Here is a 101,073-nt window from a genome sequence, read left to right on the forward strand (position 1 = left end):
AAAACATACTAACAAGAGAAAAGCTCACAAACTTAAGTTTTACATGATACAGGAGCCTTCAGAAATGAAGACTCAAAGAAATGGTGAAACTTGTGTATTTTTATGCTTAAAGAGTGGACAGTTGTACAGAAGTATAATTGGACAAAGGGGGTGTGATCTAATGGTAATAAACTGGGGAGGGCTTAGCAACACTTGTTTGTTCACGTTCTTCTCTGTGTCCCTGTGTCTTCAGAGATAAGGATATTGCTTTCTTCCAGGAATAGGAAGGGCACCTCTGGAATGAGGGTCTATGGCCTACTTCAGGAAAAAGTCAGCTGGATTTTATGGCCTGTTTCAGGGCAAAAGGGCAGGGGAGGGTGAAAGTGACCTTGCTTCTGCTGTTTTCTCAAATGCCAAGGTGCCATATTTTGGGGTAGCATGTTCTGAACCTCATCACTCCCAACAAAACAGGCATGTACTTCAGAGAATGGGATAGAAGAACTGAGAAATCAAATGAGGTTTGTGGTGCCCAGATATTAATAACAGCAGAAAGCAACTACCACTTCTAGGCTGGAGCGGCAAAGGGACCTCAAGGCACATAGCCGAAGCTGCCCCCACAGAGAGCCCCTCCAGCAAGAAATGGAGCCCCAGGGGAGATGTACCAGTGGTCTGCTAGGCAGTTCAAGGCAGAAAGCAATGTGGGAAAACTCTCCCTTCTTTATTCTGCCAGGGTTCTCTATTGGTCGAGTCTCACCCAAAGCCAGCTGACCCAGGAATGTGGAAAATGCAGATTCAGGAGCTGGCCCCTGCAAGTCATAGCAGGGCAGAAAAAGGGTATGGAATTGCTCTAACTGCAAACTGGCCAAGGACTGGCATAATAAAGGATAGAAGTTATGATGTTAGAGTTGACAAATATTAGCAATAGAGAGGACTGTTAGTCTTATAGATGTTTGTATAAATAGAACATGAATCTACAAGGTCAGCTTTATGGGGACATGGCCTGTGTAGCTGCACAGGGTTCCATACTTGGTTTAATGTTCTGCTGTCACTGTCTTGAAAGTTTTTAATCTTTTTTTCTTTTTTGAGACAGGGTCTCACTGTGTTGCCCAGGCTTGTCTTGAACACCTAGGCTCAAGCGATCCTCCTGCTTCAGCCTCCCAAAGTGCTGGGATTGCAGGTGTGAGCCACCACGCCTGGCTGAAAGCTCACAAACTTCCTTAAGTTTTACATGACACAGAAGCCTTTAGAAATGAAGACCCAAAGAAATGGGGAAACTTTTTAATTTTTGAACAAAGGGCTGTGTGAGTTTTCATTTTGTACTGGGGCCCATAAATTATGTAGCTAGTCCAGAGGATCAATAATCTACAACTTAGAGTTGTGGAATGCAGAGAATGTAGCTCTGCTGTCCTCTTTTCTGGATAGAACTAGGACATTGGAGAAGTGGTAACCCTGAAGTTGACTTCAAGGGCTGGGCAATATTGTCAGCCAGGATGCAGGGACAAGAGCACGTGGGTAGAAAAGGAAAAGGGAAAGGACTAGAAGAGAAGGGACTCTTAGGCACCCATAGAAGGTCATCTCTGTGTGGACTGAGATGCAACCCAATAGCTATGAGTAAATATTCTGCTCCATGTTCTGGTTTCCCAAGTATGTGAGGTCTCCCACTAGGAAAACAGTCTTTTTTGATAAATGATAATGCCTTCCCTCTCCAGATATTGCCATGCATAATAAATAAAATTATGATAATCATTTCACAGAAGAGAACAGAAGATCCAATAGAAACTTTTTATAAAGACATCTAACCTCAAGTTTTCCATTTGAAAGCAGTTTGGTATGAGGATTTTAAAAGCTGTAATAAAGACTAAAATTTTACTATGCAGAACCCTAAGTATACAGTCCTTCCTCAATGTCCACAGAGGGTTGATTCCAGGACCTCTCTCAATACTAAAATCTGTGATTCAGTTCCTTACATAAAATGTCATAGTATTTACATATAACCTACACACATCCTTCTGTATACTTTAAATCATCTCTACATTACTTACAATACCTCATACAATGTAAATAATTGTTACATTGTTTTTTAATTTTGTATTTTTATTCTTTTTTTTTTCCAAATATTTTTGTTATACAGTTGGTTGAATCTGCAGATGCAGAACCCACAGATAGGGAGGGACGACTGCACTTGATTTTGGAATTTCCTATGCTACTAAGTTCTTCTCATTCCTGTTCTACAAATTGTTCGACAGTTATGGGTCATAAAAGTTTCAAATTCCTGGGCCTATAACCAACTTTAACACCATCTGTCCTTAAAGTGGGCCGAAGGCAGTGGGTGCCTGCCAGTGGGCTCCAGGTTCAGACCAGAGGCCGGACTCTTGAATTTTTATCTTTATTTTACTAACTTCCTAGTAGCAATGTTTATTTTGAAGGTAGTAAATGTCAGAATTCTATAGAGTCTACCTTTTAATATATATTGAGGCCAGGTCTGGTGGCTCACACCTATAATCCCTGCACTTTGGAAGGCTGAGGTGGGAGAATCACTGTAGGCCAGGAGTTCAAGGCCTGCTTGGGCAACATAGGGAGACTCTATCTCTATTAAAAAAAAAAAATGAGCTGGGTGTGGTGATGCACACCTGTAGTCCCAGCTACTCCTGAGGCTACGGTGGGAGCATCACTTGGGCCCAGGAGGTCAAGGCTGCAGTGAGCTGTGTTCACACCACTGCACTCCTGCCTGGGTGACAGAGTGAGACTCTGACTCAGAGAGAGAGTGTGTGTGTGTGTGTGTGTGTGTGTGTGTGTGTGTGTTGAAGTTTTTACTTAACAAATCTATTTAATGTTTATAATCAACTAGGCATTATTCTAACTGCTTTACAAATATTGGCACGTTTAATTCTCATGAGAACTCTGAGGACACACTATTTCATTTTACAGATGAGGAAACTGATATATAAAGTGAGGCATAAAGTGAATGTGGAATGAGCCTGAAGTGCTTATGATAACTTTTTATAAATTCTGCTAGTCTTAAACTGATTTTCCTTTTACTAAGGGTACTTACAAAGAGAAAGAAACAAGGATAATTTCTGTATCTTTTACACCTCTTTTACTTAAATTCTATTTTATAAAAGCTCCTCAGAATACTTGACCTGAGCTGCTCATCCAAACTGCCATATTAGTCACACTCTATGCATCATACCTACCATTCTTTAATGCATTGTATTCAAATTCACCAGGTCCTTCTTTAAACACACAGAAAGCAAAGATTAATGGAAGGTATCTGCACTTGGTTGGAAGGAAGCTACTAAGGGAGACACACAAGTAAATAGTTGAACTGTGTGTTCGCAGACAGGAAGGAACACTTTACCCCTCAAAGTGCAAGAAGAGTTGCAGGAAGGCTTCCTTGATGGGTGATCCTTGCATGAATCTTGAAGGGGAAATATGTAGTTCACCAGGCAGACAAGCAAAGGAAGACTTTCCAGGACTGTCAGGTACAGAAGCACAAGCATAACAAAAGTATATGAAATCTGGGGAACTTCAGGTAGTAGTCCAACGTGGCTTATGGGCAGGCTATGTGTGGTGATAAGAGATAATTTTCAAAAAAGAGAAAATAATGGCTGTCATGGATGAACATGTATTAAAGATTATATTCTCCCATCAGGCAGATTTTATAAACATTGGTTCAAAGGATAAGTCCAAACAACAAACATTCTAGACCAGGAATGAAATGAATGTGGAAATGGAGGCAAAACTAGCTTCTTCCACAGTGAAAATGGGAAGTCAATTAAACTTCTATTGGACAGAATTTGGATTTCTATAGACTGTTATTTTGTGTTGCTATCGCTTATCTATAATTTACAGAGTTGTAAAATAACTCCCATAGAATCAGAATCAGATAATTCAGAAGGGTGACTTCTATGTAGTTTTCCATCAAAGCACAACTTTTACCCTACAGTGGCAGTAAGAGAAAACTAGTTAATTTTTCAGAGGCCACATCAGATAGGGTCGCAGATACCACACCAGAGTTTGGATTTCTGTTAGTTTTAGTCTTTGAGCAAAAGAAGTTCATGAAGGGTCAAACTGAGAAGTGCTAGGATCTCCTGTCATCAGAGAGGCATGGCCTGGCAAGGAGGTGGACGTTTGACTGGAATAGCTCAAGGATGGATTCAGAGGCTTGATGCAGTAGGTCAGTCAAGAAAGTCTGAGGGCCAGAGCCACGGTAATGGCAAACGGGAGAGTTGCTGACAAACAAAATACAGTCAAGTAGATCTAGTGAAAGTGGATGTGAGGGATGAAGTAGAAAGAAGGTTGTCTCTGATGATTTCTAGGTTTCTGGCTTAAACAATTAGGCGCATGGTGGCGCATCCACCTATGTGAAAGGAGCAAGCTTGTGAGGAGCGATGAGCTGGTTTGCCCATCTGAGTGTGAGGTGCCTGTGGAATATGGAATATCCGGGTGAATATATCAGGAAGACAGTTAGACAGGGGCTTCTAGGAGACATGGTGTGGAGTTACAAGCCACTGACAGTGGCCTTTGCAAGCAGCCAAGGCGCGAAGAGCAGCAGCTGGGAGAATGAGCCCTGAACGGTTCCAGGAAGCTCAGCCTAGTGGAAGGGCCAACGGAGGCCTGTTATGTGATGAGCCCCACTACAGTCCCTCGCAATGCAATCGGGCGCGGCCACTGCCTCCCTCGGAGCTCCGCGAGAGGCCCTCCAAAAAGACGCTGGCACGGAACTCGCGGCTCTCCTGCCCGTTGGATCCCGAAGCACCAGTCGGGACCCCAGACACGAGGCCCCACTTCCGCTTACGCGCCCCACTTCCGCTTCCGGCCCCGGGCTGTGGTGACTGGCGGTGTGGGGTGGGTCAGAGGGCAGTAGGTACCTCCAGGCGGGAGCAGCGTTTGCACCGCGGTGGGTTCCTGCGAGCTGGTGCAGAGGGGCCCCGGCGGGCCGGCCCCGGGGCACATGCGACGACCTCCACCCCTGGGCCCCACGACGGCCTCAGGGCCTGAAGGCAATGTGCGAAACCTGCAGAAGCGGCAGGCGCCAGGGACAGGCGCGGCGGGAGGCTGTGGCCCTGAGGCCGGGGGGCGCCGGGAAAATAAGCAAAAGAGGAGAATGGTGGCCCGGGCCACCCCTGGGAGAGGCGAGGTGGAAAGTGATAAGTCGGTTGCAGCATCAGGGGCTGGAAAGGCCGCAAGGCGTCGGGTGGAGGGGCGCAGGGGCCAGGTGAGCCAGTCAGTCTCGTCAGACCCGCGAGGCCTAGAAGCAGCAAAGGAGGCTGAACTCCCCTTGCAAACGGAAAGACACAGTAAGAAAGCATCCACGATCACTTACCTTTAGCCCTTGTACCTCAGCGTGCTCCATCTTTGTTTTACCACTAGTCTTTAACTTGAACCTGCATGGTTATTTCTGATGCACATAGTTGACCAGGAGATGGGAAAAATGGATTTCCTTAAAAGGGGTGTTCCCTGTTAGGAGTCCTTGGTCAGAATTATGATAGGAGGAATTCCTACTTGTGGTCCATTTTGGCTAGTATAAGATGACAATGTTATAAGGGTTATTCAGTTGCTTTAGAATTTATACAGGTTTATATGTAATTCCTTAACAGAAATTAAGGCTTTCATTTAAAAACAAATGTGTATTTACATACAGCTGTTCAGGGAAATAAAAATGATAGCCTCACAATTTTTAATTTCAATGATAATTGCATTTTCCTCCTCAATATAAAATCTTTTCTGATATATTTTGTTGTTTTGATCAGCCAAGGAAAAAAGAAAAGTTACTGAAGCCTCAAGTGATGATCCACAGCCAGGGCTTGACTTGGTAAGAAAGGAATCATTAACCAGTTCGGAATCTTTCCAAACAGTGGAATGCTTGCAGTCTTTGGGTAAGGAAAGTATAATAGAAGGTATTAAAAGAAGAATTCGAAATAAAAAACTTAAAAGCTTAGAAAACCCACCTCTCAAAATAACCGAAAATGAGGCTACACAAAATATTAAGGTTGAATTCCAAGATGAACTGTACAAGAATACTCCAAAATATTCTTGTAACATCTTGTCACCTGAAGTAGAAAATAATTCCGTTTTAAAATTATGTGATTGCAATTGTTTCCCCCATTCCAAGGGTTGTAATGATGAAAACAACCTGCCATATAAACCTGATGGTGGATGTATGCATGTAGCAGAAAATTTCTCAAAGAAAGAAAACCTTAGGAGTCTTGCAGAGAAGAGTGACACAAATAGTATTCCTCAGCTCTTACAAACAGAAGAAAATGTAATGGGAGTAAATAAGTTACTACCAGAAGAGAGTGATTTATACCAAAGTAAAACCAATGGCTTGCTTTCCTGCCTTCAACATGAAAAAAATAAATATTCAATAGAGGAGAGCAGTGTTGGGCGAAAACCCAGGAAAAGGATGAAGTTGTCTGAAAAAGCAGATGAAACAGTTACTGAGATGAACTTCTCTAGTGAGTATAACAAGTCTGAGTTGATGTTGCAAGAAAATCAAATGATTGCTGATGGTAAAGAAGCAGAGACTAAAAGTCCTTTAAATGTTTTGAGAAAAGTAAGCCATAATACAGTCTCTTTGATGGATCATTTATTAAGTGTCCCAGAAACAGTAGAAAAAGAAACAAGTTCTGAACATCATGTAAATGCTGTGTTTCAGAAAACCATTGAACCACTTTTGAAAGAAGAAACAGAGAATGCTTCAGAGCCGTTAGGATATGAAAGCATGGCATCGAAAGAGGATTTTAAATCGATGAAAAGCTTCATAGGGAAATCACCTAATGAGTACCATATTGAAAGGAGATCTTCACGAGAAGACTTAAGAAGTGCATCTGAAGAATTGAAGTTAAGCTGTCAGAGAACAATACCTATGACTGGTAAAAGAACGTGGCCCTATTATTCATGTGCTAGAATATCTGCCTGGTGTTGGAAAAAGGCTTCCTTGCCAGAATCAAGTTACTTTCTTCCTGGGTCTCAGGAAAGTTGTAGGCAAGTTGATGTCCCTAAACACCAAACAAACCAGACCCACTTAACTGACTCCAAATTATTATTACAAAGTTCCTTAACAGAAACAAACACTGAATCTTCAAGTAAAGAAAAATTAGATTCTAATTCTAATTGTTTGTCTTCAGTTTCTGCAGTAGAACCTACTTTAATGGTTATAAAGGAACCTATAATCAAGGATGATAAAAAGATAAAATCAGAGGAACTGAGCAGAAGTGGGTCAGAGGTAATTTCTAACACTACTGAAGATACTCAATTAACCAGTGAGACTCAAAGCTTAACGGGAAATAAAAAAAAAGCTAGAGGAAATTTAACGAAACTTAATTTGACAGCGACTTCCAAAGATGGTCAGGAAGCAAATAACTCTGCAGGCAAAACTATTCATCGAAAAGCATGCATTGCTCAACAAACATTTATAGTTCCAGACTTGGTTAAAATATTGAACACAGGACGGCTGACTAATTTTAAAATTCCTTTACTTAAGAATAAATCAGAAAAAAGAAAAGAAGTAAATGCCAAGTCATCAGAGAGAGAAGCTTACAGTCCTCTAGAACTTCTGGACAATTTATCTGGAGCAGACGTAAGACAGAACAGGAGTAAAGAAAATGTCTCCATGACGATGTTAGGACCTCAAACTTTGAGCATACGAAATAGTGTAACTCCAGTGCAAGCTAGTTCTGACTCATTCTACAATAAGAAATCCTATAGTATTTCTCCAAGCTTTACAAAGCAAGGTAACAATAGCAAACCATCTAATCACGTCTCTGAACCAGGCAATATTGTTTCTAATAAAGAAGTTGCTTCTCTCACAGTTGAAAACAATGCTTTTTCTTGTGATCCTGGGTATGTAGAGAAAAGTCCTTCCTTCTGCTGTAATGAACAAGAAACATTCCGACCAGTGTCCAGTGAAGTTAGGGGTAGAAAAATAACTAAGAATTTTTCAGAGGTAGGGTTTCCAGATATTCTTAAAGCATATGAAGATGACGTCCTCTTAATTGATGTAATTCAAGATGACCCAGACCTCTTTGGAGTCTCCAATGAAGGGGAGCTCTCATTTACTTCTGAGGTCCCAAAGATAAGCCAGGAGCCCAATGTTGCTGGAGAGCACCAATCAACAGACTCCAAGTACATGGAAACTCCAGTAAAAAAAGAACCAAGTGATGACTTAAGGTATGCATGTTCAAGTATGCCTTTTAGTGCAGATTGTTGGGGGTTAGAAAAGCAGTCTCTTAAGTTTCACTAATGTATTCGGTGATATTGAAGCTCCATTATTTTTTAAGCCAGTTATTTATTAAATGTTATATACCATTATTACTGCTGATACCTGGAAATGTCATTATGCTAAAACTTAGAGTCAAAATAATGAATTATATGTATCTTGGAAGATAGAAAAGATTAGCTGTTCAGAATTTATGGTTCATAGAGTGGCTTTTTTTTTTTTTTTTTTTTACGGAGTCTCGCTCTGTCACCCAGGCTGGAGTGCAGTGGCGCAATCTCGGCTCACTGCAAGCTCTGCCTCCCAGGTTCACGCCATTCTCCTGCCTCAGCCTCCCAAGTAGCTGGGACTACAGGCACCCACCACCACGCCTGGCTAATTTTTTTTTTGTATTTTTAGTAGACACGGGGTTTCACTGTGTTAGCCAGGATGGTCTTGATCTCCTGACCTCATGATCCACCCGCCTCAGCCTCCCAAAGTGCTGGGATTACAGGCGTGAGCCACTGCACCCAGCCCATAGAGTGGCTTTTTAAGCGATGGAGATTGCTTCTTTCAAAAGTTAAGTTTATTTTCAAATGTTCTTTAATTATTATAAATACGCAGATAAACTTTTACTTCAGCCAGGTTACTTATTAAGATCAGTGCTATCTATTTTAATCCATTTTCTGTAGCCTCCTTGTTCGATAAAAAGTTCATTTTTCAGGGGACAGAGACGCCTTGGAAATTTTTATTTGAAGTAATTAGGGCTTGAAAGTAGAGTCAAAAGTTAAACTAATTTTCAGAGATAAACAGCATAAAATTTATTCGTGGTTTTACTTTTAAGGCAATGGTTTTAAATGATGATTTTTTCCCTCAAATAGGACTAGTTTGCCCGATGCAACTTTAAATGGGGCCAAGTAGTAACCTTCATGCTCAGGAACTTAATCTATTCTGTTTGGCCCCAAATTGATTTAATATTATGTCATATTTTACTTAATTTTATAATTCCTGAAGCCGTTATTTATATAATACCTGAATATCATAATATTTTGTGAATAGACTCAAAGAAAAATGAAAACACTTTTCATTAAGATTCAGTGGTACATGACTTAAGTTTCTCTGCCATTTATTTGCAGTTACCTTTGTGGTATCATACTCTTCTTGATGGTCTTATTGTTATAAGAACTTGAAACTTATCACCAAATATAATGCTGTCTATGTGCCAAATGGAGAACCAAGAGTTTTATTGATTTTTTTAACCATGTAATGAGGTAGCCTGGTAATCTGCCTGTTTTGAAGATGGAAAAAAATGAAGACAAATTTGTCACTTGCCCAAGATCACACTCCTAGTAACAGAATCTGGATTTGAACCTAGCCCTGTCTTACTCTAAACCTAGTGATTGTCTTTGTAGTCTGACCTTGGTTTTTGAATCTTCTTGTTACTACCTAACAACTATGTGACCTTTTAGGCAAATTATTTCATCTTTCTGTAAAAAGGGAAAGTACTTGCCTCAGGGTTGTGAGGATTAAATTAAATAATGAATAGAAAAGGTTTGGGCATTTTTAACTGTTATACCATACTTCCTTGGAGGAATACAAAGGAAAATCAGAGTAAATTCTGCATTCAAGAGCAAACTTCTCTGTTGAGTGACAAGATGTTGACAGTGAGCTAAGCCAAATTTAGAAAGAGATAAATGTTGTGAATTAAAGTGTAGGACCTTTGTTCTTTATTCTTTTTTTAAAGAATAATGGCTGATTTTAAAACATGATACATGTTCATTAAAGTAAAAAGCGGTGTTGGGGGGGAAATTCCACCACCCAAATAACAAATTAATTGCTATTTGTATGCATCATTTCAGACATTTATCTATACATATAAGTGGATATAATAATTAGAAAAATTGGATCATGCCATTTTTTAGTAAAAATGCTAAAGAAAATTTCATTTACACTTAACCAGAAGAGGCAGAGAAATCAAAGTGGAATGAAATGGATTGCTGAATTAATGTATTTCTTTACCACAAGAAATTAGTTTCTTGAAGTTCTCTCTCAAGTTAATAAGGAAACTTGTCTAAAAGTTTGAGTTTTAGCTTCACTTATAAAAATTGTTTTCCAACTTTAGACAGCAGTGTTTGCTTTCTTAATATGAAAGACGAACATATTTCTACACACTTTTTCTCCTAATATTGCCTACCCCACATTTTTGTTTAAAGTTTATTTTATATTACTAAGCCTTGTGCCATGTACATTCCTTCAATAACCTGAACTCCAATGTTTCTCATTATTAGTACTCTATTTAAATTGGTTCAGTCCCTACCACCAGTCCTATTTACTTTCCTCTAATCTTGACTATTTTTGTTATTTTTTTGAGAGGGAGTCTTGCTCTGTCGCCCAGGCTGGAGTGCAGTGGCGGATCTCGGCTCACTGCAACCTATGCCTCCCAGGTTCAAGCAATTCTCCTGCCCTGGCCTTCTGAGTAGCAGGGATTACAGGCACATGCCACCACTCCTGGCTAATTTTTTTTTGTACTTTTAGTAGACGGGGTTTCACCATGTTGGCCAGGCTGGTCTCCAACTCCTGACGTCAAGTGATCTGCCTGCCTTGGCCTCCCAAAGTGCTGGGATTACAGGCATGAGCCACCGTGCCTGGCCTAATCTTGACTATTTTGATTCATCGCTTAGTTGGCTAGATTTCAGAGCAAAGAAATTTTTAAAGAGTTCACGATTACTGTGTTCCCTAAAATCTTGGGTGCATGAGAATTATTTGTCTAAGAGCAGGTTGTCTGTGTGTAAAATTCTTAGTTTACATATTTCCCCCTCACAATTATATAGACATTGCTCTCCTGCTTTCTGACATTATGTGTTGTAGTAAAAAACTTTGAGGCCAAACTAATACTCCCACTGCTCCACTTTAAGCTGCCTTTATTTTTTCTTCTTGTTTTCCACCTTGGGAATGGTAATTATATATCACTTTTTCCTGAGACAATGTTAGCCATTTTGGTGTGCAGTATCAAGTGTTTATTTCAGATAGCTTTTTTGTTACTATCTTTGAACTTCATTTTTCTTCACTTCAAAAGCACCAGTTGTACTTTTATTGGCTCTTCTTTGCCTTTTATCTACTTCTAAAGTTTCTGTTTTTAAACAAACTTAAACATTTTCTTAGTATTATTTTAATATTTTTATATTTGTTCTGCACTGGAAATACTAGTTTTGTAGTCATCCACAGTGCTAGGATAAACCTTAACAGGGAAAAATGAAGACCTGATAATCAGAGAATCTATCAGTAGTTGCACAGAAACTTGTTAATGGTTCTAGAACTAAATGAAGCTTAAAATATAATTTGAAATTTCAGCTATGTCCCTTTTACCAGTCAGTTACTAGTTCTTATGCTCCATTTTCTCCCTTCTAAGACACTGAGAGGCTGAAGCCTGCTGGAATGAGTTTTTATTTTACAGGAATAAAAGTAGAAGATGAAAGGGTGAGGCCCATATATTGTCAGAAACTCTGGACTGCCCCTTTTGGTAAAACAAGTAGACAAACTTGAGCTGACTTAATCACTGGGGAAAGTATTCTCAGACCAGATTGGGGAGAATTTGGAAGGTGTCTAAGTCATGATAGAATGCTTATTTGTTTTTAGTCTCCACAGTGGGGAAAGTCCATATTAAAATCTAAAACATTAGAAGCATACTAGAGCTCATTCACTAAAACTTGAACTGATGTGCTTGGAAATGTGTAATGGCTGAAACTGGTAAAACGTTTGAAATAGCCTGTATCATTGGAAATGATCTGAGGATGTCCATAATAGTCAGTGCTGGACAGTTAATCTGTACTAGAACATAGGATTATTATATGCTAAAATATCAGTTGAATGATACCATACAGTGGATTGTTGAGATTTTAAGAGTCTGCCAAAAATTCAGGGGAATTACTATATAGTTGGGGGGAAGGGGGAGGAGTGGGGGACTAATGTGTTTTAAACAAAAGTATATAAACTGAAGTACTAAGAGTAGTAGGAGTTTAGAAAAGAGAAGAATGAAAGAAATCTTGGAAAAGCAAAAATTTGTATTGATCCTTGAAGTTTGGATTTTAGATTAACAAAGAAGAAGGAAAGAAGTTTGGTCGGGAAGGAGAAATAATGAGGAATATGTGGGCAGAAAGGTAAAAGTACATATAAACATGATTGTGTACAGAAGGTTAAAGGTTTTCATGACTCCATCAGGCAGAGGTAGAATCCCTTATGCATTCCCATAGCACCTTATGCTACCTCAGTAGTGGCACTGATTTCTTGGTGGAATAATTTAATCTCTCACTTGCTAAACTGTTGGATTTCTTAAGGGTAAGAAATATTTACCTTCATTTGCAAGTCCAGTCCCTCATATATTGAGATGGGAAAGAGAATTAAGGTTTTAATTCCTGTTTGAGAATATCGCAGGCCATTTCTGAAGCACTTGAATTAGATTACATGTAAATGGAGACAGTGAATCCTTTCTTTCTTAAGCAAGTAGACATTGAACAATAGTGGGAAATAAGATTTTATAAGTAGGGTGATGCTAGATTAAGGAGGTTGGAAAGTTAGGCACAAAAATTTGAATTCAGTATGGAATTGATGTTGGTGATCAGTGGGGATCAGTTATTTACCACCTTCACAACTTGGTCTCAAATCCACAGGCAGCCATTGTAGATTCTGGAGCCAGTAAATAATAACTTCTGAGGGATAAATATCTGATATCAATCCACAGAAAATAAAAGCCTACCACTTTTGCCCAGGCATTTGAGTCTCATTAGACCCATGCATAGACTGGATCTATGCTGGGCAAATTATATCCTGTCTCAAGTAACTTACTTTCTCAGAGTCTGACTTAATCCCAGTTTGTTCCCCAAGAGAGGACTTCTAGAGTAGAGTAGTCTTATTACCAATTTTACCATGAAATGACAAAAAAAAAAAAACAGGTTTCCACCAAAAATAAAGATCATTTTTTCTCTCCCTTATATATTGAGATTCATTGTCTTTTAAGAAACTTACTTTTCTTTATTGTCCCATTCCGCTGAGAATCTAATGTGCTCTAACTTTACTGCAAATTTTTATTAAATTTGTATAAAAATTATTAAATTTTTATTAAATTTTAATCATAAGAACTGATATTTAATGTCTACCCTGTGCTAGATACATTACTTATTTTATTTAGTGAAAAAATTCTGAGGTTGAAACTCTATTTTTATACTTAAATCAAAATGATTAACTTTCTAAAGGACCCAGCTTGCAAGTATCAGAGCTGACATCTGAACTCAAGGCAACCTGCTCCAAAGTCTGTCCCTGCTCTGCAAAACAGCACACTGGAAGAGCGGCATTTTGGTTCTTCCTATATATTTAATTCAATTACTCTGCAAACTACCGCAGAACATTATTTCACTTTAGGTCCCTTTCTTCTCATCTCTGCTTCCTCTTTAAAGTAGCAAGTGGGGACTATGAAGAAACATTATTCTGATTTTTTTTCTTTTCTCTTTCAGGCCACGTAAACTAGTCTTTGTCTTTGCTAGAATAAACAGTATTGTACGTGATTGAACATTTGTAATATCAGGAGACCTAACAGTATAGTGTGGCATCAGGCTAGGGAACCCCTGCCTTGATGAATTGGATACCATAATATTTCTCTGCCTAGGGCCACTACTACTTGCATAATAATTGCCCCAGTAAATTTGTAGCAGTCCTATCCAGAAACAGAATATGGGTATTTGTAAATAAATGAATACTGACCACAATTAGCATCTCAAAAGGAGGCAGTGACAGTCTGAATTTTTTTCTCTTTTTTTTTTTTCTTTGAGAGAGAAAGGGTCTTGCTTTGTTGCCCAGGCTGGAGTGCAGTGATGCCATCATGGCTCACTGCAGCCTCTACCTACCAGGCTCAAACGATGCTCACACCTCAGCCTTCCAAGTAGCAGGGGCTACAGGTGCATGCCACCACACCTGGCTAATGTTTTTCTCTTTTTGTAGAGACTGAATCTCACTGTGTTGCCCAACCTGGTCTTGAATTCCTGGACTCAAGCAATCCTCCCACATCAGCCTCCCAAATTGTGGGGATTATAGGTGTGAGCCACTATGCTAAGCCCTAAACTTTTTCCTTGGGCAATAGTTTTCAAACATTTTCTGATAGTAATTATTCTAAAGCAATCATCTTCCAGCTATTTTGCCAATTACCCACAATAAAGATCTGTTTTATATTACAATCTGGTACATATTTATAAAGATAGGAAATTATAGGTTTACGAAAACAATTATTTTCCTTACTACAACAGATATAGTCTCATATTTCATATTCAATTTCATTTAAAAATTTCTTGGTTGGGACCCACTAAATAGATTTCATTATCCACATGAAAAGTGCTCTGGTAGAGAATAAGCTTGAGGTAATCTGTATGGCTCTTCAGATTTGGCTTAAACCTGTCTTACTCTCTCCTCTCCTTTTTACTCAGATCTTCTCTTTGCTTATCTGTGTTTCTGTAGCCTCATCCAAATCTCTTTTATCTCCTTTCGTTGTTCTTCCCTTCATTTTTCCCTTTTCTATTTCACCAATTCAGAACTGTGACTACACTCCACCAATGCAAAACTGTAAAATATTTGTATAAGTTACAATTTTTCTCACTTTATGATTTTTTTTCACCCAGGTGAATTTAACTTTTTGTCTCTCAAATTCCAAACAAAAATAAACTGTTTCTTACAAGAGTTTGCATGTGTAATTTTACCTTCCTTGTAAGTTACTATTTTCATAGTAAAAAGTTTCCCATACCTATATAAATTATACTAGCAGTATTATAAATACTATCTTAATACTTGGAAATTAAGCTAATATACTTGTTGTACCTATTTATGAATGGAACTTTCGGGATAATTAGAGGCCACAGAAGCATCCCTCAGTTCTCTATTGAGTCACTTAGTTCTGTTCATGTTATTACCTCAATATCTCTCATGGCTGTTCCTTCCTCTAAATTCTATGTTCTTATTTTTCTCCTAAATTGTTGTAATGAGCTCCTGGTTAATCTTCCTAAACTCTCTTAATATATCTTTTGTCATAGTGATATTCGAAATAGAAATTGATCTGCCAGTAACCGTTGAGAGTGTTTCACTGGCTTTCATCCACGTGGGGGTAGTCTAAATTGCTTGGCATGGCTTTTTAAGGCTCTTTAGTGGATCTGTATCCATTTCCTGTTTGGCAACTATGGTATTGGAGGGAGGAAAGTGGGGTGAAAGGCTAATAATGAAAGATAAACATAGCAAGCAGCTCACTGTTTCTACAATGCACCATGTACTTTAGGCCTTTTGCATATGTTTATCTGAAAGTCCCTTTCTTTGCATTCAGTTATCCTTCAATCACATCTGAGATATTATTCCAGGGATTTGTTCCAGTAGTTCTCTTGGCACATATCTCAGTATATTATGTCTGCTTGTATGTGAGCCCCACCTTGTACTGTAATTGCTAGAAAGGAGGGAGGCATCTTCATTTGGGTCTCCTTAGCTTGGAATATGTTAGGTGCTGCATGTGTGGAGAACAACTAGACATATATAAGCCTTGTCCTCACAGTGCTTTTAGGGAGGCAAATAAGCATGTACCATAAAATGATAGGAGAAGTGCAAGATGTTAAACGCCTCCTGGTGAAAGTGGCATTTAAAATGATCACTAAAGGATAAGTAGGAATTAGCTAATTGTTGAGGAAAATTGAGACACCAAAATAAAGTCTCATGGCTTGGTGTCCAAATGGCAAGAAACGAAGCTACAGAATGTGCAAAAGCTGTCATGAAGGGCTGTGAGAGTAAAATGACCATAGAATTTACCTTCTGGATTGCAAAGCTTTTGAAAAGGACATGAGGAGCTGTTAATAATATGCCAGGACAACAGGCGTAAGCAGACCTTCCTAGGCAAACTAGAATTTATGGTGAGTGTGAAGTTTATGCTAAGCATATAGGAATTCATGGAAAGACTTTTAAATAAGAGAGATAATTTGATCACATTTACTTTAAAAAATCATTATAGCTCTGGTGTGGAGGATAAACTGGCAGGGAGCTATTGTAATAAGCCGAAAGAACGTGGTGACTTTACACAGAAGTGGGAGTGAATTTGAGGGAGGTTTAAGAAGTGAATATTGGTTCATCAGATGGGGGTGAGGCAGAGGGAGGTGTTAAGGTTGATACCTGGTTTCTCTCTTAGAGAAGAACATTACCATCCATCTCCCATGCAAAAAAGCTGTATTGGGGAGGTGAAATTTAGACATTTTGAGTTGAAGAGGCCTTTGAGATACTGAGATGGAAATATTCTAGTAGATAGCTAGATATGAATCTAGAAAGGTCCAGGTTAGAGAAAGATGTGCATTTGTGTATGTTTTCTGTTTGTATTATTTCCCCATCCTTTAAACTATACTTCTCATTGTTTCTTGGGTTTATGTTGGGAAAAAATACTTAGTTTTCTAAACTTCAAAGAACGGTAAATACAAAATGTTTTGTTTAGTTTTCATCTTTCTTGGCTAGGAAGTAATTCTGAACCAGGAGCAGTCGCAGTGCTGAAGGATATGCTTATCCACTTGTTAAATGAACAAATGGTGGGATTATGAGTGTTTATTTTATTCTGTGTACTTTGATATGTTTTAAATTTTTGTCTAAGTGATTAAAAATGGAATAGTGTTTGGCCATTTGTATTTGAGTGGCTCCTATAAATGTAGTTTTCATCTGTTGGGCCTATGCTGTTGGCTTTAAGGACATCTTATCTCATTTAATCCTCACAATACCTTGTGGTTAGGTGGTATTCTCATTTTACAGATATGGTTAAACTTAAAGAAGTTAAGTAGTTTTGCCACAGTTTACACAGCAAGTAGCAGAACAGTGTTTGAACCCAGACTGGTCTAACTCTGTTCTACATATTCTTAATCTTTAGACTGTAAGTTGTCTTTAGGGACTACCAAAAAAAATTGAGCTGCTTTCAAGCTGTCTTCCTTTGACATTGACCGTATGACATACATATACATGCTTAACAGTAGAAGTTGGCCAGGCACAGTGACTCACGCCTGTAATCCCGGCACTTTGGGAGTCCAAGGCCAATGGATCACCTGAGGTCAGGAGTTTGAGACCAGCCTGACCAACATGGCAAAACCCCGTCTCTACTAAAAATACAAAATTAGCTGGGCGTCGTGGTGCATGCCTGTAATCCCAGCTACTCAGGAGGCTGAGGCAGTAGAATCACTTGAATTCATGAGGCAGAGGTTGCAGTGAGCCAAGATCGCGCCATTGCACTCCAGCCTGGGCAACAAGAGCGAAACTCTGTCTCAAAAAAAAAGAGTAGAAGTTAAACACTATCTCGTATTGGTGTAATACTTTTTTGAATTTTACATGCTTTGTATATCTTGTCAAGCTCTCAGTAACAAAGTTTGAGTGGCAGCACCCCCTAACAGTTGAGGCATATGTGATTAAAGAGCCAAACAAAAAATCCACTCACGTGCACTGGGTTCTGTGTCTCATTATAGTAAGTACTCTGCCCTGGAGGACTTGAGCTGATGTTCACCAGCAGCTAAAGTGACTATTATTAATGTTTAGAGAAGCGGATAGTTCTGCTTAGAATCTATTATAATGTTTAAGCTCTGTTTGCTTTATAATAGAGAACTTCCTGTACTGGACTGTGGATGGATAAAGCCAGACATCTGTGCTTCCAACTCAGCAGGTAAAAGTTGACATTTTCAGAATATGCAATATTGAAGCATCTCTTTATATCTCCATTCAGGCCTAGTCAAGATGAATTCATTAGAACAAGAAGCTTTTCATTTTAGGGTCTGTTGACCGTATGTTTTATAGTTTGTCAATTTTCCTGTTTTAATTGACTGGTTGGAAGATCAGATTGAGATATTTTCTGTTTGATTATTTAATAAATAACTTTGTTAGGCTTTATCTACAAAAGATAGGTAATTGACCTCAGCAGTTTTTGTCATCTTATTTTGAAAATGAAATATGTATTTAAGCTTTATCACATTTTAAATCTCAGTTGCTTAAAAAAATTTTATAGTTGGCTAGGGGCGGTGGCTCATGCCTGTAATCCCAGCACTTTGGGAGTCCGCGGCGGGTGGATCACGAGGTCAGGAGATCGAGACCATCCTGGCCAACATGGTGAAACCCCATCTCTACTAAAAGTACAAAAAATTAGCCAGGCATGGTGGCAGGCACCTGTAGTCCCAGCTACTTGGGAGGCTGAGGCAGGAGAATGGTGTGAACCCGGGAGGCGGAGCTTGCAGTGAGCCAAGATCACGCCACTGCACTCCAGCCTGGGCAACAGTGCGAGACTCCGTCTCAAAAAAAAAAAAAAAAAAAAATATATATATATATATATATATATATATATATATGGTTAACAGCTAGTCAAAAGTTTAAATACCTGAATCTTTATTTCACAGGGCATAACTTAGTATGAAAGTTAATTTTACTTTGACTTTCAAGTTTTATAAGTATATTTAAAATACATTTTATTTTATAAGTATATTTAAAAGTATATTTTATAAGTATATTTAAAACAAGTGCATTTAAAATTTAAAATTCTTGAGATGATCAAGAAAAATTCTTAAATATCTGTTTCTTTTTATATAATATAATGGAGTTATTTTGATAGAGAGGAATTATTGTATAATTCGCTGAAAACTCTGCTTCATATTTGTCACATTAGACCTTAAAAGAGCCTCTGAATTCTGAGTCATTTTTTAGAACAGCCTTTGAATAACTCAGTTATTTTGTCTTTAAAGTTTCTATAGTTGAATATTATTTCTTTTCAGAAAGTGAAATAAAACATGATCCCAAAGATGTAAACACTTCCTTAGGAGAAGTTGCTAATGAGACCTCTGAAAATGAAACACTGGGAGACTTCAGTGAACAAATAAAAAGTTCAGACTTGGATGAAAAGGTACTAGGGGATCTTTTGTGTTTTTTTATTTCTTGGTCTTAAATAGTGGTAATGCATAAATCCATCTTAACAGTGCTATCGGGTGGCAAGTGTAACTCCCTTTATTGAATAAAAGAATCATGTCACTCTAGCCATGGGATGTATCCCTTGATACTTGGTGTAAGCATAGTATAAAAAAGATCTTCCTTGCCTGGGAAAATGGGATGTACTGTTTAATTACATACTGTAGTTAGCTTTTTAGTATCTGAAGTTTGTCACAAACCTATGAAAGTCTTTCTAAATAAAATATTACATATTTTTCTGCCTCAGAAAACACTAAGTACTGAAAATCGTTTGATCTTCCTTAATTTTCAGGTAGCATAGTACCTGAGGGCCATGCTTCCTAGTATGGGATGATTTCTTTGTTTTGTTTGAGGGAAGGGGGATTATATATTTATCCTTCTAATACCATGGTAGGCTTCAAAGTACTAACCCTTTACAAAATTAGTCAGTAATACAAATATTAGTCAGTAATATTTGCTCTTAAGATATCTGGCCCCCAAATTTGGGAATTAACAAACTTGTTTTCATCTCTCTCTTACCTTACATTTTAGGAACATTAGAGGCTAAGTAGATTGACTTACGGGACATATGCCTGGCCTTCTTTTCTGCTTTTATATATGGCTGGCTGTGAATTTTTAGAAATGCTTCCTTATTGATCTTTTACTTCCACTATATGTGTATGTATGTACAAGTATGTATGTATGTACAAGTACATACATGTATAGTGGGAAATAAAAGATCAATATGCCGGGTGCAGTGACTCAGGCCTGTTATCTCAGGACTTTGGGAGGCTGAGGTGGGAGGACTACTTGAGGCCAGGAATTTGAGACCAGCTTGAGCAACATAGTGAGACCTTGTCTCTACAAAAAAAAATTTTTTTTTAATTAGCAAGGCGTGCTGGCATCCACCTGTAGTCCCAGCTACCTGGCGGGGTGGAGGTGGGAGGATAACTTGAGCCTGGGAGGTCAAGTCTGCAGTGAGCCATGTTCGGGCCACTGCACTCCAGCCTGGGCAACAAAGCAAGACCTGTCTCAAAAAAGAAAACGTAGGGTGTGTGTGTGTGTGTGTGTGTGTGTGTGTGTATGTGTGTATCTATTTTATATATTTATATATATATAAAATGTGTGTATCTATTTTATATATATATGTATATAGTGTGTGTGTGTGTGTGTGTGTGTGTGTGTGTGAATGAATGATTCTTTTCCAGAGGCCTTTTCTTTTCTCCTGTGTATCACTTGTCAATTTTTAGGTTTACCATGGTAGTAATTACTTGATGATTCTACTGTTGGACTCCTGATAAAGTACTAGTGTACTTTTTTTAACTTCTTATTTTGAAATAGGATTCACAGGAAGTTACAAAGGTAGTACAGAGAAGACCCATGTTGCCTTTACCTAGTTTTCCCCTATAATTACATCTTAAAGTATAAGAAGCAGGAATTTGATATTGATAAAATAAGTTTGTGTAGTTCAGTGTATTTTATCAAATATGCAGATTTTTGTGACCACCACTGCAGTCAAAGAGCTATTCCATCACCACAAAGATATCCCTTATGCTACCTCTTAACAGTCATACCTGTCTCCCTCCCCCAATAATTTCTATAGTTTTGGCATTTTAAAATGAAGATTCATAAGAGGTTGGCTAGAGGATTATTAATTGATAATTCTAAAAAAAAAACAGCTTTAGTTTTACTGATTTTTTTTCCTATGTTGCTTTTTTGTTTTCAGTTTCACTGATTTCTGCTTTGGTTATTTCCTCCTTCTACTTAGTTTGGATTAATTTGTTGTTCTTTTTGTAGCTTCCTAAAGTTGCAGCCGAGGTCATTGATTTGAAACCATTATTATTTTCTAATAGAGGCATTTAGTGCTATAAATGTATCCATAAATACTGTTTCAGCAGCATCCCACTTTTAGTTGAGATAAATTGTGGATTCACATGCAGTTATAAGAAATAATACATAGATATCTATGTACCCTTTACCTAGTTTCTCCCAATTGTAATATATTGCAAAACCATAGTACAATATCACAACCAGAATATTGGCATTAATACGATCAAGATATTACAGAACATTTCCGTCACCACGTGGATCCCTCATGTTGCCCTTTGATAGTGCACACCTACTTTCTTCTCTCTTTCCTCCATCGCCCATTCCTTAACCCTGGACAACCACATATCTGTTCTGCATTTCTATAATTCGGTCATTTCAAGAGTATTATATAAATGGAATCATACAGTATGTAACCTCTTCAGATTGGTTTCTTTTTTTTTTTCCACCTGGATAATCCTGTGGATATTCAACCAAGTCATTGCATATATCGGTAGTTCATTCATTTTTACTGTTTGGTAATACTCCATGGTATGAGTGTACCGTAGTTTGTTTAGCTATTTGCTCATTGATGGATATCTAGATTGTTTCCAGTTTGGGACTCTTACAGGATAAAGCTGCTATCTATAAACGTTCATGTACAGGTTTTTGTGTACCTATGTGTTTTAATTTCTCTGGGATAAATGGGCTGTAACTGCTGAGCTATATAGTAGTCGCATGTTAGGTTTTGACTTGGGTGAACTCATCCTCCAGATTACTCCCCTGCGGTTGGAGTCAGTTGAAATGTTTGTTCAGTTCTTTGAGTCTTAGCTGGGCTCTTTGGAATCCACGTTACATACATATAGTTCAGAGATCAGCTAGAGATTTGGGCCAAGTTATAAGTAGATTTGGGGGCTTTATCTGTTAGGCTTTCTCCCAGATTCCTAGCCTCACTTTCCAGTTTCTGATTTTACCCCAAACTCTGTTCTTCTGGTTCTTTGTTAGTAGGGCAAATTGTTGTCCTCCCCAAGTGGTTCCAACTAGGGCCTGCCCTTGGGTATACAGCCATAAAAGCAAGACATTTACCCAGTGGCATTCCATCTTTTTGAGTGTAGACTTCCCTCTAGGTTCTGCCTGCTTTTCATATCTCTCCAGGCTTTTCAGGTAGTTTAAAAATGTTTTATCCAGGGTTTATGGTTGTTATCTGCAGAAGAGTTACCCCAATAGGAGATTCTCTGCCATTTCTCAAAGTACACCCATTGTGAATTCTTTTGAATTTCATCAGATGGTAGCGTACTGTTCTTTACCTTGCTTAAGATGTTTTTCCTTTCAATGTATGTAATGATGTCTTGTTTTTATAGTTGTATAATTACCTACTATATGAATATAATCTAACAAGTCCCACTATTGATGGACACTTGGTTTGTTTCCATTTTTTTGCTATTTAAATATTGCTGCATTATGCATCCTTGAGCATAAGGCATTTTGCATATGTGCAAGCATTTTTGGATTAATTCCTAGAAGTGGAGTTGTCAAATTGTCCTTCATAGAGATTGCTTTGATTTATACTTTCAACAATATTGTGTAAGAATGCCATTTTCTCCCCACACACTAATTCATTATTAATTTTTTGTCCATCTGCTTATTTTTATAAATGACTTTATTTTAGTTTTAATATGCATTTCTCTTATGAGTCTAGTTAAACATCTTTAGAAGCCATTTATATTGTTTTCTATGAACTTGCTGTTTATGTCCTGATATGGTTTGGCCGTGGTCCCACCCAAAATCTCACCTTGAATCCACATAATCCCCACAATCCCTGCATGTCAAGGGAGAGACCAGGTAGAGGTAATTGAATCATTGGGGCAGTTCCCCCATATTGTTTTATGATAGTGAGTTCTCATGAAATCTGATGGTTTTATTAGCGTTTGGTAGTTCCTCCTGCATTCATTCTCCTTCCTGCCACCTTGTGAAGAAGGTGCCTTGCTTCCCCTTCACCTTGTGTAAGTTTCCTGAGGCCTCCCCAGCCGTGCTGAACTGCGAGTCAATTAAACCTCTTTCCTTTATAAATTACCCAGTCTTGGGCAGTTCTTTATAGTAGCATGAAAACGGACTAATACATGCCCATTTGCCCATTTTCTTCTGGATTTGATCTTTTTTACTTGTAGGAACTTTTCATGAAATAAACATATCTATTCTTGTCATATGTGGCTATACCTTTTCCTGGATTTCATTTGTTTTGACTTCGTTTAGGAGCTTTTCATCTTGTAAAAGCCTTTTATTTTTATTTAATCAAATATGTCAGTTTTCTTTTATAATAGGAGTTACAAGTCACATTTAGAGAAACCCTTCCCCATCTCAACATTTAAAATTTTCTCCCATATTTTCTTTTAGGGTTTTTTGGTGTTACTTATTATGTTTAAATTTTTTATCAAACTAAAATTTATCTTAGGGGAAGGAATATAGAAACAATGTAACTTTTCCTTATTTTAGCAGATGGCATTTTGTACTCTTTATTCTCTTAACATATGAAAATATTTAAAATATTTATAGTCAAACCATTGATATCTTACTTCATGGTTTCTGCCTTTGGTGTCACGCTTAGGCTTTCCCAACCCTCCAAATTATATACTCATTTATATATTTGATTTGTTTTGCTATTTTATTTTCTTTTGCTACTTTTAGAATTTATTTTTAATTTAATGAAATCTTTAATGAACCTAAAAGGTATTTTGGCATATGGTGAGTTAGGAGCACACTTATTTTCCATCCAATTAACTAGCCAGTTGTTCTACCATTTATTGAATCATTTCCTCCTAAATTTCAAGTGCCGTATTTAATATTTTCAACGTTTTATGTGTAGATCTGTTTCTTTTCTTTTGTTTCATTGATTGCTAGTCCTTCCACCAATAGCATACTGTCAATTTTTTGAAAAATAGTAAGTAAAATATTAAATGGTAAAATATTTTTTGGTGGTTCTCTCTCTTGTATTTTTTTAAAGAGTGCTTTAAACTCACATTGTAGTTTTTTTAATGTATAAATTAATTTGGGGAGAATTAGCATCTTTAACTCTAGTATTCTCATCCAGGAACATGGTAGGTCCTCGGTTTGTTATGTTTTATGTTTCTCAGTTGATTTTTGTAGTTTTCTAAGAGTTCTAGGTTGTCTTCCAAGGCTTTTATAGTTATGGGTTTTACATTTAAGTTTTTAACCATCTCAAATTGATTTTTGCATATGGGAAGAGAAGGATCCAGTTTCAGTCTTCTGCATATGGCTAGCCAGTTACCCAGCACCATTTATTGAATAGAGGTCCTTTCCCCATTGCTTGTTTTTGTCAACTTTGTTGAAGATCAGATGGTTGTAGGTGTGCAGCCTTATTCCTGGGCTGTCTATTCTGTTCTATTGGTCCGTGTATCTGTTTTTGTACAAGTATCATGCAGTTTTGGTTACTATAGCCCTGTAGCGTAGTTTGAAGTCAGTAACATGATGCCTCCAGCTTTGTTCTTTTTGCTTAGGATTGCCTTGTCTATTCGCACTCTTTTTGAGTTTCATATGAATTTTAAAATAGTTTTTTCTAGTTCTGTGAACAATGTCATTGGTAGTTTAATAGGAATAACATTGAATCCATAAATTACTCTGGGCAGTATGGCCATTTTAATGATATTGCTCTCTCCTATCCATGATCATGGAATGTTTTTCCATTAGTTGATGTCGTCTGTGCTTTCTTTAAGCAGTGTTTTGTAATTCTCATTATAGAGATCTTTCACTTCCCTGGTTAGCTGTATTCCTAGGTATTTTATTCTTTTAGTGGATGCCTGTTTTTTCAAAAGTTTAATATTTGAACATGTATAACCTTCTTATGACTGAAAAATCATGATTTCAAAACAGCTACTTGTGAAATGTAAGTATAGTTATATTTAAAACACATTTAAATATTTCTTATGAAATATAAATTTTATGTTCATAAATACCACTTTAAAATAACTCAAAGCTCAAGCTTTTTTCTGAATAAAAAGAAACTCAACTTTAGTTTTACCTAATAATTTGAAATAGCAACTTGGGTAATTAAAGGGGATATCAAAACCTGGACAAATATTTTGACTTATATTAATTTTTCTCTTAAGCAGCAGTGGAAATTTTAAAGTCAGTATTCAGTATTTTAAATTATGTAGAGTAGAATTGTTTTTAGGGATTGGCCATAAACTAGTTATTTAATTAACATCTAATACATTATAATAAATCCAGTAAGCCTCATAGCTTAGTATGTAATACAGAGACCTTCACTTGTACTTATTTAACCATAATCTCTTCACAGCATAGATTTACAGACAAAGTGATTACCAAAGAAGAAAAAGAAAATATTTATGAAGTTTGCAAAAGGTCTGTAACATAATTCTTAATTACATAACTTAAAATAGTCACTCATCTAATTTATATCTTGAGTATGTTTTTTATTCTCTGCTGTTTATATGCTTGGGCTATATGCCATAAGCCATATATAGGTATAATTTAATTAATGTGTCAGATGTACTCAGGTATAAGGGGTATTGTAAATTACCTTAAAGCTGTCACTAAGTTTTTTGAGCCATTAAAATATTTTTTGAGGAAAGATAAGGAGTAGTGATAAAAAGAAAAAATGATGTATGTTTGACTTTTATGAAGATATGAGTGGCTGAAATCAGATTCACATTGCAGTTTGCAAGGATCTTACATAGTTGCAGCGATTCATACTAAGAGTTATAGCACACCCACTGGAACATATAAAACCACCACATTTGGAATTGGAGGACACCTTAAAGACCATCTGATCCATCCTCCACCACCCTCATTTTGCATGTGAGGCAAGGCTCACCCAGGACAGGTGATGGATACATTTGAGGCTTTTAATGTTAAGGCAGTAATTTTCAAAGTGTGATCCTTGGAGAAGCATCATCATGTAGGAACTTGTCAGAAATTGAAATTATTGAGTCCCAGCTCAGATCTCTGAATCAAACTTTGGGGATGGGCCTATCAATCTGTTTTTAACAAGACCACCAGCTGATTTTGATGCATGCTCAAGTTTGAGAACTGTGTTAAGGGAAAGACTGGGCAAGAATTAAATTGGCATAGAAGGTTTAGTTTGGTTCATGACCATTTGGAGATACTAAAGAAAAAGGAAGATACTAAAGAAAAAGCAATAAGATTAACTTTTTTTTCTGTTGAAATCATTTTGCTTACAAACTAACATAGTGTAATTGCAGACTGCAAAGGTTTATCAACTTGACTCTAGCATAGCGATCACCAGTTGACATTGATCGGTTAAGTCATTACATCACCATGGGCTTCAGTCATCTGATCAAAAATAAAAACTAGATAATCTCTTCCATCTATAAAAATTCATAATTTCTATTTCTTTGTTTATGTTGCCGCTTTTGTTTTATTTGTGGAGGACATACTGATAATACATAGTAAGTGACATCCCAAGTTGGGGAGAGAAGTGAATATCTTTATTTTGTGTGAAAATCTTAAATTCTACCAATGATACTAAATTTCAACTCTTATAAATATGGGTCCCTCTTCTTCCTATTTTTACTCTCCTCTGGCGCAGAAAACACAAGCTGAAAAAACTTATTAGAATTATTTTTAAGGTAAAGATTATAGTATCTGAATGTTGGTGTAAACCTCTCTCCTAAAAAGTAAATGCATTTGTATTTACTAATCAGCTCTGAAGTACTTCTCTCTCTCCCCTTACTTGAATTATTTTTCTAGATAAGTAGTGTCCTAATTAAATTTTTGTAAAATTGGTTATGTAGGATCTCACATATTAGAATACAATTAAAGCTGTTTAAATCAGCCACCCTGGAACAATAACATTTTTAATACCTTTTCCCCAGAGAAAGCACTCAAATCACTTTATAGGCTTATTGTGTATACTTTTCCTGAAGACTAATTTATAATTCATTTAATTGCGTTATCAGTAGAATAATTTAATGACCTTTTCTGATTAGAACACTAACCTAACTCCTCCTCAGACCTTTTGTTTAGCATAGTCAAAAATATTTTGCTCTAATCTTAACCACACCACCCCATTCCTTCCTCTACTCCAACCACTTAAGAAGTGCTGGTTTTCTAGTTAAGAAGGCAGGAACAACCTATTGGAGATGCTGAAGAATTGTAATATATACAGGTATACCTTGGAGGTATTGCAGGTTTGAGTTCAGACTACTGCTGTAAAGCAAATAAAATGAGTCATATGAATTTTTTTGTTTCCTAGTGCGTATAAAAGTTATGCTTACACTGTACTTTAGTCTATTAAGTGTGCAATAGCATTATGTCTTTAAAAAATGTACACACCTTCATTTAAAAATACTTTATTGCCAAAAAGTTTTTACATCATCTGAGCCTTCAGTGAGTCATATTTGCCTGGATGTTGATGGCTGCTTACTGAATAGGGTGGTTGAAGATTGGGGTGAAGGTTGAAGGTTGAGGTGGCTGTGGCAATTTCTTAAAATAAGACAACAATGAAGTTTGCTGCATCAGTTGACACTTCTTTTCACAAAAGATTTCTCTGTAGCATGTGATGCTGTTTGATAGCATTTTACCAACAGTAGAACTTCTTTCAAAATCAGACTCAATCCTCTCAAACTCTACCTCTGCTTTATCAACTAGATTGTGTGATATTCTGAATACTTTGTCACTTAAACAATGTTAATGGCTTCTTCATCAGGAGTAGATTTCATCTCAAGAAACCACTTTCTTTGCTCATCCATAAGAAGCAACTCTTAATCCATTCAAGTTTTATCATGAGATTGCAGCAATTCAGTTACAACTTTAGGCTCCACTTCTACTTCTAGTTTTCTTGCTATGTCCTCCACATTTGCGGTGACTTCCACAACTAAAGTGTTTAACCCCTGAAAGTCATCTATGAGGGTTGGAATCAACTTCCTCCAGACTGCTAACGTTGATATGTTGACCTTCTCTTATAAATCACAAATGTTTTTAATGGCACCTAGAATGGTGAATTCTTTCTAGGTTTTCAATTTACTTTGTCAAGATCCATCAGAGAAATCACTATCCATGGCAGATAGAGCCTAATTAAATGTATTTCGTAAATAATAAGTCTTGAAAGTCAAAATTACTTCTTGATTCATAGATTGCAGAATAGATGTTGTGTTAGCAGGCATAAAAACAACATTCAGACTGGGCATGGTGGCTCACACCTGTAATCCCAGCACTTCGGGAGGCCAAGGTGGGTGGATCACGAGGTCAGGAGTTCACCAGCATGGCCAAGATGGTGAAACCCCGCCTCTACTAAAAATGCCAAAATTAGCCAGGCGTGGTGGCAGGCGCTTGTAATCCTAGCTACTCAGGAAGCTGAGGCAGAGAATTGCTTGAACCCAGGAGGGGGAGGTTGTAGTGAGCTGAGATCGCACCACTGCACTCCAGCCTGGGTGACAGAGCAAGACTCCATCTCAAAAAACAAACACAGAAAAAAACCAAAATATTCTTCTCCTTGAGCATGTCCAGCAGAGTTCTTGGGTGATAAGATACATTGTCAATGAGCAGTGGTATTTTGAAAGGAATCTTTTTGAGCAATAGCTCTCAACAGTGGGCTTAGAATATTCAGTAAACCATGCTTTAAACAGATGTGCTGTCTTGCAGGCTTTGATGTTTCATTTATAGGGCACAGAAAGAATAGATTTAGCATAATTCTTAAGGGCCCTAGGATTTTTGGAATGGTTAAAGTTGCCAGCTACATTATCCCTTAACAAGAGAGAGCCAGTCTATTCGTTGAATCTTTGTAGCCAGGCATTAACTTTTCTCTAGCTATGAAAGTCCTAGATGGTATCTTCTTCCGGTATAAGGCAGTTTTGTCTACATTGAAAATCAGTTTGTTGTAGCTTCCTTCATCAGTTATCTTAGCTAGATCTTCTGGATAACTTGCTGCAACTTTTCCATTAGCAAGTTGACCTTGCACTTCCTGTTTGACCTTGCACTTCTATGTTACAGAGATGATTTGTTTCGTGAAACCTCATGAACCAATTTTGCTAGCTTCATACTTCTGTAGCTTTCTTATCACTCTCAGCCCTCACAGAATTGAAGAGAGTTAAGGCCTTGCTCTGTATTAGGCTTTGGCTTAAGGGAATGTTGTGACTGGTTTGATCTTCCATCTAGATCACTCAAACTTTCTCCATTTCCGCAGTAAGACTGTTTCACTTTCTTTTCATTCGTATGTTCACTGGAGTAACACTTTTAATTTCCTTGAAGAACTTTTCCTTTGCATTGACAGCTTGGTTAACTATTTGGTACAAGAGGCCTACCTTTTGGCCTATCTTATCCGTCAACATGCCTTCCTCACTAAGCTTAATCATTTCTAGCTTTTGATTTAAAGTGATAGATGTGATACTCCTCCTTTCACTTGACTGCTTAGAGGACATAGTAGGGTCATAAACTGGTCTAATTTCAATATTGTTTTGTCTCAGGAAATAGGGAAGCCTAAGGAGAGGGAGAGAGATGGGGGAACAGCCAGTTGGTGGAGCAGTCAGAACACACACATCATTCATTGATTAAGTGTACCCTCTTATAGGGGCTTAGTTTTCATGGTGCCCTGAAACAATATCAGTAGTAACACTGATCACTGATCATAGAGCACCATAACAGATAAAATAATAATGAAAAAATTTGAAATATTGTGAGAATTACCAAAATGTGACACAGAGACGTAAGTGAGTACGTGCTGTTAGAAAAATGGCACCAATTAGACTTGCTCGACTCAGGGTTGCCACAGTCCTTCAATTTGTAAAAAAATAAAAATAAAAAAAATTTTAAAAAAGAAATATCTGATATCTGCAAAGCATTACTTTAATGTTTAAAAATACATTTAAATTCTGATGTTAATTTTTCCTTTCACACAGCAAAGATTCTAGAAATGCAGACATTATGGTTGGCGAATGTCAATTTGCAGTACCAGTCCCGAAACCTCTGTGTTTATTAGTACCTCCTTTGAATCTAAGTGGTCGTCAAGAAGACACAATACTGAATACCTGGATGAATGGTACTATTTGTTTTCTTAATGAAATCCTGTTGGCTTTTGGTAATATAGAAACTAGGAGATTTTTCTACCAAAAACAAAAAACGATTAAAAAAGAAAAATGGAATCATGTAGAATATGTTAAAATTAGAAGGTTTGTGCACCTTTACTTAGTAATTTTTTTTTTTTTTGAGACAGAGTCTCACACTGTCTCCTAGGCTGGAGTGCAGTGGCACAATCTCAGTGCACTGCAACCTGCACCTTCCCAGGTTCAAGCGATTCTCCTGCCTCAGTCTCCTGAGTAGCTGGGATTACAGGCACCTGCCACCATGCCCGGCTAATTTTTTGTATTTTTAGTAGAGACGGGGTTTAACGGTGTTGGCCAGGCTGGTCTTGAACTCCTGACCTCGTAATCTGTCCACCTCAGCCTCCCAAAGTGCTGAAATTACAGGTGTAAGCTACCGCGCCCAGCCTACTTAGTACTTTTGATGGAACAACGTGTGAAATATCTGTATTTATGTGATAGTGGTAGTACGAGTAAATTACAGGTTATATCTAAAATATATTTTGATGGAGTGTGTATATGTATTTTAGAACTTGTGTCAGTTTTTTGATAATTAACAATATTTTGAACAAAATAGACTACATTAAAGGATGAATTTAGAATCTGTAAAATCACATTGTATAGCACACACCTAACTTTTCTATACCTACCCAGTACTGACTTCATGCTGCCTCGTGTTGTATACTATAACAGCAAGCCCATGATGGTCATGTGTTTTATCTTAAAAGTCTTACAGTTTTCATAATGCAAATTACTGTGAAGTTATGCAGCAAAAACTTCAGCTTGTTTCAGATTATAGCTGGATGCTGCCAAAGTAAAAAATAAATGATTTAAAATTAAAAATACTTTTATTTTTATTTGTTATTTTTATCTTTAGAAAAGAACATTTTTAAATGCCCTAGTTCTCTTTTTAAAAGACCAACATTAAGGGATATGATGCCTGGTGTATTAGTTTGCTTGGGCTGCCATAATAAAATGCCACAGATTAAAGGGCTCAAACAACAGAAATTTATTTTGCACAGTGCTAGAAGTTCAAGGCTAAGGTTCTAGAAGGGTTCATTTTCTGATGAGGGCTCTCTTTCTGGCTTGCAGATGGCTACCTTCTTGCTAAGTCCTCACATAACTTTTCCTTGGTGTGTGCAAGGAAAGAGTGTAAGCTCTGTGGTGCCTATTCTTTTTTTTTTTTTTTTTTTTTTTAGACAGAGTCTCACTCTGTAGCCCAGGCTGGAGTGCAGTGATGTGATCTTGGCTCACTACAACCTCCCCCTCCCAGGTTCAAGTGATTCTCCTGCCTCAGCCTCTCGAGTAGCTGGGATTACAGGCACGCACCACCATGCCTGGCTAATTTTTGTATTTTTAGTAGAGACGAGGTTTCACCATGTTGGCCAGGCTGGTCTCAATGGTCTCAAACTCCTGACCTCAGGCAATCTGCCCACGTGGGCCTCCCAAAGTGCTGAGATTACAGGTGTGAGCCACCGCACCAGGCTGGTGCCTATTCATATAAGGACATTAATTCCATTGATTCAGGACCCCACCTCTTTGACCTCATTTAACCTGATTAACTTCTATAAACACCCTATCTCCAAATATAGTCATATTGAGGGTTAGGGCTTCAACATGTTAATTTTGTGGGGACACAGTTCAGTCCATCGCACCTGGATTTGTCACTAGTTTTCTTCCCTTAGAAATGTTTATTGTGTATAATATTTGTCTATTTAACTTAGAGACATATCATTTGAATACAGTGCCCAATGCTGCTATGTGAGGTTTTTAAGAAAGTTGTCTGCAGCTTATAGTGAGTTTAAAATTTTAAATTCAGGTCTGGAAATACTTGAGGGTACCTAAGATGTATATCATACTATATTTCACAGGAACACACATGGCAGCACAGTCTGTGAACTGAACATGAATATTTCAAAGTGAAACTTTAAAGCAGATAGTAGTGATCATCTATTTCATTGTTATGAAGAAAATAAGTTGTAACATATTGGTGTGTAATGCCACTCTAAATCATTTCTAGATTTCAGATTTCTGGGAAAACATTCTGTCCTAAAGCTGCAGAATCCTGAAACTTGTGAAATATTCAAGAGGGAAAAAAATGTGGGGGTAAGTCTACTTTAAAAAATAATAATAATCTGTCTCTTTCTCTTCCCCCTCCTTCTCCTCCCTCCTCTTCCTCACTTTCCTCCACTCCCTCTTTTATCCTCCCCTTAAAAAAATAATTTTATAAACCCATACTTTGGACCTTTTGATTGTATTTCCCTATCATCTTTTTTTTTTTTTTTTTTTTTTTTTTTTGAGACGGAGTCTTGCTCTTGTCGTCCAGGCTAGAATACAATGGCATGATCTCGGCTCACTGCCCCTTAAAAAAAAAAAAAATTTCATAAAACCAATACTTTGGACCTTTTGGTTGTATTTCCCTATCCTTTTTCTTTTTTCTTTTTTTTTTTTTTTTTGAGACGGAGTCTTGCTCTTGTCATCTAGGCTGGAGTACAATGGCATGATCTTGGCTCACTGCAACCTCTGCCTCCTGGGTTCGAGCCTCAGCCTCAAGATTCTCCTGCCTCAGCCTCCTGAGTAACTGGGATTACAGGCGCCCACGACCACACCCGGCTAAGTTTTGTATTTTTAGTAGAGATGGGGTTTCACCATGTTGGCCAGGCTGGTCTCGAACTCCTGACCTCGTGATCCTCCTTCCTTGGGCTCCCAAAGGATTACAGGCGTGAGCCACTGTGCCCAGCCTATCATCATTTTTTAAGCAGTTCCAGATATTATATGGATTTTGAATGGAGGTTTGTGGTAAGAGGTAGAAAATAAGTAGTGAGTTAGAGGATATTCACAAATAGTGTAAGAGGTTGAAAACAGCAGAGGGAGAACATCCAAAACAGAAAAAACAGGCTGAATAGTTTTCTGTGATGAAAGAGAAAGCTGCTGATATAAAGCAGTTTATGGGGAAAGTTTGTTGTAAAAAGCTTTAACTCTGTCATTTGCCTTGTTCTATTAATCAGAAAAACTAAGGAGAATTTTGGTTCTAATAAATGCATCTGAAATATAGTGCACATTATAATAGAATTAACTTTTTGTAAAAGCAGAGACAGGTACATGAAAGGGAAGAGGAATGTGTACATTTGTTTAAATATGTAAAGTATGTGGGGGCAGGGAGTCCATGGGATATTTCTGTTCCTTAGTTTTTCTGTGAACCTGTACCTGCTCCAGAAAAAACAGTCTTAAAAAATGAGACATAAAAGAGAATAACCTTTTTTTTTTTTTTTTTGATGAGATTTTTTTTTTAATCACAAAATATCTCATAATGCTTTAAGAAAGTTTACAAATTTGTGTTGGGCCACTTTCAAAGCCATCCTGGGTCACATGTGCCCCACGGGTCATGGGTTACACAAGCTTGGTATAGAAGATTAAGCTGAAAAGGTGTACTGAAATAAATGTATATTCTTGAAGTTAATGCTTTGTCTAAACTCTTAAGCTAATGGGTTTATCTCTCTTTATCTCTTTCTTTTTTTATTTTTTTTATTTTTTTTTATTTTTTATTTTTTATTATACTTTAAGTTTTAGGGTACATGTGCACATTGTGCAGGTTAGTTACATATGTATAACCTTGATGGAATATTTTACACAAAGATAAATTTTTTAAAATCTAGACAAATCACTCTGAAATGATTTTTTAATTATTTTTGAAAATATAAATTGTTTGAAGTTTTATTTTTTCTTATTAAATTAGCAAACAAGTTATCTTGATACTCTTTGGAATATATGTTATTTGTGTTGCTTCAAATGCTGTCTTGCTTAACTATAGTAAGTGCTTTACAGTTAATACAGAAAGTGAATCTTTCTAATTTTCTAGGTGTTCCAGAAGTCCCTAGGGTTGATGATACCCTATAAATATTGCAAATTTCATTTTAATACATTACGTGGCTGTGAGCGACCACTGTGCAAGTTTGCTCATGTGCCTGAACAAGGGGATGAAAAGGTAAAACATATAAAGTCTTTAAAGTAGAGATTGTTTTAATAACTATCTCAGTCATGCATTTTAATTTAGATTTTCATTGACTCCTAATAGCATAGATGTGAGTTTTGCCTGCTTTTGTTCTTTATATAAATGGAATCATATGTGTATTCTTTAGTCTGTCTTCTTTTGCTCGATATTTTTGAGCAAACACCTATTGTAGATGTTTCTCATTGTCCTATAATAGTTAATATTCCATTTTATGAGTGTATCAAAATGGAATATTGGGTGGAGCAGATTTGGATATTACAATTGTGATGCTGTCAGTGTTCCCCATGTCTTTTGGTGAACATATGTATACGTTCTGATAGGTTATACTTAAAACTGGAACTGCTGTGTCATAGGGTCTGCATATATTCAGCCCTAGTAGATAACAGCCAAATAGGTTTCCAGAGGGGTTTTACCAAATTACACTCTTACCAGCAATGTCTGAGAATCCTGGTTATTTCACATCCTTACCAGCTCTTGATATTATTAGCCTTTTGCATATAGCCATTCTGGTGGGTGGGTAGTGATACCTTCCCTGATGATTGATGAAGTTGAGCACTTTTCAGTGTTTATTGGGCATTAATGGGATATGCTCTATTTGGAAATATACAGATATTTTCCCTATATTCTATGGGATTCTTTTTCTTCTCAGTCTACAATAATTAATCATATAATCTGTATACAAGTTCTTGGTTGCATGTGTGTATGTATATCTATATATATAAAATCATTTATTACTTTAGAAGTTGCCTTTTCACCTTTTGTATTTTGTTTTAATTTTTATTTTTAAATTACAAATTGAAAACTATAGTTTATTTATGGGGTACAGTGTGATGTTTTGATTTATGAATATGATATGGAATAATTAAATCAAGCTAATTAACATATCTGTCACCTAAGATACTTTTTTTGTGGCAAGAATATTTGAAATTTACTCATAGCAATTATGAAATGTGCATTATTATTTGCCATAGTCACCACTCCATACAATAGATATCAAAGAAAAAAAAACTTTTTCTTCCTGTTTAATTGAGGTTTTGTACTATTTGACCATCATCTCCCCATTCCCCTAACCACCCTCCACCCCTGTCCTCTGGTAACTACTGTTCTACTCTCTGCTTCTTTGAGTTTTAGATTCCATATGTAAATGAGAACATATATGGCATTTGTCTTTCTGTACTTGGCTTATTTCAGTTAGCATGTTCTCCAGTCTATCTGTGTTATGGTGACAAAACTTCTTTCTTTTTATAAGGCTGAATAGTATTTCATTGTATATATATACCACATTTGCTTAATCCATTCATCCATTGATGGACACTTAGGTTGATTCCATACCTTGGCTATTGTGAATAGTGCTGCAATGAACATAGACGTGCAGACATCTCTTCAACATACTGATTTCAAATCTTTTGGGTAAATACACAGAAGTGAGATTGCTGGATCATATGGTAATTCTATTTTTAGTTTTTTGAGGAATGACCATACAGTTTTCTATAATGGCTATACTAATTTACATTGCCACCAACAGTATACAAAGATTCCCTTTTCTGCACATCTTCACCAGCACTTGTTATTGTTTGTCTTTTTGATAATAGCCATTCTGACAGATGTCAGGTAATATCTCACTGAGGTTTATAATTTGCATTTCTCTGATTCATGATGTTGAGCCTTTTTTCGTACATTTGCCATTTATATGTCTTCTTTTGAGGAATGTTTGTTCAGCTCTCTTGCCCTTTTTTTTGAGGCAGAGTCTTGCTCTGTTGCCCAGGCTGGAGTACAGTGGCACGATCTTGGCTCACTGCAGCCTCCACCTCCTGGTTCAAGCGATTATTCTGCCTCCACCTCCTTAGTAGCTGGGACTACAGGCCTGTGCCACCAAGCCCGGCTAATTTTTGTATTTTTAGTAGAGACACAGTTTCACCATGTTGGCCAGGATGGTCCCCATCTCCTGACCTCATAATCTGCCTGCCTCGGCCTCCCAAAGTGCTGGGATGACAGGCATGAGCCACTGCACGCAGCCTCCCTTGCCCATTTTTAAATTGGATTACTTGTATTCTTTCTATAAAGTTATTTGAATTCTTTATATATTTTAGATACTAACCCCTTATCAAATGTATGGCTTGCAAATATTTCTCCCAACCTATAGGTTGTCAAAACTCAATCTTAACCAAACCAACAACTATCCTCTAATGAGGGACTTACCACCAGATTGTGCCCAGATAAGGCAAACACCTAGCTATAGCCATTCAAGTAATTTCTCTACTTTGTTTCCACATTCAGTCTATAAGAAATCCCACTGTTCACACTGTTGAAACAGAGCTCTCTGAACCTCTCTAGTTTGGGGTGCTTCCTCATTCATGAATCTTTTAATGCTCAAATAAACTCTATTAAATTTATTTTTTCTGAAGTTTTTCTTTTAACAGAAGTCAAAACAAAGTTAGCAGGGACACACTGAAGCCTTTCTGTGATAAGGCTTAAAAGGTTAGTTACATGGTGGTAAAAGGCTATATTCTAGAAGACCTCTGCTAAAATAAGAACTCTCTAATATAGCAAGAGCCAGAGTTTCTTACATCTTCTTTTTGTTTTCAATCTCTTTTCCTCTTTACACTATATTCTCTACTCCACATTCAGAATTATCTTCCTAAAATATGGAATTAATCTAGTCAATAATAAAAAAGTCTCCCTTCTGTATACAAAATAAATTCAAATTATTTAGTTTGGCATTCATCAACTTACAATCACTTGTCAGTGTATTTGTCAAATTTCACTTCCCACTGATGTACCACCCCCCATGCTCCAATCACACCATCCTCTTCATCCTTTAAAACCCAGCTCAAAGCCACAATAATATGTGGCAAGAAAAGACTATGCACTAAGACCACTAAGATAAGTAAGATAGGTCCCAGCTATCAAGAATCCCATTTGGCAGAGAGACACACAAGCAAACAAATCAATATTATTTAATATAAAGGATGTGTTGTAAAATATGAGCAGAATATAGATAGGCAAATTATTAATTCAAACAAGTAAGATCAGAAGAAGCTTCATAGAAAAAATAAAAATATATTCATGAGTGACTTACCATATATGTCAGATTCTGTTTCAAGTGCTTTACGTATATTAACTGATTTAATCCCCATTTTCTTTGATGATGAAAATGAGAGGCCCAGCGCGGTGGCTCATGCCTGTAATCCCTGCACTTTGGGAGGCCCAGGCGGGTAGATCACCTGAGGTCAGGAGTTCAAGATCAGCCTGGCCAACATTGTGAAACCCTGTCTTTTTTTTTTTTTTTTGGCAAGGCACAGTGGCTCAGGCCTGTAATCCCAGCACTTTGGGAGGGTGAGGCAGGCAGATCATTTGAGGTCAGGAGTTCAAGACCAGCTTGACCTACAAAGTGAAACCCCATCTCTACTAAATTACAAAAATTAGCTGGGCATGGTGGTGGGCGCCCAGCTACTTGGGAGGCTGAGGTAGGAGTATCACTTGAACCCAGGAGGTGGAGGTTGCAGTGAGGCGAGACTGAGCCACTGCACTCCAGCCTGGGTGACAGAGCGAGACTCCCTCTCAAAAAAAAAAAAAAAAAAGAAAAGAAAAGAAAATGAGAGCCAAAAAGAGTTTAAGTAAAAGAAACATAATAATAATAACTACCATTTATTGAATATTTACAACATGCCAGGCACAATGCTAAGCACTGAAAAGGCACAAAATGGAAGTAAAGCCTTAAATTTTTTTTTTTTTTTTGAGATGGATTTCTTGTTGCCCAGGCTAGAGAGCAATGGCACAATCTCAGCTCACTGTAACCTCCGCCTCCCGGGTTCAAGCGATTCTCCTGCCTCAGCCTCCCAAGTAGCTGGGATTACAGGCATGCGCCAACACGCCCAGCTAATTTTGTATTTTTAGTAGAGACAGGGTTTCTTCATGTTGGTCAGGCTGGTCTTGAACTCCCGACCTCAGGTGATCTGCCTGCCTCAGCCTCCCAAAGTGCTGGGATTACAGAGCCACCGCACCCGGCCACCTTTAATTCTTTTAAGTGAGAGATGACAGTTCTTATTTTGTACCTCCACTGGTAGGTTTTTTTTTAATTGCTCTTGATTCATAATATTTTACATATTTATGGGGTATATGTGATATTTTGTTACATCTATGTGTGTGATATTTTGTACATGATGTGGCGAAATATCCCATACCCCATAAATACATAAAATTTATTATTATACATCCACACAGTTTACATGCATAGATGTAACAAAATACCACATATACCCCATAAATATGTAAAATATGGTGAATCAAGATCATAATGATCAATCAAGTCAGGGTATTTGGTGTATCCATCACCTTGAGTGTTTAACATTTCTATGAGATGGGAACATCTCAAATTCTTCTAGCTACTTTGAAATACACAATACATTGTTGCTAACTATAGTCATCCTACACTGCTATCAAACATTAGAACTTATACCTTCCAACTGTATGTTTATACTATTTGACCAACCACTCTTTTTCCCCCTCCTACCTACACATTCTTCCCAGCCTCTGTATCTATCATTCTACTATCTACCTCAATGAAATCAACTTCTTTAGCTCCCACGTAAGAGTGAGAATATGGTATATGTGTCTTTGTGCCTCCTTGTTACCACTTAACATTACTGACCTCCAGTTCATCCATATTGCTGCAGACTACATGATTTCATTCTTTTTTATGACCAAATAATATTCTATTGTGTATATATACCACATTTTCTTTATTCATTGATCTATTGATGGACTCTTGGGTTGATTCCATATCTTTGCTATTGTGAATAGTGCTGGAATAAACATGTGAGTACAGGTATCCCTTTAATTTACTAATTTTTTTTTCTTTGGATAAATACCCAGTAGTGGGATTGCTAAATCATATGGTAGTTTTACTTTTAGTTTTTTAAGAAATCTCCATACTGTTTTCCACAGAGGCTACGCTAATTTACATTCCCACCAACAGTGTATAAAAGTTCTTTTTTCTCTGCATCCTCACCAACATTTGTTATTTTCTGTCTTCTTAGTGATAGGCACTCTAACTGGGGTAAGATGATACCTTACTGTGGTTTAGATTTGCATTTCCCTGATACATAGTAATGTTGAGCATTCTTTCATATACCTGTTAGCCATTTGTATGTCTTCTCTTGAGAAATGTCTGTTCATGTCCTTTGCCCACTTTTTAATGAGATTATTTGCTTTTTTTGCTGTTGAATTGTTTGAGTTCCTTGTATATTCTGGATATTAGTCCTTTGTCACATGAATAGTTTGCAAATATTTTCTTTCATTCAACAGGTTCTCTTCACTGTGTTTGCTGTGCAGAAGCTTTTTGGTTTAATATAGTCCCATTTGTCTTATTTTTTGTTTTGTTGCCTGTGCTTTTGCAGCTTTTGCCATAAAATCTTTGCCTAGACCAATGTCCTATAGTATCTCCCCTATGTTTTCTCCTATGGTTTTAGGTGTTAAGTTTTAATCCATCTTGAGTTGATTTTGTCTATGGTGAGAGATAGGGGTACAGTTTCATTCTTCTGAATATGGATATCTTAATTTTCCCAGCACCACTTATTGAAGAGGGTCCTTTCCTTAATGTATGTTCTTGGCGCCTTTGTCAAAAATCATTTGGCTGTAAATAGGTAAATTTACTTCTGGATTCTCTGTTCTATTCCATTGGTCTATAGGTCTGTTTTTATATCAATACCATGCTTTTTTGTTTACTGTATCCTTATAATGTATTTTGAAGTGAGGTAGTTTAATGCCTCCAGCTTTGTTCTTTTTTTTTTTTTTTTTTTTTTCAGAATTGCTTGGCCTATTCTGGCTCTTTTTTGGTTCCATGTGAATTTTAGGGTTGTTTTTCTATGTCTGTGAAAAATGACATTGGTATTTTAATAGAGATTACATTGAATCTGTAGATTGCTTTGGGCAGCTTTTTTGTTTTTTTGTTTTTTTTTTAGACGGAGTCTCGCTCTGTCGCCAGGCTGGAGTACAGTGGCGAGATCTCGGCTCACTGCACCCTCCGCCTCCTAGGTTCAAGCGATTCTCCTGCCTCAGCCTCCTGAGTAGCTGGGACTACAGCCACATGCCACCACGCCCAGCTAATTTTTTTGTATTTTTAGTAGAGACGGGATTTCACCATGTTGGCCAGGATGGTCTCGCTCTCCTGACTTCGTGATCTGCCTGCCTAAGCCTCCCAAAGTGCTGGGATTACAGGCATGAGCCACCACACCTGGCCCAGTATGGTCATTTTAATGACATTAATCCTTCTAATTTATAAGCCTGGGATGTCTTTCCATTTGTTTGTGTCCTCTTCAGTCTCTTTCATCAGTGCCTTGTGGTTTTCCTTGTGTTTTACCTCATTGGGTAAATTTATTCCTAAGTATTTTTTTGTAACTTTTATAAATGGGAATACCTTCTTGATTTCTCTCTCAGCTAGTTCATTATTGGTGTATAGAAACACTATTAATTTTTGTGTTTTGATTTTGTATCCTGCAACTTTACTGATTTATTCATCACATCTAAGAGTTTTCTGGTGTATTCTTTGGTTATTTTTAAATATAAAATCATATAATTAGCAAAGAGTGACAATTTGACTTCTCCAACCTGGATGCCTTTTATTTCTTTCTCTTGCCTGCTTGCTCTGGCCAGGACTTCTGGTACTATGTTGAATAGGAGTGGTGAAAGTAGGCATCCTTGTCTTGGTCATTCAGTATGATGTTAGCTGCAGGTTTGCCTTATATGGCTGATAGAGTTTGGATATTTGTCCCTGCCCATATCTCACATTGAATTGTAATCTGCAATCCTAAAGGTGGGGCCTGGTGGAAGGTGTTTGGGTGATGGGGGTGGATCCTTCATGGCATGGTGCTTTTTTCACTATAGTGAGTGAGTTCTCATGAGATCTGGTCATATAAAAGTGTATGGCACCTTCCGCTCCACTCTCTCTTGCTCTCTTGTTCCTGCTTTCACCATGTGATGTGCCTGCTCCACCTTCACCTTCTGCGATGATTGTAAACTTCCTCAGGCCTCCCTAGAAGCTGAGCAGATGCCAGCACCATGCTTCCTGTAAAGCCTGCAGAACCATGGGCCAATTAAACATCTTTTCTTTATAAATTACCCAGTCTCAGATATTTCTTTATAGCAGTGCAAGAATGACCTAATAATACAATGGCCTTTACTATATTGAGGTGTATTCCTCCTGTGCCTAGTTTATTGAGATTTTTATCATGAAGGGATATTGAATTTTATTAAATGCTTTGTCTGCATTTATTGAGATGATCATATGGTTTTTGTCCTTCATTCTGTTAATGTGATATATCATGTTTATTTATTTGTGTGTGTTGTGCCAAACTTACATTCCTAGAATAAATCCCACTTGATCATGATGTATTTTTTTTATGTGCTGCTAGATTCAGTTTGCTAATATTTTGTTGAGAATTTTTGAGTCTGAGTTTATCAGGGGTATTGACCTATAGTTTTTACTGTTGTTGTAGCCTTGTCTGGTTTTGTTATCAGGGTAATGCTGGCATCACAGAATGAGTTAGGGACAATTCTTTTCTCTTCCATTTTTTGGAATAGTTTGAGGAAAATTGGTATTAGTTCTTCTTCAAAAGTTTGGAATTCAGCAATGAAGTCATCTGGTCCTGATGCAATCTCATTACTTGTTTTTGGTCTGTTCAAGTTTTCTGTTTCTTCCTAATTCAATCTCAGTAGGCTGTATGTGTCCAGGAATTTATTCCATTTCCTCTAGATTTTCTACTTTTTCATGTATAGTTAGTTGTTCATAATCATCTCTGATGATCTTTTTATATTTTCATAGTATCCGTTGTAAAGTCTGCTTTTTCATTTCAGATTTTATTTGGGTCTTTTCTTTTTCTTGGTTAGTTTAGCTAGCAGTTTATCAATTTTGTTTATCATTTTGAGAAACCAACTTTTCATTGTGTTGATCCTCCTTTTTTTTTGTCTCTATTTTTTTCAGCCGCACTCTGATCTTATTTCTTTCCTTCTACTAGTTTTGGGTTTGGTTTGTTCTTGCTTTCCTAGTTTCTTGAGATGCATTGTTAGAGTGATTATTTGAAATCTTTCTACTTTTTTAACATAGGTATTTAATGCTATAAACTTCCCTTTTAGAATAGTTGTTGCTATATCGCATATATTTTGGTATTTTGTTTTCTCATTTGCTTCAAGAAATTTTTGCATTTTCTTCTTAATTTCTTTCTTGACCCGATGGTCATTCAGGAGCAGGTTGTTTAGTTTCCATGTATTTGCATAGTTTCCAGAGTTCCTCATGTTATTGATTTCTAGTTCTATTTTATTGTATCTGAGAAGATACTTGATATGATTTTGATTTTTTTAATTGCTGGTTCGTTTTGTATTCTAACATATGGTCTAAAAAATGTTCCATGTGCTGATGAGAAGAATGTGTGTTCTGTAGCTGTTGGATGAAATGTTCTGTAAATGTCTGTTAGGTCCTTTGATTTAATGTGCAGTTTAAATCTAATGTTTGTTTGTTAATTTTCTGTCTAGATGTTCTGTCTAATGCTGAGTGTAGGGTGTTTAAATCTCCAACTATTATTGTATTGGAGTCTGTCCCTCTCTTTAGATGTAATAATATATGCTTTATGTGTCTTGGTGCTGCATTGATAGATGCATGTGTTTTAAGTTGTTATATCCTGTTGCTGAATTGATCCATTTGTCTTTAAATAATGACTTTATCTTTTTTGTTATTTTTTTACTTAAAGTCTGTTTTATCTGATAAGTATAGCTGCTCCTGCTTGCTTTTGGCTTTTGTTTGCATGGAATATCTTTTTCCATCCCTTTACTTTCAATCTATATGTGTCTTTACAGGTGAGATGAGTTTCTGGTAAGTAGCATATCATTGGATCATGTTTGTTTAATCCATTTAGCCAATCTATATCTTTTAAGTGGAAAGTTTAACTCCTTTACATTCAAGGTTATTATTGATGTGTGAGGGCTTATTCCTGTCATCTTATTAATTGGTAACTGGTTGTTTTGTATATCCTTTGTTCCTTTCTTTCTCTCTCATTGCCTATCTGTAGTGCTAACATTTGATTCTTTTCTCTTTCTTGTTTGTATGCTCTGCTTTATCAGTAGTGTTTATATTTACATCATGGTAGATATCATTCTTTTCACTTCTAGGTGCAGGATTCCCTTAAGCATTTCTTGTAGGGCTGGTGTAGTGGTGATGAACTCCCTCAGCTTTTGCTTGTCTGGGAAAGACTTTATTTCTCTTTATTTATGAAGGCAAACTTTGCTGAGTATAATATCCATATTTTCTTTTAGCACACTTTAGATACTTCATCCTATTCTCTCCTGGTCTGTAAGGTTTCTGCTGAGAAATCCACTGTTAGTCTGATGGAGATTTCTTTATAAGTGACTAGATGCTTTTTTTTTTTTTCCTTTCCTTTCCTTTCCTTTTCTTTCCTTTCCTTTCTTTTTTTTCCCTTTCCTTTCCTTTTCTTTCTTTTCTTTTCTTTTTCTTCTTTTATTTTTTTGAGACCAGGTCTTTCTCTGTTGCCCAGGCTGGAGTGCGGTGGTGTGATCTCAGCTCGCTGCAGCTTCTGCCTCCTGGGCTCACGTGATCCTCCCACCTCAGCCTCCCAAGTAGCTGGGACTACAGGCATGTCACCATGTCCAGTTAATTTTTCTATTTTTAGTAGAGTTGAGATTTCACCATGTTGCCCAGGCTGGTCTCGAACTCCTAGACTCAAGCAATCCACCCGCCTTGGTGGGTGCTGAGATTACAGGCATGAGCTGCTGTACCCAGCCTGTTCTTCTTTTTCAAAAGTTATTTTAGCAGCCCACAGCAGTGATGGTTGCAAATAGTAGAATTTGTCCTTCTGGCATGTGAAAATGTGTAGCCATCTTTCTGGTTCTGGTGGGGGCGCTGAGTCACTGCCATTGGCTCCCACCTTAGCCCTGGCAGCAGCAGCTGCAGGCCAGGAATGTCAGTGGGGCTCCAGGGATTTTCCATTGGGCCCCAGGGCAGGGTTACAATCTGTGGGGGCTGGGCTCCCAAAATGGCACCAGGGTGTTGTTAATTAGCAGCTTTTTTAGCAGCTACTTAGGACTGAGGAGTTTGTGGGACTGAGCATGAGCTCTTCCTCTCTGGAGCAGTGCTTTTCCAGGCAACCCCCTACGTTAGTCTCAGGACCCACAAGGGCCAAGGGACTCTGTCATGGCTAGGATTATAGGAGTCTGCAGCCGGAGTGTGGACCACTGGGGGTCTCTCATTTACGCTTTCCCTGTATTAGGGAGCCTCTCTAACTCCACTAGTAGGTTTTAACCCTGATGAGATTCTTTCTCTGTATAAGACAAGCAAACTAAGCAAATGCATTTTCTTCTACTTTCTAGCAAAATCCCACTGAACTGCATCATCCGTTTGGCTCACCATGCCATCACTTCTCCACTGAAGTGGCTGGTCCAAGGCCAGGTCTTCAGGCATTTAATACCCACTGCAATGCTATGGTAGTCAGAAACCCCTTTTCACCCTCTTAAAAGTATCTTTTGAGAAATAGAATTTCTTCATTTTTATAGTCCAATATTTCATTTTCTTTTGTAATATTGACTTTTTGCATCCTGTTGAAGATCTTTGCCAAGATCATGAAGATGTTCTATGTTTTTCCTTTAAAAGTTTGTTTTACCTTTTGCAGAATCAAATCAGCTAGAATTGATTTTTGTTTATGATATAAGAAGAGAATCAAGATACAATTTTTTCCCATGTGGATCTTCAGGTGACACATTACCATTTATCAAAAAGACCATCTTTTCCCCACTACACTACAGTGATACCATGTTATAAATCAGCTGACTGTATATGAGTGGGTCTGTTTCTGGGATCTCTGTTCTAATACATTGGTCAATGTGTTTATCCTTGCACCAGCAAATGGTTATTTAAAAAATAACATAAGATTTTTGTAATGAATTCAATATGTACTTCAAATCTGTGAGTTAACCAAACATCAGCTTCTTTATTCCAATCCTTTGAGATCATTTAAAAATTTCAATATAAGCAAAAAGATAGGATTGAAATGTGTATAGTTCTTACAGAATATTTTAAAAAGGTAATTTTACATTTTTCGTGACTTTTGCAGGTTTGCATGGATGTGTTTAAGAAATATATAAATATCAATGAACTGTGTTTGCTACAGCGTGCAGGTATGAAACAATTAAATAATTAGTATGAAGCTATTAATGTGTTGTTTGAAAATAGTTTAAAAGTAAATTCAATAATTTGTAAGTTTGAAAACTGAATGCCTTACCCAAGAGTAGCTCTGTTGGCCTAAGAAAGGATTGAAAATAAATGAGATATTTTGGTTAATAAAAAAATGATAATCTACCTAACACTGTCATTCCCTTACACATTAATGTTTTCATGACTTACAAATTTTATTTATAAGTGTAAGATGGAGAAAATGGTATTGTTAATTAGTCTTTAACTCTATCTAAAGGGATTTTTCAGAAGCTGACTCTTTCCTACTTCTTCATCCTTCTTCTCTTTTTACATTTACCTCTTGTAGCCAGTGTACCATCCAGTAAGTTCTGTGCAGTTCCCTATACATGCCAGGCTGTGTTCAAACTTCAAGGCTACTATTACCACTTCTCTCTGTCAGAGATGCCTCTGGTTCCATCCCATTTCCTCATGGCAAAGGAAAGGCTATTCGGCCTTCAGGGCTAGGTCATAGGAAATAGGATTACCTCCTCTATTAGGCCCTTATCTGATTCCACAACCCCATCCCATTCTTTGCCACCTTCTCCCCATACTAATAGTGAGCTGCAAGAGGACAGACACCATGCTTAATTTATTTATATTTGTCACCCTGACACAACCACCAAAGCCACATAGTAGATGTGGTAATAGAGCACTTTCACTTCATATATTTCTGCTTGAGATCTCATTCTGCTAAAAAAAAGTCTCTGACAGGTTTATTGTTTTGTTTTGCTGGTAATATCATTCTCCCCAAGGATTAAAGGAAACACCTAATGGAATTGCTAGTCTGAACTTAATATAACTATAACAAAGCAGTAGTAGTTAAGGTGAAGTAATAGATACCTATATGGGAGTATACTTGTGACCTGCGGGATTTTGATAGCCAAGGAGGAGGAACTATATAGGTTAGATATGGATGAACTTTTAAATTCCAGAAATAATTCCATAACATGAGATGTGGAAGGAAAGAGGATGTCATGAAAAAGATGCAAAACTCCCAAAAATATAAGTCTGACTGTATAAAGATCCAATATGGCCACAGGAAAAATACTTCTGAATTTTGCTTTAAAACAATGAATGCAGAACAAAAATAAGCACCTGTAGCATAAATGTAGCACCTGTAGAATAAATATAGAAAGTTGTCAAGAACCTGTGGAAATTTTTTGGTGTAAAAATAAAAACTTAGATCAGTGGGAAATAATAGATAGCTCAGAATAGACCTGATACATATGAGGGGTTTAGTGTTTAGAAAGACCATAGGATTTGAGACAAGAGGAATCACTTTAAGAATGATAAGATAACTAGATAGCAACTTAAAGAGGCTCTAAATACCACTGGTATAAATAAGTTATGGATTTAGCTACTCAGGCTCTACAGAGAGGCCTCAGGAACCATTTTGGTGCACAAGAGGAGGAAGCTGAGTCAGTGGACTCCCCCACCCCCTGTTTAACCATAGTTTCTTGTTTATCTATTTTATATTTGAATTTCCACATAAAATTCTTTTGAGAAGTTTTTAAATTTTAAGTTTTTATTTAGAAATTTTAAATTTACAAAAATCTCTGAAAATGGAAATAATACAAACAAGAGGCATATCCTTTATCATTTTCATTTGTTCTCTCTCTCCTTCCTTCCATATATGTGTGTGTACACACACGTGTGGACATATGTGCATGGCCATACACGCACACACATTTTTCCCTGAACCACTTGAAGTTAAGTTGCACGCATCATGGCCCTTTACCACCAAACAGTTTAATGCATATTTCCGAAAAACAGGCTATGCTTTTATATAACCATGGTACATTTATCCACATTAGTAAATTTAACATGAGTACAGTAGTTTTGTCTAATTTATTATTTATATTCAAATTTTGTCACTTGACCCAATTATGGCCTTTTATAGCATTTTTCCCTCTAGTTTAGGATCCAGTCCAGGATCAGGTGTGCATTTAGTTGTCATGATTCTTTAGCCTCCTTTAATCTAGAACATTTCCACCGTCTGTCTCGGACATTTTGGGAGTATGTATGTGATAAAATATACATAAAATTTACCATTTTAAACATTTTTAAGTGTACGACTCACTGGCATATTAAGTACATTCAATGTTGTGTAACCATCACCATTATCCATTCCCAGAACTTTCTCATTCCAAACAGAAATGCCGTACGCATTAAACAATAACTCCTCATTACCCTCATTCTCAGCCCTTGATAACCTCTAATCTACTTTCTGGCTCTATGAATTTGTCTATTCTAGGTATTTCATATAAGTAAAATTATACAATATTTGTCCTTTTGTGTCTGGATTATTTCACTTAGCATAATGTCCTCAAGGTTTATCCATATTGTAACATGTATCAGAATTTCCTTCCTTTTAAAGGCTGAATAATATCCTGTTGTATGTACATACCACATTTTGTTTATATATTCATCTGTTGATGGACGCTTGGGTTGTTTTCTCCTTTTGGGTATTAGAGTAATGTTGCCATGAACTTTGACATACAAGTATCTACTTGAGTCCTTGCTTTCAGTTCTTTCGGGTATATACCTAAGAGTAAAACTATAGGTCCTGTTTTATCTGTTTTATATTTGAATTTCCACATAAAATTTCCCTTTCCAGAAGTTTTATGGCCAAAAACATTTTAAAACAACTGCTATTTAGCATATACCAGAATGAATCAATGAAGTATAGCAATTAGCAATTCAGTAGAAAAAAGTCTTTTCTTTTAAATCAGATTTTTAGAAAGATGACAATTTCTGTGGTTTAAAGTAATCAAAGGGAGTATAAAAGATATAAATATGATCACATAAATTTGAACTAAAAAGCTATTATCTTCAATATTTTAGATTTACCACTGGTAATATACAAAAATATTCCAATATATAAGAATAATGAGTCCAATCAGCTATTTAGAAAGACATGAATATTGTTTCTTCTTGTGAAAATTAGAAACATTTCAAGAGGAAAATCCAGTGGTTAATGATTCACTAGAATTATGCATTCCTAACCAAAGAAAGGAGTAAAAATACCTGATTCTGGTGAGTAATTGGTAAAGTAGCGTTATGAATTGACAAGCCTTTTTAAAAAGCAATGTAGGCTGGGTGCAGTGGCTCACACCTGTAATCTCAGCACTCTGGGAGCCTGAGGTGGGTGGATTGCTTGAGCCCAGGAGTTTAGACCAGCCTGGGCAAAATGGCGAAACCCCATCTCTATAAAAATAAATTTAAAAAATTAGCCAGGCATGGTGGAGCACACCTATAGTCCCAACTGCTTGGGAGGCTGAGGTGGGAAGATCGCTCAAGCCCAGGAGGCAGAGGTTGCAGTGAGCCAAGATCACAACACTGCACTCCAGCCCTGGGTGACAGAGCAAGACCGTGTCTCAAAAATAAATAAATAAAATAAAAGACAATACAGTAGTTTGTGTCAAAATGTATTAAAATGTTCAGACAGTTTCCACCCAACAGTTTAACAAGAAGGTATCATTATTTGTTTTTGATTTTTTGAGACGGAGTCTTCCCCTGTCGCCCAGGCTGGAGTGCAGTGGCACAATCTTGGCTCACTGCAACCTCCGCCTCCTGGGTTCAAGCAATTCTCCTGCCTCAGTCTCCCTGAGTAGCTGTGACTACAGGCCTGTGCCACCATGCCTGGCTAATTTTTGTATTTTTAGCAGAGACAAGGTCTCGCCATGTTGGCCAGGCTGGTCTCAAACTCTTGACCTCAGGTGATCTGCCCACCTCAGCCTCCCAAAGTGCTGGAATTACAGGCGCGAGCCACCACGCCTGGCCGAGAGGATCATTATTTTCAATGCAGATAATATATTAACAGTTTAAAAATAACTTAATGAGGCCAGGTGCGGTGGCTCATGCCTATAATTCCAGCACTTTGGGAGGCCAAGGCGGGCAGATCACCTGAGGTCAGAAGTTCAAGACCAGCCTGGCCCACATGGTGAAACGCCGTCTCTACTAAAAATGCAAAAAAAAACCTAACCAGGTTTGGTGGTGCATGCTTGTAATCCCAGCTACTCGGGAGACTGAGGCAAGAGAGTCGTTTGAACCTGGAAGGCAGAGGTTGCAGTGAGCTGAGATCATGCCACTGCACTCCAGCCTGGGTGACAGAGCGATACTCTGTCTCAAAAAAATAAATAACTTAATGACAAAAAGGAGGAAGGTTGCATGTCAATTAGTGGACTATTTACACACTGGCTAACATAGATTAACTGCACCTTTTTGAATGTCTGCAATTTCAGTTTTATTAATAAGCTATAATAACACTGAGTTTACCGTTTTATCAGTTGATCAGCTTCTGTATAGGCGACTATATAAATACTGCCAAAAGTATAGCAGCAAGAATTTATCTGTATGTGTCCAGGGAAAATAATTGTAGTATATAAAAAAGCTTTACAAGAAATTTGAATATTGTTATACCATATTATTAAAGTTTTAAAAATTATTAAAACTTTAACATTAATTTTTCATTTGTGCCACTGAACTTTGTCAGTAACTACTGGCTTTCCTAAACAATACCAGGTAATCCAGCTAGTAATAAATATTTCTAATAGAAGTAATTAACACAAAATAAAACCAAAAGTATTTTTACTAAGGCAGTTAAGGTATACAGATTTTAACCTGGGAAATTTTGGAATGAAGAAAAAAATGATCAATGAAAGAATCCCAATGTAAATAATTTTAGTAAAATTAATGGGGAAAAATTGGAAACATCATGTTACATAGAAAATTAAGGATTTGGATGGGCATGAAGGAAGTACTTTCTCAAAGAAAACTAATCAGCATTGTTGTAATTTTTAGTAGAATGTTCCACAATCACAAACTGAAATAAAAAATATCCCCATCCATGACAAGGCAGGGAGAAGTTAAAAATAATGTCAACATGTTGGTGGGTTTAAAGCAACAAGCATGGGTATGTGTCAAAACAGTCTGCATCCATCACCAAACTATGTAACCTTGCATATGTACCAAGGCTACTGCCTCAAGACTGCCTGGGAGCTTGACTCTGTAGGAGTTCATATTGACGCTGTGATGTATGGGAATGGCAGTTTGGACCTATTCGTTGCAGGTAGCACATGGGTTACTTCATGCTGAACATGCTTGGTTGACTTCAAATATTATTGCCATTTTGACTTTTGCTTTAATTTTCATCTACTATTTCTAATACTAGAACTGCACCTTTCAAGAATTTACATTGAATTCATATTATTTTATCTTTATATATAGAAAAATTATCAAATTTAAGAAATACAGATATCTGAAGCAGCAAATGACTTTAGTATATATATTTTCATTTTCAGTAAACATATTTATGGAGTACTACAGAAAGTTTCCCCCAGGTGTATACTTTGATTTACAAGTGCTAAATGACCTTCTAAATTCTTTACTCAAACATTGTTTGTTGAAAGAAGTATTTCAGATAGTGAACCTCAGCATAATGGTTAAAATGCTGGTAAGTAGCCTGAAAATATATGTTATTTTAATATTTTATGTTAATTTCTCTGTCATATTCATTGTTTGAACTTAGCAGTTGAATTTCTGTATTTGTTGAATACTTCCTAGAAACCACTTGTGTTTTTCAACATAAATGAATTTGAGAAATTTAAGGTGTACTAAAAGAAGATCTGAAAATGAGTGTAATTTTTTTGTTTTATCCAGCCTTCTCTGAAAATATTACTAAACATATTTGAGTATGTGGCAACTATGAAATTAAGGAATGCTGTACCTGCTTTAATTGATATCTTTTGCAAGGTATGGTTTTATTTTCTCTTTTATTCTCTCATGGCGAGTAACCAAGAAAATAATTGTTTCCACGGGGGGTACCCTTGAGCTGCCTTTTATTCACATTCTGGATGCCAAAGAATTCTATTTCCAGAAGTATTCTTTTTCTCTTGAAATAGGGTTTATAAAGAGAGAATCCAGTGGCTGATAAGCCTTCCTCTTAAATAGTTTCAGACACTCAGATTATTGCTTTTTGATGTATGAATTGTCTTCGTCTCTACTCCGTAAGGATGATTAAATAAAATTTTCTTTCTCTAAAAGACTTGAGATCATTTACAACAGAAATAAACAAACCAAAAAAGACTTACAAAAATATAAAATTCAACTTTTGTTAAATACTTCCTAGTATTTGATACTACTCAATCGTCTACTTCAGAATAGGCCTGATAGGAAAACTGCCAGTTTTCTTTCAGAAGCAACATTGGAAGAACTCAAGCAGAAGAACAGATATGTGAGTGAATACCTCAGATTTCACATTACAAAACTTGACAATTGCTTGCCTAGAGATGTTTGGAATCAAAAGTTACTGATTGCCAGGCGTGGTGGCTCACGCCTGTAATCCTAACACTTTGGGAGGCTGAGGCAGGCAGATCACAGGGTCAGGAGTTCAAGACCAGCCTGACCAACATGGTGAAACCCCATCTCTACTAAAAACACACAAAAAATTAGCCGGGCATGGTGGCGCACTCCTGTAATCCCAGCTACTCAGGAGGCTGAATCAGGAGAATTGCTTGAACCTGGGAGGCGGAGGTTGCAGCGAGCCAAGATTGTGCCATAACCTAGGCAACAGGGCAAAACTCCATCTCAAAAAATAAAAAGTTACTGATAACCCGTAGAGGTTGTAGAAAATCTCAGTAAGGATTCCATAAATTGTCTGATACTGAATAACTTGGCTTTCTGCAAAATGTACCCCGCAGTGACTGTCTAAATAAAATTACCCTTAGTGGAGAATATCTAACAAAGACAATGATTTTCATTTTTGCATGGCTAATATGGAGCCATCATTTCTGGAAGTTGTTTAAAACCAGTGCCAATTTCCCTGTTAAGACTATTTCAGGGTTCAGTAATAACACCATAATATCATCATGGAGAAAGATGCTTTTCCTCCTCTTTATTCTAGCAGTGTACCATACTCCATGTATTTAACAAAAATGTCACTGAGAAAAGATAATTAACATTTTTGTCCTGCCTTAGATTGTTACCTAGTCTGTTACAATTTATATTTACCCTGGTCTTTGAGCAGTGTTAAAGGGCAGAGTTTTTAAGGTATGTCAGTTACCAGATAACTGATTTGTTCTCTTGCAGGTTTGTTTATAGTTGGCCTTGTTCATTTAGTCAAAAGTTGTTGCAAGGTCAGTGAATACAGTTAGACCACCAGTGACCCTTTCAAATGTTGTAGAGCGTAACAGTAAAAAAATCATGATGTCCAGTCCTTTACTTCATGATGTTTGGAAAACTATTTGTTAAGGTAGTGGATTGGTAGGTTTAGGAGAGGAGCTGTTTTCCTCTTTTAAAATAAAATTGAGCATGCTTTGAATCTAGAGGAGCTAATAGAGCTTAAGGATTAGAGCCTAATCTTTGGAACAGGCTTTAAATAGTCATTTTTACAGGATTTTTTTTTACCAAAACTATTTTTAGTTAAAGTTGTTGAATAACGTGTCTTAGGGTAGCATTTCTAGGACCCATTCAAAAGGGGCCGAGTACCACTAAATTTGAGACAATTTTCCTTGGAGTTCAAAGGTGGGGAAAATCTCTCAGCAGCTTGTTACTATTGTCCTTCACTAAAAGAAATTCTATCTCAAAATATATAATTGTGAGTTCTAACAGCCAAATTACAGCATCTCACATTATACCTTGAAACAGGTAGCTTCTCCACTTACCCCTGGTATTGTTTTGTTATCCTACCCCAAATTCTTATTTCCTAGTACTCCCTTCAGATCTATACTGGAGACAAAGCATACATTCTCCCAAACATTCAAAATATATTTTGATATTTAAGTAATTTCTTAAAAGGGGAATTTTTCTGAAAACCAGAATAGAACCAAATAAAATTCTCAGCAAAAATATTGCTCAGAGAATTTCAAACACCACTCAGTTGAGTCATTCTTAACTCTCTAAATCCTTGTCCAGGGTAGCTAGTCATAATACCTTTGAGGTATTATGGAGGTATTGGAGGACCTAGTCATTATACCTTTGAACCAAGGTCAAGAGGATCATTTGAGCTGGGGCAACTAATAAGACTGCCAGCTCACAACCTTGTATCTTCCCACGTTTCCAGGATAATGTCATGTAGAAGAGCTGTCAGAAAAGGCCTGCCTCTCATTCATCTATTCTCACACTAGAAGTGTCCAGATATTCCCTTGTTGGTTCTCTTCATTAGCGTTGAGGCTCATGAAGAAGACAGGAAATGAGTCATATGTGAATGACGGATAAAGCCTTTGAATTTTTTTAATTACGTGCTATGTTACATGTGGGCAGTTGGTTCACCTGAGTGATTAATTTATCAAGGAATCACTGATTCTTCTCTGGCCATGGCCCTATGTGAGGCACAGGAACAATACTTCTCAGGAAGTTTATAATCAGGGATGAGGTATGAATACCAGTCCTAGACTAGAAGATAGACTGAGTACTAAATAAGAGGTATATATGATAAAGTGGTTGAGATAACTTAGAGAGCAGGAAGAAAATCCAAAAACTTAATATTTTCATTTTTGCTTTAAATTCTTAGGATATCTTTTTGTGGTTCTGTGCCTCAATTTTTTTAAATGAGTTTTATTCCACTCGTCTCCATGTTTCACTTCTTCCATCAGTGTCTTAGTTGTTTCACACACATTGGCTCCTCAATTCTGTCACATTTTTGTAAGAATAACCACTCTTTCTTTTCTCTTCTACAGCTTGTTGAAGCCGGGATGGTGCTTGACCCAGAGCACTTTAACTATATTGTTAAGCTTTTATACCAAGTACAAGCTTCCAAACAAGAAATAACTGCAGTTCTGGAAATGAAATCAAGGTGAGAAAAATCATTATTATTTAAGCCAAAATATATGTGTCTTGGTGGGGACTTATAAAAGCTGAAGGCAAAGCTCTAATAACTGTTTGTATGCCCAAACATTTAGATAGTGGCCTGTCATAAACCCTTCTCCTGTCTCTTGGCTGTGCCCTACTTTAGTCAAGCTGCCTGTGGCCAGCCTCACCTTATTTTTCTTAGTACTTCATTTCCTCTCAATGTCCTGCTCATCAAGTGTAAAAAGAGTGTCTTTTATCTTCTGTTTCACCACTTAATTACACCTAATGTACTCTCTTATATGTGTACAAATTACCTTAATTCTTTTTTCTATTTGACTCAATAAAATACTTTAGTGCCCCTCCCTTATTTACTTTCTCTATTCAGCTTGTGGGCCTCCAAAGACCTTTAAAAAAAAAAAAAAAAAGCCAGGCGCTGTGGCTCACGCCTGTAATCCCAGCACTTTGCAAGGCCGAGGCAGGCGGATCACAAGGTCAGGAGTTCAAGACCATCCTGACCAACATGGTGAAACCCCATCTCTACTAAAAATACAAAAATTAGCTGAGCATGGTAGCGCGTGCCTGTAATCCCAGTTACTCAGGAGACTGAGGCAGGAGAATCACTTGAATCTGGGAGGCGGAGGTTGCAGTGAGCCGAGATCGCACCACTACCTGGGCGACAGAGCGAGACTCCATCTCAAAAATAAATGAATAAATAAATAAAAACTGAAAAAAAAAACTCTCACAATTATACAAGTAGTACCATAATATACTTACACCAAGAAAAAGGAAAGCCATGACTTAAAAAAAAAAAAAAAATCAAAGTATAACATACATAGAAAAAAAGATATAAATTATGTGTTTAAATGAATCATAACTTTTTAAATGTAATTAGATTTGATAAAGAGCAAATCAACTACTGAAATCCTTCAGAATGCCCAGAAATCTCCAATATGAAGCTTCCATCGCTATTTTTATCTCATTTCTCATTATCCTCTAATGCAGAGGTTCCCAAACTTTCTTGGTTCTGTGTCCCTAGGCCAAAAGAAAGATGTTAACTGTCCCATTTATTAACTAGTTAGGTCCAAACAAGTTAATAGTAGTAATTTGTTCAGTGTCTGGCAGATGTCAGCCTTAACATAGGCTTATTTAACAAGCTTAAACTAACCTATGGTGTCCTGGGGAGTTTGCCATTGTGCCCTAGATGCCTCGGTGCAGTTAAAAGAATTGCAGCTCTAAATAGTACTTCTTCCCTTCAATCACTAACATTGAAATTAATTTGAGTTTTCCAGGTTCTATGATTTTTTAATTTAATTACTGATAATTAACAATATTCATGTTTTCCATGAAAATTGTAACACTGTTTAGGCTAAATAGATTTTGGGGACTACCTAGGAAACAAATTTTTGTAAGGAAAGTATAATTCATCCAGCATATAGTTCTGGAGTCTAATTTGTTTTTAAGTAGGGTGCATTGATGTTGTCTTCCAATCATTGAGTTCATTCTTCCCCAGAGCGATATGTGAAAAACTTTCCCCATTTTGGGCAGTGGCAGCTATGGCAGAGAGCTCACATGACTAACAGATGTTAATCTCGCACCAGATTCAGTAGCAGTTAGCACAGGGAAAGTGTATGCATCAAGGCTCAAGAGAATAGCAGTATCTGGTGCCCTGAATAGCTACTGAACTTCACCCTTCATGCAATGATTGACAGCAGACCCTGTTAGTATATAGGAAGACCCCAGAACAATCCAGCTTTTCACTTTTTTTATTGATGTGTAATAGTTGTATATGTTTACAGAGTACATGAGTTTTAACGATACATGTATACGATGTATAATGATCAAATCAGGGTAACTGGGATATTCATCACCTCAAACATTTATCATTTCTTTGTATTAGGGACATTCCAGAGCTTCTCTTCTGGTTATTTGAAATATGCTATACATTTCTGTTAACTGTAGTTGCCCTATTGTGCTTTCAAACACAAGCAACACAATCATGAATATTCTTAGTCTATTTTACAGTATATAACTTTGAAAACTGTATCTTTATACCCTCTGCCCCTTTCTGTGCTCCCACTTCAAACCATTACAGTTATGTGCCCCATAATGATGTTTTGGTTAATGATGGACCACATATACCATGGTGATCCCATAAAATTATAATGGAGCTGAAAAATTCCTATCTCCTAGTGACATCTTAGCTGTTATAATGTCAGAGCACAATGCACTACTCATATGTTTGTGGTGATACTAGTGTAAACAAACTTACTGCGCTGCCAGTCATATAAAAGTATAGCACATACAACTATGTACAGTACATAACATTTGATAATGATAATAAATTAGTGTTACTGGTCTATGTATTTACTGTACTTTATTATTATTTTAGAGTGTACTCCTACTTATATTTTTAAAGTTAAGTGTAAAACAGATTCAGGCAGGTCCTCCAGAAGGTATTCCAGAAGTAGGCATTATTGTCATAGGAGATGACAGCTCCATACATGTGATTGACCCATAGACCTTCCAGGGAGACAAGATGTGGAGGTGGAAGACAGTGATATTGATCATCCTTGTTCTCTGTAGGCCTAGGCTAATGCATGTATTTGTGTCTTAGTTTTTAACAAAACAGTTTACAAAGTAAAAAGATAAAAATTTTCAAAACTAGAAAAAAGTTTATAGAATAAGGATATAGAGAACATGCTTTTGTACAGATATACAGTGTGTTTCTGTTTTAAGCTGGGTGTTGTTACAAAAGAGTCAAAAAGTTTGTAAAGTTACAGTAAGTTAAAATTAATATTGAAGAAAGAGAAACTTTTTTCTAAATTAAGTGTAGCCTAAGTATATAGTATTTGTAAAGTCTACAGTTTGTGTTACAGTTGCCTACAGTATTCAGTACAATAACATGCTTTGCAGGTTGGTAGCCTAGGAACAATAGGCTATATCATATAGCCTAGGTGAATAGTAGGCTGTACCATCTAGGTTTGTGTAAGTACACCCTTATGATGATTACACAAAGATAAAATCACATAAAGACACATTTCTGAGAACATATCCCCAGCCGGGTACAGTGGCTCATGCCTGTAATCCCAGCACTTTGGGAGGCTGAGGCAGGTGGATCACCTGAGGTTGGGAGTTTGAGACTAGCCTGGCCAACATGTGAAACCTCATCTCTACAAAAAATAGAAAAATCAGCCAGGTGTAGTGGTGCACGCCTGTAATCCCAGCTACTCAGGAGGCTGAGGTGGGAGAATTGCTTGAATCTGGAAAGCAGAGGTGGCAGTGAGCCAAGATCGTGCCACTGCACTCCATCCTGGACAACAGAGCAAGACTCTGTCTCAAAAAAAAAAAGACATATAGCCATCAAACGACGCATGACTGTATATAGTATTCTTTAAGAGGTACTAACGTTGGTGACCTATTTGATGATGGAGAGAGTTTTGAGAGAGTAGGATAATAACTGGATAGTTAAGGAGTTTAGATCATAACTGAGCATGTGAACCCAGCTCCAAGGCAAAAGAAAAAAAAGTAGTATGTTATTTTATACTTGAATTTTCTTGACTCTTTGAAATAATCACCCTATTCTGCACTAGGCAATTATTTTTTTTTCTTTGAGACAGTATCTCCCTCTGTCTCCCAAGCTGGAGTGCAGTGGTGCAATCATGGCTCATGGCTCACTGCAGCCTCAACCTCTTGGGCTCAAGAAATTCTCCTACCTTAGCCTCCCAACTCTCTGGGACTACAGGCACGTGCCATTGTGCCCTAGCTATATTTTTTTGTATTTTTTTCAGAGGTAGGATTTCAACATGTTGCCCAGTCTGGTCTCGAACTCCTGGGCTCAAGTGATCTGCCTGCTTCAGCATCTCAAAATAGTCAAATGAATTTTAATGCACATTTATATTTTGATTTTGATTATATTTTTAATTAGCTAGTTTACAGTTCATTTGAAAGACTTTCACAGAAGATAAGGCTGCTAGAAAGAATTTTAACATTTATATTCAGGACATTAGTGACAATTTATATGTTCCTATAACTTAGGAAATTTCTTAACATTCAGTGATTATTTTAAAACTTTCACATTTAAAGTGGGTATTGAAATGTTGGATCTTAAGTCTGCAACTTTATTAGTTACTTTTTGTTTATCTCCTGTTTACTTTTTTCTATATTCCTGTGGGGATTACTTGAACGTTTTTTAGAATTCCATTCTGATTAACTGTAGTTTTTGAGTATCTCTCTTTGTATATATATATTTTTTAGTTGTTGCTCTAGTGCACTTACTTTTTGACTCAGCAATCCCAATTCTACAAATGTACCCTGAAAACACACCTCTATCAATACAAACATATGCACACCCAAGGTTATTCATTGCAGCATTGTTTATACTTGCAAAATATTGGGAACAATCTAAATACCAATACAGTAGATGAATAATATAGTATATTCACACAATGAAGTACTTTGCAGCCATTAAAAAATGAAGAATTTCTCTATGAATTTATTTAGAGTGATATCCATATACTGTTTGTGTAAATGTTATAAATACACTAATTAAAGGATTGCAGTTGGCAGAATATATATAAAAGTATAACTATATGCCCCTGACAAGAAATTAACTTTCATTGTAAGGATATAGGTAGTTGAAACAATATGCCATGCAAACATTAGTTTTAAAAGGAGCATGAGTGATTATATGAATAACGAATTAAATAGACTTTAGAGCAAGGAAAACTACAGGTACAAAGAGGGACACTACATAATAAGATGATCAATATGCCAAGAAGACATAGCAGTTATAAAGTATATGCACCAAAAAACAGCTTCAGAATACATGAAACAAAATTATTGAATTGAAAGGAGAAATGGACAATTCTATAATTATAGTTGGGGACTTCAATATCCCTCTCTCAATAATTGATAGAAATACTGGGAAATCAGCAAAGATATAGAACTAAACACCTCCATCAATCAACAGGGTTTAATAGACATTTATAGAACACTGTACCCCAAAACAGCAGAATACATATTCTTTTCAAGCATCTATGGAATATTCACCAAGGTAGACCATATCCTGGATCATAAACCTCAAAAAATTTAAAACAATTAAAACTATACAGAGTACATTATTTGACTGTAATGGAATCAAACTGGAAATCAACAATGGAGGTATAATAGGAAAATCTCCAAACACTTGGAAATTAAACAACACATTTCTCTATAATCCACGTGTGAAGAGAAAGTTTCAAAACGAAGTGAACTGTTAGAACTGAATAAAAATGAAAATATGTCACAACTTGGGGATGCAGTTAAAGCAATCCTGAGAGGAAAATCCATTACACAATATTCTAAGCTCCCACCTCACAAAACAAGGAAAAATAAGAGCAAAATAAACTCAAAGTAAGCATAAGAAAGGCAATAAAGCTAAGAATATGAATCAATGAAGCTGAAAACAAAAAGTAAATCAATGAAACAAAAAGCTGTTTGTTTGAAAAGATCAATAAAATTAACAAGCCTCTAGCAAGACTAAAAAAAAAAAAGCAGACATGAAGACATGAATTATCGATACCAGGAATGAGACCAGGGTTATCAGTACAGTTACTGCAGCCATTAAAGTGATCATAAGGGATTGCCTTGAACAACTTGACATAAACTCAGCAACATAGATGAAATGGAGCAAGTCCTTAAAAACCACAAAAAAAACAAAGTTGATGCAATATGAACTAGATCATCTAAATAGTGTTACAACTATGGAAGAAATTTAATCCATCATTTAAAAGCTTCCAAAAAAGACATTTCAAGGGCCAGATAGTTTCATTGGACGATTCTACCAGTCATTCAAAGAAGAATCAGCATGGATTTACACGATCTCTTGCAGAAAACATGAGGGAACATTTACCAGCATATTTTGATACCAGTGTTACCCAGACTCCAAAACCAGACACACAGAATACCAAAAAAAAAAAAAGAAAAGAAAAGAAAAGAAAAGCAAATTACGGCCGGGCATGGTGGCTCACACCTGTAATCCCAGCACTTTGAGAGGCCGAGGTGGATGGATCACCTGAGGTCAGGAGTTTAAGACCAACCTGACTAACATGGTGAAACCCCGTCTCTACTAAAAATACAAAATTAGCTGAGCATGGTGGCACATGCCTGTAATCCCAGCTACTTGATAGGCTAAGGCAGGAGAATCACTTGAACCCAGGAGGCGGAGGTTACAGTGAGCCGAGATTGAACCATTGCACTCCAGCCTGGACAACAAGAGTGAAAGTCTGTCTCAAAAAAAAAAAAAAGAAAAAAGAAAAGAAAATTACAAATTAGTATTATCTCTCCTGAGCTTTGATGCAGAAATTCTCAATAAAATACTACCATATTGAATCCAGGAATTTGTAAAAAGAATTATACACCATTATCAAACAGGGTTTATTTCAAGAATGCAAAGATGGTTCAATATTTGAAAATCAATGTAATTCATCATATCTACAACATAAGAAGAAAAACCACATGATTATTCAATTAATACAGAAAAGCATTTGACAAAATTCAATATCCATGCATTATTTTTAAAAGTCAGCAAATTATGAATAAAGGAAGAAATTCTTTAACTTCACAAACAGTATCTGTAAGAAACCTACAGCAAATATTATATTTAGATGAAAGACTGGATGCTTCTTCCTAAGATTGGGAACATGGCAAGGATGTTCACTGATACCACTCTTATTCAACATACTATGATAAATCTTAGCCAGTGTAAGGCAAGAAATGGAAATAGCTAGCATACAGATTGGAAGTGAAGAAATAAAACTGTCCGTATTTGCAGATGACATTTTCTGCATATATGCCAAGGAATGTACCAAAATTTAAAAAAAAAAAACACTCTCCTAGAACTAAGGAGTGCAGCAAGGTTGCAGCATAAAAATCAACCATATTTCTATATACTGAAAACGAACTGGGGAAACCAGCATTTAAAACAATATAATTTACAATGGCTAAAAACAAAAATTAGTAAAAATCTGACTGAACACATGCTAAACTTGTATGTTGGAAGTTACAAAATGCTGATAAAAGAAATTGAAAGATTAAATAAATAGAGATACTACATTCATGGATTGGGAGACTTAATAAAGGTGTCAATTCTTCAAAATTTCATCCATTGGTTTAACTCAATTCCTATCAGAATCCCTCTGGCAAGATTTTTTTGTAGGTATAAAAATGTATATTCTAAAATTTATGTGCAAAGGTAAAAGGACTAGAATAGCTAAGACAACTTTTTAAAAAGAATAGGCTAAGTGCAGTGGCTCACACCTGTAATCACAATACTTTGGGAGGGCGAGGCAGGCAGATTACTTAAGCCCAGGAGTTCGAGGCCAGCCTGGGCAACGTGGTGAAACCCCATCTTTACAAAAAATTAGCTGGGCATGATGTCACGCACCTGTAGTCCCAGCTAACTGGGACTTGTAGCTGTGGGAGGATCACTTGAGCCCCAGAGGTAGAGGCTGCAATGAGCCGTGATTGCACCACTGCACTCCAGCCTGGGTGACAGATAGAGACCCTGTCTCAAAAAAGAAAAAAAGAATAGGGTAAAGTAAAAGGATTCACTCTACTTAATGTTAAGACTTACTAACAGTAATCAAGTAATTAAGAAAGTATGTTATTGGATGGAGGGAGAGAGACATAGGTCAAAGGAACAGAGGGAATCCAGAAATAAACCACTACTAATATGTTCAATTGATTTTATAAGGTACAAAAGCAATTTTATGGAAGAAAGCTAGTTTTTAAACAAATGATGCTGGAGCAATTGAACAGCCATAGTAAAAAACAAAAACTTTGACCCAAACCCGACACCTTATACAAAAATTAATTCAAAATGAATCATGAATTTAAACAAAAAACTTTTAGGAAAAAATAGGGGAAAATTTTGAAACCTATATATATATGTTTATATATATTATATAATATATTTGTATATATTATATATTTTATGTATATATTTTATATATATATATATATATTTTTTTTTTTTTTCCCCTGAGACGGAGTCTTGCTCTGTCACACAGGCTGGAGTGCAGTGGCACAATCTCAGCTCACTGCAACCTCCGCCTCCTGGGTTCAAGTGATTCTCCTGCCTCAGCCTCCCAAGTAGCTGGGATTACAGATGCGTGCCACCATGCCTGGCTGATTTTTGTATTTTTAGTAGAGACTGGGTTTCACCATGTTGGCCAGGCTGATCTCAAACTGCTGACCTCGTGATTCACCCACCTCGGCCTCCCAAAGTGCTGAGATTACAGGCATGAGCCACCGTGCCCAGCTGAGAATATATTTTGAAAGTCTCAAAATTCAATAGTAAACAAACAAATGATACTGTTAGAAAATGGGAGCTGGACATGAACAGACACTTCTCAAAAGAAGACATTTATGCAGCCAAAAAACACATGAAAAAATGCTCACCATCACTGGCTTTCAGATAAATGCAAATCAAAACCACAATGAGATACCATCTCACACCAGTTAGAATGGCAATCATTAAAAAGTCAGGAAACAACAGGTGCTGGAGAGGATGTGGAGAAATAGGAACACTTTTACACTGTTGGTGGGACAGTAAACTAGTTCAACCATTGTGGAAGTCAGTGTGGCAATTCCTCAGGGATCTAGAACTAGAAATACCATTTGACCCAGCCATCCCATTACTGGGTATATACCAAAAGGACTACAAATCATGCTGCTATAAAGACACACGCACACGTATGTTTATTGCGGCACTATTCACAATAGCAAAGACTTGGAACCAACCCAAATGTCCAACAATGATAGACTGGATTAAGAAAATGTGGCACATATACACCATGGAATACTATGCAGCCATAAAAAATGATGAGTTCATGTCCTTTGTAGGGACATGGATGCAATTGGAAATCATCATTCTCAGTAAACTATCGCAGGAACAAAAAACCAAACACTGCATATTCTCACTCATAGGTGGGAATTGAACAATGAGAACACATGGACACAGGAAGAGGAACATCACACTCTGGGGACTGTTGTGGGGTGGGGGGAGGGGGGAGCGATAGCTTTAGGAGATATACCTAATGCTAAATGATGAGTTAATGGGTGCAGCACACCAGCATGGCACATGTATACATATGTAACTAACCTGCACATTGTGCACATGTACCCTAAAACTTAAAGTATAATAATAATAAAATAAATAAATAAATAAATAAATAATAAAAAAAAAGAAAATGAGAGCTGGGTGCCATGGCTTACATCTGTAATCCCAGCACTTTGGGAGGCCGAGGTGGGCAGATCACTTGAGGTCAGGAGTTTGAGACCAGCCTGGCCAACATGGTAAAACCCCATCTCTACTAAAAATAACAAAAATTACCCAGGCATGGTGGTACATGCCTGTAGTCCCAGCTACTCAGGAGGCTGAGGCTCCAAGAGAATCACTTGAACCCAGGTTGTAGTGAACTGAGATCGTGCCACTGCACTCCAGCTTGGGCGACAGAGTGAGACGTCTTAAAAAAAAAGAAAGAAAAGAAAATGGGCTAAAGACATAAACATGTTTCACCAATGAGGATATGCAGATGGCAACTAAGCACATGAAAATAAGTTCAACATTGTTAGCCATAAGAGAAATGTAAAATAAAACTATATGAGATATCACCACACACCTATCAGAATAACAGAATTTTTAAAAAAATATTGTTAACACCAAATGCTGGGGAGAGTGTGGATAAACTGGATCATATGCTGTTAGTGAGAATATAAAATGGTACAGCCACTCTGAAAAGCAGTTTGACAGTTTCTCTACAAACTAAACATGCACATCCCAAAGGCAGCTGTTGAACTCCTGGGCATTTATCCTAGAGAAATGAAAACTTTTGGTCACATAAAAACTTACACGTAAATGTTCTTAGCAGCTTTAATTGTAATAACCAGAAACTGGAAAAAAAAAAAAAACTCAGATACCCTTCAATAGGTGAATGAGTAGTTATAGTTAAACTGTGGTACCTACCATGGCATACTATTCAGGAAAAAGAGGGAGAAACTATGAAATGTGCAACAAATTGGATTGATCTCAAGGGAATTATGTTGAATTTTAAAAGCTAATCTCAAAAGGCTACGTGCTACACAGTGCATACATTTCATTTATGTAATATCCCCGAGATAACAAAACTAAGAAATGGAGAACTGATTAGTGGTTGCCAGGGGACAGGGACAGTGGAGAGGGGATGAGTATAAAAGGGTATCATGAGAAAGTTCCTTTGTAGAAATGGAACAGTTGCAGTTACATACACACACACAAATACATGTAAAAATTGATAAAAACTGAATAAGGCCTGTAGTTAACAATATTGTACCAGTGTCAGTTTCCTGGTGGTATATAAGATGTCACTATTGGAAAAAGCTGGGTGAAGAGTGCGCAGTGTACTATTTTTGGAAATTCCTGTGAGCTTATTTAAAAGTCAAAAAATTGTGAAGATAAGTATATAACTTATAACTTTTAAAGATAAGTATATATAACTTTTGTTAGGTATTGCCAAATTTTCCTCCAGAATACTTGTACCCATTTGTGTTCCCATCAGAAATATGAGACTGCCTATTTCAGCCTAGCTTTCTAACATAATGTGTTAGAATGTTTTTCAGTGTTTGCTAATCTATTAGATGACAAATGGTGTTTTAGTTTGCATTTCTCTCATGAATGAATTTGAGCATTTTCTGTTCATATATTTGAGGGCTATTTTTACATGTTTTATGTGAACTCTTCACTCTTTTTTCCCCTTTTTCTATTAGGTTTTGGTTCTTTGGTTCTTAAACTTTTAGAGTTCTTGATATATTACAGGTATTAGGCCTTTGTAGTATATATTAGTATATATTGCAATTTTTCTTCCAGTTTGTCAGTTGTCTTTTGACCTTCTGGTGTTTTTTACCATGCAAAAAGTTCTATTTTTATGCAACCTTATATTTCAATCTTTTTTCTCAGTTTTGAGTCAAGGTTATGTTTTATTGCATGTGGTTTTGAGTCATCATTTCTCTACATGAAGGTTTTAGGCAAACTGGCACGTTTTCTTTTACTATTTGTATGACTTCATTTTTACAGTTAGGTTTTTAATCTACGTGGAGTTTTTTCTCTTAGGTATGTTATGTGAAATGGATTCAGTTTTATCTTTTCCAAATGATTATCCAACTTTTCCAACAACATGTATTAAAATATCCATCTTGGCTGGGCATGGTGGCTCACACCTGTAATCCCAGCACTTTGGGAGGCCGAGGTGGGCAGATCACGAGGTCAGGAGATAGAGACCATTCTGGCTAACATGGTGAAGCCCCGTCTCTACTAAAAATACAAAAAACTAGCCGGGTGTGGTGGCGGGCGCCTGTAGTCCCAGCTTCTCGGGAGGCTGAGGTAGGAGAATGGCGTGAACCCAGAAGGCGGAGCTTGCAGTGAGCCGAGATAGCACCACTGCACTCCAGCCTGGGTGACAGAGCAAGACTCCATCTCAGAAAATAATAATGGTAAAATAAAATGTCCATCTTTACCTCCAGTGATTTGAGATGCCACCTTCATCATATACTAAATTTCATATACAATGGGGTCTGTTTCTTGACTTTGTATTTTATTCCACTGGACTGTTTGCCTATTCCTGCACTGGAACCACACTATAGTAACTATAGAAGCTTTAATAGTATGTTTTAATATTTGGTAGGGATAATTCTTTTTCATAGTTTTTCAGTGTTTTCCTGGATCTTCTTGGATGTACGCTTCTCCATATATTTAGTATCAACTTCCTAACTCCATGTAGTAGTAATGTGTCTTTCCGGAGTGTTTTATAATTTTCTTTGTATAAGTACTTAATATTTTGGGTGCTATTGTGAATGAGGTTTTCTGTATTATTATGTGGTTTTTTTGTATTTATAAAAGCTATTGTTTTTTGTTTGTGTGTTGATGGATTGAGACAGGATCTTGCTCTGTTTCCCGGGCTGGGGTGCAGTAGTGCAATTACAGCTCACTGCAGCCTGGACCTCCTGGGCTCAGGTGATCCTCCCACCTCAGTCTCCCACGTAGCTGGTACTACAGGTGCATGCCACCACACCCAGCTAATTTTTGCAGAGGTAGGATTCACCATATTAACCAGGCTGGTCTCAAACTCCTGAGCTCAATGGATCTGCCCACCTCGGCCTTCCAGAGTGCTGAAATTTCTGGTGTGAGCCACCTCACACAGGCTGTCTATCTAGTTTAAATATCAGTTATACTTGCTTCATAAAAGGAGTTAGAAAATTGTTTTTTTTTCTTAATCCCAAATGTGACAGTATGTTCTTCCTTCTTAATGCTCTAGATGAATTACCAAAATTGGTGAACTCATAGTTAGGTATTACATAATACTAGTTCAATGACACCTTCTTATTCCAGCTGCCTTTTTTAAAATTTTCTTCTAATTGCCAAAGGGTGTTTCTTTCATTTTTGTCTTTTTTTCTTTTCCAAAAACTATGCATTTCAAAAATTGCCTTCTTTAAATCACGGACTTTTAAGATCCTTCCTTGTGGTTCTGATCTACCCAGATGCTTACTTGCTTTTTTTTTTTTTTTTTTTTTTTAGCATTTTCAAACTTAATGTGGACTTAGTCTTTGTAGCAGTATTTTTAAATCAATGTTAGCTCTTTCTGCTAGTTTCCCTCTTCAATTCTCCCCATCAGGTTTTGTGTGTTTACTTGCTCTGTTTTTGTTTTGGTCTTTGATTGCCACAAATCCTGTGGAGCAGCAAGGGTAGGGTAGGAGCAGTAGAGATCATGTGCCAGGATTTGGTATTTTTTTTCTCCTTTTAGTCACAGTTATTTTTGAAGTTTTGACATCGTCTGTCTACAAGTTAGGCTGAAGGTATGATTTCATGTGGAATTTGCTTTTTCCTTCTTATTGATTTGGGGAGGAAATAGTATAAAGTAGGTGTCTATATAGCTGCCTTTTTTTCAGCTCTGAAGAATGTTTATAGCATATTATATACATTCATTTTTTCTTCTGGTTTCTTATAAACCATAGGACAGATTAATTAGAAGCAGCAGTGACTTTTAAGGGGTGAATATAGTATAATTAACTCTTTTCTTTTGTTAAAGGTTACAGATGAGACAATTTAAAAAGAACTGGAAGTGTGATTTAGATTCAGCCTTGAATAAATTAGAGGTATGACATTTATTATTTTAAATACATTGCTGGGATCTCTGAAAATCAATAGCAACAAAAAAGGTTTGAATAATAACCCCATTTTATGAAAAGTTTTAGAAATGTGGCTGTTATACAGAGAAAATGCTCAAGGAAAGGAAGTTTTGTTTTTCTTACAAGTTAATATTTTGAAAGGCAAACATTTTAATTTCTAGAGTTGTGGACTGTACTAAAAATAATTCTAAAAATTGTTCAGTTTCAAAATTATATTAAAGTAAAATAATAATTTGAAGCTTAGTCTTTAAGTTTTGAGACTGGGCAGACTCGCTCAGTGCATAAGAAAGATGAGGTACTTGTCATGGATGGCTACAGTACATGAAATGGTGGGAGAAAGCCCAGGTCACACTGAACTCTCCAACCATTTAGAGTATAAGAAATGAGGACCTTCAGGATGATTTTTACTTTTAAATTTAATATCATTTTTGTATTCATGTAGTAATTGTTGCTCTGGTTTTAATTAGTACTTTTATATTCTTAAGACAACTTTTTTTCTTGATGTGAACAACTTCTTTAGTTTATAACAGAAATTGTAGAAAGATAATAAGTTGACTGAAATTTACTTTGTGGCCACTTTTGTAGAACGTAGTGTCCAAAACGATATGTGGGCCCAAATTATAAATGGCCAGATAACATTAAAATGTACTTTCTAAAAGTAGTAAAATAATGCATTGCCATGGAGACAGTTCAAATTATGCTGCTCATCATGTTTTCCGTAAAATCCATCTCCACTGTCAGGTTCAGTTTTGGGGGGTGAATACAGTTAAATACTTTAAGACCTGGATAATTAAAACAAATGTGCATTGTTATTTGGAATTTATAGAGGCTTTACTATAGCCAGAAAAGCAAAGTTACAATAGTGTGTTGTTGATGTGATACTTGTTGGTAAGCTTATAAGATGTGCAGATTTTGTCTTATTAATTTATGTATATCTAATGCCTAAACATGCTTTGCCCTAAAGACATGTTTGCATAAATGACATAGTTTTCATTCTTTTTCTTTTTTGTTTTGTTTTTAATAATTTTGATAGCATTGTAAAGAAAAAAGTGACTGGACCAAATTGGGAAAATTATACATTAACGTAAAAATGGGCTGTGAAAAATTTGCAGATTTCCAGACATTTTGTGCTTGCATTGCTGAAACACTCACAAAAAACTATGAAGATGAAAGACCAGATATTCCCTTTTGTGAATTTGCTGAAACAGGTAAAATGTAACTATTGGCCTGAATATTGTGTATGAGGATGGTGCAGTTTTCTTTTTTGTTTTTTAGAGACAGGGTCTTCCTTTGTTACCCAGGCTGGAGTACAGGGGTGCAGTCATGGCTCACCGCAGCCTCGAACTCCTGGGCTCAAGCACTTCTCCTGCCTCAGCCTCCCAAGTAGCTGGGACTACAGGCACATATCACTACACCCAGCTAATTTTTTTATTTTTTGTAGACACAGAATCTTGCTTCATTGCCCAGGCTAGTCTCGAACTCTTGTGCTCAAGGGATCCTCCCACCTCAGCCTCTCAAAGCACTGGTATTACAGACATAAGTCACAGCTCGGCCAGTGGCAGTGTTCTTAACAAGAATGTAAAACTAAAAAAAAAAATTAAAAAAAAAAAGAATGTAAAACCCTTGAATATTTTCCATGTTGTGGATAAATTAATGCAGGCTTTAGATACTCTTCCTTCTCTTTCTGAATTTTTCCATCTATTTATTGTTAGATTATGGTAAAAGGTCAAGAATTGGTGTTTTAGTATCAAACGTTTCACATTCTTATTTTTTTTTTCACTCAGATTGGTAAAACTATTGCTAAGAAATTATAGTGGAGCACCTGAATTTTTGAATTATTTAAGTTGTTACTCTCTTTACTATTACAAGTCAACAGAGTTTATATAGTTTTGAATTTGTTTTGTTTTTGACCTGAGCTCTTTACTACTGTAGCCTTTATCAGGGGTTGGCAAACTTTCTATAAAAAGCCGGATAGTAAATATTTTAGGCTTCGAACACACCACATGTGATCTCTATCACATAGTTTTATTTTCTTTTTAAACGATGCTTTGAAAACAGGAAAACCATTGTTGGCTCCTAGGCTATACAAAAACGGGGCACAGTTTGCCAACACCTGGTCTTTATGGTAGTATCAATAATTCTGTATTAGTTTGCCTCTTCCATCATTTTAAGTGACTATTTTATTTTCTTTTGTATGCCTATTTGTGTTTCAGTTAGCAAAGATCCACAAAACAGTAAAGTAGATAAAGGTGTACTGGGAAGAATTGGAATCAGTGCTATGTACTTCTATCACAAGCTGTTGCAGTGGTCCAAGGTACTTCATTAAGTTTTTGTCTTGGCTTGGTATAGAGACTACTAGTTTTAAAATTATGAACAGAATATAAGTTAACCCTGCAAATTAGGAGTTTGCTAATAATCATTACAATTGATAAAGTGGGACCCAGACTAGTGAGTGATTTATTAGATGGTATATTAAGCAAATGGCTACTATTCAAAATCTCAAACTGGATGCAGTGGCATGTACCTATAGTCCCAGCTACTCAGGAAGCTGAGTTCGAGGCCAGCCTGGGCAATGTGGACAGATTCCCATCTTTAAAAAATAATTTTTATTACAAAAATAAATAAAATCTCAGTATAGAGAACACTTAACCCATTTATGCCAGAGATTGCAAATGTTTTTTGTGAAAAATCAGACCTTGGTGATGACCTTGAGCAGTAGGATATAAATAACTCCCATAAGTTTAGTGTTCCAATAATGTAACACTAGGTATAAATGGGTTAAGAACCCATGCTAAATGTCATATTTATTTGAAGTAACTTTCAATTCATATTATTTTGCCAACACCTGAGTATCAGTTGTATTGTAATTTTAGAAGAGTCCAAGACACATTTCTTTGTTTGTGGGGTTTTTTTGTTTGTTTGTTTTTGTGATGGAGTTTCGCTCTTGTTGCCCAGGCTGGAGTGCAATACTGCAATCTTGGCTCACCACAGCCTCCGCCTCCCAGGTTCAAGCAATTCTCCTGCCTCAGCCTCCCAAGTAGCTGGGATTACAGGCATGTATCACCATGCCTGGCTAATTTTGTATTTTTAGTAGAGACAGGGTTTCTCCATGTTGGTCAGGCTGGTCTCGAACTCCCAGTCTCAGTTGATCCACCCGCCTCAGCCTCCCAAAGTGCTGGGATTACAGGTGTGAGCCACCACACCCAGCCAAGACACATTTCTTAAGATGAACTCAGAATACTCACAATTAACAGAACTTCTTAAAAATCACCTCTTAGAATACCTTGGAACACTATATACCATATATCTTGAGGCTTAGCTTACCATAGAGATGGTTTAGTGACTCAAGACCATGTTGTATTACCATTCTTCACATATTCCTGAGGTGGCAGGTGGAGTTATAGACTCAAAAAAGTTCAAGTAGAGGACAGGAAATCCAAAATAGGGAGGAAGTGCTGAGGGATGGAGTTATATAGAGAGTGGAGTAGAGAGTGTGGTCACTATTGAATTAACTATTAAAGTTTATCTTTTGTTACTTGCTGCTTTTATAAAGAGGTTATTTCACAATTGAATATATATGTTCAATAACATTTAAGTACATGGTCACCTGTATACCTACAAAATTCATGAATTAAAAAGAAAAAAATTTTTAACCTAGAATGGTTGTATAGTAGGTCTCCAGGCTCAAAAGTCTTCAGGAGGCTTAGCTCTTATTGTGTGGTAGGCCTGGAGTAGGCAAGGTGTACCTTGTGTTTGCTCTCACAATCGAGCTTAAGGTTGGTCATAGCATTAATTTCTTGACTATTTAGTGCTTGGGAATTTGAGGACTATCTAACAAGAAGATCCTTTATAAAAATTCAGACTGGGCCGGGAGCAGTGGCTCACACCTGTAATCCCAGCAGTTTGGGAGGCTGAGGCGGGGGCATCACTTGAGGTCCGGAGTTCAAGACCAGCCTAGACAACATGGTGAAACCCCATCTCTACTAAAAAATACAAAAATTAGCAGGGGGTGATGGCGCTAATCGGGAGGCTGAGGCAGGAGAATTGCTTGAACCCGGGAGGCGGAGGTTGCAGTGAGCCGAGATTGCACCACTGCCCTCCAGCCTGGGTGACAGAACAAGACTCCATCTCTTAATGCCATCCCTCCCCCCTCCCCCAACCCCATGACAGGCCCCAGTGTGTGATGTTCCCCACCCTGTGTCCAAGTGTTCTCATTGTTCAATTCCCACCTATGAGTGGGAACATGCGGTGTTTGGTTTTCTATCCTTGCGATAGTTTGCTCAGAATGATGGTTTCCAGCTTCATCTATGTCCCTACAAAGGATATGAACTCATCCTTTTTTATGGCTGCATAGTATTCCATGGTGTATATGTGCCACATTTTTTTAATCCAGTCTATCACTGATGGACATTTGGGTTGATTCCAAGTCTTTGCTATCGTGAATAGTGCCGCAATAAACATACATATGCATGTGTCTTTATAGACTGCATCTCAAATTTAATAAAAGAGAAACTCAGACTGATTTTGCTGAAATTTTAGAGTATATTTTAATTTTATTTGGTTATTATTTGAGACATTGGTAGATTGGTGAATTTTATCTATTTTAATTAAAAATTTTAACTACTTTAGAAAATTATTTTATTACTTAGTATGAATTTTTTAATGAAACCTATTCCTTTTTGAATGTAAAAATAAAATCATTGACAGTAAACTAAACATATCCCTTTAAAAATGCACTCTTTTATACAGTCATCTTGAAGGTAGCTTGACATCATAATAAGCATCTAATTCAAATATTATAGAATATAAAACAAGGGTCTGTACACTAAGGCCCATGGTCCAGAACTCACCCAAAGCCTGTTTTTGTACAGCCCTCAAGCTAAGAATTTTTCACATTTTTAAAGAGTTATAAATTTAAAAAACAACAATCAAAAAGAATGTACAACAGACTAAATGTGGCCTGCAAAGCCTAAGCTACTTACTATCTGGCCATTTACAGGAAAAGCTTGCTGGCTCATGGTATAAAATAATGATATATGTCCAATTTCTGATGTCCAAACCAAAGGTAATTTTCATGTAGAATACATGAAATAATTAGTCTACTGAATTAAGAATTTTAGCTAACAAGTTTATCCTTTTTTTCACTATCATTCTTTGTCTAAATTTTTTGGAAGGTAGGGCAGGGGTTTCACCACACTCCCCAGGCTGATCTCAAACTTCTGGGTTCTAGTGATCATCCCATCTCAGCTTCCTCCTGAGTATGTTTAAATTTGATAACAAATTGTTTTCATTTTTACTGTCTCTCCCTCCTGGATCCCAGATGGACCAACAGAAGAGGAGCAAAAACATATAATCAGTAGTTTTCTATGCTAAATCATGGAAGCCTTTCATCACATGAAATCTTAAGGAGAAGTACAGTGTATAAAACAAATAAAAAGAAGGCTTCTGATAAAGGAGGTCTGGTGGTATTGGTGGGAAGAGGTGGTTAATATGAGGCAGAGCCTTGCTTGTTCCTCTTTCCCTTTCATCTGTATGGCTGAACAGGAAGGGGCTTAAGGAAAGAGTCTTGGAGCAGCTTAACAGCCAGCAGTCTAGGATGATGATTCAAACTGGATACTTGGCTTGTGAATAATTATCAATGGCTTTGTGTGTTTGTAAATGATTGATACCCAATTAGTGTTCTTTATTTTTATTCTAGGGAAGGAAGGTCTTAGAGAAACTATATGAATTAAAAATACACTTTACAAGTTTAAAAGGACTTATAGGGCCTGAGAAGTTAGCATCAAGATGTCAAATTGTGAATGTTGCAGCAGAAATTTTTCTAAAAAGTGGAAGCCTAGATGGTGCCATTTGGGTAATGAGGGGTAAGTCCTGATATATGCAAGCATAAAATAATTCGTTATACTTGTCATGCATTTTTGTCTATGTAATTACCTTAAGTTGATATTGAACTGTGGTTAATAGTTTGGTCTAAACCCTAGTGAACATGTGGGTAGGAAAGGTTGTCATGTAAACTGAAAGGGGAAAGTTAATTTAGCCTTAAAGAAGAAATTATATAAGCCTTTGTTCATTTAAAAACTAGTTCTTGTTGGGCCGGGTGTGGTGACTCATGCCTGTAATCCCAGCACTTTGGGAGGCCAAGGCAGCGGATCACCTGAGGTCAGGAGTTTGAGACCAGCCTGACCAACATGACGAAACCCTGTCTCTACTAAAAGTACAAAAATTAGCCAGGCATGGTGGTGGGCGCCTGTAATCCCAACTACTCAGGAGGCTGAGGCAGGAGAATCGCTTGAACCCGGGAGGCGGAGGTTGCAGTGAGCCGAGATCGCGCAATTGCAGTCCAGCCTGGGCAACAGAACGAGACTCCATCTCAGAAAAAAAAAAGCAAAACCTAGTTCTTGCTATGGCCTAGGCTCCATATTAATGCTTTCCCTGAATTATCCCAAATAATCTTCATAGAACCCTGAATTTGGAACTATTAAAATCCCCATTTTATTGATAAGAAAATGCTGTCAGAGATATTAACCAACTTGCCCAAAATGACATAACAAGTAAGGAATGGAGGCCAAATTCAAATCCAGACAATCCAGCTTCAGAGCCCAGGCTTCAGCCGCTGTGTAAAATGGAAATCCTGATTGCAGTGTGCGTAAACTCTATCTTCATATGTATGGGCAAACATGACTTCAAACCAAGATGAGTAGAGCTTACTTTCCTTGATAAGGCAATTCTTCTAAGCAGAAATTACAGTGAAATTAAGCCAGCAGGAACAAATAAGGTTAGTTTGGTATGAGAAAAATTAAAAAGAGCACAATAGTGTTACGATACTAATGAAGCTAATGATAGCGCTGGCTATTTGGACCATCAGGCAGATTTTATTTGATAAAGTGGGATAAGAATGAAAAAACCTCAAGGATCTCAAGAGTTTAGGTGGGAAGATGGAATCAATAAATAAAGCAAATTGAGAACTATAAAACACACTAACACACAAACACTAGCACATATATATATATTCATATACATGTGATTCATATATGGGAAATATATGTATATAAAATATCTTGTATATGTTCAGTGCTGAGGGTTTAATACAGAGGTTGTGAGTAGGCTTCATTCAAAAGCTCGTTTGTAAAGGTATTCTTCAACTTAAACATAGTCAGTGAGGTTTCCTAAGTGGGAAGAGTACCAAAATACAAAAATGGAAATTAATGAAATATAAGCCAGAGCTCACAAGCTCTGTGAAGAAAGAAGCGATGTGTCAAGAAATGGGAAGGTGAAAATAGTTTATAAAAATGAACTTGGGTCACCTTACGATAGGAACCTCCTGTCTGAAAGTTTGTGGCAAAACCAGTCTTTCTCAAACTAGAAACTGGGAGAGTTTGTGGGAGAGATGTGGAGTGATCTTTGGAGATTTTGTTTTAAATTTCAATGTTTCCATTTTAGACTAACTTTAAACTTCTATCAATTATAAGCAGTATTCTTTTTTTTGCAGTGACAGTTTCAACTAAAAGTAATTTTCATAAGTAAAATTTTATCTCTACAAAAGAAGAGGCCACAGAAGTATGCTCAGTTGTTCCTAGAATTTTTTAATTCTTAAAAGGGCTCTATAGTGAACAGGCCATTCCCAAGAAAGGAAATACAAATGGCTCAATCTCACTGATAATAAGTGAGATTAATACTCACTTGTAATAAGAGAAATATACATTACAATTACAAACACCATTTTGAACCCATTAGACTATCAAAGATCAAAGTTTGGTGATATGCTTTTTGTGAGGGTATAGAGAAATAGACATTCACAGAGGTTGTCTTTAGGAGCTTTTTGGCAAAATAAATGTCAAAAGTTTAAAACACATTTTTTTTTCATTTACTAATTCCATTTCTAAGAATTTGTATTGCACACACATTTATACCTGTATACAAAGGTATGCATATTAAATTATCTGGAATCTTTTGTTACACCAACAATGGTAACAAAGAATTCCAGGTAGCTTAAATGCTCATTAAGGGAATACCAGTTGAACAGTGTTATAGCCATATGATAAAGCAGAATGAGGCAGATCTGTAAGTGTTCATTTGGAATGATCTTCAAGACCTATTGCAAAGCCAAAAAAAAAAAAAAAAAACAGGAATGTACAGAGCAGTTGCTACCATCCGAATAAGAATAATAATACAATGGACAAATACATATTTGTTTATATACCCTTAAAATACGTGTAGAAGAATGCACAAGAAACTAGTAATAGTGGCTGACTCTGCCTCTGGGAGGATAAATTGAGTGCTTGGAGGACAGAGTAGCAGATTAACTTTTTACATATATTTTCCTTTTTAAAAATATGCTTTTATTACCTACTGAATTTGCAAAAGATGGAGTTACATACATTACTCAAGTTTGAGAAATGCGGAATATCTCACACATTTTTTTGTTTGGTGAGTGGCAGATTTGATGGCGAGAACAAATCTATTGTTTTGGCATTTCACTTTGACATTTCAAACTCTTTCTCATACTAGTGCTTTTTATCCTGCAAATGAGCAACAGATTGCTACCATGCCATCTCCCAATACCAACATAAAAAAGTCTTGAAATATAAAATGGTTTTAAGACTATCATTTTATAATCCTTGTCCAGAGGCTGAAAAATAAGTATCTTAGTTCTCTATAATCAAATTTTGTAAAAAAGTTATGCCATTTATTGAGAAACTGCCTTTGAATTTTGAAATAACTTATTGCCTTTGTATAAGTAATACATATTAATAAATATGAAAAGCTGGATAAGCAAAACTAATGTTAAAAATCCCATATCATTTGGTCACCCAGAAATTGCTATTATCCACTTTAATGTTGTTATACCAACACTTTTGTACTCTGCATTTTTTTCAGGCAGTAGCCTTTCAGTGAAAAATTTTTCTACAGCATCACTTACTAGGCTGCATGGTTTTCTATCTTATAAATAGACAGATGGATAGATCTGTCTTTTGATCCATGAATCCACTTTTACTGAACTAGCTTGTTTTTCAGATTTCAGTTGTAAACGATAATTCCTGCTAAACGTCACCGCTAAATCTTACTTTTCCTTAGGATAAATTCTGATGGAATTGCTGTGTTAAAGGGTAAAGGCATTTTAAAGCTTTTTGGCAAATATCAACAAATTTTTCCTATTCAGATTTGCAGATGTTATTTCAGGTTTATTAGAAAGCTCCCCCGGGCCAGGTGCGGTGGCTCATGCCTGTAATCCCAGCACTTTGGGAGGCCGAGGCGGGCGGATCACGAGGTCAGGAGATCGAGACCATCCTGGCTAACACGGTGAAACCCCATCTCTACTAAAAATATTAAAAAAAAAAAATTAGCCGGGCATGGTGGCGGACACCTGTAGTCCCAGCTACTCTGGAGGCTGAGACAGGAGAATGGCATGAACCCGGGAGGCGGAGCTTGCAGTGAGCCAAGATCACGCCACTGCACTCCAGCCTGGGGCGACAAAGCGAGACTGTCTCAAAAAAAAAAAAAAAAAAGCCCCCCACTTTATTAGAAAATCTTAGAGAGTTATTTCCTTTAGATATAGCTTCTATACAAACATGTCCTTTTAGGGATCACAGGTGCAGACGTTAGTTAACAATTCCAGATGTTAGTGCCTGATACTATGTTTTTTGGTTATCAGATAGGCAGACTGGTACATTCCAGGTTATGCAAACCCTAATCTAGCTGTTCAGTACATTCCATTCCAGGTCTTTTCTCTGTGAGGAGACTATAAAAGTCCTCTACACCTTCAGTTAGATTGTGGTAATTACAGTCTACTTAACAGTGTATGAAGATGCAGCTTATGAAATACCCTTGCCAACAATTAGTATTATTATTTTTCTTATCTCTCTGCTAGTTTGATAGGGCAAAAGTTATTCACAGCTTTACTTTGCATTTTTATATTATTTATTTTTTTTGAGACGGAGTCTCACTCTGTCGCCCACGCCCGGCTAATATTTTGTATTTTTAGTAGAGATAGGGTTTCACCGTGTTAGCAAGGATGGTCTCAATCTCCTGACCTCGTGATCTGCCCACCTCGGCCTCCCAAAGTGCTGGGATTACAGGCCTGAGCCACTGCACCCGGCCAACTTTGCATTTAATTATTAAAGAAATTTTTTCCCCATCTGGACCTTACTTTTTTGTGAATTGCCTGTTTATGTTTTGGTCTGTTTTCTGAATTTAGCATTTCTCTTCATTATTGGTTTCATAATAATGTGAGTATTCACTATCTACCAAGCATTGTGCTAAGTGTATTATTTGTGTCATCTCATCTAATCAATACTAACCCCATAACGTAGGTAATAGTATCCCAATATGAGGACTCTGAGGTTCAGAGAAGATCACACAACAAATAAGTGTAAAGCAGGAATTCCAATCCAGGTCTATCTGACTGCAAAGTCTGTATTTTTAACTACTACACCAGTACTATTGTTTTCCTAGTTTTTCCTCTAAATAGACTTCATAAAATTGCAACTAGATCAGAAGCACAAACTACACAAACAGATCCAAACCTAAGATAGTCAACCTCCTGAGCAAAATGGTGGTATTGAGCTTGTTTTTGGTAAATCTAAGACAGGGGTTCTCAACCTTGATTATCAGAATTCTCTAGAGGGCTTGTTAAAACACATATTGCTGGACCCACCCCCAGATTTTCTAATTCATTAAGTCTGGGGTGGGTCCTAAAAATTTGCATGTCTGTCAGGTTTTTAGATGTTGTTGATTCTGCCGATCTGGGGACCTCACTTTGAAGACCACTGCCCTACATCACTCTCACATAGTGACGTTTTCTCATACCTTACCTGTGTTCCTAAACCATACCCCCTCAAGTCGCTCCCCCACTGCGTTCTTTAACCACTGTTATAAATACTACCATTTTTATTTCTTTGAAAGTTAATTATATTTAGAGTATTTCACCTGTGGTGGTACCTGGCACAGAGTAAATATTTAGTAAATATTAGTTGAGGTGGATGGATGGATGGATGGATGGATGGATGGATGGATTTTCTTCATTTATGTATCTTTATACCTTCCAAAGAGGAAATGGTTGCAGGTTTTGAAAGAACGTGTGTGTGTGTGTGTGTGTGTGTGTGTGTGTGTGTGTGTGTGTGTTTATACTATGAAATTTAGCATAAAGTTTAGCTCACACATGTGGACCAGTGCCTGTGACTACAGTACGAATATAAGCATATAAACAATGTTAATATTTAAGAAAAATCATTTCAGAAAAAACGTGTTGTCTTCATTCTCTTTCTCTTTTTTTTTTCTGAGATGGAATCTTGCTCTGTTGCCCAGGCTGGAGTGCAATGGCATGATCTCAGCTCACTGTAACCTTTGCCTCCCAGGTTCAAGCAATTCTTCTGCCTCAGCCTCCCAAGTAGCTGGGATTACAGGTGTGCACCACCACGTCTGGCTTTTTTTTTTTTTTTTTTTTTTTTAGTAGGACAGGGTTTCTCCATGTTGGTCAGGCTGGTCTCAAACTGCTGACCTCAGGTGATCTGCCCACCTTGGCCTCCCAAAGTGCTGGGATTACAGGCGTGAGCCACCACGCCCGGCATCTTCATTTTCAATCAGTGGCTGGATCTTCCCAGCACAAAGCTGTGTTAGCCCAGGCCATCTTTAGTCTTTGATTGAATACCACAGTTCCATTTATATCTACTCATCAAGACCTACTACTTAGGTCATTAACACCTCTTTCTCAAATAATTTTCACCGAATGTGAACCCTGGTTATTTGCAGTCATGAGATTTTTAATTATTTCTAAAATACTTCTTTGTACTTTTCTGTTTTGCTTGAGTTTTTTATAGTAAACATTTATATTTTAAAAATAAACATTTAAGGCCAGGCACAGTGACTCATGCCTGTAATCCCAGCACTTTGGGAGGCCGAGGCAGTTGGATCATTTGAGCTCAGGAGTTTGAGACCAGCCTGGGCAACGTAGGGAGACTCTGTCTCTATGAAATTAAAAAAAAAAAATTTTAATTAGCCAGGCATGGTAGCACACACCTGTAGTCTCAACTACTCAGGAGGCTGAGGTGGGAGGATTGCTTGAGCCCCAGAGGTCGAGTCTGCATTGAGCAGTGATCATGCCACTTCACTCCAGCCTGGGCAACACAGTGAGACCCTGTCTCAAAAAAAATAAATAAAGTAAACTTTTTTTAAAGTAAATCAAGCAACTTAGCCTCATCCAAATATTTGTGAAATCACAGATTTACTGTGATTTTTGTATTTAATGTGATCTTTATAATTTTTTAAAATACAATTATTAAAATTCTGATGTAACACCTAAAATTTTCAGGTACCATCAGTGATGTGTATATCACACTTAGGAAATATCACACTGTATAATAATGTCCTTTTTATATTGCAGTAGTTTTACATATTAAAGATACTAGTCCTTGATCTGTTGGGTATTTACAAATATTTTTCCTAGCTTTTCATTTTTCTTTAACTTTATGATGTTTTTTGCATTTTTTGTTTTCTTTTGCCTACTGACATTTTTTCTACTTAATATAAGCTGCTGCTTTTTAAATATTTAATAATTTTTGTTTTGTATCATGCTTTTAGGAAGTCCTTAGTCATCTCAAAGTTACGTATTCATCCATATGTTCTTCAATTCTTTCATTTGTTGTTAGTTTTAAATTTTGGTATTAGATGGGAAGTTAATTTTATTTATTTCCCCAAAATGTTTTCCCATTTCATCCTTTACTCACTTACTTGAAATGCCATTTTTATCATATATTAGAATCTTGAATCTGTTGGGTCTGTTTCTGCACCTTTCTCCCAAGCATCTCTGTGTTTCTATACTAGCACGATGCTCTTTTTATTTAATATAATCTTAGAATATGTGATATTTGTCTATCCTCTCTCCACTTGTCTCCATTTGTCTCACTCTCACTCCTCTTCTAAATTATTCTTTGCTATTCTTGTTTATTCTTTGAATGAATTTCAGAATTACTAAATCAGGTTTTAATACAGTTCTGTAGGAAATTTGATTGGGATTATATCAAATGTATACCTTGGCCGGGCTTGGTGGCTCACGCCTGTAATCCCAGCACTTTGGGAGGCCGAGGCCGGTGGATCACTTGAGGTCAGGAGTTCGAGACCAGCCTGGCCAATGTGGTGAAACCCCGTCGCTAAGAAAAATACAAAAATTAGCCTAGCATTGTGGCAGGCTCTGGTAATCCCAGCTACTCGGGAGGCTGAGGCACAAGAATCACTTAAACCCGGGAAGCAGAGGTTGCAGTGAGCCAAGATCGCGGCACTGCACTTCAGCCTGGGCAAGAGAGCACGACTCGGTCTCAAAAAAATAAATAAAAATAAATGTATACCTTAGGGGAAAAATAGGTATCTTTAGATACTCCCCCATTTTAGTATTCACTGTAGGAAAAGATAATTATTTGTTTGATAGTCTCACTGACTAGCTTGGAAATTCATTTAATAGTTTTATGTTCCCAGTGTGTATATTCAAAATCTTGTGTGAGTAATGACTGAATGTGCATATGTCAGAAGGTAAGTGGATAAAGACAGGCTATTATGGAAAATATGCTCTCCCTTTGATTCTGAGATTTTAGACAAATAGAAAATATTTCCCAAATATGAAATAGAGAAAAACATGAAGATGAATGCTATAACAACTTTTACTGCTATAAAACTAGTATTAAGCCCACTAGTAAACTGTTTCTTATTCTTGGGAATTTAATTCTCATGAGTTCTCATAAAATATTCATAAAAGTATTTATGTTGGTAGAATTGTGAACTAGCTAGATTAAATTTAAAGCTATTAATTTCTAAGTGACTTCTCATTTATCAGTTTCAGTCGACTTTTTTATTTTTTTTTTTTTTTTGAGACGGAGTCTCGCTCTGTCGCCCAGGCTGGAGTGCAGTGGCGCGATCTCGGCTCACTGCAAGCTCCGCCTCCCGGGTTCACGCCATTCTCCTGCCTCAGCCTCCCGAGTAGCTGGGACTACAGGCGCCCGCTACCACGCCCGGCTAATTTTTTGTATTTTTAGTAGAGACGGGGTTTCACCGTGTTAGCCAGGATGGTCTCGATCTCCTGACCTCGTGATCCGCCCGCCTCGGTCTCCCAAAGTGCTGGGATTACAGGCGTGAGCCACCGCGCCCGGCCCAGTCGACTTTGATACATAGAATAATTAGCTTACTGAGATTTTTTTTCTTCTTAAAAGCAGAGGTTTGATTGTGTTTGGTCCACAGTCAGTATTCCACATTATTTCATGGTGCAGGGCCCCTGGGTGGGAATCCCTGGGTGACAGGGCCTGTGGCCAGGGGTGATGAAGCAGTATGGCTGGTCAGGCCAGGAAGGGGAGAAGGGCTGGGGGCTCCTTAAAACCTACTGAGGAGCGGGCATGGTGGCTCACGCCTGTAATCCCAGCACTTTGGGAGGCCGAAGTGGGTGGATTGATCACCTGAGGTCAGGAGTTCGAGACCATCCTGGCCAACGTGGTGAAACCCTGTCTCTACTAAAAATACAAAAATTAGCTGGGCGTGGTGGCAGGCACGTGTAGTCCCAGCTACTAAGGAGGCTGAGGCAGGAGAATCACTTGAACCCGGGAGGCGGAGGTTGCAGTGAACCAGGACTGTGCCACTGCACTCCAGCCCGGGTGACAGACTGAGACTCCATCTCAAAAAAACAAAACAAAACCCTACTGAGGGCCACGGTGGGGGGTGGGGGAGTGGGGCGGGGGAGGGTTTGCATAGAGAGGGGGTCAGGCTTAGTCCCAACAACTCAGAATTCGACTTGCCTTGTACGGGCCTCAGTTTCACCACCAGGCCCCAGGGCAGGTCTGAGGATCTGAGGTCTGTTATTCTGAGGGTCCTAGGGAAATCCAGCCATTCAGAAGCCTGAGATATTTCAGCATCGTGGCCAGGCCCCCTCTCCCAGGGGACTCATTTCCCAGCACCATCTCCATTATCCCTGCCCCATTCCTTGGAAAAAAAATATATATATGTATTTTATATATATAATATGTATATTTTATTTATATATAATATATATTTTATATAATTATATTAAATGTATACCTTTATATATAAAAATATATATATATAGTTTTCTTTTGTTAATGCTTCCTGAAGCCTTTGCGGGCACAGAAACCACAAACTGATCGGCTGACAAAAGTAGGAAGAGGAGAGGCAACCGGAAACCTTTGGGGAGCGGTTCCCCTCCATGCCCAGGTCTGTTCTCCCCAGCACAGCTCGGCCCACAACCTGGATGTGCCAGCAGGGACCATTACCCTACACGTATTGGGATATAGCTTGACCCCTTCCCCCAAGGCCAGGTGGCTCAATCCTGCAAAGGAACCAAGGCAAGGCGGGGAAGAACCCTGCTGTCTGATCCCATGCTGCCCCTCACAGACCGTTGGTTGATTGGCAACACTGAACAGGTTTTTAAAAAAGATGGCAACACAGAAAAACCCAAAAACCCAGACAGGGAGATGATGTGGGGAGAGAGCATGCTAGGTCAGATTTTTTTATATACGTAAACAGTTTGATAAAAATTTTAAATGAATCTCCTAAAATACCATATATACTTTCCAAAAAATGTGACCATTACCCTACCTTAAATATAAAGAATAAGTATTAAATAAAGAAAAATGATGCAATTTTTATGAGAAGAGGTTTATATAATCTACTTTTTGTACATGGGATATATCTAACAGATAAAAAACAATTGAACTTATTCAATCAAAGTAAAATTCACTTTATAAGGAATGGTGAACTCACAGTTTTACTTTTAATGGGAATTATGTTTAACAGATGATCATACAGTCTTTGAAGATATTAAATTCATTTACATTTCTCTATATTAAAATGTCAGCAAATGTAGAAGCAAATTAATGAAAGTATCTGTCTAAATGAGTTAATATTCTTAAAGCACTTAGAACATTCCTAACACATAGTATAACTCTGTTAGGTCAATCAGTCAATCACATGGGCTCTAGTAATTGAAAAGCTCCTTTTTAAAGCTTTATACTGGATACTAAAAGCTTTCTTTTGTCATGATATATTTGAATTATCAACTTTTTCTTCAATACTTTTTATATTCACTGTGCTAGGAAGGCCACAAAATAAAAGGATTACTTCTACATTTAGTTCAGTTGAAAAAGAGCACCAAAATATGATTTGAATGTTACATGTAGTAATGTTTCACTATGTGTATAATGATTGAGTAAATTAGGTAAATGATAAAATATTGACATTTCTAACATTTTAGTACCTCAGTGTTCTGTACTACAGTCTCCCATTGTTTTTCTCAATGTGAAAATCAGAGCAGAAATTAAGGAACTTCAGCATTATAGGTAATATTCTCTTTTTTTAAAGAGGGTCTGAGGTCTGTTGGTTTGAGGGTCGTAGGTGGGTGTGATGGGTACATAGGAGTTAATTTTATTGTTATGCTTTTATAACATATATTATTCTTCTGTATACAACAACGATTTCATAATAGAAATTGTTTTTAAAATAGACAGAAATTGTTAAGAAAAGCTATTCGCTGGCCGGGCGCGGTGGCTCATGCCTGTAATCCCAGCACTTTGGGAGGCCAAGGTGGGCCAATCACGAGGTCAAGAGATCAAGACCGTCCTGGCTGACACAGCAAAACTCCGTCTCTACTTAACATACAAAAAATTTAGCCAGGTGTGGTGGCACGTGCCTGTAGTCCCAGCTACTCTGGAGGCTGAGGCAGGAGAATCGCTTGAACCCGGGAGGCGGAGGTTGCAGTGAGCCAAGATTGCGCCACTGCACTGCACTCCAGCCTGGGTGACAGAGTGAGACTCCATCTCAAAAAAAGAAAAGAAAAGAAAAGCTATTCCCCAGTAATACCAAAAACTAATTAAATTATTTATTGTGAAATTGTTAAACTTGTCCACATAAATAATATTTTATGTTAAAGCAAATATTTATGATAATCTGAACTTTTTTATATAAAAATAAACATTTAAAATTAGTAATTGACTAGTACACTTAGATGAAGAATTAATTAAAAATAAATATAACAAAGTGGCCATTTGTTTGCATCTTCTTCAGATGATGATCATCACTATATAAGTTATTTCTAATAAATTTGAGCCATGGTTATCTTCTCTGAGTACATATATTTAAGTTTTGCCTGTTTCTTCAAAAGATATATTGAAACATTAGTTGTGATTATACTGTTAAGTGTCATTTTCATGGTATAAACTATTCATATTTTTTTCTTTTTGGAAGAGTCAGAGTGGATAATCAATACGCCTCTGTGGCCTTGTGATAGACTGGATGTGCTTAATCGACATAATTTACTCTGTACAATTGCACATGAAATCTTAGCCAAGAGCCTTTATAGACAGACATTTGAAGTTTTGCAGAATCTACCAGGTTTTCAAAATTCCCAAGGTATGTTTTTTAAAAGTCTATCTTAATTATCTCTTGCCCATCTGGTGTTTAACTGTTAATAAGAAATAGTTATCCACCTGTTTTGATTGAGTTTTATATTCCAGCATATTTTTTAATGAAGTAGTTTTCTGTAAAATATGTTCTCTGCAAATTGAATATACTTTCCTGATGGTTTAAAAAAATCTGAGATGCTTATCTTTGGGTTGTTTGTCAGCAGTTCCTAAGACAAGCATTTTTATCATTCCCTTTTCCCTACTTCTGTCAAGTCATCAGCAAACAATATGTTTAAATGCCCTGAGCAAGCTTTTTCTCTTATCACTGAATAAATATAGAACTTAGTTTACATTACCTAGGAACACAGGTAAACTTGAAAGAAATGGAGGAAGTGAAACAGATGCCAAGTTCAAACACCAATGTGGGAAATGGTAGTCAGTACTCTTGAATGTTGGGTGTCCATGAGCAAAAGCTTTGGGTCAAGAATGAGCTATGTGATAGGTTCAGAGGATGACGAAAACGTTAACCTGAGGGCCTCCCGTCAGTACTTTCATCGTACTATCTATAAATTTTCATTTTTCCACTTAATTCCACTGTGCTCCTGTATTGTAATGAGCATTCTTATCTGTTTCTCCTTATACAAAGTGAGCTCAATCAAGATGGTACTATTTTCTTTACCTTGGTATTCCTGGCCCAATGGCTGCTATCTAGCAATCTCTTAATATACAATTAGTTGGTAATGAAACAAAGTAGTAATAGGGAGATTGGACAGATAGTTGTGCCAGATTTTGGAAGACCCTAAATGTCAGGCTAAAGGAATTTTCTTCTCTGTGTATAAAAAGGGATCACTAGAGTTTTGGGTCTAGGGAGTGATATAATGAAATTGGTGTTTCAGGAAAGTTCCTCTGGCAGTAGTGTTTAGGAAAAGACTAAAAGTAGAGAGATTAATTTCCTGATAAGGCCTGGATAACTAAAAGATTCTAAAGCAGTAAAGAACTACAGTCTAGCTCACAGACCCAACTGACTGAATATAGGGAATAAAAGCGAAGTCTCTAACATGACTTCTCTTTCTTCTAAGAATAACTGAAGGAATAGAAAACCCATTAAAGGATTGTTTTAAATTTGGCAGTAAATATTTATTAGGGGATGATTTGTTTTTAGTCAAGGGATATATAAGGCTAAGGTCTGAACTGTAGATATAATACAAACAGAATTGAGAAATTATTCAAGACACTACAGATACACAGTTACATGTGGGAATCAAATACAGAGGTCTTAATGCATCCTCTGAAATTTTTGTCAAGCTTCTTTTTATCTTCTCTATTGCAAAGGAAGTTAATGGTTTTTCTTTTGTCAAATGCTTTTTCGTTTCTGACTTAGAGAATATGTAAGATAGTTTGGGCGCGGTGGCTCATGCCTGTAATCCCAGCACTTTGGGAGGCTGAGGCAGGCAGTTCACTTGAGCCCAGGAATTTGAGATCAGACGATATGGGCGTGTTCAGGGTGGTATGGCCATAGATGAGCCCAGGAATTCGAAACTAGTCTGGGCAACATGGTGAAACCCTGCCTCTGCAAAAAAACATAAAAATTAGCCAGGCCTGGTGGACCTGTAGTCCAAGCTACTTAGGAGGCTGAGGCGAGAGGATGACTTGAGCCCAGGAGGTGAAGGTTGCAGTGAGCCAAGATCATGCCACTGCACTCCAGCCTGGCTGACAGAGTGAGACCCTGTCTCAAAAAAGGAGAAGAAAAATAAAGAGAATATATAAAATGATTGCATTTTAGTGACTGTGAGTCCTATAATGGGTAAGAAAGGGTGAAGGGGAGGAGAAAGAAAAAGGAGTATGAGATGGAGGTTTGAGACACTTTAAGATAAATGAATTTTATTATATCATTTTTTTTATTCCAGAAACTGTGGAAGTCTCACAATATAGCCTTCTTTTTAATAAGCTTCTAGGTTCCTGTATAGAAAGCAGTAGTCTTGGTATGTCATCCTCTGTGGCAGAATTCATGATTTCAAAGAGCATCCCTATTGATTTTTCCTTTCTCAGAAGATTAATTACTTCTTTAGGAAGGAGTCGTTTATGGCTCAAAGCCAGAGCCCACTACAAAAGTAAGTTACATTTAAAATGTTTTAATATATTGGTTTATAATTGTATTCTCTAACCCAGAATTTATAATATATAAGATTAGATATTTATATGTATTAAAAGAGCAGTAATACATATTCAAATGTAGTGGTCTCAACAGATCTGTGCTCTCTTTTGAAACCTATTGTTTCTCTTCTGTTTCCAGTTGCTTTCCTTATTTCCAATGTTTGCAATTTCCAATCTTTATTTCTTGCACAGTAGCCTGTCCGCTAGAGGGCGAGCAAAGGGAACAAATGACAGGATAGAACCAGTTTGGCATATCTTATAAATAATACAAGCGTAAAACAAGTGGGTAGAATGAAGTTTAAAGAAGATCTGTTTTTATTTATCTCTGCTATATCCCTAATTGTTATAACTAAAAATATTCAATAGCAGGTCATATCAGAAGCATAAAGGCTGTCATAACAATGCAACATAGTATATGTTTTTCGCATGGCTTTTAGTAATAGAACTTTGTTAATCTACTTACAGCTGTTGTTCTCTAACAAATAAGCCTGGAAAACTAGTGCTTTCTCTAGTCCAAGCCACCTCGCAGGTATTTTAATTAGAAAGTAATTCCATGTACGTTCTAGATCTAGAAAAGAATTGTTTTTTCTGCCTTCATGCAGTAATTTGTCTTCAACTACCATTTCTACCACTATCATGTATATAACAAATATTTGAGTGCCTACTCTGTGTCACCCTGTACCAAATGTGTCAAATATCCTAGCCACTACTACCTGAGCTGGAAGTGTTTTTCAGGTGGCCAGCTGTGATCAGTGTAGCAGGTGGTAACTTTTTTTCCCCAAAAAAATGGGAAAGAAAATACTAGGGTACATTACAGGTAGTAAGTTTAATTATTTGATAAAATTTTCATTTCAGTTGCATGTATGCACATATGTATACTGGGTCATTATGCAAAATGTGTTTCTTGTAGGTTATAATCAAAAGAAGTTTTGAAAGCTGAGTTTTCTTAAAAAGGGTGATCAGAAATTTAGAGGAAAGATAGAATTGTTTGTTCATAACACCTAATTTCAATTGTGTGGTTATGTTTCAACTCTTTATACTATTTACCTTCAGACTTCTAGAAGCCATACACACACATATATATGTGTGTGTGATTTTAGTTTCTAGAATTGAAGTTAATGGGAATAATTTCATATAACTGTGCAACTGGGGGGAGATGCCATCAAAAGGTGTTTATATGCCACAGGAACAAATATAAGCTCAGACATTTAAATGAGATTTTTATAAATATTTCTATTTTTTAGTTGGAAATAAAATTTTATATTAAAGCATCTAGACTTAATCATTTACTTTAAAAATTTTTAACAACTTTATAGAAGTATAATTCAAATGCCATACAAGTTACCCATTTAAAGTATACAAGTCAGTGGTTTTACTATATCTACAGAGTTGTGTAACCATCACCATAATCAACTTTAGAATATTTTATTCATACCAGAAAGAAACCTCATATCCATTAGCAGTCACTCCTCATTCCTCCAAATCTATTCAGCCCTAGTAAGAATTACTTTTAAAGATTTTTTTTAGCAGTGTGTTAAAGCAATTAATGCCTGTGTACAATACAGTACCTTTGTTATTGGAACTTTTCCTTTTATCTAATCACGTATTCCTTATTTCATATGCAGTGTAACTTCTGAGACTTATGCAGGTGAGGTTACGGGGTAAAGAGTATTTTTGTTTTTTAAGGAATGTACTTGAATTATAAAACCATGAATAAAAATGAGTAATTTACAGCCAAATGAGTAATTTATAGCCACTGATCAGTCTTCAAAACATCTCATTTTCTAACAACGTTGACATTAAAATTATATTGGAACTCCTTTTGGATTTATTTTCAGACATAGCTTAACCCTTGCAAGAAGAGCCTTTCAATGGTATATAATCGTGTCTAGTAGTACTTTATTTGGGACTTAAGGCTGACTTTCTTCAAGGCACTGTTAAGACTTGGTGCCAGTGCCTTTGTTTTGACTTTTTTTAAACTTTTTTTGTTTTAATATTTTTATGGCTTTATTGAGATAATTTCACATATCATGAAATTAATTCACTTAAAGTATATAATACATTCATTTTTGGTATAGTCACAGAGTCATGCAGCCATCACCACCATTTAAGTTTAGAACATCTTCAACACCTCCAGAAAAAGAAACCTTGTACACATTAGCATTTATTCTCCATTCCCTGGTTGTCTCCTCTTCCACCCTAGTCCTCGGCAACAACTAATTTATTCTCTGTCTCCATGAATTTGCCCATTCTAGACAGATCACATAAATGGAATAATTCAATACATGTGTTTTAGTGACTGGCTTTTTTTTTTTTTTCTTGGAGACGGAGTCTCCCTCTGTCACCTAGGCTGGAGTACAGTGGCGCAATCTCAGCTCACTGCAACCTCCGCCTCCCAGGTTCAAGTGATTCTCCTGCCTCAGCCTCCTGAGTAGCTGGGATTACAGGTGCATATCACCATGCCCAGCTAATTTTGTATTTTTAGTAGAGATGGGGTTTCACCATGTTAGCCAGGCTGGTCTTGAACTCCCAGCCTCAGGTCATCCATCACCTCGGCCTCCCAAAATGCTGCGATTACATGCGTGAGCCACTGCAGCCAGCCATGACTGGCTTCTTATACTTAGCCTAGTGTTTTCAAATTTCAGTGTTGTAGCATGTATCAATACTTTGTTCCTTTTTATTGCTAAACAATATTCTATAAAATGGAATTTGTTTATTCATTGGTTGATGGACATTTGAGTTGTTTTCACTTTTTGGCTATTGTGAATAGTGCTACTTTGAATATTCACATAAGTTTTTATGTGTATATATGCATTCATTTCTCTTGGGAGAATTGCTGACTCATACAGTAAATCTATATTTAGCTTTTTGCCAAACTGCCAAACTGTTTCCTGAAGAAGCTGCATCATTTTATATTTATATTTCCACCAGCCGTGTACGGGATTTCCTGTTTCTTTATATCTTCACCAACACTTGTTTACTGTGTTTTTTATTTTAGCTTTCCTCCTAGTGGGTGTTAAGTAATGTATCATTACAGTTTTGGTTTTCATATCCCTAATAACTAATGATGTTGAGGACCTTTTCATACAGTTATTGGTCATTCATATATTTTCTTTTGAGAATGCCTATTAAATCTTTTGCCCTTTTTTTTGATTGGGTTTTTTTGGTTGTAAGAGTATTCATACATACATACACATGTACATATGCATTTATATACACTCTGGATACAAATCCCTTGTCAGATATATGAATTACAAATATTTTGTCCATCCTGTGAGTTTTCTGTTACTTTCTTGATGGCTTTCCCTTGCTTTCATGCCAGACTAATCAGGAGGAGGTTGTCCAGGGACAGCAGAGTTTCCTTTCTCACGCTCCTGATTTGTTCTCCTTTGTCCTAAAAATACTGCTTTTCTCTCAGAACTGAGAAGTCAAGAGAGAGATGTTATTAGTGTATCTTTCCATTACTTTCTCCCCAAAATCAAATGTGAGTATTTTTCTTCTCACGTTTCATTTTGAGTGAAAAAAAAAATCGTATTAGTAGATTTCTAGTTAATTTTTTATTTTCTGCTTTTTAATTCTGGTAAGAAAAGTTAAATAAGAATGCATGTAAATTATACCTACCAAAAACTAGTAAAGTTAATGACTTAACAGTTTGTTGCTCCTGGCAGTGACCTAGGGAGGTGGGAATACCTAGTGGTTAGGAATCCAAAATCTGGAGCCAGAAAGTGGGCACCCCATGCAAGCTTAGAGAGCCTGAGTGCTTACCAAAAGCCCCTCGTCTATAACATGGGAGTAATTGTACCTAATTTCAAAGGTAGCATTTTGTCAAGTTAAAATGAGGTAAAACCCATGTGTTTGTTAGCACATGTACATGGCACATAGCAGGTCTTCAAAGATTAGCCATTACCCATATTAGAAAGATTTCTTGAAGGAACTCATCCTAACAAAACAAAACATTCTAAGCAAAATTTACATACATATTTAAATTGGTTTCAGTAAAATATAATAATATAAAATCGCCTATATATAGTTTGGATGTTCTAGAAGTTTTATAGGTATTTCCCTATATATCTCTCCTAATAAGCACCTAAACAATTTAAAAGTTAAATCTCTTCTCTTGAAAAGTGAAGTTTTAAAAACATGAATTGGTGAATGTAGCTACAACACACAGATCACCTACAGGATGGAAATGTATTTTATGCCTAGTACTTAGCACAATGCCAGACATTTAGTAGCAACAGTAAATATTGCATAAACTATAATGGTACTATAAATAACTGTGCTCAAAAATAGTTATTCTGAAATTGTCTTGTGTTTACTGTGGCTTGAAATAAATGTCATTTGCCATGATAAGGCCCAAAAGTCATTTTTCAGAGTGTTTTTTTTTTAATGTTTCTCACTTTTTTTGTTTGTTTTTGTTTTTGTTGAGATGGAGTCTCACACTGTCGCCTAGGCTGGAGTACAGTGGCACAATCTCGGCTCACTGCAGCCTCTGCCTCCCAGGTTCAAGTGATTCTCCTGACTCAGCCTCCCGAGTTGCTGGGACGACAGGCGCCCGCCACCACACCCAACTAATTTTTGTATTTTAGTAGGGATGGGGTTTCACCATGTTGGCCAGGCTGGTCTCAAACTACTGACCTCAAGAGATCCACCCGCCTCAGCCTCCCAAAGTGCTGGGATTACAGGCGTGAGTCACCACACCCAGCCCTTCTCACTTTTTATTTAATGTTTCAAAAGCACTTTACAAAGAATAATGCCAAATATACTAGGATAAGCTATCATGTAATTTGTTAATCTACTTCTAATGTGAAGACTTACTCTGTGTAAGTAATTATCACCTGTAGGTATTTCAGAAATCTAGGTTTTTACCTATTGGGTTTTAGTAAAGTTTGACCTATTATTTGATTTTTCAGGTGCTCTTTCCTTGGGTTGCTACCCACCATTGGAAGGAAATTTATACCGAAAACTTCTTCTAATTCCATCTTATTTATCTGAGATTGAAATGCTCTTAGCTATTGAAATCTTCATGGTATCTAATGCTAGTAGTATTCAGAGTCCTGGAACTTCTACACAGATACTGCAGATAGTTTTGAAAAGGTTGGTTGACATAACTTTAACTGCATTCTGAATGTAGATCATGACTCCCCACACCCACCCTAAGATGTAAATGTTTTATGTGTTTTTATACATACATATATATTTATGTATATATTTATATATGTACTTTATGTGTGTGTATTGCAAACTCTGATATCATTTAAACTAAGAAAGGATTAGACCTGTTTGAGGCTTAAAACCAAACAAGTTAGTAGCATTCGGCAAACACTTTAGCAACTTCAGAGATATAGTTAGATGTTCAAAGAGATGGATCCTCTTTAGGTACCAGCCTTTCTTGTGTTTAGAGATCAGTACCTATAAAAATCTTTATCTCTAGTCAACTCAAAAGATCAAAGGACTAGGGTCTAAAAGGGACATACGTGATCATTTATTAGGTTCAGCCAAGAATACCATTGAAAATAAAGCCATCAGCCTAGTTTCTATATTTTATAATGCTATATATGCATAAATATTATAAAGTAGGTACTGTACCAGAGTGACACCCTTTCACGTAATTTTGTTTAGAATCCTAGAATTTAGGCATACAGTAGATGGTGTGCCTAAATCGTGGTATGCCATACGATTTCTTGTCAGCTTTATCCAGGAAACTTGCAATATAAGGATCTCCTAGGAATCCTGTTTTAGAGCTTCTTGACAAGAATTTTGCTTCAGTTTACTGGTGTGACAAACCAGATCCTCTGGTTGAATATTACATTAGTTATCTGTTGCTATAGAATAAATTATCCCTGGACCTAATGGCTTAAAACAGCAAATAGTATCTTAATATCTGTGGGTCAGAAATTTCAGAGAGGTTTAGCTGGATGGTCCTGGCTCGGGAATTTTCATGTGACTCAGAGTTTTTCCACATAGTTGGAGTCAAGATGTTGTCAGAAACTTTAGTCACCTACGTGATAGCTTGCTGGAGCTAGAGGATCCTTTTCCTAGATGGCTCAATCAAATACCTGTTGGGTGGAAGCCTCATTTCACCACATGGGCCTCTCCATAGGTTGGTTAAGTGTCTTCATGACATGACTGACAGCTAATTTCTCCCAGAATGAGTGATCCAAGAAAGAAAAAGCAAGGAGGAAGCTGCAGGGTCTTTTGTGACCTATATCAAGCAAGAACTGTGAAGAGTCTGAGATTTTACCCTATTGCAAGCTACAAGCTAACCTGCCACAGTTTCATAGATGGTAGCATAAGACACAAGACTCCTGTGTCGGAGACAGAGGACTTTATTATTTGTGGTACACCAAACAGCATGATTATCTATGTATTTGCATCATTTCCTCTTGCTCCTAAGTCCCATAGATGGGCCTACATGGATACCTACATATGCCATGAGTTCTGTAACAGGAGAGGAGTACCCAGCTTAGGAAACCCAAATATTTTATGAGTAACAAGCATGCCTGCCCTTTGCTTTGCAGGGAGGTACTGTCTCCATCATCTAAGACTGTGAGCAAACCTGCCCTTTGCTCCAGAAGAAGAAACTATCTTTATCTTTCAAGGTTGTTCACTATATAATCCTTGTAATTTAGAACAAAGGGTAGGCAGTGACTCTTGGAAAACTTCACAAACTCAAGAGACCCATGGAGAGTTGTCATCCAACAGCCTACTATCCAAAGTTACATACTGTCACTTCTGTTCTCCTTTTTTGTAGATGAGTCTTTTGATCCAGTCCACACTTAAGGGGAGGAGAATTAGGAAGTAAATTATTTTAGTTCCACCTTCAAAAAAACCCACTAAAATTCACCTTTTTTCTTATAGTTCTTTTTTTCAGAGGGCTTCCTTATTTACCACTGTGCACTATGGTGGATAAGGCATCTAGGCTCCCCATCATCCTAATGAGGTCATGGTTTTCTCATAGCTTTCTATTCCCCACACACATGCAACTTCTTTATTTACTTATTGAATTTGGAAGGTATTTGTAACCATAGTGCATAACTAGTGACATACCTAAATCTTTGATTTTGTCCAAACCAATATATTTTCTCTATTGTCATTATCTTGCTAAGCCCTGCCTTGTTACATTTACCTCTCTCTATGAGACAGAATTTTATTCATCTTTAGACTTTTTAAGACTGCACATAGTTGGCATCTGCACCACCTACCAGATTCCCGGGCACCTCTTTCAAAGCTAGAATGTACTAGAAGGTACCTGACCAGTCTTTCCTCTCTCTGACCACTGGTTCCTGTTTCAAGTGCAAGTTCTCACTCCTGTCACTCTAGACCACACTGTGATGTTAATGCAGATAGGCTCCTACTCAGAACTTGCTGCTGGGCCTGGTAGATACCAAGAGCAGGAAGCAGTGAACACAAAGAAAAAGGTGATAGTTAATGTAACAGCCACACCTCTATTTTAAATAGTTCCCATTCCCTACCCCAGAGGAAAAAACTGACATAAGGTGTGAATTTTATGCAGGTCAATGCAGTCACAATTGATTGCAGATGGCGCTGGTAGAAAAATTATTAGAAAAATTAATTCTGGCACTTAAGGAAGCACCTTAAATCAGTATTGAAGAAAATAACCAGAAATATAATAAAGCCCCTATAGCTATACAACTTGTTACCAAATATTAGCTACATATTAAGTATTTGCTTATAAGTAAAAATAGTCAATATCAAAGTAAAACTTAACATGTGAATGTTAATTCTAAACTGGATTACATTTAGTATTTTATGCATTCTCATGAATAATTGTAGTTATTCACTTTCAAAATACAAAGATTTAGGTAATTAGCTGTGTTCTAAATCAGTATTTTTCAAACTGGGTTGCAGACTATTTGTGTGGTGAAATCAATTTAGGGTGTTACAACCAGTATTATTTTTAAAATCAGGGTTTTTGTCATCAGGGTATAAGTCTTGTTTTGTCAAATTTATTTTTTATGTATGAAGGTATATACTGGGCCATAATATGTCTTTTTTTTGGACAGAGTCTTGCTCTATCACTCAGGCTAGAGTGCAGTGGTGCAATCATAGCTCACTGCAGCCTCAACTTCCTGGGCTCAAGGCCTCCTCCCACCTCAGCCTCCTGAGCAGCTGGGACTACAGGCGCACATCACCATACCCAGCTAGTTTTTAAATTTTTTGTAGAGATGAAGGTCTCACTGTGTTGCTCAGGCTGATCTTGAACTCCTGGCCTCAAGCGATCCCCCCAACCTGAGCCTCCAAAGCGCTGGGGTTATACCACTATGCCTGGCCAAAATGCCTTTCTTACTGTGGGTCATGATCAAAAAAGTTTGAAAGCCACTTTTAGAAGAACATGGTGAGAAGACTATCATAGCTTAGTACCAGTAAATGTAAATGACTATCTTTTGATGAAACTATATAGCTTTTTTAAGAGTTTCTGACTTTATGAGGTGTTCATTTTATAGGTGTGAAGACAACCAGTCTCGGAGCAATGATGATTATCAAGCTGCAGTAGAAAGGTTAATTATGGCTGCTCGTATATCAGATCCAAAGCTTTTCGTTAAACACATGACTGTCAATGTTAATAAGGAACAGGTTTATAGTTTGGAACATTGTTCTGCCCTGAAATGGTTAAAAGAGAATATGAAGTGGGCTGGAAAGGTTTGGCTTTTCAGTAACCATTAGCTAATAAAGTCTGCTCTTTTTTTTTTTTTTTAGTTCAAGTAATCATTGTTGAAAATAAAAGGCAATAAAAATAGACAGTTTTCACTATATTCAGCTCTTTGACTTTATTGACTTACAGCAAGTTAATAGTTTTAAAGCACTAAATTTTTATTGATATGTAATTTTCATTGATTTTATTCACACAGAAAAGTGACTTTTCAGATTACTTTTTGACTTTAAAAGAAACTAAGCATGGTAAATCCCACTTTATTCTGAAATCCAAAACTGAATACTGTGCAGCATTTAGTAAGAGGGAGACATAATAGGGAAAATATGCAAGCAGGTAACTGGAGTTTTCAGGAAAACATTTAGGGGTATGAAATAGGTTTAGTGTGTACTCAGTCCAGTCTCTAAAGCTGTACTACATCTGTAATCGAGAATAATAAAACAATATTGAAAATGAACACAAAAATTCAGAATACTTTCTGAATTATACCAAAAAGTTTAAATTACCCTCTGAATAGTTTTCCTTTAGTGTATCTTAGAATACTAGATGAGTTTTGAAAATCTATGTGCATTACACTAGATAAGACACAAATATACCCAAAACTTAATTATCTAAACAAGGATTCTTCCTTCCAAACCAATTTAGGAAGTTAAAACTCTTCTGAAGTCATATTCAGAATCTGTATCACATTCTCCAAGGTGGTAATCCTCATCTTTGATACTTTAAACCATAATTTAAAATTATTTAGATTTTAAAAAGTGTGAATAAGGTGAGTAATAAGTTGCAATTAAGGGGACTGAAAGTATTTTTTTTTTTTCCTGAGAAAGGGTCGTACTCTGTGCCCAGGCTGGAGTGCTGTGGCATGATCAGGGCTCACTGCAGCCTCAACCTCCCAGGCTCAAGCAGTCCTCCCATCTCAGCCTCCCATGTAGCTGAGACTACAGGTATGCACCACCATGCCCAGATAATTTTTGTTTTTTGGTGTTTTTTTTTGTGGGTTTTTTTTTTTTTTTTTTGAGATGGGGTTTTGCTATGTTTCCCAGGCTGGTCTCAAACTTCTGGACTCAAGCTGTCTGCCCACCTTGGCCTCCCAAAGTGCTGGGATTACAGGCATGGGCCACCGTGCCCAGCTGGACCAAAAGTATTTCTTAAGGGAGTTCACAAAATATGGTAAATAGCAGCATCATTGGAATAAGTCTGTAACATCACAAGACTAGGAAGGTTAAATCCTAGCTCTTGCCAAAATGCCTGATTACTATCGATGAAATGTAGAACGAATACTATCACAAATGGGATATGGGGAAGTGAGGCAGGTGACGTCAAGAAGGATACCCAGTTCTTTAGTATGAAGGAACTGGGTGACTATAACCTGCCATTACTTCAGTGGAGCACCTAGGAAATGAATTAGGTTTGGAGATCATTTTGAGGCACCTTTGAAAACAAGGGGAGAATAGAAAGTGGGCATTTGTAAATTAGTCATTTCTACAAATGATAACTGAAACCCTAAGAAAGGAATTAGAGAAATATGTGACCACTGAGATGCTGGTGGCAAAGAAGTATTAGGATGAAGATGCAGGAGGGAAAGGATGATAAATTAAGGTTTTAGGAAAAATGGGATTGGATGGAATGGTTTACAAGTGTCTGGACTGGTTTCTAATGACAAGAGCCTTATTGCTGGAACAAACAGAGGCATTTTTGCCTGTCAACAGTGCCAAAAGATGGGAAAGGAGTGTTAATCATTGCTGAGTGAGGCATCAAAGCCCCGACAACAAAAAGTGTTGGCTCTCGGGTAGTAAGAAGAATTTGCTGACAACAGTATAGGTTTGAAAAGGAAGTTTCATTAGATAGATAGGAGGATGCAGAAGGATGCAGCAGGGCGCTTCAGCAAGAGAGGACTGAGCTTGCCACAGGGGATTTTTCCTTAGGAGTATTTATAGAGCTTAAAGCAGGAGCTTAAGGGTAATTTGGACCGTATTAGCCATGTAGGTAATGATAAATGATTATATTTGTAGACATTTTGGTGCCTTGATGTTAGCAAGGGTTGCACAATGAGTTTTGATATGCATGTATTTGGAGATGTATAGAAATTCTAGTTACTTACAAATTTGGGGGAAAGAAGCCTGGTACCAGATGCCAGGTTTTTATAATGGGGAAGTCTAATCACTTCTAAATTCCTCAGGTAAGGAGTTTTGCCTGCAGATGGTCTGCTTGATGGCCACCAGGTGATCTTTGCTCTCCTCATTTTCCCCCTGACAGATATCTTGGTCAAATATTTGACCCTTTCGAATCCCCCATGCTCCTCTGTACCTTCTGCCTATTACGGTTTCAAGAAAGGGGAAACGGCACAGTGAAGAGGGGTGTCAGGTCTGTCTGGCTACTTCTTGCTGAAAGGGAGCATTGAGGGGATAAGTCACATTTTTCCCTTTCTTGCTCTGTATCATGAAGGGTTATGAAAAACTTATTGGGGACAGGAGACACCGTATTCCATCAAGAGGCCCCATATATGTGGAAGTTGCTGTTGCAGGCTGGTATTGGGATTACATAATCATCTGTAGGTGGAATCATTGTAATCTGGAAGATAGAAACTTAATGAGAGCATTAAAGAGGCAGGGACCAAATATTAGAAGAAGAATAATGAGGAATAAAGGTCCAAGGAATGGGAGAAGCCAGGTGATTTTTGGGAGCCAATTAGTAAGGATTTTGGCCCACTTTGGGTTACTTTGAGAAGGTGTGTGTAGCCATTTGGTTTGTTTGAAAATTTCTTGGACATCAGCTTCCACTTCTCCAGATACATTAATGTAGGTGCAACACATTTTGTTAATGACAGCACAGACTCCTCCTTATTCAGCTAGGAGGTAATCTAGAGCCCTTCTGTTATCAACAACCATTCCTGCTAGTGAGGCTAAAGACTTTTCTAGTGCTGATAGACTTGTGCTAGTTTTTGCTATTTTGAGGGAGGCAGCATGTTCACATAGTGTGATTTCATGATAAGTACAACCTCCCCAAGGGGTGAGAGTTGTGATGATTCCCACAACTCCAACAATAAGTCCTAGGGCCCTTTTTCATCTAGAATGGGATTCTAGATTGGAAGTTATGTTTAAGACAGTGATTTGGGCAGGAGCTATTGTACCCAGGGTACAATCATCATAACGAAGAGAATTATCAAGGTGGGATAGGGCCAAAGCTTGAAAAGGATTTAAATAATTAATAGCAGTGCCACAAAACCATAAGAGTTCAGGAGGGGCAGGTAATACATTTTTGAGGCTTCTTGCACTAAGGGCCACCGCTGCTAAGGCTCTTAAGCCATCCCTGGCCTACTAGGTCTAAAGTTTTTTTTAAATATGCTATAGGGGCCAGGCACAGTGGCTCACACCTGTAATGCCAGCACTTTGGGAGGCTGAGGCAGGCAGATCACGAGGTCAGGAGTTTGAGACCAGCCTGGCCAACATGGTGAAACCCTGACTCTACTAAAAATACAAAAATTAGCTGGGCGTGGTGGTGCACACCTATAATCCCAGCTACTTGGGAGGCTGAGGCAGGAGAATCACTTGAGCTTGGGAAGCAGAGGTTGCAGTGATCCAAGGTCATGCCATTGCACTCCAGCCTGAACAATAGAGTGAGACTCCATCTCAAAGAAAAAAAAAATGCTATAGGGCACTTAGAGGGCCCCTCAATCTTGGGCTAAGACTCCCAAAGCTATTCCCTTTTGTTCATGTACATAGAAAAAGGCTTAGTCAGATCTGGTAGGGCTGAGGTCAGGGCTGAGATTAAAGCCTATTTTAAAGTGTTTAGAGCATGCTTCATATCATTAGTCCAGTATAGAGACTGTTCCTGAGTTCCCTTGAGGGCTTCATATAAAGGTTTTGCTATTAACTCAAAGGAAGGAATCCATATTCTGCAAAACCCAGCCTTACCCAAAAATGACTGAAGCTGTTGTTTAGTTACCACAATTGTCACGTTTAAGATCTGTACAAGCACTACAAAGGCTTTTTCACTGGGAATTAAAATAAGACCCCAAAATTGAACCCTTTGTGTGGATATTTGTGCTTTACAAGGAGATACTTTGTACCCACAATTAGCAAGTTTGTTGAATACTAATACTGTATTTTGGTCTGGAACAGCCTTGTTAGGACTACAGATTAGTAAGTCATCCACATACTGAAGTAGATTGCTATCTGGGAGAAGCTGCAGGGGCTCTTTTGGTGAAGTGTTAATACAGCTAGAAGGTGGGGCCTTAGCTGTAAATTAGCTTGTAATTTTGTAAATCACAACCTAATGGAACAGGGCTAAAAAGGAGTAAAGGAATAGCCTTTCATTTTACAAGGGAATGGCTGTGTAAAACAGCCTCATTGGGGTTTTCCATCAATATCCATGAGGAAAATGGAGGACTGGCACATTGGGCCATAGTAAATGTTTATAAAGCTGAATAACTGTCCCTTGTATCTATAAGTAACATTATCTGTTGTTCAGCCACAATCAGATTTGCCCTGGGATCATCCACAGAGATGGAAAAGACAGGGCCGTGGATGGCTTCAAGGCCCCATCTAGAGGATGGATGACTGACATTTCAGAGGCTTGATCATAATCCAGGAATAGAATTAGAGGTGTTTGCCCTTGCTCTCGCCCTCACCCTCACCCTCGTTCTGCAGGATCCCCTTGTCAGGTAGGTTGGTGAGACTGTGGCTGTCATAGCCTAGAAGGAAGAGATGGCCCCCCCTTCATGAGGGAGGGACACTCATTCTTCCAATTTGCAGTGAGGACAGGGTCCCAGGGATGGCTTGCAACCTGGAGGTTTGGGACATTCTCAACTTCAGTGTCCTTAAAGGCTGCTTTTAATAAAGTACAAAAGGGAGTTTGTGGGCCTTGCTCTAATTTTTGGAGTTTTTGTCTGATGTCTGGGGAAGCCTGACTTATAAAATGTACGGCCAGAAGGGATTGGCCCTCAGGGCTTTCAGGATCTAAATCTGTATATTTATGCATGGCCTCCATTAGTCTAGCTTGGAAAAGGGAAGGGTCCTTGGTCCTGAGTGATCTCTCATAATTTAGAAAAATTAACAGGTTTTATTTCATTCCTTCCAACAAACATGTTATCATATAATCTTCTCTTCCCCTGTCTCTGTTTGGGCTGGCATTGGCAGCGTGGTATTGCCAATTGGGTTCTGTGTTGGGGACAGCTTCTGCCCCGGCTCTATTATTAGGATTGCCAACATGAGCTTCGTCTGCCCAAACTCGAGCTAAAGACCGTGATTTTTTCTTCGTGGGAACAGCAAATAGTTAATACCACAAATGTGTCTTGCCAGGTTAAATCAAAGGCAATAAAGCCCGAAATTCTTGAATGAACTTAGAGGGATCCTGGCTAAATGAACCCAACTTGGATTGAATTTGCCAAAGTTCAGACAATGGAAAAGGGACATGAACTCAAATTGTTCCCAAATCTCCGTTTGCCACCTTGTGGAGAGGCATAACACTTGGGGGATTTTCTGAGGACTTTGTACTAGTGGCATATGCAACTCCTGTGCAAGTATGTGAGGGTGATAAAGTATCTGGATGGTAGGGGACGGGTTGATTGGGACATGGAGCAGATGGCAAGGGGTGC

The 101,073-nt window shown here is 37.2% G+C and overlaps 1 protein-coding gene across 2 annotated transcripts; it reads left to right on the top strand.

Moving 5' to 3' along the window:
• The first annotated feature begins 4,765 nt into the window (after positions 1 to 4,765).
• Positions 4,766 to 95,580, top strand: TOPAZ1 (testis and ovary specific TOPAZ 1). 2 transcript variants are annotated; one of them, XM_054680614.2, is made up of 21 exons: positions 4,794 to 5,279; positions 5,733 to 5,794; positions 6,638 to 8,151; positions 17,815 to 17,876; positions 18,973 to 19,100; positions 25,263 to 25,327; positions 29,842 to 29,981; positions 32,042 to 32,127; positions 33,881 to 34,006; positions 45,151 to 45,214; positions 50,573 to 50,724; positions 50,931 to 51,023; positions 53,948 to 54,063; positions 67,160 to 67,226; positions 68,293 to 68,467; positions 69,473 to 69,573; positions 72,958 to 73,123; positions 84,492 to 84,656; positions 86,557 to 86,760; positions 91,717 to 91,900; positions 95,272 to 95,580. In XM_054680614.2, the coding sequence occupies exons 1-21, from the start codon at positions 4,934 to 4,936 to the stop codon at positions 95,489 to 95,491; spliced, it is 4,236 nt and encodes a 1,411-aa protein (XP_054536589.1). In that variant the 5' UTR covers positions 4,794 to 4,933; the 3' UTR covers positions 95,492 to 95,580. The 2 variants fall into 2 exon arrangements, with proteins under 2 accessions (XP_526186.2, XP_054536589.1); XM_526186.5 differs by having other exon boundaries at positions 4,766 to 5,279; positions 5,733 to 8,151.
• Positions 95,581 to 101,073: the final 5,493 nt, after the last annotated feature.

The sequence above is a fragment of the Pan troglodytes genome, chromosome 2 (genome assembly GCF_028858775.2).
Source record: "Pan troglodytes isolate AG18354 chromosome 2, NHGRI_mPanTro3-v2.0_pri, whole genome shotgun sequence".
Lineage (NCBI taxonomy): Eukaryota > Metazoa > Chordata > Mammalia > Primates > Hominidae > Pan > Pan troglodytes.

What these genes read in the sequence shown, in the direction of transcription:
- TOPAZ1 (XM_526186.5), top strand. Translation starts at nt 4,934, where the DNA reads ATGCGACGACCTCCACCCCTGGGCCCCACGACGGCCTCAGGGCCTGAA. An exon ending in GTGTTTGCTACAGCGTGCAG is followed by an intron (nt 45,215 to 50,572) that starts GTATGAAACAAT and finishes TTTCATTTTCAG; the next exon opens with TAAACATATTTATGGAGTAC. An exon ending in TGCCATTTGGGTAATGAGGG is followed by an intron (nt 73,124 to 84,491) that starts GTAAGTCCTGAT and finishes TCTTTTTGGAAG; the next exon opens with AGTCAGAGTGGATAATCAAT.